This window comes from Eulemur rufifrons, chromosome 4 (genome assembly GCF_041146395.1).
Source record: "Eulemur rufifrons isolate Redbay chromosome 4, OSU_ERuf_1, whole genome shotgun sequence".
Taxonomy (NCBI): Eukaryota; Metazoa; Chordata; class Mammalia; order Primates; family Lemuridae; genus Eulemur; species Eulemur rufifrons.
In genome coordinates, this window is record NC_090986.1 from 10,250,814 (window position 1) to 10,394,992 (window position 144,179).

Consider the following 144,179-nt stretch of genomic DNA (forward strand, 5'->3'; position numbering starts at 1 on the left):
GGGAACTGAGGCTGAGCACAGGAACTCCTAGGGGACCCTCTGGGGGCTCACGTTAGTCCCTCAACCTGACGTGACACATGGTGGGACTCAGGGATTACTTACTGGCTGATTGTACAGTCCGTGGGTTTACACCTGAGCAGAGAGATAATGGGTGGCGAGTTTGCAGCAAGAATAGAGTTTGTAATGAGGGGTCAGGAGCAGCCTTGTGCTGGTGGCTGGGCTAGTTCAGTCGGCTCGAGGGACAGTCCCCACCACCCACATCGCCCTGCCTCCAGACTGCCCTCCGCGCCTCCTGTGAAAGGGCCCCTCCGTGGGATTTCCCCACCATGGAAGGATTAAGGCCCTGGATGAGCATGTCTGGGAAGGCAGGAAACAGACAGTCACTTCAGCAGGGTGGGTGTGGGCACACCTCCTCCGTTCCCAGCACCAGCCGTGGGCACGCAGGTGCGGGGCCAATGCTGTCTGCCACGCAGTGACGATTCCAGAGCTCCCCAGGGCCTGGTCCACCTGGCCAGGCTGAGGCTTCTGCTCTTTCTGGTGCCTCTGATCCGTTTCAGCCATTGGAAGGTCATAGAAGGGTCACAGAAGGCCTTGCACTGAGGTCACATCCACCTTCACCTCGAGGCCTGGCACTTGGAGCAGGACTGGTGCCATACATTCAGCTCTGTCCGCCACCCGGCAGGTGCGGTGGGAACCCAGCCCACAGGTGGGAATCCCAGCCCTGCCCTGGATAAAGCCCCCACACATGGGAGGGGAGTGTCCCCACCTTGACGTTGGAGGAGTAAGAAGAAATAAGCACGTGGGCTTCAGCTTACAGGTGGGGAGAAAGTTTCTGGCAGAGACGATTCAAAATAGGCTTAATGTACACAGGTACACAAAGGAGACGTTCCAGAAAGAACTGATTTCTGGGGAAGAATGTGGAATCACCTTCCCTAAAGGTCTTCAAAGACAGCATTAATTTCCACCTCCCTGAGGTCAGCTAAATAGTCCTGCTTGAAGGGAGGAGAATGCATAGAGTGATCACCAAGGTCCTTTCTGGTCCCTCACCTCTGCAGTTTCTCTGTCACTTGAAGTAAAGAGGGTTCGCCTCTGCGTTTTGGGAAATAGAGAAGTATGAATGGGCTTTGCCCATATGTAACGCATTTCTGCGTATAGTGGGAGGTAATTCAGAGAATAGAAAATACTCGCACTGGATTTCCTATAAACACCAGTTTATGAGCACGAAGAGTAAAGCAGAATGCTGACTCATTCAAAAAGGTATTAAAGATGGAACGTAAACACTTCAGCAACTCTAGGACAAACCACGGCAAGTCCATTCCAGAAGTGCTAGGAACAGTCCGGACACTCACCTCTGGGCACTGAGGAGGCGAGAAAAATATTGAGAGAAGACCAATTGCATAGTCACTTCTTAAAAAAAAATAGACTAGAAAGACAGATTTATCAATCTGGAAATAAGAAGGCTTCAAGGGCAAGACTGACTTCTGTCAAGTCGTGAAGACCAGAGGTAAACACAGACTGACTGCTAAACCTTGGATCCCAGAACTTGAGGGACTTCCCTTTAATTTGGAAGAGGCACATTTGCCACTTTTCAAAGAAAGCATTAATTTTTCACAAGAAGTAAATTCACGGAACTCCTTATCCTATAATTAGTGATAAGAAGAGTTAAAAGGATTAAATAAACTAATTGGTGGTGGAGAGAAAAAATACCATTAAGGACAGCTGGGATTTTTAACTATCTGATGTCAGCGGCCAGAACAATCCCCGCCCTCCACGACGCATTGCTCCCACCGTTAACGTTAACACGACAACCCTGAGCCCTGGGCAGCTTGGACTGTGGGTGGGGGTTACCCGTGGTTACCTAAGAGACTTGCAAAGAGGGGCTGCCTTCCATCTGCACGAAACTGCATGCATTTGGGCAGGTTGAAGTTCTTTTCAATTTCAACAAATGACCATTTGCAAGTTATTCTTTTCATGTCAAACAAATGAATATCACACATCACTTACATTATTTCACAAGGCCAAGATTACCCGGTAAAAGTACCTTTTCTTAGCCTTGAAAATGCCTAAGTATGCTTCCTGTTTGGTCCTTCCTCTAAATATTTATGATCCACTAAAGGTCTTTCCCCTAAGTGCCTTTTGAATCGTGTTTAATAAGCCTTCATTTATTTATTCATAGTGAACACTTATTGAATGGCAATATATAGATATTAGGATACAAGTATTAATAAAATGTGGCCTCTGCCCTCCAGGAGCTCAGAGTCAAACGGATAAATCACAGGAGAGTGGTCAGGGCTCTGTGCAGAGGACACCCACCCGGGGCGCTGCAGGTACCTGGGACTCCTTCCTAAGGTGCTCTCTGGCCGCCAAAGCCCGCTCAGCCCACAGTCTGGCAGGGCAGAAGGAGTGGGGTTACCGCCCCTGGGAACAGCTTGCAGGGTTGGTGGACAATTATCCAGCATCCTTGTCACCCATAAGTCAGGGGAATAAATGTCATAAAAACCAGACAATGACCAAGGATGAAAACCTGGGAAACCCTTCTACTTAAGGGATGACTGAAGGAAGAAAGAGCTGTTAATCAACTAGTTTTATAGATCCAGGAGAGAGTGGCATTCCAGACACCAAAAACAGAGAGAGTTCTCAAAGTGGTTGTGGTCCAGTGCCTGGGAGAGCCCAGGTTAGATGAGAATTCAACACAGGCTCCTAACGTGGAGCTCATGGTGACCTCGGACAAAGCCAGCAGAGGGCCGTTTGAAAGGACGAGGAAAGAATGAGGGTTAGGAAGGTACATGTACGTAGATTTCTCTGTTATGAAGCATTTTGTCCATTTAAAGGAGTGCTGCAGCTCAGTCGTTCAGCATCTCAGTGCTCACAAAAATATTCTGCCTTTATGGTACCGTCTTCTCATCAGAACCCCAGGAGGCAGACAGGGCAGCTATTACTATCCCAGTTTCCATGGAGGTGGTCCACCCGAGAAAAGAGACAGTGCCGAGTTTAAAAAACAGATGGCTAACTGTCATTGTAGCTGCGTTTTGCATTTGTTTTCCTGCTTAAATATCAATGATCTGCTAGAATATTTAAGGGTGAAATGATGTGATATTTGAGATTCACTACAAAATCATTGGGGTAGGATAGCGGGCCTTGATGCGGGGGAGCCGGGGCAGGGTGCACGCTGGGGCCAGCAGTGGAGGGAGGCTTAAGCCTTACCGGGCCCAGGGCTGCCCGTGGGGACGCTGAGCCACAGGCACACGTAGAGGAGAAGCAGGTGGGATCTTCTTCATTGGAGCATGAGCCAGAGATCAGAAAAGAGAATGGAAACACAAGACAGTCAAGAAAAAGCCCAGAAAAGAAGCAAAGGAGGGGGAGCCAGCAGCTCACAGTTGGGGTGCAGAGAAGGGGCTGTGGGAGCCCCACTCCCTGAGTTCTGTGGGGAGCTGCACGGCTGGATGGAGAGCCCGGGAGGGACACGCTGGCACAGCCCATGGGATTGCGTGGAAGGTGATTTATTAACGTGCCTGGCAGTTAGTGGGCACACGGTACATTTTTATTTCCTCCTTATCTCTTTCATCCCCTTTGACACTTTAAATATATGATGGTGGCTTTTCTTTTTAACCATCTCTCATATATTCTACAAGCCTTGCAAGAAACTTGTCTTTGTTTTTGAATAGTTTGTCCTATGAGATCATTGCAAAAGAAAATCATTTTTTTAACCATCATTTTATTTATTTTGCCAAAATTGCACTTTTGAATCTATTGTTGGCTGGGGCGGCTGCATCATTTCTAAGCATTATCGCATACTCGGCGTTGGCATTCTGGAAACTTGATACAAAACGCTCTTTCTCTCCTGCTTGGATATTGATTTAATATCAGAGGACCATTTTCTCTTCATCTCAAACAGATGCTAAAAGGAACTTGGGGTGTATCGGAAGGACATGTCCCGAGCCAGGATTGCTCACCTGGCCTAAAATAGAAGACAACTTTCCCTTTCCTTCAAGTATCTTGTTGCATTTTTTATATATAGAAAAGGACATGTAACTGTGCGTTAAGAGACAGCAGGGTTCTAATGACAAAACTGAATCTGAAGGACACTTTTGCTTATGTAATGTATGTGCAGCTTTGACTTCGACTGTCGTGGCTCCGGAGCAGAGGGTCCAGTGCCTCACGTCGGAGCAGAGGGGACCTACCAGCCCAGGCCGGGCCAGGCTCCCTCAACGTGCTGAGACCTGCAAATGTGTTAATAATTTTATTTCTTTCATTCCAATACTTTGCCTCTCACTTATTTTACTTCCTAGAGTTTGCTAGGGCTTCCAATATCATAGGAAGCATCTTGATTTTATTCCTAATCTTAAAGGAAATATTTATGTAAGTATTCCATGCAGGTATTTCCTTTAAAAATATATTTAAGAATCTATTCAAACGTTTGCTTTTGAGTTGAGTGCATCCACTTTCTTTATAGAGGTAAAATGTGCCTCAGGTGATATTCACAGAATGTTAGTGTCTTATTCAGTGGTTTCGACAAAGGTATATCCCACGTAGCCAGCACTCAATCAAGACACAGAACATTTCCATCACCAGGAAACCCCTGTGGCTTCTTTTTAGTCAAACCAAATCCCTCCTGGGCAGCCGCAGTTCTGATTTCTACCACTGTTGATTAAATTTGTGTCATTTTCAACTTCAAATGAAGACAACAGCACATTATTGTATCTGGCTTCTTTAGTTCCACGTGTTTTTGAGATTCATCCACACTTTTTTATGTTCCAGTAGTTTTCTTTTTTTAAATTGCTGAATAGAATTCCATGGTATGATTATAACACAATTTGGTTATCTGTTCCTTTGTTGATGGGTATTTGCACTGTTTTCAGTTTTAGGTTATTGTAAGCAGAGCTACTCTAAATATTATTGTAAGGTTTTCTTGTGGCTAGATGCTTTTATTTCTCTAGGAGTAGAGTTGCTGGGTCATAGGGTGGGTGGATGTTTTGCTTTATAAGAAATTTGACACATTTTCCAAGTAACTGCACCATTTTATAATCCTAACAGCAACCGAGAGCTCCTGCTGCTCCACACCATTTGCCAACCAATGTGTGATATTACCAGTTTTTTTTTTTTGGTTTTTTTTTTTTTTTTTAACTTTGGCCATTCTAGTGGGTATAAAGTGGTATCACATCTTGGTTTCCATTTGCATTTCCTCAAGGATTGATGATTTAATTAACTAATTCTTCAAAGTTGTCCTGTCTGTAGTTATTTTTGTTATTTTGTATGTGAGGTTGGTGATTTGTGTCTTCTCTATCATTTCTACACTTTCTAGAGGTTTATCAATTTTGTTGATTTTTTCAAAGAACTGGTTTTGTAATACACTGACTTTCTCTATCGATTTTTGTTTTCAATTATACTGATTTCTACTTTTGTCATTATTATTTCCTTCTTTTTTCTCACTTTGGGCTTACTTTGGCCTTCTTTTTCTAGCTCCTTTAGTTAGGAACTTACATCAGTGATTTGAGACATTTCCTCTTTTCCAACGTAAACACTTAGAGCTGTGGATTTCCCTGTCAGCACTTTGGCAGCATCCCACCAGTTTTGCTATGTTGAATTTTCATCTCCATACAATTTTATGTACTTTCATATTTTCTTTTGAGATATCTTTGGCCCATGGATTGTTTAGAAGTGTGTTGTTTAGTTTCCACAAGTTGAAGATTTTCCTATTGTCCTGTTATTATTTCCAGTGTGAATCCATCATGGTCAGAGAACACACTCTGTATGATTTCAATTCCATTACATTTATTAGGATTGGTTTTGTGACCTTGGTTACTATTTATCATGGTGACTGAAAAAAACAGTGTTTGAATAGAAGGTATGTTCTTCTGTTGTTGGGTATGATGTTTGGATCCTGTTGACTAATGGTGTTACTTGGTTCTTCTATATCTTTGCTGATTTTCTGTCTAGTGTTAATAGTTCTATCAATTTCAGGGAATAGGATATTGAAGTCTTCAACTATAAATTTGGATTTGGCTATTTCTCTTTTCAGCTCTATCAGTTTTTGTTTTCTGTATTTTGAAGCTCTGTTTTTTGGTGCCTATATATTTAAGATTACTATGTCTTCTTGGTGGGCTAATTTTCTTTGCTCTGAAGTCTACTTTACCTGACATTAATAGAGCCACTCCTGCTTTTTCTTTAAATTAATGTTTGCATGATATATCTTTTTCCATTCTTTTCTTCCAGTCTACGTATGTCATTATATTTGAAGTGAGTTTCTTATAGACAGCACATAATTCAGTTGTGTTTTCTCGTCTACTCTGCCAATCTCGGTCTTTTAATTGGTATATTAGGTCATTCACACTTAAGGTAAGTATTGATATGTTAGGGCTTCAGTCTACCATTTTATTATTTGTGTCTGTTCCCATGTTTCTTGTTCCTTTTTTTCTCTTTTCTCTCTTTGCATCACTTGAATGTTTTTTAGAAATAGATTTTAATTTACAAGCAACTTTTTTTCAGTCTATCACTTTGTACAGTTTTCTCATTGGTGGCCCTAGGTATTGTAGTATACATATGCAAATTATTATAGGCTACTGTATACATGTTTTGCCACTTCAAGTCAAATCTTGAAATCATGCTTTCATTTAGGTTTTTATACCCTACCCACTTTTAAAATATGACTGTCTTACATGTTTACTCTACATATATTGCACACCACCCCAGCTAGTGTTATAATTTTTGCTTTAATCATAGCATATTATGTAAGAAACTCATAAGGTAAAACATAGTTTATTACATTTATCTCTAGTTTTACTCATTCTATTTTTCTTCTTTTATTGCTGAAATTCTTGGTCTTCTGTTAACATTTTCTTTTTGTTTGTAAAGTTTCCTTCAGCCATCTTTTGGGGGGGAATCTGCTGAGGATGAATCTCTTAGTTTTCCTTTGTCTGAGAATGTTTTTATTTCCCCTTTATTCCTGAGGAATAGTTTTCCCAGAGTAGGATTTGTGGTTGACAGTTTTTTTCCTTCAGTAATCATCTCCTCCTGGACTCCGTGGTTTCAGAGGAGAGATCTACTGTCATGGGAACTCATGTTCCCTTATAGATCAAGTGCCATTTCCCTGTGGCTGTTTCTAAGCTTGCTCCTTTGTCTTTAGTTCAAAAATTCTTATCATGGTGTGTCTTGGTGTGGATTTTTTTGGTTTATCCTAATGGGTGTTCACTCAGTTTCTTGAATCTATAGGTGTATGTCTTTTGGCAAATTCAGGAAGTTTTCAGCTACAATTTCTTTTCATCCCCACACTCTCTTTTCCTTGTGGACTCTGATGATACGAATGTTAGATCTTTTCTTATTGCCCACAAGACTCTGAGGCTCTGTTCATTTTTTTTTTTTTTTCAGTCTGTTTTCTCTCTGTTGTCCAGATTGTGTAAATGTCATGTTCACTGGTTCCACCCTCTCTCATCTCCATACTACTGAGCTCATTCAGCATGTTTTCATGTCTGTTATGGTACTTTTCAATTTTATAATTTTACTGAGATTTTCTATTTCTTAGTTTGTTTCAACATAGTTCCTAATTGTTTGCTGAAACAATTTTTATGGTTGCTTTGAACACTTAGATGATTTACTGTCTGACTTATTTTGTTGATGTCTGTTGATTGTCTTTTCTTATTCAAGTTGTGCTTTTCTTGCTTCTTGTTACGACAAGTGATTTTCACTTGTACCCTGCACATTCTGGATATCATGCTGAGAGACTCTTGGTGCTATTGAAGTCTCCTATTTTATCAGACAGTGGTTCTCTTCAGGTTGAGTGTGTAGGGCCTGGACATTTCTGTGCTGTAAAGTCCAGTGACAATTGAGTTTTCAGCGCCCTTGCAATGCAATGCTGGTCTAGTCCATATTTCAGCAAGGTTCAACATTTTAATAAGCATTTATTCATTCTGTAATTAGAAAAATAAAAACCCAATGTAGACTTGCATTCTATATACAGTGTGGATATGGAAGATACCCAGATTCCAGAGAATACCAGAGTCAGGAGAATGACCGAGAGTCCAGGCTGTAAGAGAAGAAATGAGTGAGCTGGTCTGGGGTCAGAGCTGAAGGTGGGGCCATCGGACTCATCCCCAGGGGGCCGTGGTTTGCTGGCATGAGGCCTCTGTCCCCTCTTGGTTATGGCATGTTTTCATCTTAAATGCGCCCTCCAGCATCTGAGAGGTGTTTGCCAAGAGGCCAGACATGGATTTGAATTTAGGACTCCTGGTTCTGAAGCCGGAATACTACCTGTCAGAAAGTAAGACACAACCACACTTAACTAATTCATGTTCTGCTTTTAAAAACATCTAGTGGAAATTTTACTTTGCACATGTGGTTCTCATTTGCGAGCCAGGAGATTTCCCGTATGGCATGGATGAGAGGGCTTCTGCGTGCCGAGTCAGTGAATCGCCATAGACCATGCAGACCAGGCCTTTGCTCATCAGTTACTACCATTAAAATAATTTTGTACAATGAGACTCTCTGTAACTTTTCAATATATCTTTGATTAATTTTTAATATATGAAATAATGCGATACTCACATATGTGTAATGCTAAATTAAATTTCATTTTAAAATAGACTCTCTGTGATAAAATGAATCTCTCTGTTGGTCTTTTTAACATAATCTTGAAAAAATTCATATGTTAAAATCTACTAATAGAAATTTCATGACCTCTTTAACTGCTACCATTTTTAAATGCTTACCTGGCATTTTTTAAACATTAACAGTTGAAGTCTCTCAAACTCCTGCAAGGTAAGTATGTTCATTTCTAGTTTAAGGATCAGAAAACTCAAGCCCAGAGCAATGATGTGCTCAGAGTCGTAGCTGGTGGTAGGGTTTGAACCCAGGGCTTTCTGAAGAACTTGGTAGGACACCTTGCTGCCTCCAGCTTTCTCCCACGGTGGACAGGGTGGAAAGGTCTTATAAACATTCTGAAAATAAGACAGATTGTTCCAACAATAGCTTTTTCTCAGTAAGTCAAAGACTGTGGAACAGTACAGAAGAGACTTGTTTGTAAAAATTATGAGAACTCTATTAATGATCTAATTCTTACTATTAATAGATTTATTCTCTGAAATCAGTTGTGCTGAAGTTTAGTTCCAGCGTCCTCAGGTAGCAGTTCAGCCCCACCGGCCAGCAGAGGGCAGCACAGGCCAGTTCATGGGTGGATCAGCTCGCTGGCACCAGACCCACCGTCCCTGGGAGGGAGAGCCCACCCCGGCCCCCCAGGAGGTCCTGCTGGCCTGGCGGGTGCGTGTGAGGGCTTCGAATGAGGTCAGAGGAGGGCACCTTGCTGCCTCTCTATCCCCCTGGAGAAAAGTGACAGGATGAGAAAGTTCTGAGTCAAATGCAAATTTTCTCAAGCACTCATTCTGCACAGTAATCCTGTCGGTAATTGGAAGTGTGGCTTTTTTTCTGCATCAGACGTATCAAATGCTATGTTTCTGACTGTGACAAGAATTTCAAATTATTTCCTAGGAGCTAGATAACGAGCTGTGAAGAACCTTGAGTTTCCACGCAGCACGCCATGGATCTGGGGGGAGAGAACAGTGCTGCTGCTTTTAAAACATAAGATATAACATAAACAGCACGTTTGTGACATGGTAAAAGTTATCTGACCAAGTTTACACACACACACACAGAGTTTCATATCGACTGTTTATCTCCTAATTTGTTAATAAAGTATGAATGCATTTCATAGCTCATCACTATTTAAACAGAGGCTGTGGGCTGAATTCCAGTTGGTGACAGGTCTCTGTCACACAGCTACGTAGTGAGCTGCAGGAGGGGCATCATCCTGGCAGGATGTGGAGCCCAGCTCCGCCCATGCTCACTGCTGTGTGGCCTCAGGCAGAGCACAGACATCTCTGAGCCTGTCTCCTGATTCCTAGGATGGGGTTGTAATCTCTGTGGCAGGGGTGTTTGATGAGGAAAATTGTCTCACCCCCAGCTTTTCTTCAAGGATAGGAATGTTATCAAAGTGGATGCTCAGTGCTACTCGTGAGTTCAGTCCACGTAGCGCTTTACTGAGCGTATGTACCTTCACAGGACTCTGCGACACCCACTTGGCTGACCAGTGACTCGATTTTGGAGTGTTTACATGGTTTTGCAACGGTCACACCGAAGGTCAGTGGCAGAGCCAGGAATTCGAGCTGATGCTCTGGCTGCACATCCCACCCCCTCTCTCCACGGTGCCGCCTGGTCACGTTTGCGGAGGACACGAGGAGGAGTGAAGGCTGAAGCCGCACCTGCACACGGGAACAGCCATCCCCAGGTGCCCTGACTTCTGAAGAGTTTGCCAGCAGAGAACTTCATCTTTAAGGAAGCATTTCTGTAAAGACCTCATGTGATTGCCCACTCCAAGCTCCTGACTTCATAGTGGGCTTCAGCCTATGGTCTGGGTCCAAAGCTGTCTTTAGAATGGCTTGAATATTCTTTATCCGTAACATGGGAGAATTTGAAGACAAACTGGATGTCCAAGATCATGAGGGAAATGAACCACATAAATAGTGATATAGCCACATGATGGAATATTATGTAGCCATTAATAGTCAGGTTTTAGCCAATTTGATGACTTAGAAAAATATGAGAGGTAATGTTGAGTGAAAAGGTGGGTTGCAAAGTACTATCCGTAGCACACGCACAGTGGAAGGAGACTGGGTGGGTATATATATCTCTGTGGGTACAATTATGCCTGACTCTCATCCTTTAGGTATTTTTTATGCTTTCCTAATTTTTCAGCTCATGTTTGCTATCTTGGGAGCAGAAAAAGCTTATTTTTAAAAGAATCTTGTGTATATAATATTGCCAATAAAATAAAAACAGGTCTGTAGGTAAATATTTGAAGACAGTTTTCCAAACTAAAAGAAAACCTTGGAAATATAAAAAGAATGCATGAATTGAGAATAAAACGCCAAGTACTAAGACACTAAAGCAAACGGAGTAGGCCCTAGTAAGAACCCGGTAAGTCAAATTAGAGCAAAGCGTTTGCATTTGATTGGGTTTTTTTTCTCATGCGGAAATGGTGAATCCTATTAGTTTATCGCTAACATGCTTTTTTAAATTCTGGAAATGGAAATTGGGCAGTGACTTTTTTGTCAGGAAATCTGCTATAGGATCACAGGGAAGACTAAATCTGCATAGAGAAAGTGGACGGTTTTGCAATTATAATAAGGGGCTGGAGGTCAATTTGGGCAGCGTACACAGAAAGCCATGCCCAACGCCAGGTGAGCAGAAGCAATGCCCTCCTGTCCTCCCTCCTCTGTCTTCTCTCTGTCCTCCTCCTTTCCTGCTTCCCTTTCCTTTCTTTCTGTGCACGCTAACTTTGGCCCCATTTCATAAGCCAAGATGAAAAGTTCAGGATGTTAAATATGTGAATGTTATTAACATTTAGGATTGTTATATTGAATTCTTAATATCAGCTGAGTTTTAAAAAACAAAGCAATCCAAAATCTAACCAAATATGAGAGAATTAGTAATTAAATAAAATTATCAGGAAAGAATAAAGATTTGCCCAGTTTTAGGTGGAGAGAATTCTGGAACAACGCACTTATACCACAAAGATGCAAAGATCACACAGCGGTTCTTTTTGGGGTGCAAGTCTGTGGTCTCTGACGGAGAAGCCTGGAGTGATCTAGGGAGGCAAGGTCACATTTTACGGGATGTGATCCATTTGGTTCTTTCAGCAAGAATCTGGAATTAATAAAATACCAGTTTTTGTTTCTTAGCGGAGAAAGCAGGCTAGAGGAAGTTAAGTGATTTGCGCTTGTAAGTAGCAAAGCCACCAAATTCCAGTCTTTCTGTACTTTATTAAATCTGTCGCTTTAAACTATAGATTGAATTTGCACACATGAAACTAGGATGCAGATCTTGCCTTGGGAATATCTACACGGTATTTTTATATTTAAATTATATACTAAATGTTAATATTAGCGGGGCATTGTGTCAAAATATAACTTGAGCAAATTAAAAGCATGAATGTGTGAAGCACATGATAGGGGGATTTTCTTGCTTTTGATTTATGCCTTATATTATCAGACTCACTTGTATATTCCCGCTGTGTCTTTAAAAATGCACTCAATCTTATTTTAAGTAAAATGAACAAATAGTAGTGGTTGTGCATGATCGGTCACTAGCCCACTCAATTGTTTTGTGAGGCACATCAAATATAAAAACGTGACAAAGAATAAATGTTTTTCTCTCCTGTGCAGAGATGAACTGAAGTCTGCTGCTGCCAAGGTAATTTATAACATATATTTATGGAAATAAATGACCCGTTTAGTCATTCATGTGCTTCAAATCAATCACCGAGTACAATGCTCAAAGCAAAGGAAAAAGGGTATTATTCAAAATGCCTTTTGAGACCTCCTCTGACCACCGCGGCTTGTTGAAGAGTTTGCAGCTGAAGGTTCTGCCGTGCAGAGAGGCTCCCTGTCTTCTCATTATTAACTTGGGTGAAGCCTTTGCTTAAGCCAAAGGGGAATAAGCACTCTAATCATCCGGAAAACTAATTAACTTCTTTCTTTCAAAGGCCTTATCAGATTTCTCCTTTGAAGCTTTCCTCTAATTTCGTAGGACTAAAGGGCTAATGACATTCGAGAGTGCTATCAAAATATATTAAGCAATCAAAAATGTCTTTCAACGAGAGGCACTTCGTGGAGCTGAAAAGTGACAGTGTGAAGGTCTCACCACACAGATTCGAACGCTGGGTCTTCCCCTAGCTGAACTTGGACAAGTTATTTAAAACTTTGGGTTGCACCTTCCACTTCTGTAGAATGGGGAGAACAAGACTGACCTCACTAAGTCATTGTGAAGGTCAGAGAAGTAATTATGCAGTGCTTGGCATCAAGGAAGTGGCAGCTACTATAATTTTTGTAAAAATAGCACTGATGTCTAAGACATCTATAGTGGTGTACCTGGAAGTGTGGGCACCAGGACTTCCAGGACACAGTGTTCCCTGTGGCTGTGGCCCTGAGGTACCTGGGCTATCAAGGATTTGGACAGACACCATCTGGCTTCCAGAAGCTTAACAGACTTGATTGGCCAAAAGGAATATCCTGCCGTGAAAATCAAACAACATGCTGGAGCAAGTGTGGTCCAGAGAGAGACTTTTTACAAAGGTTTTTTAAGTTCTGAAATGAGGAGACACGTAAAGCTCACTTCATATGCCTTGGGCTGAATGTGGTGTGGAGGTAGAGGACATAGAGAGACCCAACCAGGAAGACAGCCCACCTGTCACCTGTAGCCTGACATGATATGTATTGGCTTAGTCTTCCAGATGGAGCAGACTCCTCGCACCCCATCCGACCTCAGAACCTGGCATTCCAGGTGCCACCGCCGCCCAGGAGAACACAGACACTCACTACGCACTGTCATCACCGAACTTACCCCTCACACCCGCTCTTGTTAGAGCTGAGCAAGCTCTAAAACATTGTTAAATCTACCAAGAAAATTAATCCATCCTCACCTCATGCCCCGACAATAGGGTAAGAACACTAAATCAGTTTATGAAGAAAACCAGTTTGTGAATAAACTGTGAAGTTAACATTCTTGGTAAGTGCATTGTTAAACGAGACAGTATGAATAAAAGAAAGGTAAGAAAAGCTTAAAATGTTGCCACAGAATCTTGTGTCTGAACAAGGGTATTTCATCATCATTATGAAAAGCCATTTTTATTATTTTAAAATTATTTTTAGGCCAGGCGCAGTGGCTCATGCCTGTAATCCTAGCACCCTGGGAGGCCGAGGCGGGCGGATTGTTTGAGCTCAGGAGTTGGAGACCAGCCTGAGCAAGAGAGAGACCCCATCTCTACTAAAAAAATAGAAAGAAATTAGCTGGACAACTAAAAATATATAGAAAAAATTAGCTGGGCAGGGTGGCACATGCCTGTAGTCCCAGCTACTTGGGAGGCTGAGGCAGGAGGATTGCTTGAGCCCAGGAGTTTGAGGTTGCTGTGAGCTAGGCTGACTCTACGGCACTCTAGCCCAGGCAACAGAGCAAGACTCTGTCTCAAAAAATAAATAAATAAATAAAATACAATAAAATTGTTTTTAAATTAAAATACTTTTAGAATTAAAGAAGTAATGTTCCAATGTGAACACCATAGTAAAAACTTAATATGCCTCAAAAACTGTAGACCTAAGTAGTCAGTTAGGAAAATACAGGCAAAAACAATTCTAGAAAAGAGGGTAGTGACTTCTGCCTGCTAACCTACAGAGACAGGAAAAAGCTTTATTTGATCCCAGCGATCTTTACTGTAAAGCTGTATCAAATGTCAGCTGTTGAAAATCAATTCCAATTAAAAGACAGTGTGAGAAGAAACAGTACCTGCCCACAAAACAAGGTAATAGAGAGGAGAGTGGCTCAAAAGACTTCTTGACTTCTAATTTATCCATCTACTTACAGTGGTTTAGTGACATTTTCCTGAAAGGTATGAGTTTTTCAAAACCTAATTGAAGTTTCAATCTGTTGATCTTATGTCAGAATGATAAATCATTATGATCTCTTAAAACAAAAATGATTGTAAATTTATAAATTAATTATAATTTGAAAGATTGTTCACTAGTTTTAGCCAATCAATCATTAGAATAACCTTATATTAATTGAGTTGGGTACTGATAACCTCACTAATCATAAAGCTTCCAATTTAGGCAGGTCAAATATAGTTTTCCCCTATAATATCAAAGGTGACATGAAAGAATACAAAAGAATTTATAAACTAAGCCATACCAAAGAGAGGAGAAACAGACCACACAGGCATGGAAAAATTATTAGTGCCACAGATACAATGGTAGATAGCATTTGGAAACCATCTGCCATGGTATCCCACCAGCTTTGCTGCAGATGAAACGATGCATTTTTACAGAAAAGATGAGTCAGTGGGCACAGGAGCACAGAATTCGTCATTTCCCTGCACATCCCATCACCCAGAAGCACTGGACGGATGTGAACTATGGACTTCAGTTAAAAATAATGTTTCAGTATTGGTTCATTAATTGCAACAAATGTGCCACCCTAACACAAGATGCTAATAGCAGGGGAAATGGTACCGAGGGTGAGAGCTGGGGCAGGGGTTCATGGGACTCTGTACTATCTGCTCAATTTTCCTGCAAATATAAACTGGTATGAAAAAACCATAACGTCTTTTAATTACTTTTTAAAAAATTCACAGTGATGAGGGAATGTCAAAGGGATGCAAGAACCAACTGAAAGAGCTTCAGATGTTCACGTCTGGAACAATTTGAGCAATAAAATAAGTAAAGTCATATTACATTATGACTCAAAATATAAAATAAATATCCATAAGTACCTACTGATATAAATAAATTATCGAATAAGTAAGTAAATGGGGGAGAATAGACAACTCTCCCATGCAGAAGAATTCCAAATAATTTATGTTGATATTCCATCCTTAAGGAAGTGGAGCATAACTACCCATTTGTTAAGCATGGGCTGTGCACTGACTTTTTTCCAAGGAGTATAGTATGGAAAGAAAGAGAAAAGAATAACTTTACAGTTCAGAAATCTATAATGGTACACCTCAAGCCAGGTGATCAAGGTTAACATCAACAGTGACAAGTCATGTTTCTAGTAAGCACCCTTGATATGATGGGATGAGAACTGTGCTTTACCTCTGTGGATCTAGTGCATTTATATTTGATGTAAGTTGTGAGATATTTTGGTTTAACTATGTCATCTTAATATTTTTCTCTTATTGTTCCAGTAATATGTTCATTTTTAGTTCTTTTTTGGTTTTCTTTTGGGTTGATGAAAATTTTTTATTGTTCTATATTTTACTCTTTATTAGTCTGGTTATCAATATGTTTACTCTTCATTTAGTGGTTTCCCTAGAAATTACAAATATCCTCGATGTCTGAAAACCTAATATAAATTAGTACTTTTGCCTCTTTCAGGATGTCTCAAAGACATCAGAACACTGTAATAACATTTGCCACCTTCTTATTTGTGAGATATTTTTGTTATGTATTTTAATTTTATGTATGTTAAACCTAAAAATGTTGTTTTTGCAGTCAGTAGTCATTCATATTTACTATGTATTTATCCTATACCTTGTTGTTTGTTCCTTCCTGCAGAACTTTCATTTCACAGATTGGGTGCCCTGCAGTCTCTGAAGGCCGTCCCAGTGAAGGACTCAGGCCCCGGCCCACCATCCTGTTACACACACCTGCACCTAGCCTGGCACTCCCTCTGGGGAGCTCCACGGGGGTTGGGGGGGCCCTGGGCTGAGGCTGTCTCAGGTATCTCTGCCAAGAACGCCTGGAAGATGCTCTCCCACTCGGGCTCAGTCTTCCCTACTTTTCTGCTCCAGGCCTATCCCACTCTTCCTTCTCCTGAACCCCAGGGCCATAAAATGGCAGAACTCTTTTGATCAGGGATCCCTGGGTAGGGAGACAAGATTCCCTCATCCCCATCTCCATCCAGTGCCAGTGCTCTGGGGGAGAAGGGACGTGAGGGGCCTCTGGGCTCCTACTGTGCAAGACACCATTTGCCTGTGTCTTAACCCACCCCGACCAGGCAAACTGGCTCTCTCCAGCTCAGGGCCTCACAACACGCACATCAAAAGTGTGCTATTTGGGACATTTAAGAACCAGTGTGTCACTGCCCCACCGGGTTCTCTTGTCTACTGTATAGATGGCAGCCAACACATTGAGACAGCTGGGGTTGCAGTGGAGAAAGAGTTTAATTATTGGGGGGCAGCCGAGAGAGAAGAAGGGAGAAATTTCTCAAATCTGCCTCCCTGAGAATTTGGAGATTGGGGTTTTAAGGATAGTTTGGCAGGCAGGGGTCTAAGGAATTGGTTTTGCTGATTGTTTGGGTTGGGGGGGAAATCATAAGGGTATAGAAATTGTCTTCTTGCACTAAGTCAGTTCCTGAGCAGGAGCTGAGAGACAAGTTGAGTCAGTTCCTAAGTATGACCACTGGTCTGGTTGGATCAGTTGGTCCACGGGAATGCAGGGTGGGGAAAACATCTCAAAGACCAGTCTTAGGTTTCACAGTGGTGATGTTATCCATGGGAGCAATGAAGAAAGCTATGAATCTTATGACAACCAGTTAATACATGACTCTTGAGCCATAAGCAATTACTGGAAAGCAAGTTAGGGAACAATGGCTGGATATCTTTTAACTGTGCCTACACCTTTGCAGAGTTTGGGCCCCTACCACAGTTCTAGCTGGTAGCCCTTTGTGAATTTTATAAAGGGCAGTTTCCAGTATTGATGCCTTATTAATTAAAGCCCATACTTTATTCAGATTATCTATTTTTTACCTAATATTCATCTCAGTCATATTGGAATTCTCTATACCATCTTCACAATTTTTCTAAATTGTAAATCTAAAACTATTTAGAAATGTACTAATTGATGGCTTTGACATACCTATATATCCATGAAATTTTCACTACAATCAAGAAATAAACATCAACATCACCTCCAAGAGTGAACACCTCCTTCACAGACCCTCTCCTGCTCTCCTGATGCTACCAGGAGCCTCTCTTCTGCTTTCTAGAATTTTATATAGCTAGAATCATGCTGTGTGTATGTGTGTGTTTGGCCCCTTTCATTCAGCATTGTCGTATTAATATTTAATCCATCCTTGTTTTCACATACATTAATAGCTAATTTTTTTTTTTCTGAGAATTGAGACACCACAATTTGTTTATTATATTCACTTGAGAGGCATTTGGGCTATTTCCAGATTGGGTGTGTAACAAATAAAGGTGTTAACAACATTCACATACAAGTCTCTGTAGGGACGTATACTTTCCCTTCTCTTTGTTATGTAGGTAGGTGTGGAATGTCCACATCACGTGGCAGGTGTATGGTTAACTATTTTACATTTCCATCGGCAGTGTACCAGTGTTCTGTTTCCTCCACATACTTGCCAACACATGCTTTGGTCGAATTTTTATTTTATTAATAGCTAATCTAATGGCTGCGTAGTGTTCTCTCATTATGGCTTTAATTTACATTATCCTAAGTAATGATTATGTTGACCTTCTTTCCAGGTGCTTATTTGCCATATGTATAATTTCTTAGGTAAAATTTCTTTGGTGAAGTATCTATAGAAATCTTTTGACCATGTTTAAATTGTGTTTGTTGTCTTTGTCTCAGATATTGAGCATTTCTTACACAATTCCTTCAATCGGATATGTGATTTGCAAATATTTTCTCCACATCTGTGGCTTGATTTTCATTCTCTTAACATTGGCTTATAAAAAGCAGAATTTCTTAATTTTTATGAAGTCCAATTTAACATTTTTTAAAAATGGATCATGCCTTTGGTCTGTTATCAGAGAACACACTGCCTAACTCAAGGTCACAAATATTTATCTCCTATTTTCTAAACTCCTTTTAGAGGCTTTTGGAATTTTGGGTCCTATAATTAAGTCTGGGATCCATTTTGAGGTGGGGGGTTGTTTTACTTGTTTTGTTTTGTCTTGCTAACTGTGCTCCTTTATTGAAAGCCAATTAACAGTATGTGTGAGCAACTGTTTCTGGGCTCTCTGTTCTGTTCCATTGATCTATTCATCTATCTTGAAGCCAATACTACACTGACTTGCATCAGTAGCTTAATAACAAACTTTGAAGGCAGATATGTCCTACAATTTTTAAAAAAACATTTTTGTCTATTTTTAGTCCTTTGAGTTGCTGTATGAGTTTTAGAATCAACTTGTCAATATCTACAAAAAATTCTGCTAGGATCTTGAGTTTGATGGGATCTGTAGATATATTAGAGAAGAACTGGTATATGAACAATATTGAGTCTTCTGGCCCATGAACTTTACGCATGTCTCTACTTATTTAGGTCTTGCCTAATTTTTCTTGGCAAAAGTTTATAGCACTCAGAGTATAAGTCTTGCACATCTTTTGTCAGATTAATCCCTAGGTCATATTTTTGACACGATTGTAATGGTTTTTATACTTTTTTCTATTTTTATTATTAGTATATAGAAATATAATTGATTTTTATATTGATTTTGTATCCTTGCTAAGTCACATTAATTCTAGAAGCTTTTTGGTAGATTCTGTAGGATTTTCTATATAGACCTAAAGCACACAAAAAAAGGGTTTTTAAAAATGTCTTCCTTTCCAATATGGAAACTTTTCATTTCTTTTTCTTGTGTTAGTGTGCTGGCTAGAACCTCCTGTGATAATAGACATTCTTAGAAAGAAAGTACTGAGTCTCTCGCCACTAAGTATGATGTTAACTTTAGTGGTTTTGTAGACACCTGTCACCAGGTTAAGGCAGTTCCCTTCTATTCCTACTTGTTAGAAAGTTTTTTGTTTTTCATTTTGTTTTTTAAGTCAGGAATGGATATTGGAGTTTTGGCAAATGAACATCTATTGAGATGCTGATAGAGTTTTTCTTTTTTAGTTTGTTAATATCTTTAATTACATTGATTTTTTTTTATTTATTTTTATTTTTATTTTTTTTTTGAGACAGAGTCTCACTCTGTTGCCCAGGCTAGAGTGAGTGCCATGGCGTCAGCCTAGCTCACAGCAACCTCAAACTCCTGAGCTCAAGCAATCCTCCTGTCTCAGCCTCCCGAGTAGCTGGGACTATAGGCATGCACCGCCATGCCCGGCTAATTTTTTCTATATATATTTTTAGCTGTCCATATAATTTCTTTCTATTTTTAGTAGAGATGGGGTCTCGCTCTTGCTCAGGCTGGTCTCGAACTCCTGAGCTCAAACGATCCGCCCACCTCGGCCTCCCAGAGTGCTAGGATTACAGGCGTGAGCCACCGCGCCCGGCCTACATTGATTTTTAAAATGTTGAACCAGCCTTACATTTCTGGATGTATTAACCAGCTCAGGCCATCATAAAAAAAAATAGGAGACTAGGTGGCCTAAACAACAGAAATGTATTTTTTCACAGTTCTGGAGGCTGGAAGTCTAAGATCAAGGTGCCAGCAAGGTTGGGTCTAGGGAGGCCTCTTTTCCTGAGGGGCAGATGGCCACCTTCTCATGGTGTCCTCATACAGCCCCTCCTCTGTGCATGTGCAGAGAGACAGAGAGGGCTCTGGTGTCTTCTACTCTTCCTAAAAGCACACCAGTTCTATTGGTACAGCATTATGGAAAACAATATGGAGGTTTCCAACAAAATTAAAAATAGAACTACCATATGACCTGCAATCCCTCTTCTGAGTGTATACACAAAGGAGATGAAATCACCACCTTGTAAGGACATCTTTACTCCCATGTTCATGGCATCACATGTTGACAATAACCCAGATATGGAAACAACCTAAGTTTCTACCAGTGGATGAATGGATAAAGAAACTGTGGTGTGTGATACACAATGGAATATTATTCAGCCCCCAAAATAAGGAGACCCTGAAATTTGCCACAATGTGGATGAGCCTGGGAACATTATGCTAAGTGAAATAAGCCAGGCACAGAAAGAAAAATATTGAATTATCTTACTTCGAGTGGAATCTAAAAAAAATTTGAATATACAGAGATAGGGAACAAAACAGTGGTTATTAGGGTGGGGCAGGAGTGGGGTGAGGAGGAAATGAGAGATGTAGGTCAGAGGATACAAAGTATCAGATACTATGGTCTGAACATATCGAGATCTAAGTACAGCATGAAGACTATAGGTAATAACATTGTAGTGTATTTACCATTCATGACAAATGATTAGATTTTAGCTACTCTTGAAACAAAACCAAAATGAGTATGTGAGATGATGGATGTTAACTTGCTTCACTACAGTAACCTTCTTACTGTTTATATATACATCTCCCATAACATCATGTTGTGTACCTTAAATATACATAACATAATTTATTTTAAAGAAAGGACACCAGTCCTATAGGATTAGGGTCCACTCTCATGACCTCATTCAACCTTAGTTACTTCCTCACAGGACCTGTGTCCAGTCACATTAAGGGCTAGACCTAAGTGTCTGGATGTGGGGGAAGGATACAATTCAGCCCTTAACACTGGCATAAAGCTCAGTGGGTCATACGTGTTCATCTTTTTATGTATTGCTGGATTTGATTGGTTAAAATTTTGTTTCAAATTTTGGCATCTATTAATATGTTCAAGAGGGATGTTGGAGTGTCATTTTCTTTTTCTGTAATGACTTTTTCAGATTTTGGTATCAGGGTAATTCTGCCCTCATGGAGTGAATTGGGAAGCATTCCCTCATCTGAATTTTCTGGAAGAGTTTGTACAGAATTGATATTATTTCTTCCTTTATTATTAGAATTCACCAGGGAAGAGCCACCTGGGCTACAGTTTTCTTTGTGGAAGGCTTTTTTTTCTCTTAAACAATTTCTTTAATAGACATAGGGTTATTCAGGTTATCTATTTCTTGAACTTCAGTAATTTGTGTCTTTCAGCGAATTAGTACATTAATCTCAGTTGTAAAATTTATTGCCATAATTTTGCTCATAACATTCACTTACATCCTTTTAATCTTTGTAGACTGTAGTGGTGTCGCTTTTCTCATTTCTCTGTGTGCATAAATTGAAAATTTTCTGGATTTAAACTGTGGAAATTGTCTCCCCTATGTTATACAAGCACTGATATTTCTACTCCAGGTTTTTTGGTCTTATTTTTATTATTTTAGCCTGGTTTGTTAGGGTTTGCCCATGTACCTACATAACATATGTGCAAGCCATGATTTGGGCAGGCCCATCAAGGTCTCATCCTCTGCTGATGGATCTGTGTGCATGTTGGAAATACATCCAAAGTTGCAGACAGTTCTCATGTCTCCATGGATTTACTGTTTCACCAGGGTCTCCCAGTTCCCCCCAGACATACACACGTGGTTTCTGTCAGCCAGACATCTGTGGGCAGCTTATCTCAGACATTCCTGTGTCTCTGTGTGTTTCTGTGCATATGTATGAGAGAGAGAGAGAGAGAGAGCGAGAGATTTATTTTAAGGAATTAGCTCACATAATTGTGGGGGCTGGCACGTATGAAATTTGCTGGGAACCAGGGAAGAGCTGATGCTGCAGTTCAAGCTCAAAGGCCACCTGCTGGCAGGTCAGTTTTGTTTCTATTTAGGCCTTCCATGAACTAGATGGGCCTCACCCATATTAGAGAGGGCAATCTGCTTTATTCAAAATCCAATGATTTAAAAGTTAATCTCATTCAAAAACACTCTCACAGACACACCCAACATAATGTTGGACCAAATATCTGGGCACAGAGGCCCAGCCAAGCTGACACGTGAGATTAACCATTGCAGCATTGTGGTTCTCCTGGTCTGGCACTTGCACCAAGTGGGACCCCACCTCCCTGCTCATCTCCTGCTAAGCCTTCCCTATCTGGCAGAACCATGGCTTTTTACCTCTTGCCCCATATCCAGCCTGCCCATTCCGAGATCATTTAGGCAGCCAGCCCTGTACTGGGAGTACTGTGGTTCCCAATCAAGCTATGGGTCTGCCCTGGCAAGGCTTCGGGCTCATCGTTCTCACGGGTAGCTTAGCCATTATTTTCAAGAATGAATGCTTCTCAACTTGTTATCTGTCTATACATTCATAATTGTTACGTCTTCCTAATGAATTGACCTTTTTATCATTATAAAATGTCTTTCTTTATCTCTGGTAATACTCCTGTCTTGAAGTTTATTTTATCTAATATTAATGTGCCACTGCAGTCTTATTACTTGCTGTTTTCTTGGTATATCTTTCTCCATTCATTTATTTTCAATCTATTTGTGTCTTCTTATTAAATGTCTTATATATAGCACATAATCAGGTCCTGCATTTTTTAAAACCCCATTTTGACAACCTCTTGCTTTTAATTCGAATGTTTCAGTCACTAACATTTGTTACAGTTATTAGCATGGTTAGATTTAAGTATACCATTTTAAAATTTTTTCTGTTTGCCCTCTTTGATTTTTGTTTCTCTGTTCACCCCTTCATTCCTTCTTTTGAATTATTTGAATCCTTTGGAATTCCATTTAACTTATTTGCTAATGAGAATAGCCATGCCAGTTGCTCCAGGAAATCAAGGAAGGGCCAGTTTCTGAGTACAAAGAAGGAGAGGCTTTGTGCTCAGTTTAAGGTTTAGGTGATGTCAGAACTCAGGTTTTACTCAAATGCCTCATGGGCCCACTTCTTCTCAATTAATGACCCACCTTAATATAAGAGACTTGGCAGGATTTTAGGCTCAGTTCACACTTTACAACCTAAACAGTATGTTTGGGTTCTGGTCCTCAGTTCTGACTACTTTGCTGGTATGAGAATAAGAGATTCTTTCAGCTATAGGGATGCTCTGGTTCTACGACTGTATCCTGAGCTAGAAACGTTAACTACTCAAGCTTTCTGAATATACTTCATACAGTCCATCCCAACCTGTAGTCTTTGTAGTCACCATTACTATAGAAACTCCTGACTGCAGCATCTACTTAATTTTCCAAGGTCTTACTATTGGCCAGCACTTTGTCTCAAGCAGCCACACATGATAATAGAAGCCATTTTGGTGCTCCAACGCCCCAGATTACTGCTGCCTCATTTTACAGCCTCAGAAAGGTCACTGATGTATTCAAGCCTAGACAGGTGAACCATTCAATCCTAGAATGCCATCTTGAGGCTCTCTTGCCTAGGATTGCTCCTACTACCAAGGACTGTATTAGGGACCAGAGAGCAAAACAGAAACCACATAAGGAATTTAATAAATTAAAAAAAAATTTTAAATAAAAAAATTTGTTTTTAAGAGACAGGGTCTTGCTCTGTCAGCCAGGCTGGAATGCAGTGACATGATCATAGCTCACTGCAGCCTCGAACTCCTGGGCTCAAGCAATCCTCCTGCTTCAGTCTCCTGAGTAGCTGGAACTACAGGTATGTGCCTCCACGCTTGGCTAATTTTTAAAATTTTTTGTAGAGATGGGGGTCTTACTATGTTGCCCAGGTTGGTCTCAAAATCCTGGTCTCAAGCCATCCTCCCACCTCAGCCTTCCGAAGTGCTGGGATTACAGGCGTGAGCCACTGCATCCAGCCAAGAGATTTAATACAGAGAAAGTAGTTACACAGGCCATTAAAACAGGGTAGTAACTTAGAGATTAGCAAGTGCAGAAAGTAAGTGCTATTCCTAGGGTTGAACAGACAGTAGGAAGAGTTGATGTTATCACAGTCATATTCTGAAACCTTCCAATGAGAGCAATGTCTATGATGAGTGTTGCACAGAGGAGACTGGAACCATGAAAGAAGAGGCTGGCTGGCCGAGATATTGCCACGGAGGAGACTTGGCTACTATCATAGACAGTCCACAAAGGCAGAGTGCTGTAAAGGGAAAACTTTGGCAGTCTCCTTCTCTTGGGAGTCCCACTGGCTGAACCCACCAGGAGGCCAGTTGGCCAGGGAGCTTGTGTTGTGGCATGTTGTATGCTGTAGGGCATCAGGGAGAGACAGGACACGGATCTGAGGGTAAACAGGCACATGATGGGCATGCCCTCCATTAAGTTGCGTGTAGGCTGCACTGGGCAGAGATAATTTGCTTTAATCATCCACTGCTGTGTAACAAAGCATCCCTACACTTAATGGCTGAGAACAACAATCAATTCACTTGCTAAGGATTTCGAATCTGGGCTGGGCTCCGTGAGCAGCTCTGCTCCACTGCAGACGCTGCTTCCCTGGCTGCTTCGCCAGGACGGCGGCCGGCAAAGTGGGATGCTGACTGCGGGCCTGCTCTCTCTCACTTCACCCGGTCTAGACCCCCGACGGAGGCTGCAGGGCGCGCCCACCTGCGGCCCCCACAGCGGCACTGGCAGCCCCGCACCGCTGCCGTCTGCTTCCCCGGTCCTCACTTTCCCCGGGACTGACTCATTCTTCCCGGGGTGTCCCAGGAGGCGGGGATCGGGGCACGTGTGGAGTTTGGGGTTGGGCCTCGAGATCGCCGAAATCGCGACCCTGAGCAGCCACGGTTTGCACGTAACCAGGCCTGGTGGACGTGGCCAGTGGCGGCGGCGACACCGCAGGTTAAAACTCATAAAACCCCTGCACTCCTTTCAACAGACTTCTTTCATAGAAAGCATGACTCAAACCAAGGCCGCGGGCCCGCCCAGCACCTCGTACCGCCCACGGCCGCCTCTCAGCCCGGAACCTTCCCACCCTGCCGGTGGTGGCCGCGGGGAGCGGGGGACTATTAGGCCGTGGCACGCGTAGCCCCGGCGCAGGAAGCAGCGGGGCATTGTGGGAAGCGCCCGCGCTTTCGCGGGTTCCGTGAAAATGGCGCCCTTGTCGCCGGCGGCGCCCGCGCCTTAACCCGTCTGGAGCCGGGAGTCCGCTGGGCTGGGGAGGGTGCCGCGGCGGTCCCTGTGCGCGGCGGGGAGGCAGCAGGCTGGCGAGGGCCGGAGACTCCGCCGGGGCTCCCCGCGCGCAGCTCCGGAGCGAGGATGGCGACCCCGGACCAGAAGTCGCCAAACGTTCTGCTGCAGAACCTCTGCTGCCGCATCCTAGGCAGGAGCGAAGGTAGGCAGGCTGGGCTGGCCGCTCGGGGTCCGTGGACCCAGCCTGGAGGCCGCTTCTTCGGCGCACAACTGAAGACATCCCGCGGTTGGAGGAGCGAGGATGCGGGGCCAGGTCCAAGGGTTGGAGGGCTGGGCGCCGAGGCGGAGGGATCGGGGGACGGGGGAGGCCGGGTGTGAAGGGTCCGAGGGCTGGGAGGAGGGATCCAGGGGCTGGGGCCCGGGCAGAGGGAGCGGAAGGCTGGGCGCTGCCACTGGGGCGTAGGGGCCCAGGGCGATGGCGAAGTGTTGGAGGGCCCGGGCAGAGGGAGCGGAGGGCCGGGAGCCAGGGCCGAGGTGGAGGGAGTGGAGAGCTGGGGCTAGGGGCTAAGGACTAGGGCCTCAGCGGAGGGAGCGGAGGGTCGGGGCTAGGGCCCGGGTAGAGGGAGCGGAGGACTGGGAGCCAGGGCCGGGGTGGAGGGCCGGTGCAGAGCGGGAGGAGGGCTTGGGTCCTGGCCCAGAGCGAGGTTGCGGGGCCCGGTTGACAGAGGGGCGGAGCCAGGGCCCGGAGCAGGCTGAGTCACCGCTCACCCTGGCTCGTCGGTCCGTTAGTGTGGACGGGAAGACTGCCGGCTCGAGAATTTATCTCTCTTCTCTAGTGTCATTCATCGGGGGAGGGCGCCTCTGCGCACCTTTGGGTTCATACTGAGTGGGGTGGAGAGCGAGGATAGCACCACGGAGGGGGAGGGTGCGAGGTGCTGGGGAACACATCATTGTCATTTTTGCGTTAGGAACGTGTAACAGGTTTGAGTATTATGCGAAGGGAGTATTTACCACTCTTATTTGCCATATTTTCCTACAGTTTAAAGCAGCCGTCCCCGACCTTTTTGGCACCAGGGACCGGTTTCGTGGAAGACATTTTTTCCACGGATGAGGTGAAGTGGGGGGCAGGGCAGAAGCAGAGTTGTGGCAGCTATGCGGGCGATGGGGAGCAGCTATAAATGAAGCCTCACTTGCTTGCCTGCCGGCCTCTCACCTCTTGCTGTGTGAGCCCCCCCAGTGGTGGCAGAGTTCTACGATCTGGTCCCGGGAGTTGGGGACCACAGATTTAAAGGGTTGAGGGTTGATTTGTTATAAAACTGTTTTGGGAAAGTTCACATAACGAATATTGCAAAGAAGCAAAACCAAAAACCAATCCTGTGCAATAGGTAAAGCCATTCTGTAGCCGGGTACTTGAAAAGAAATGGTACTGGATGTTATCTCTTGGTTCTTGGGTTGGTGGGGATGCTCTTTGAGGGGATTTTGTGGGTAATTAAAGCATCTGGTAACTCCTTAAGCACCAAAATGTGTAAAAGAAATTATGCAATTTTTGAAGGAACACTTTAAGCAAAATTACATTTAATGTACTGAGAATGCATTTTGACCTTTATGTCTTGATTCATAACAATTTGTATACACATTTTATTCTATGATAACCTTAGAGGCAAAGGATGAATTTTGTGTCACTGTTAAATGACTGACTTCACATAGTTCATAGTTCTTGCTACATTTTGTAGTTTCGCTCTGTCACTTTATGCATCTAAGAAGTTTTTGAGGATACCACTCCTCGCTCCCCAAACTGTGCTAGGTACTGGTGATGCAGAGAATACAAAATCACTCGCAGATCTTTTGTTCTAGCGGAGATAGACGATAAACATAGAGATAAACATGTAATGTTAGTGGTAATGTTAACAAACCTGCAAGGCAGGTTCCCTCTGTTTCTCACTGTGCAGAAGGCCAATTATTGGGATAACAAGAATTATCAAGGAAGAAAGGAAATTTATTGCAGAGGATGTCAACTGGGAGATGGGAGGACTGCCTCAAATCTGCCTCTCGACCAAGGGGGTCAAGGGTATTTCTAGAGGTGAAATGAATAATGCATGAAGTGAGTGAGCATCATTACATGTCCGATATGGAGTGTAGGGCATACAAGCACAGTGAGAAATCACACTGGCACATATGTCATATGATCAAAAATTGGTGGATAAGCCCCTCCCACAGTGGAGAGAGTAGCAGTATGATGAGCTGGGGGTAATATTGGGCATCCTTTCGTTCTTGTGTGCATTCAGACTGAGGAGTAGGTTGCTCAGCGGGTCCTTGGGCTAGATTTTTTGAAAAACCACTTATCTTGACTTCTCTGAACAATTGGGTAGTGTAAAACCATGTGATCATCTTGTTGCTGCAAGGAGGGTTCACCGTTTCTGAAAAACAACTCAAAACGGAGGGGATTAGTGAAACAGAAAATTACAAAGTTTTGAGCAACAAGTCTTACAAGCCTGGGAACTTGAAACATAAGAGAACTGCCAAAAGGCGTTTTTTGTTCAGGGAATCAGTTACAATAAGTGCTATGATGGAAAAGTGGAGTAAAGGCATAGAGAGGGAAGAGGTGAGGGAAAGCCTCTGAAGTGTTTAAACAGACCACACTGGAGCCAAGCAGGGCTATTCAGACATGGGAGGGTTCTGGGCAGAGGGAACAAGTACAAAGGCTTTGAGGTGGGTGTGAGCATGGTCTACTGTCTTCTGTCTGTGTTATTGACACACTGAGTTAACTTTCTGATTTCATGTTCCTAATCATAGGAGAAACCAGGTAGCTAAGATTGTTAGTTATGACTTACCTGCTTTAACATCAGTGTTTTTGTTATACCAGTGGTTCCAAAATTTTTTCCATACATTTATACATCTCACTGTCATAACTGGATTTCGAAAGCCACTCATTGTGAGCAAGAATGATGTTTCTCAACTTGAAAAATTTTTTTACATTGAAGTTCCTTTTGACTGTAAGAATTTTACTACTTCTAGGAGATTGAAATGCTTTTCTTCAGCAAAGTTCAGTATCCTGCTATCTCCCCATTTAGAATTATGTCTAAGTTAAGAGTAAGTAGGCTCTCAGATCCTGAGGTATTCCCCTCCGAATAAAGTGTCATAAAGTGATAGCCTTTTTGCTAATTTCTGGATAGCTAGAGTGGCCAAGCAGTTATGATATTCATAAAGTCAAATTGTGCTACAATTTATATGAAAGAATTTATAAGTATTTAGTAGCTTACCTTGTTTTTTAAATTTGTTCTTAGTGAGCAAAGGAGCAATATTAATTGCTGCCTTTACAACATTTGATGTTAAAAAATTTTCATTAGTGGACATTTTATCTGATAACTCCATAGAACATTTGATTAATTACCTAATTTTCTAATGATATGTTGCTAACAATTGGCCTTATGCTTTTTTAATACTGTGAAATCAAGGCATAATGGATACTTGTTGCTTTTGATGAATTTCATATGAATCAAGTTTTTAAAATTACAGTTGACTTTTAACATCTGAGAATTTGCTTGAAACACATACTGCCAGCAAGTGATAAGAGAATCGTATCTCCGTATCCATGCCCCTCCCAGGCGCTCATTTTACTTATCACATCTTTGGAGAGGCATTATTCTTATCATTGGAAGCAGTGTGTTTGATGTGAGAGTGTTTCAACTCTCTCAGAGTCAGCACTTTGTAGTCCTTTTTCTATTTGTGAGGTAAAGAAGACATAAAGGGGAGTTAATATTAGGTAAGTATTTCAACATAAATGTTCAGATGTGACTGTAGAACACAACATATAGAAGTAAGAGGATTACAGTGATATGTCAGACCACTTTGAGTGCACCACAAGCAGAAGATACAGGATTGCTGTCTTGGTGATTCACTATCATAAGTGGTGTTGCGGTTGATTTCATGATTTTCCAAAATGGTGAAGAGCTCTTGATGAAGTTCTCAATAATGTGTGATCTTCTTTTGATTATATGGTAATTGCATTCTTGGGAAAATCAATATATATTAAATGAACATTAAAATGTATATTAAAATTTACATTAAATGTATATTAAAACTTGAAAGTTTTAGTCTTTATTTGAAAGTTTTACTTAATGGATTTATTGTTATTTTTAAATATTTAAACATTGTCTTGGTTTATATTCCTAATATGGTAACTGGAACTACAAAATCAAAAACTTTTGGGGTCCTCAATCTTACAAGTATAAAGGGGCCCTGAGACCAAAAAGTTTGAGAATGACAGATCGAGGGTAATTTTTTTTATTTTGTTGTTTTTAGAGCATTGCTTTTCAACTACAGCCGTGCAATGGAATCACCTATGATTTACACAAGAACCTGATAACGTTGGTTGCTTGTGGGAAGGGGAACTGGTGGCTAGATGATAGTTGATACAGGGGACTTTTTACTGTAACGTTATGCCTTTTCATTTTGAACTCTTTAAATGTGATGCTTATTCACAATTAATATTGTGGGCTCCATCTCTAGGGATTCTGATCCTGTAGGCCTCTGTTGGAACTTGGTATGTGAAACCTTAAGATACATGGTGTGTTATTCTGACCTGCATCTGGAGTTGAGGATTGCTGGTTTAGGTGCTTTACTTCTACCAATCACTTGGGGCTTACTCCCTCCCACCTCGCTTCAGAAAAGCAGGAGTTTGGTACGTACAAGCCAAACTATAGATGGGAAGCAGGAAGGCTGAAACTTAAGTCTTACCAAGCACTTCAGCTTCCCCACCCTCCGCGCCCCCCGATCAATTTTTGAGTTTCTAGAAAGCATACATTTGTAGAATTTTTATTTTCATTTGAGCTGTATTTATTTTTGTGCATCTTTAAGTTAAGCTGTCATGTTAAAACTGACTATATATATAGATATACATATAATCCTTTAAGGACACAGAGGGCAATGTCTTGTTTAAAAGCTCTTGGGCCCATATCCAGATGGCTTTGGAGCCTTTACATTTAAGATTGAGTTCTGCAGTTCCACCCGAGGGTCTTGATTTGGTTTTGTACTTCCTGTAATTCTTTTCTCCTCTGTGGCCAGAGGGTCCTTTCTAGAGATCCAATCTGATCAAATCTGTCAAAGAGATTTAATTTATTCCCTTTCTGCAGTCTTCAGGATGAAGACCAAATTATCTTGCTTAAGGTTAAAAACTGTGGATACTGTCTTGAGTTGTGATTTTAATGGCTGTGGTAGACATGGTATGTATTTAAAGAACATTTTCAGGTTAATAAAAACAGTTAATATTTATCAAGCATTTACAATATGCCAGACTCTGTGTTTACACGTGGAGACGGTATATTTAATTTCTAAACACACAAGGTTGGTATAATTATTATGAAACTCATTTTGTAGATGAGAAAACTAAGACTTGAGAGATTAAGTAGTTTTCTCACTGTCATTCAGGTAGGGAATTGCAAGGCCAACTTGGAACCCAGCTCTCTGGTTCCAGAGCTTATTATTTTGAATTGATTGATTCCTGCTCTTCAGTGTAGAATTGGGTGGCTTATTTCTCTGTGTGCTGGAGTAGAGACGGTGATTCCTGCTCTTCAGTGTAGAATTGGGTGGCTTATTTCTCTGTGTGCTGGAGTAGAGACGTGCGGCATGATGCAGCCCTGCGTGTGGGGCGGCTTCTCACCTCTACCTTCCTTGCTTGTTTGTGGAGTGTTCTTTTTTTACTTCCTGTTTTTGTCTCCCTCTTTTGTGTTAGATGCTATCTTCAAATGCGTGGTGATACCTGCCCTCTGATATTTAAGGGCGAGTTGGTTTGGAAGGCCTCTGCTAAGGCAGCCCTTGCCGGGGGTTGAGCTTCCTTGTGGAGGACAGGCATGCTTCGCTTTATTGCACTTTCCTTTGTTCTGCCTCACAGTGCTGTGATTTTTGCAAATTGAAGGTTTGTGGGAATCCTGCATTGAGCAAGTCTATTGGCACCAACAGCACATGCTCACTTCTTGTCTCTGTGTTACATTTTGGTAATTCTCACAATATTTCAAACTTTTCATTATTCTATCTTTTATGGTATCTGTGATCAGTGATCTTTGATGTTGCTATTGTAATTGTTTTGGGAGCACCACAAACTGCACCACATAAGAGGTGGCCTTGATAAGTGTCTGTGTTCTGACTGCTCCACTGACCAGTCCATTCCCCAGTCTTTTTCCCTCCCTTGGGCTTCCCTATTCCCCGAGCCACAACAGTATTGAAATTAGGCCAATTAATAACCCTACAATGGTCTCTGAGTGTTCAAGCGTATACGTCTTTTACTTTAAATCAGTTAGAAATGATTAAGCTTGGTGAGGAAGGCTTGTCAAGTCAGGGAAGCTGAGATAGGGTGAGAGCTAGGCCTCTTGTAACCAGTTAGCCATGCTGTGAATGCAAAGGAATAGTTCTTGAACGAAATTAAAAGTGCTAGTCCAGTGAACACACAAATGATAAGAAAGTGAAACAACCTTATTGCTGATAGGGAGAAAGTTTTAGTGGTCTGGATAGAAGATCAAACCCAGCTATAACGTTCCCCTAAGCCAAAGCCTAATCGAGAGCAAGACCCTAACTCTCTTAAATTCTCTGACGTCTGAGCGAGGTGAGGAAGCTGCAGAGAAAAGTTGGAAGCCAGCAGAGGTTGGTTCACCACGTTTAAGGACAGAAGCTGTCTGGTGGGACTGCAAACTAGTGCAACCCCTATGGAAAGCATTATGGAGATACCTTAAACAGATTCAAGTAGACCTACCATTCGATCCAGCAATCCCATTATTGGGCATCTATAAAAAAGACACCTGCATCCAAATGTTTATAGCAGCACAATTCACAATTGCAAAGATGTGGAAACAACCCAAATGCCCACCAATTCATGAGTGGATTAGTAAATTGTGGTATATGTATGCCATGGAGTATTACTCAGCTATAAGAAATAACGGTGATATGGAGTCCCTTTTGTTCTCCTGGAGAGAGGTGGAACCCATTCTATTAAATGAAGTATCCCAAGAATGGAAAAACAAGCACCACATGTACTCACCAGCAAATTGGTTTCCCTGATCATCACCTAAGTACACATTTGGGAATAACACCAATTGGGTATCGGACTGAGATGGGGGTGGGGGGAGGGGATGGGTGCATAACTACATGATGAGTGCAATGCACACTGTCTGGGGAATGGACACGCTTGAAGTTCTGACTCGGGGGGATGGGTGGGACATGGGCAGTGTATGTGGCCTGAACTTTTGTACCCCCCATGATGGTAAGCTGAAATAAAAAAAAAAAAAAAGAAATAATTGTTGAATTAATGATTGAATTAATAAATAAATTTGATCAAGGAAAAAAAAAAGGACAGAAGCTGTCTCCATAACATAAAAGTGCAAGGTAAAGCAGCAAGTACTGATGTAGAATCTGCAGCAAGTTATCTAGAAGATCTGGCTAAGATGAAGGTGGCTACACTAGAAAAACAGATTTTCAATGTAGACAAACCAGCCTTCTATTGGAAGAAGATGCCTTCTAGGACTTTCATAGTTAGAGAGGAGAAATCAATGCCTGGCTTCAAAGCTTCAAAGGACTGGCTGACTCTCTCATTAGGGGCCAATGCAGCTGGTGACTTTAAGTTGAAGCCAATGCTAATTTACCATTCTGAAAATCCTAGGGCCCTTAAGAATTTTGCTAAATCTGTTCTGCCTGCGCTCCATAAATGGAACAAAGCCTGGATGACAGCACAGCTGTTTACAGAGTGGTTTACTGAATATCCTAAGCCCACTTTTAAGACCAATCGCTCAGGGAAAAAAAAAAAAAAGATTCCTTTCAAATTACTGCTGCTCAATGACAATGCACCTGGTCACCCACGAGCTCTGATGGAGATATACAAGGAGATGAATATTGTTTTCATGCCTGCTAACACAACATCATTCTGCAGCCCATGGGTCAAGGAGTCATTTTAACTTTCAAGTCTTACTATTTAAGAAATATTTTTCATAAGCTGTAGGTGCCATAGATAGTGATTCCCCTGATGGATCTGGGCAAAGTAAATTGAAAACCTGGAAAGGATTCACCATTCTACATGCTGTTAAGAACATCCGCAATTCACAGGAGGAGATCAAAATATCCACATTAAAAGGAATTTGCAAAAAGATGATTCCAATCCTGGTGGATGACTTTGAGGGTTCAAGACTTCAGAGGAGGAAGAGACTGCAGATGTGGTGGAACTAGCAAGACAACTAAAATTAGAAGTGGAGCCTAAAGATGGTGACTGAGTTACTGCAATCTCATGATCAAACTTGAATGGATGAGGAGTTGCTTCTTATGGATGAGCAAAGAAAGTGCTGTCTTGGAATGGAATCTACTCTTGGTGAAGATGCTGTGAACATGATTGAAATGACAACAAAGGATTTAGAATATTCCACAAAGTTAGTTGATAAAGCAGTGGCAGGGTTTGAGAGGACTGACTCCTGTGGGTAAAACACTACCAAACATCATCACATGCTACAGAGAAATCTTTTGTGAAAGGAAGAGCCAATCGATGCGGCAAACTTCATTGTTGTCTTATTTTAAGAAGTTGCCGCAGCCACCCCAGCCTTCAGCAGCCATCAGTGTAGAGGCTAGCCCCTCCACCTGTGAAAAGATTGTGACTTGCCGAAGGCTCAGATCATCGTTGGCATTTTTTAGTCATATTTTTAAATTAAGGTATATACATTGTTTTTTTAGACATAATGCTATTGCACACTTCATAGACTACAGTAAATGTCAACCTAACTTTTATATGCACTGGGAAACCAAAAAATTCACGTGACTGACTTTATCGTGATATTCTTTTTATTATGGTGGTCTGGAAGTCAGTCTGCAGTATACCGGTGGTCTGCCTGTAATTGGATAAAGACCCCTGTGTTGGGGATCCCCATCCGTCACTGTCTTTTCCCTTGGGCTGGTCAGTCTGCCCACAGAGGGGTTTTGACTCTCAGTGTTCTGGAAAGGACTGGGGTCTTTGAGTTCAGTCTGCCACTTTTACTTAGTAATCTTTCTCCAGACCTGCTTTGGTTTGCCTGGCTTGGGGATCAGGGGTTGGGCAGAGGACCTACGGGTCTGTTTCCTTTCCGACTTCCGGCCAGGCTCCTCCTTCCACTCCAGTTCCTTTCCTGAGCCTCCCTGGGCCTCTGGGGAGGAAACTGTATTTCTTCTTGGCTTTTGTCTCCCACACTCCCCCTTTCCCGTTCTTAACACAACAGACATCCAGCTTTCAGGTTTCACTCTCCCTCTGTCAGTTACCATCCACCCATCTGCGTTGCATTTTCTCACATTTTGTTGACTTCTCACTGGTGTTGTTTCTGCCTTGTTTTTTTTTTTTTTTTTTGCCCTTGTCAGTTTATGCCTAATTTTTTAAACTCCTTTATTTTTGATTTAATGGCATTTTTGAAGGGGGTGGAAGCCAACGTATGTGTTGAAGCCATCATCTTTATCCACAAGTGCAAATATAGATTAATTGTCTGGTTGAGTGGCCCACTTCTGACTTCCTGTATTTGTTGACTAAGGAGCTTCGCAGAGGCTCTCTTGACCATGCTTTCTCCTTATGTTTCATGTCTTGGGATGTAACTTTTCTATCTTCTAGGATTTTGAAGACTTTCTGGCCTACTGCTGTTCTTTTTTTTATTTCATTCATTCATTGATTTTGTTTTGATTTCTTAATAGCGTTTCTTGGTGGGCGGTGGAAGGTAGATGATATGTATGCCCCGTTTACTATTGGTGATCAAAACTTAACCTGATTGGTAATAATTTACATGCTTTTATTTACCTTGCAGCTGATGTAGCCCAACAGTTCCAGTATGCTGTTCGAGTCATTGGCAGCAACTTTGCCCCAACTGTTGAAAGAGATGAATTTCTAGTAGCTGAAAAAATCAAGAAAGAACGTACGTATCTTTTTTAAATGTTATGTGTTGGATTCTTAAACTCATCAGAGCTTAAGAGTGTATATGTATATATCTAAGTAGCCCAAGCACATTTTAATTATAGGTACTATTAAAAATAATGATAACTCAATTTGGTCTTAGAATTAAAAGTAATAGAACATAGTGAAAGAGGTTTGTTTTAAGTACCATAACAATATAATTGGGTTTTAGAGTGTGAGAAAGGAAGAGGGGCTTAATATACTTTCCTGCTTCTCTTATGATTTGCAGTATTAATACTATGTGCCTTTTCGCCAGGTGATGTAGAACGCTAGACACCATCTTGGCAGTAAACAACTGTTGGTGAATCAAATGCTCCTTCTTTAGATTGCCACCATCCAAACTTCTAGTACTTTAGAACTTATGAGAACATTTTAATTCTGAGATGCTACATAAAGCTTTCTTAAGTGTTAGTACCGTAGAGAAGAAAGTTTCCCATTTATTAGCTCTTGGTTTGTTGTTGTTAATGGGTTATCTAGTTGTACCAGGTGGGGTTCTGCCACTCCTCTTTGCCTCTAGTGTATCTGAGTATGGGAGCTTGGCTCTAAGCAGGTGGCAGCCATGCACAGAGTAGCTCTAATGTTGGCTGAAGGCTTGTGTTTCCTGGTGGCCAGTTCTTCACTCTACGGTTCTCTGGGTTGTATGAGCCAAGCCCAGGGGACTGGAGAAGAGGCCTGCTACGAAGGTCAGGGCATTTCTTGCTGGGGCCTGGCTGTTAAACTGCCCAGATAGAGTGGGCGTTGGCCTTGTGTCTGAGTAATCTTCTAGAAGTCCGTTCTTCACGGCGAACTTTTCCATCCCGGCCGTTGCATTATGAACTGTATTTGGCAAGTGGTCTGTGTGGAGGTCCCTACTCGGTGCTGCATGACCAGACTGGCTGGTGTGTCGTCAGCTGGTGATGTACTTAAGGCTGTGACCTGTGAGTCCTTGTGTCTGGACAGTTGCCTTTGCCTGTTCAGGGCCTGGTGAGTGAACTAAGTCTGAAACAATCCATCTGATTCCAACCCTTGGTGTGGCTTTGAATTACTCAGTGAGGATGTATTTAAGGCAGAGGAATAAAAATGGAATGTTTGAGCTACTGTTAACCTACTAATAGTGATTGTCCTTTCCTGGCTATAAAACTAATGTGAGAACACTGTATTCTTCTCTTGAACCCTAAAGTTTACATTTTAGATGATTATTGAGGACCCCAGCTGTTAGGTGCTCCATTAACAGACCATTCCCTTTACAAATTTACATTTGATGGCCTCATGGTGAGCATATTACGTAGTGGCTAAAAATAAAGTTTGTCTGAACTCACAGTACAACTGACAGCTACTTTGTTGCATTAGATATTCAAGGAAGTCTTGGATTTTTTTAAAGAAGAAAACTAACCATGTACACTTTGTGTTTCCTGTGTCTGTGTTGTGTTTTTGAGGTTAAGGCATGTTAAGTACTGACTCAGCATTCCTCTTGTGAGGTGTCCCCACCAGCTTTTCTTGGGCACCTCCAATGAGCTCCACCTCCCTGAGTACCTGTAGTCTTTTCATGTGATGGTCCCTGTTGATCTGTCATATTTTATGAAGTTTGAATACAGTTGTTGATGTCAGATTACTTGAGTTATGATAGCTCTGCCCTCTGGAGTAACACAGAAGAGTTAATTTTTCATTTTGTGTGGCTGACTTCAAATATAAAATGCTAGTATATAAAAAGGAAAAGTGATCATATGTGACAAAACCTAACACTTGTTAGTTCCTTAATTTTTCACACTGGCAAGTGGGGTACATTGTAACTTGAGATTTGTTTTGCTTTGCTTAGCAATTTAATAGATAAAACACTTATTTGCAAATATTCTGTGTTTTTTATTATTATTTTATTATCTTGTGACTATATTATATCTATGAATTGGTGTCAGTCTCATTCTATAGAAAGAACATCACTTGCTTAATGGTTGTATTGGAGTATATTTATATAAGTTTTAAAGATAGTAAATCATATTAAATTTTAATTGCATTAGTTTCGTTAAATGTACTTTATATATTTTAAGATAGCTTTACCTTTCTATATAGGAGAAGTTGAAAGTACAGTTATGATTAGAATTATGTATACTGTGGTATGTGATTCATATGATTAGTACATGATCCAGCACCCTTTCTTAGTTGATGAACACAAAAGAGTGTTGGTTGTAAAGTCAGTGATAATCTTTGTACAAACGAATTAGAAGATTTAAGGCTACATGTGATTGGCTGATGAGATTTTAATAAAGTCATACGAAAATGGGATAAACACAAAGATTCATTGGAGAGTATTGAAGTTATAAATGAGCTTATTAAAGTGGTACTTTTCTGGTAGATGGGATAATTTCTTTGAGAGGCCCTGTGCACAGGTGGTGTGTGCAGTGCTGCAAACGTGAGTAGGTGGGTCCCTTCTCTCAGGAAACCCATATATGGTCTATAGCTTCTCCCTCTCCATGGAGTAGAACATGGAATGAACTTCTCTTTTGCTACAGCTGATTTCAGGTAATTTGTAAGTGTAACTGGAATATCCAAAGACATTTATTAAGACAAATTGGTGGATGAAAATTAATGTAGTATTTAGATTTTTATTTGAAACAGCAATTGATCATTACATTTTCTACTAAAACAAGAGGAAACATTGCTGTATATCTTAGCAAAAATGTTTAGAATGTATTGTTTTCAAGTTAAGTAAACTATTATGATTTTATAACTTTCGTTTATTTCACATTCCATCCCCACCTCAAGGTTGCCATTGTTAACTATTACTAGTTAAGTTGATGATATTTCCCTCACTGTAACATGTGTAGATTTCCATTATTTACCTAATTTTCACAACAACTCTTTGATGCCAGCCTAGTATTTTCCATATTTTACAAAGGTCAGAGAGATTAAATGACTTGACCAGATTCATGTAGCTTGAAAGTCACTGATCATCTGGTTTGACAAGGACTCTTGACTCTGAAGCTCATCACCTCAGAGTTGTCTGTTCTCATAGGTGAAACAGTGTCATAAAAATGAACGTTGGTGCAAGACATTAGCATGCTTATTTTCTGACCTTTCAGTTATTCGACAGAGAAGAGAAGCAGATGCTGCATTATTTTCAGAACTCCACAGAAAACTTCACTCACAGGTACGCTACAGTATCCTGCGTGTATGACTAGTGGTATTGGAACATCTAAACCTTTTTTTGTGGTGTCACATTAAACTTTTCTGTAATCAATAATGGCTTTTAACTGTAGATAGCATTTGTGTTTCTAGAAGAGTTTTAATATTGTAAGTAAGTTTTAGCTGGATTTAAAGCTACACTGAGAACGTGATCGGACTTCTTAAGTTTTATGATAGTCACTTTAATTACACTGCTGGAAGGAAGCACATTGGTAGAAGTCTTGACCTGTCTATAGTTAGTAGCAAAAGTTTATTTGGTTGATACACTTTATTGCTCATTAGGTTCTAATTTGTACTGCTATACTCAATTAAAAAAATTGATTTTGAATGTTTTGTGATTAGATATTGATACTTGAAAATGAATAGTTCTTCTAACCTGATATTTTTGTAAAAGACTTTTCTAATACCGAAAAATTAATTGAATCATAGGATGAGATTTTTGTGGTTTCTTTATATAAAGGAACTTAGTTCACCCAGCTCACTCTCTCCTTTTATAGAGAAGGTGAATCCAGAGAGGTTTAATGCATTGCTCAACAAATAATGTTCATGTTACAACAATAAAAATGATTGAGGTAGGCCTAATGCTTCCAGTAATTAAACTCATATTTTTCGAGTCTTCCTCTCTATTCATATACATGAAGGCTTGCTCTTAAAACAAGTCTAAGTTTTTTTTCTGACCATTTTGATTCATTAATTCAGTTTGACTTTGGATTAACTGTTTTAAGTATGCTTTTTTTCATACTTTTGTAATATTTGCAATATTATTTTTGAAATATTTTAACCTTTTTTGTACATTCATTTCTAGGCAAATTGTTTCAAACTGCTATATCATTTGCTTTTCTTAAATCTTTCTCCATTTTTAAGAACAACTGCTATACATGGAAGTTAAAAAGACTTGCTGGTTGGATTTCACGTTTCCCAGCCTTACAAGATCCCAAAAGGGAGATTTTCCTCCAGTGAAAGTGTTGTGTCTGTCAATATTGGCCATTGGATGAGAACACATTTAGGACCTTTGTAATGTAAAATGGTTGTTTTCCAAAATTTTGTTTGGAACGCTGCATGTTTATTCCTAAATATCAATGTTTTAAATAGTGACCAGCTTCCCAGGGCTAACTAAAAATCTAACTTGCTTGGTTTTTTTCATTGCATAGCTGACAAGATGAAAAATATTAGGAAACAATAGTATTACACTGGTAATTAAACAAAGTAGAAAAATATATACAGGTTAGTAGCCTTACCGTCATTTTGCTAAAATTACCTACTTCTTCAAAAGTGCAAAGGTTGTTGATATTATTTTTGTCTTGTCTTCTTAGTGGGGACCCCTCATTTATGTGTGTGTTGTGCATACCCTGGGGAGTAAGGGTCAGAGATGCAGCTTACTGTTTGCTCTTGTTTTTAGACCTGGAGGAAGAAGTCAGGGACTGGAGGGCGGGTCTGAGTGTGATGTGGAGACGTGGGGAAGGTGCCATGTGGATCCTGGGCTGGACTCTGAAGTGTAGTTGACAGGGAAAGACTGCAAGGAGGAAGGGCGGCTCCTGAGGGGACTGGGCCAGGGTGAGGGGTAGGGCGTGGTATGCAGGGGCTGTGGGCAGACAGCGGGTGGATGGCCCCTATCAATGAGCGGGGCTCAGGACAGCACCAGGGAAGCTGGGCTGAGCTGTGTGTGCTGGGATCTAGGTAAACGGCTGCCTTGTACCGATGTTTACTTCCATGTTCCTCTAGATCTCATGGAGTCCTGATATGTGTTTCTACATTTACAGTGCAGTTTGTGTACAGTTTTTAAAGTTTTATACCTGAGTTAGGTCCTTTAGTTTTCAGAAAAGCAGGTCTTAAGTGGCATAGGGTGGTGTGAAGTGTCTGTGCTGCCAGATCTGTTGTGGCGATTCTGTTTGCTCCATGGATCTATCTCTTCTCTCCCCCTCCTGCCCTGAGCTCTGGGGGGTCGGCGGTGCGGATTGCATGCCTGGGCCTAAGCACAGTGTGAGATTGTGGGGTGGGAGAAGGCTGAGGCAGAGCTGTCGCCTCCTGTGCTGCCAGGCAGACGCCTGTGGCTTAGAGGTACTCATGGGTGCCCTCCCTGGTCCCCAGCCCTGCCTGGTCCCCTCCTTGTTCCCACCCCACTCCCTCAGGCCCAAGGGTGATGGTGGCTCCCTGTTGGTGGCGTTCCTGATGCTTCACCACCTCTCTGTTGTTTCTCTCTCCTGTCCACATCTGGGCACACGTTAAAAGCTCTTCAGCATACCGATCCTGGGTGTTTTGTACCTGTTCTTTTTACAGTAAAAAGTGCCGCCTCCCCCTTTCAATTTTGTTCATTTTTGGAGCTTTCTCCACTCTTCACCTCCATATACATCTTTTCTAAAATAAAAGCTGAGATTTTACCCTTGCGCTCTCTTACTGCAGTACAGAAGGTTTCCTGCCTCTTTCCCTGTGCCTGCTGGTCATCCGTACTCAGACAGTCCTTAGGAAACTCCCACAGGACTCACAGCTCGGCATCCTCACAGCTGAAAGGAGCATTTCCCCGCACTTCCTACCACGTCCACCCACGTCCAGCCTGCCTTTTCCTGTACTCTCTCTCCGGAGTGATGATATGTTCACCTCTTGCCCCAAATGAGCACCCTGGGTGTCTTCTGGACTCTGAGCCTTATTGGTTGTCTTTGTAAGGACGCCTCTCATTTGTCCCTTTGCAGTCAGGTAGATGTTATAGCTTTGTGATTTAGGTAAGTTATTTAGGTTTGATCCCTTTGTTCTCTCACCTGTGGAGTGAAGAGATTGAATCTTGTTATGGTATGGCTGTGGCAGTGACAGGAGGTGATGTGTGTAACTCACCTGGCCCCGTAGGCACCCCTAAATGGCAGCTGCTATTACTGACTGCTCTGTGACATGAAGAGCCTTGGGATCCCGTGAAGAGAGCATCCCTTTGGGCGTGTGTCCCAGTTAGTCTCTGAGCCTCCCAGGCTCTGGTACCTGCTCATGGGGGATTGCCAAGGTGATGTGATTGACCATGTCCTCAGCTCACTGAGAAGACCAAGTTCAGCTGCTCATCTTTCCCGCCACGTAACCGTGGTCTTCCTAGGCAGGCTCTCGCCTCTCACTTGGTCCCTGCTAGCCAGTCTGTGCCTGCTTCCCTGCAGGACCTCCCCGCCTCCTCCATAGGCCTCCTGCTGTCCTCAGCCCATTCTTCCCATGTTGGTTTCCATCTGACTCCCAGCTTTAGCCTGACGGATCTGCTTTCTGTTCCCTTCTCTCCCTTTGCATGGCCCATCTTTCTAAGAGACTTGCGTCTCCTCTGGGAGTCGTGCACAAGCTGTGAAGTGCCATTTGTCACATTTCATCTGCCTGTTTCTCTGTTTACCACAAGACTAGACTCTACCCGGGCTTATCCTTGTGGCCTCAGCTGGTGATTCAGTTGAGTTTCTGAAAAAGTCTGTGTAAATCAATTTTTAAGTTAGACAATACTTTAAATACTTGAGATGAGCTTACTCTTTAAAACAAACTTTCAGGGAATGTTTAATGTAATGAAGAGTTTGCATAATGTAAGAAACCATCCCATAATTTGTTTTGTAAATAAAGATATTTATATATTCTAGCCTGTACATGCAAAAGGTAAGGCTATATGAATAGAGTAGAATGCTGTGTAAATTCAAGGTAAAACGTACTGAGGTTTGGCAGCTGCTCTGTGTGTGAATCAGGCTGGTGTGAAACACAATTGGAAATTGATGAACTGTATGCTAACCCTCACATGGAAACCTCGGGGTTAGCTATCCTGACAACTGTGTGCTCCAGAACCCAGTCTTGAGTTTAGGTATACGTGATGCTGAGACTAACTCTTGCACTTTAGGATTCTTTTCTTATATTCTATTTTGTGGCCTAAATGGGACATTGATAAGGGGAAAAAAAAATCAATGTTTTACGATGACATTTGTCTTATAATCACTGTGTTTGGGAAGTTATATGAATTATTTCAGGGAAGACGATACTGTTATTCAAGAAAAGGGTAATTTAAAAAACTTGTTCTCGTTAGGGACTTTGGAGTTAGCCTGTGGGGTAGAGGACCCTAGGGTATTGATTGTGTGAGAAAGTTGTTTCTCGCCATCTGAGGGGTGGTGCTTGTTACATGCCTGAAGTGAACAGAGTTAGATTTGATGCCACCATGTGAATTTTAAAATGCATTTCTATTTTGGAAATAAATATAGTTAAGAAGAGAGGAAAATAAGACTGGAGAGTAATATAAAATAGTTGTTCAATATTCATTTTCTTTCTGAACAGGGAATTTTGAAAAACAAGTGGTCAATACTCTACCTCTTGCTGAGCCTTAGCGAGGACCCACGCAAGCAGCCAAGCAAGGTGAGTGGCTTTGCTCCAGCAATGTGGTGTCTCTTGTTGGGGCAATTGCACCAAATTTTGATAGGAATCACCTTCTGCAGGTAAGAAAATAATAGAAGAGCAAAAAGCTTATCTAGTCCTGGAAGTCAAGGGCTTTCTTTTTCCTTTTTTTAAAGGACATTTTTGTCAGTGCATAGTTTCCTGAAGATGTTTTTCGCAATTATTCAGATGTAACAATGGATGATTAAATAGAGAATAAATTGTTAGTTTTCAAAATGTTTGCTTCCTAAAGTTACTAACACCAGCACAGTCGGGTAATTCTTCAGGAATAGGAAGACGCTTGAGTTTCTTGTGGTTTCAGTTCTCGTTATGGACATCCATGACTCTTACAGCAGTGAAGCTTTCTTGTCACCATGTTCAGTTTTTGTCCTTTGAGGTATTTCAGAGATCTATTGGTTGTTCCATGTCCCAGAGTATCCTGTAATAAAATATTCCGCAATAGACATTTGAGTACTCGAAAGCTGAAGAACATGAGTGAAAGAGTTATAGATATCTCTAAAGCCTTAGTCTGAGCAATCATTATATAATAGTATAAATGTAAGTAATAATATAAATACATAAATATAAAGCAGACATTATATAGCTATGCCAAACTCTTAAAAACTATTTGAGTTTCAGTTTGCTTGAATTTGGAATAAATAAGGTGTTTAGTTATCAGACAATGTAATAGTTGTTGGAGTTCAGAAAATTTTCTAAAACTATCAGTTTTGGCATATTGCAAAAGTGTGTCAGCTAGTTATTGCTTAATAAAGAATGAAATCCAAATCCAATCATAGAAAGAGAAGGAGAATATGAATAGAAATTATCTTTGTAGATTTGGGAAAACTGCTCTGTAATTTCCTATCTCTGTATTCCTGATGCATTTTTTGTATTTCCAGGTTTCTAGCTATGCTGCGTTATTTGCTCAAGCATTACCGAGAGATGCTCATTCAACTCCCTACTACTATGCCCGGCCTCAGAGCCTCCCCCTGAGTTACCAGGACCGGAGCGCCCCGTCTGCCCCGAGCTCTGGCAGCATGGGCAGCAGCGGCATCAGCAGTGTCAGCCTGTGCGGCCTCAGTGGCCCAGCGCCAACGCCACAGCCTCTCCTTCCAGGGTAAGGCCAGGCTGATGTGTCCAGGCTCCTCCATGCCGAAATGAATGCCTCAGGCCTCTGAGTAGGCGCCCGTGTTCACTGACAGCATAGGTAGGGCCTCACATGTGCTGGGCACCGTTTCCACTGGGCACTGTGTCCAGTATGCTCTGTCTCGGGGCGGTCCTCCTTAGAGCTGCATCACAACAGGAATCCTTCCCACTTTGTAATTGTTAGAGCTGATCGTAAAAAGTCTCAGCCAGCTCTCACCTGTCAGTGGAGGTGCATGTTGTGCAGGACCTTGAAGGCGAGCTGTTCTCTGTGTTCTCAAATGTATGTCTCAGTGAATATGGGCCTCTTCATTCATGTATGTTTTTCTCTTCTTTGGCTTCTTTAAAAAATCAGTAAGCAACAGAAAATGAGGTTGAACTATCCACAAGTGCCAAGATCTATAAACGAAGGGTTATAGCATTTTAGTGCATGTGAACTAAAATGATAAAAAGCAGAATGCCCAGTGAAGATGTTATTATATACTTGATGGTTTACTAAGATGTCAAAATCATGTCCAAACATGTTTGAGGAAATACAGAATTTATGGTTGAGAATAAAACAGGTGCCACTGTCATTAATGGACTCTAGAGCTTTGTTTTTGTTTTTGAATATATATTTCTATGTATAGATAAACAGATGGCTTTTCTTTTTGCTGTAGTTGGTTCCTGGAAATCACATTAAGGCAGATTATCATAAAGTGGATATTTTTCCAGAAAAACAGTGACCAAGGATTCAGCATCAAATAAATGATGTTTTCCATGTGAGCATAATGGGATTATAAATCATTTTGTGAGTTCTAAAATTATGTTCAAGATACTGGAAAATAGAATACGTGTACCACACACTCTATATAGAAAACATTATGCCTGTGAGAAGAGTACTCCACAGATTGAGTCTACAACTTGTGTTCTGGCTAAAGAGTAAACTGACATTCTCATTTCTACCTTAGAATTTGAAGTAGTTATTCTGTGTAAGCTGTATAGAGAACTTTGAACTGAAATAATTTTTTGGAATCATTCTCTTTAATTTAGAACTATACTCAAAGACACAGTTTTAGTAAATGTTGTTGACTTTTTTCCCCAGTGAAAATAGAATTAAACAAGGGCAGTTTCAGTTTTTCCTTGTCTCTCTTTGTGATTGGATCGTAGATGGACCCACCAGTGTTGTACCACTACTAAATCAGAACCCTGGCCCCTGGAGGCAGTTGAGATTCTCAGTTTTGTGTTTTACAGTCCCAAGAAGTGGTATTTTTGCCACAGTTGTCAAAGTATATGTTGTTAGAAATCAGCTATCAGGTTCTTAGATTTTTCAAAAAGCAACTTTGACATATTTCAGAATTATTCAAAAACCATCTTGAATGTGTGTTTGCCTTGGATTTAATGTGTTTGTACATGTTAGAGAGTAATTGAAAATTGCAGTATCTCTTTTCCTAGCGAGCACCCTGAAGGCCAGAGACATGTGAGGACAAGCCTATGGGGCAGTGTTGGAGGGGATGAGGTTCCTCTGCTCAGTAAATGTGGAGTAGGGGAAGGTGTTGATTTGAAGTTAATATCAGCAGAGAATTTCAAAGTGGTTATAGGTGGGTAATGTATGTTATGTGTTTGTGAAGAAGTCAAATGGATTTTGATTTTTAGGGCAAGAAATAAGTATGGGAGGTGGCAGTAGGCTGATTTTTAGCACTGCCATGTTGGGTCTGAGTGCGAGGTTAGGGATCCCAAGGAGGCCTGGGCAGTCTCGAGACTTATTGATGTATTTGGTTAGGGGAAATCAAGGTATCACCTATCTCAGATTTATGAGTTTATGTAATTCACTATGGTGATATAAGAAGCATTTCTAGGAATGTTTTTGTCTCTTCAGTGACTAGCCTCGTTATTTGAAGATATTAAATGTTACTTGTGTCTTTTAGACAGTCTCATCAAGCTCCTGGGGTAGGAGATTGCCTTCGACAGCAGTTGGGGTCACGGCTTGCGTGGACTCTAACTGCAAATCAGCCTTCTTCACAAACCACTACCTCAAGAGGTATCCCAAACACTGTTTCTCGAAACATGACACGGTCAAGGAGAGAAGGGGACACGGGTGGTGAGTAAGGATGTGTTTTTACATTGCTTTTCTTTGAACATTTAGGATTCATCCGTCCCTTATTCTGAAATGCTGATCCGGGATCCCCACCTGAAGCCCTTTAGGGGTTTCCTGTTGTGCTCAGGGTGAAGCCCACAGTCCCTGATGCCCGTGGCCCTGGGGAGCCTGTCTGGCTTTGCACCTCATGCCACGGACTCTCCCCAGGGCCATCTGCCTTATGGCTGGTCATCTGTGCGGCCTCCTCCCTCTGCTGCTGTCTGCTCTGCTCGTCCTGAGCATGCTCTGTCTCTGTTCTCATCCTGCCTTTCTCCCTGGAAAGGCCATTTTATCTCTCAGTACTATATAGAATACAGGTTTGGAGGCACTGGTTGCAGGTGAACAGCATTCTGACTCAATGTGGAAGGCTGGGTCAGGCCCTGGGGAAAAGTCACCTTCTTCCACCAGAGCCCGAGTCCCATGGAGGAGCTGTGTCTGTCTTGTTCACAGTATCAGTGCTTAAAAGGAAGTTTGAGTTTCTTTCTTGAGAACACTACAAATAGCCGTGTTTGAAACATGAGTGCCCTGAAAATAGAAGATTGGGTTTTACTGTTGGTTTATAATCTGTTGGTTCTGAAATTGACATAGATGTTATCTGTCCTTGCATAGAATGCAAAGGTGAGGAGCATATGTTAGAACTGTGGGAGATCCCAGAGTCCTTAGCCCTCTGCAGTAGGCTCCAGCATCTGCACAACTCTGCCTGTCCCTGTGTGTCCCTCGCACGTACCTGTCTCTTTCTGTCCATAGCAGCCAGACTGTTGGGTTGTGTGTGACAGCTGTGCGTTCCTGGCTTAGCATGTGAGAGCTTCCACATTGAGTCAGAATGCTGCTCACCTGATCCGTAACAGTGCCTCCAAACCTGTATTCTATACAGTACTAAGAGATAAAATGGGCTTAAAAATACACTGGATTAATCCAAAAAAAGCAGGAGAGGATGTACAAAGGAAAAAAGAACAGTGGGGTAAATAGAAAAATATAGCAATAAGGTCACTTTAAACCCAAACATATTAGTAATTATATTAAATGTGTGAACACTTGGTTTAAATGACAGTTTTTTAAAAAAAATTCTGTCATTCAAACAACTACGTAACAGACACAAATAGGTTGAAAGTAAATGGACGGAAAAATGGTAGTCTGGTAAACACTGACTGTGAGAAAGAGGGGGCTGTATTAATACCAAAGTAGACTTAAGGAGTAGTACCAGGGTTAGAGGGACATTCAGAACAATGAAAGGGTCAGTTCTTTGGGAAGAAACAATAATCCTAAACCTGTATTCACCTACTAACAGCTTCACAATACACAGAGCATAACTGACAGAACTGGAAAGAAAAATAGACAAACCTATAATTATAGTTAGATATTTCAGCTTCTGTACTTAGTAACGGATAGAATAAGTAGACAAAAATAGTCAATAATGACGTGTAAGATTTGAATAGTATTGTTAAGGAACTTGATCTAGTCGATCTTTATAGAACATCCCATCCATGACTGTGCAGCACACACCTGTCCTCTGCCTCTGATGGTGCCGGGTTGGGTGGCTCTGTGAATGCTGACCCCAGACCGGGTGCTCAGACTGCTCTCTCCCCCAACAGATGTCTTCGGTTTTAGGGTATTGCCTCCCCTTTTTTATTTTGGCCTAACACCCAAATTCAAACTTAGCTTTTGTTGAAAGGAATTGTGGAAACCATAAAGATCTTTTCTGTACTATTAACTCCTTTTATTTGGTGTTAGGAACTCAGGTTGGTGTATTTGCTGTGTAGTAACCTGTTTCTCTAGACATACTCTAAGGAATTCATCCCTTTGTGCTTGGTTTGTGCTGCTACCTTGATTATATAGTAAGTTCCCACATGGAGCCTTGTCCTTTAAAAAGACCTTTCGATAAGAAATTGTGTGGTCTCCACTCCCTTTTCAGAAAGTCCTACTTTCTTTCTGAGAAACCTCATGCTTTCTTTTTCATCTTGAGCGCATTTATTGAGTTTGTAAATTTTGTCCTGGTGGGAAATATATAATCTAAAGCTAAGTGTGCTATAAAATCTATTTCATCTTAAGATGAGTTGTCTGATAATTGCTCTCTTTTAAAAATCATTTTGCAGGCACTATGGAAGTTACTGAAGCAGCTCTGGTAAGGGACATTCTGTATGTCTTCCAGGGCATAGATGGCAAAAACATAAAAATGAGCAACACTGAAAATTGTTACAAAGTAGAAGGAAAGGTACAGTAACATAAAATCTACATTAAAATTTTCAAAAAGAAAAAAATGTCATGAAGTTGAGATAGTGAGCTATTAATTTATAAAGTGGTATTGAGATTTCATAAAATTGAGTGTACCAGTCAAGTTGCACCCAGTTTAAAATCTGGTTTATGTTTCCCTGCCCAGTTTGTGGCTGTGTGATTTTGTCATGGGGCCCTTTGTAATTAATAAATATGTGCTTCCTTTCTGTGTGTTTACTGATGTGGCTACCCCACCTGGCCGACTTCCGCACCCTGCTACAGTGATGTCTGAGTTACCTAAGGACAGAGGTCCAGCTTGTCATCTTTGCCATTGGTACAGGATTCCGGATCAGGGATCTTTGCCTTTGTTTCCTTCTTCTAGAACCTGCCATTCCCATGGTCCCCTCTGTGGTATAGTGTTGCACTCTGTCCCTTAGCCCTTTCAAAGAGTACTGAAGTGGCAGACTGTGCCCCGCCAGGCATCAGGTACAGGTCCCAGGCAGCCATTCTACAGGGTGACTTGACATGAGCTCAACGTTCCCTTCATGGTGTTTTATGTTGCTGCTGTCACCTGATGTTTTTTCTTTCCTTTTAATGATGGCATATTAATTACTTTTAACTTTTATGTATTGAAGCCTATGTATTATAATATTAATAGTAGATGTACACGTCGTTGAGAAAAATAATAATTGAAATTCTAGTATTGATTTTTAACTGTTGATATATTTACTCTTTAGGCAAACCTAAGTAAATCTTTGAGAGATACAGCAGTCAGACTTGCTGAGTTGGGATGGTTACATAATAAAATCAGAAAATACACTGACCAGAGGAGTCTGGACCGTTCCTTTGGACTCGTTGGTCAGGTATGTTTGTTACTACTAGAATGTTTGGGATGCTGTTTGCTTTGGGAAATGCTTAATCTACTTTAAATCTTACTCTGAAAATAACTCTTAAGAGGGTTCTTTTAAAATAAAGCAGCTTTGATGGTCAGCAACTATATCAGTCAGGGTCCACTTAAGAAAGTAGAAGCCACTGTAGGTATTGACAAGAATCATGGAATATAGCAGATAGGTCGAAGTAGCTGTTAGATGACTGTGAAAGCAAAAGAAAACTGATGAAAACAGAGGTGGTAACAGGCAAAGAGAAGAGGCTGGGATTATCAGGTCCTGAAGCTTGGAGGAGGGCCCTGCAGAGGAATGCTCCCAGCTGCTGCCGTTCCCCAGGCGGCATAGGAGAAGCTGGAGATGGGAACCCACGCAGCTGCTGCCTGCGCCGCCATGGATGGGCACTGTGGTGGAGCAGCACATGGGTAGGAGGGAGCTGGTCTTCCCTCCTCCTGCTGGAACCGATGGGAGCCCAGCCCAACCATGTCCCAGCCCTTTGTGGTTACGTGGCATATGGTTTTGTACACAAGGTGATTCTTGGGCAGTAATTATTGCCAGTGAACTCTCCAGTGAAAATTACTGAGACAGAACCATCAGACAGTTGTGTCCTGTCAGCATGGTGTGGCACAGCACTGTGGCTAGTGAGTGGGAGCCATGCTTGAGCTTTGAGTTGAGCCAGCCCAGGTTCGGGTTCTGGCATCACCCTTTAGCAGTGGTGGTGTCTTGCACAGGCTGCCTTGTGCTGGCCTTGGTTTCCTCATGTGCAGCGTGGAGGGCATGATGGCCTCCAGCACGGTGAGACAAGGGGAGAGTGGCCATACAGCCGATGGCCTGCTGCTGTTCTCCCTCTCTTTGGGCGGATGGCGAGGAGCGGGCCTGGGCTCCACTGCCACCAACATTGAGTGACATTCTCGAGGCAGCTGAGGCTGATGGGCCATCCCTCCCAGGAGCAAGCTCTGCGGTCTGTGAAGTCTTGTCCCCTCCCCCGAGGGACCATTTTATCATGTCTTTGTTTATTTCATCCCCTTAGCCATGCAAATTCCACTGATATTTACTAGTCAACTTCTAGACATGAAGCAAAACAAACAGATGAATACAAGAAAACTAAATAAACTATAATACAGACATTTTATTCCAGCAGACTGTTTGGTAATCATTGTAGTAGTATCATGCTATTTTATAGCACTGAATGTTAAAGCCTCCTCTTTTATCACCTTATTGATTTTTATGATAACTCTTAAAATTACCAGGGCAAATATGAATTGTCCCCATTTTGCACCTGTGAAAATCGAATCTCAGAAGGGGTTTAATTGATTTAACCAAGTTGCCCTGACTCGTAGGTGGCAGATGTGGGCCCAGGGTATGACAAGTGACTTCCACTCTGCAGCTCTTTCCATTCTACTTCCACTACCTGCTGTTTAAAGTCACTGCTCTGTACCATCCAATTGCTGAAGAAACAGTGGTTTAGTTTATTAGGCGAGTCATTAGTGCTGTTGCTGGGGTGATCACATGTCCCCGAGAGCAGGGCGGAGGTCCTGGTCTGTGCCCATCGTCCTGGTGTCCCCACTTACTCATCTTGAATACACATGGTGCTGGAATGCTGTCACTGTAATGTCATTATTTTTGTTTAGACTGCTTGTAAACTGACCTGCACACTCCTGTATACTTTTATATTCTACATGATAGGTGATTTGATGATTTTTAGTGATCAGTTTTTTTGTTTCTTGAACTTTTGTGTGTGTGTCTGCCTGCCTGTGGAGGTTGGCATGGAGTTTGTAAACGCAATGCTGTGCTTCAACACCCTGTGCCAGCACCTTCCTGCATCTTCTCATTTATCCCTCCCTGGGTCAGTCAGCCAGCCAGGCTCAGGGCGGTGGGGGTGGGGCGGGGGGAAGCAGACACGGGAGGCCTGCGGTGCTTCCTACAGTGGGAGCCCAGGGTTCACCCTAAGACCTTTTTCCAAAGTCTAGGGCGTTTCTTCTTGCAGATCTCACTCTTGATATATTCCTTTGTGTTTACAAAATTAGTATATTTTATATTCATTTTTATAGCTGAAAGGATGATAACGTTCACTTTGGTGCTAGTCCACAAAACCACAAATTAGTAAAATAAACCAGTAGCTGGCTGATATGTTGCTTTAACACGTGCAGAAAAGCACGGAACATGCATGCTTGCTTAAAGAGAGCAGGTTTGCCTTTTGCAGGCTGCATCTGTTTAGGCTCTGGAAAAGCCAGGCTTCCCTGTGGGTCTTGGTCTTACATCCCAGAGTTCACAGCAAAGGCTCTAGTTGCAGGATGACCTGCAGGTCTGTGAAGGTGCCTCTTGTAGGACTGATCTGTCGTTTTGACTTGACCCCTCTTTCATATTTAATGTTGGAGATGCACAAAGGAGTTTGGGAAGGGAAGACGAGTAGTGCAAACAAAAAAAATTTAGGGGATTTGGCTTGACTTGTCAATTTTTAAATTTTGTCAGTTAAGAATATTACAAAAATTACATTTTAATTCTAGAAATTTAGAAGGGACATAATCTTAAGATAAAGGATCACTCTCTAAAGTGATTATGGTTTTAACTTCATGAAAACCATACTACATTTTTTTATTCCTCTTCTGCAATGTTTTTGCTTTTTGTACTAAGGAACAATAATTCTTGAATGTTATTAAAGTATATATTGTGGTTAAAAATTCTAGGCCATTGACAGAACTGGAATTTAGATCACACCGAACTGTGCCTGAGCTTTATCTGAAAGCACCATGCCTTTGCACTTAAAGTGAATCAGTGTCCTGCTTTAATTATACTTTTCCTTTCAAAACAGAGCTTTTGCGCTGCCTTGCACCAAGAACTCAAAGAATACTACCGATTACTCTCTGTTTTACATTCCCAGGTAAATATTTTGTTTATAATCTCCTCATGATTTGAACTTTTAGAAAATTGAAGATATATAGGATATTTTAAGTTACTTCATATATTTTAAAATACAGCAATCTGTTTCATAACACTATTTGTAAGATCCGAGTATCTGTCAAGTTTCAGTGTATCTTAGAGCCAATTAGTTGCTAATTTTTAGGGTCCTGTCTACCAGTTAAAGGCCACTTGTAGCTTCAAAGTACTGTTGTTTTCTCTAAGGTTACCTTATACTCACTTCGTGTGGATTAAGAAATGTGATGTGTTCAGTTATTTGTACCTAAACATTCTGTCTTCACTGTTTTTCAGCTGCAGCTAGAGGATGATCAGGGTGTGAATTTGGGACTTGAGAGTAGTTTAACACTGCGGCGCCTCCTCGTTTGGACGTACGATCCCAAAATAAGACTGAAGACCCTTGCAGCCCTGGTGGATCATTGTCAAGGTCACTTTGTGTTTCTTTCACTTTATTTCAGAGCTTGTTTGGGGAGAGTGCCATCCAGCTTTGCTTTTGTGTCCTGCCCTTTTGTGTCTTTAATGGCCGTAAGTATGTGGATTGGATACAAGTTAATAACTGTGGACTTAGAGGGAAAATAACCGGTTGCCAGCATGGTCCAGTATTTATACTTGTAGAAGTTCTGGGTGTCATGGAAATGCAGGCAAGAAGGAGGAAAGGATTTCTCCTTTTTGTGGTCCTCAGTGTTAGGACTCTTGACATCTGCTCCTTTGAACTTGTCTCCTAACTGGCAGCCTGTCCTGGCATTTCATTTTTTTCTTTCTTTCCTTCTGAGATTAGGGGCCATGTCCGTGTTTGCTGTCTCCATGTTGCAAGTTTCCATATTTGCATGTCTAGTTTAGGCCTCTCTTGGGCCTATATTTCTATTTGTCTTCTGAACATTCTTTCTCACTGTGCTACGTTAGCCAAGAACCTCTTTGTCTTTTCTCTCCTTTGTAACATTGGGATCCTAATAGTGGTTACCTCTTAGGGTTGTTAGGCCTGCATAGGGATGGACTCCTTGCTCACTGCCATCCTCTGTCCTGGGTGATTCCTGGGACCTGGAGGTCCACGTTCATGGCCACACTGTCCGTACCCTCCTCCTTCTTGGCACTTCCCTCAAAAAACAAAGAAGTCACACACAGGAAATAAATACCTGGGTTTTCTCCAGGTACCAGCACTCCTCTACGGTTGGGTTCCCACCAGCTTCCTCCTAACCTTACTTTCAGCGCTCTGGCTCTCTGTGTCCAGCTAGCCGCTGGAGCCGTGTCCCTGCCGCACTCTGGTCATCTGTGCTCTGTGCATGCTATGGGTGCTGTTGTAGGAACCGCTAACTGACCCCGGTTTTCTGCCTCACCACCCCACTCTGCACACCTGCTAGAGCAGTCTTCAGGACAGGGCAGGCCAGTCCTGTCCTTTCAGTCGTTCAGTGATCTGATAAAATCTTGAATTCTCAGCATAATGTCAGGAAGTCTTACTGTGCTTACGTTCCTGGACCTGATTTTTGCTGTTCCCAGTGCTTCACATGAAGCTCTTTGCCGGGTTACGAGAGTTGTTCTTTCAACACAAACCAGCATTTTTCACATGTGTTGCAGCCAGTTAATAGGTTATGGTATCAGTTAGTGAGACTAGGGTATTACACCAAAAAAAGCTTACGTATTGATTTATAGAACTTTTATTTTTTATATGTATTTGTGTATGAGTTGCAGTACGAAGTGCGAATCTTGACATGTCTCAGTCAAAAAGCTGTGAGAAGTCAGGTGAACTCTAGGTCATGTAGCTAGTTGCTTTTTGCTGCTGAAAACTGCTTCGCAGTCATGAAGGGAGAAGTGACTGCCTGGGGTTTTGGAAAAGTTAAGGTTTTCCAGGTCAGAAAGAATCTCGGTCTCTAGGACCTGGACTCATCATATGTTACTGCTGCTTCTAGGTCTAAAGTGGCTTCAACTGTCAGAAAATGAATGCACTTTATCTTGATTACTTGGCCATCTTTTGTTAGTGTGAAGTGATTGGTTTGTCCTTGTAAATTTGGGTGTTTTCCCCCATTTCCCCCCCAGGAAGGAAAGGAGGTGAGCTGGCCTCGGCCGTCCATGCCTACACGAAAACAGGAGACCCGTACATGCGGTCCCTGGTGCAGCACATCCTCAGCCTTGTGTCTCACCCCATCCTGAGCTTCCTCTACCGCTGGATATACGATGGGGAGCTTGAGGACACGTACCATGAAGTAAGGAGTGACGTGTGCTTCTGAGACTTGGGTTTAAAAGCGTGGACACTCAATCACTCTTTTTTTTTTTTTCCCCCATGATTACCAATTTGAACGACGTGCGCGGTTTGCACAATGCTTTGAAAGCCAGTTATCTCATTGACAAGACATTTGTATTTGGTTAGTGGAAAAGTGTTATCCCAATTTGAACAGTGAAGAACTCAGCAAGCCAAACCTCTTGTCTGAGCTTACTAGCAGGTTGATGGCAAAGCAAGGACTAGGTCTCCTGAGTGCTAGCGCAGTTTTCTTTGTGGGGCAGTATTACCGGTTCTGTTGCCTTGCATGATTCCTTTATAAACTCACTCTGGCTAACTGTGGTACTGACAGTTTAAGTGAAACAAGGTATTTGTATAAGTACTGAAATATTGTCAGTTCTGCTGTAATGCAACATATGTTTCTTAAAAATCATTGTCATGCAAAATCACACAATAAAACCAGAGGGGCTTTGGTGCGGAGTAGGGTGAGGGCACCTCACTCAGAACCTTTGTCAGCAACAATGAAAAAGCAGAAAAGTGGTAACCTAATAATGTGTGTGAAATGGTTAAGAAACACCTAAATACTATAATAAATATGATACTGACCTTGAAAAAAGCCCTGACATTTGCTTGTGGAAGTCAGCCTTGGGGTCTGCAGATCATGTGTTTTGTGAAGAGGGGAGGGCCGGCATCTGAGACAGGACGCTGGCACGGGATGCGCTTGCGGTGAGGTGGCAGGTGTGCCCTGTGTGTGGGCTCAGCTGGGTGCTGTTGCCTGAGCTCACCTAGTATTTCTTACGGATGAACTTGCACATAGCAAACATGAAGTTTGCAGTATGTTCAAATTGTTTCCTGACTTATCGGTTGTGCTGTTATTGTTTTTAAAACAAGCATTATAGCAGAACCGACGGTATATGGTAGTTTGTGTGCGTGTGTCTGAAACACATGAACAGCACCACACATGTGCATCCATGTCATGCAGGTTGCTCAGTCTGTCTCATAGCTCTTTCTGTGACAGTGTTTGTAGTTTTACTTCATTATTGCGCACTGTTTCTTACTGTGTGGACAGGTCCATTTTTATTGAGCAGCTCTCCTGTTGGTAGAGATTGTATTCCTTATAACTTTTAATGTTGCGAACATTATTAAAATGAGCATCCTGTCATGTGCCTCCCTGCAAGTACTTAGGTGTTCTCCATGGCAGCTGCTGGGAGGTGGCACTGCGGGGCCAGGGGTTCATGCTTCTTGCCGTGGTGAAGTCTGGAGTGGCTCTCTCAGCTGGCTCTATTGCCAGCTTTCTCTTAGGGTTCTTGTTCCTCCATCCTGGTCAATACATTATATTCCCCAACATTAATAAAAATATTTTCATCTAAGGTACGAAGTGTGACATTGCGCTAGTATGTTGATTTGCATTTGCCTGGTTACTAGTGAGACTGACCTGCTTTTCATGCTTATTGGTTATTTTTAGTTCTTCTAATTGCCTGTTTGTATCCTTTGCCCATTTTCCTGTGGATTTGTTTTTTTTTTAGGATTGAATCATGGATTATTTTATATATCTGAGTATCTTGTATATGTAATTGTACTTTTAAAAATTATTATTTTAAGTGTTTATTTTCACATTATTTCAGACTTATAAAAAAGTTGTAAGAATAGCATGAAGAATTATTTTACTATTGAGTGAGCCTTAACTGACTCCCTAAAAGTTTTACCATTTTTTATCATACACTAAATTCCTCTGTTTACCCAAGTCTATTTCTGGACTCTCTTTTTTTCTGTTTGTTTTTGTTTGTCAGTACTATTTAAGTAATTCCACTTTATGGTTTGAAATCTGGTAGAGACAGTCCTTACCCTTTGTTCTTTTTATAGTTTCTCTGTTTTTTTTTTGAGACAGGGTTTCTCTCTGTCACCTAGGCTAGAGTGCGGTGGCATCATCATAGCTCACAGCAACCTCAAACTCCTGGACTCAAGTGATTCTGTTGCCTCAGCCTCCTGAGTAGCTGATACTATAGGTGTGCGCCACCACGCCTGGCTAATTTTTAAAAAGTGCTTTGTAGAGGTCTTTCTCCACTCATGGAGACTGATCCGTACCTCTCTAGAACATACAAAAAAATTTAAAAATAAAAAAAAAAATGTTTTGTGGAGATGGTTGCTATTGTTGCTCAGGCTGGTCTCAAACTCCTGGCTTCAAGCAATTCTCCTACTTCAGCCTCCCAAAGTGCTGGGGTGACAGGTGCAAGCCACTGTGCCCGGCCTTCTCTGTTGTTTTTGCATGTTTATACATAGATGTGAATCAGCCTGTCAATTCTGCTAAAAAGTTTTTTGTAGTTTTTATAGGGATTGCTTATTGAATTGTAGATTAAGAATGTAAATCTACAATTTAGCAAAGGGAACCTTTGCTAAATAAACTATCTTTTCAAAAAAATATGAATTGAAAGCTTTGAACGGTGTTATGCTTTTATTTTACTATTGATTACCTTAAAGTTTTTCAAAGCTTTTTGAACCTATATCTTTCTAAATGTTAAAGTCATGGATAAACTAGTTTGTTTAATCTCTTACCCTGTTAAGGTGAGGAATTTCATACCTGCATACCGCCATACACTTAATCTCTGTTGCTTTCTTTTGATCTAGGTTATTTTATTATTTTGATTTTTTTATATGCAATTTGTAAAAATTGCTTTCCCTTTCAATATTTTAATTTGTTTTGCATCAATTATTTATAGTTATATATCTGCATCTATTATTTACCACGAAGCTCAATAACTGTAACTTTTATTGAGATATGCATATGGAAGAGTGCACAAATTATAAGGTGTAACACTTACACTTAAAAACTAAGCCACCAACCAGGTTAGGAAACAGCACCTATCAGCACCCCATTGTGTCCCTGTCACTGCCCTCTTCTCCTTAATGGTAAACATCATCCTCACTTCAGGCACTATAGTCAGCTTTGTCTTATTTTAAATTTTAGGTGGAATCATAGTGTTCATATTAAAATACATTTACATGCCATCTGTGGGGAAGCAAACTTTGTATTCATCAGAGTTAAGTTTGATTATTTTTAGGTCTATTTCTGGAAAGTATCATAAAATTGTTTAATTAGAACTTTAAGTGAGACTTAATTTTTCAAGATTAAATGGAGACTTAAGGTTCTTGTAGTCTTCAGTTTTTATCCTCAGGATGGTAAGGTGGTAAGGAAACTTTTAGGTATTGGCTTTTCTTTTTCTTTGATAGAGTAAGACTTGTCATTTTTACTGCATTTGTGTTCTATTATTTCGTAATTACAGGACGAAGTGAATTTTTGAAGCTGTTTAAAAACCTGCGCAGTTGAATCTCCTGACCATTATTACAATAAGGCAAATTATCTGAATTTTAAAAAGTTGTTGTTTGAGTTTATGGAAGTATGAGTGATTTTGTGATTATAATTTGTATACTGTCAGCTTAGCTAGCTTTATAAGAAACACCTTGACCAACTTATAAACCAGAAATAAAATGGTATACAGGCAGTCCCCGAATTACGGACAACCCGACTTGTGGCATTCCTTACTTAGCAACGGGTTCCCGAGGCTCTCCATAATGATAATTTATAATGAAATAATTAAATTAATGGTTCAGAAATTAGTTTCTTCTGTGCATGTAAACAAACTTGCATGGCATAAGTAAGGTTTGTTGGCACAGTATCTTTACGCCAACAGCTAGTCTCTGTTTCTGTGGTTGCTTACACACAGCATTACTTTCGTCTTTTTTATTCAATTTTGTGAGATTGTTTACCCTGATGACCATGACTCCAAAGTGAAAGTCCACTGCAAGTTCAGGTGAGCCTGCAGCAAAGAGAAAGGTGATTTTGTTGGAAACAACAGTAGAAATAATTAAGCATTCGGAGAAAGGCCAGATGCCATCACTTGTTAGGAGAGCATCAGGCTTCAGTGCTCAACTGTCTGAACAATTGTAAAGGATAAAGTCAGAATAACAGAATATGTGAAAGGCAGTGCTCCAATGATAGCGTCAGTTATTACCAAGCAGTGTAGTGGATTAATTATTGAAATGGGAAGGCTATTTAATGATTTGTTTAGAAGATCAAAAGAAGCATAACATTCTTATAGCCTAGGAATTAAAAGAAAGAGCACAATACTTTCTGCAACTTACTGTAACAGTCAGTCCAGGTGCTACTATTATTATTACAGTATTACACTGAATTATTATTACATAGGAGCCATCATACCATTGCAGTTGTTGTTGTTATGACCTTATGTGTGCTGTTCATCAGGGATCTGAGTTACATGCAAATCCGGCCGAAAGACATTTTTGGGATGGTATTTTGTCCATAACCCAGGGACCGCCTGTGTTAGTGTTTTCAGTTTTGAGGCTCACCTTTCTATCACACCTTAAAATAGGACCATACAGAACTAAAAGATAATCTTTTCAGGCAACTTTTAAAAATAAGCATTGTAAAATGATAAAAAATTGTACATTTTTATTTAATAATCTGTATCCTACTCTTCTGTCCAGTAGTTAATATTCAATCATCATATGAATTTGGGTGATTTAACTTTTTTTTTTTTTTTTTTGAGACAGAGTCTCGCTTTGTTGCCCGGGCTAGAGTGAGTGCCGTGGCGTCAGCCTAGCTCACAGCAACCTCAAACTCCTGGGCTCAAGCAATCCTTCTGCCTCAGCCTCCCGAGTAGCTGGGACTACAGGCATGCGCCACCATGCCCGGCTAATTTTTTCTATATATATTTTAGTTGGCCAGATAATTTCTTTCTATTTTTAGTAGAGATGGGGGTCTCGCTCTTGCTCAGGCTGGTCTCGAACTCTTGACCTCGAGCTATCCACCCGCCTCGGCCTCCCACAGTGCTAGGATTATAGGCATGAGCCACCGCGCCTGGCGAATGATTTAACTTTTTTAATGACTGCTGATCAACTGATTTCATAAACCTGATTTTCCATAGAGGTTGGAGTAGGAATTGTCTGGATCTTCATACTACGAGGATATATATTGCTAATAACTAAAATGAGAGTCAAAGCCACAAGCTATCCTTTTTGAGTTTATTACTTAATTTCTAATTTGTAATACTTTTTTTTCTTGAGAAAATATTAGTGTACATTTTCTAGCATCCAGGTTTTTAAAATAGTCCTTCAATGAACCACTAATTCTTTATTGATTGCCTCCCTTATGTGTTATTCAGACTCACGTATTTATTTCTTTTCTTGATAGTAATTATGAGACTAAAGAGTTGGTAGGGAATGTGGAGAGAACTGGGCAAAAAGCTGTGATTGATTTTCCTCTAGACTTTTTTCTCTCATGTTGTTAAACATTGATTCCCTGAGGTGGGCCAAGAACAGACCCTAAGACTAGTGCCATTTAAATCTGGGGCACTTCTTTGAAGAACTCTTGTTTCTTAAACTATGTATAAGGCAAACTTTCAGTTTTTATTTATTTAAAAATAAAATACTAAATAAGTACCCATGTCTATCAAGTACAGTATTAGAATTAGTAGCTCACATTATCACTTAGCAAACTTAGCTCTTGCCTCATCGGCAAGGCTTTTTTTATTTTTTTTTTATTTTTTTATTTTTAAATGTTTTTCTTCTGATTTAATTTTAGCCTTCTAGTAAAGTTGCAAGAATTATGCAGAACATTCCCAAGTACCCTTTCCCCCAGTTACCTGCATACTGACATGTTATGACATTGATTTCATCCCCCGTTCCTTTTTTAAAAAAAAAGATTCTGTATTTACTGATACATGTATACTTAGGATCTAAGGTTAGATAGAGCTTCAGAAGTTCAAGGTTTGTAATTTCTTTATTTGCTCTTTTGTCCAACTAACCCTTTGTGTCCCAAATGCTCTTGTTTGGCATCACAAGTTTTGCTTGTGGAATTTTTCAAAAATGCATCGTGGTTGATAGAGCTAAAATTAATCTTTCTTGACATAAGTATATCGTGTCCTTTGTTGTGGGCCTGCTGTGCTGGATACTGCAGTGTCAGTGGGCTTATCCTACCTGCCAGTTTATCTAGTTATAACTCATCTGACTGCTTGACCTCTGGGGTAGAGCTTAAGAGCTTTGGTTCTGAAGTTGTGGCTCCCTCAGTTCCTGACAGCTCTGTATCCTGCGTGACTGCCTTCACCTCCTTGAGCCTCCCCTTCCACGTCTTCCAGATATGCCTGTCTCATGAGATTTGTGTGTGAGAGAGGGTTGAGTCAGACACGTAGTAAGTGTGCAGTATGTAGTCTGCGGTGACTTTAAGGAGAACTTAGGGTAGAATTTGAATATCTTCTATTTCCAAGGTGTCTATGGCCTTTCTCTTATTTATTTGTAGTTCTCTGACATCTATTTTCTGTTAGACTAAATTTGTAAATATTCATTTAAGTCTCTAATTATTTTTAGGAAGATTCTCTTTAGTTTAATATATTTACCATAAAAATTTGGTAGTTTAGGGAATTAGATTGTGTGCTTGATCATTATGTAATTAAAATTTGGGGATTTTGTCTCTTTGGTTTCGATGTTGGTTAATTTTTCCTCAGTCTGCCTAAAGTGAATTATAACTAGGTTGTAAAATTGCATTTCTTTAAGTGTATGGTTAACTCTAAGTAACTCAACATGAACTTTTATAATAATCCATTTAATAATAATTCATTAAATATGTGCATAAGGAAATGCTACTTTCTATAATTAAAAGAAAGTGTAAAATATCAATAAAGAGATAGAAATAAAAAGGAACCAAATAGAAATTCTGGAGTTGAAAAGTAAAATAACTGAAGAGAAGAAAATCACTAGTGGAGCTCGGCAGATGTGAGCAGAAAGGAGAAAACCAGCAACCTGAATGTGGGCAGTGGAGGTTATCCGGTCTGAGAACTGAGAGTAAAAAGGAAGGCGAAGGAGAGCCTAAGAGACTATTCCATGCAAATTTGATGAAAAACATTAATCTATACATTCAAGGAGCTCAAAAAACTCAAAAGTAGGACAAACTCAGAGATATACAACAAGACACGTTACAAGTTGAATATCCCTTATCAGCAAGGGGACAGAAGTTTGGGATTTCGGATTTTTTGGATTTTGGAATGCTTGCATTATACTTAACAGCTCAGCTTCCCTAATCCAAGAATCCAAAATTTGAAATGCTCCAGTGCACCTTCCTTTGAACATCACGTTGGCACTGAAATTGTTTCAGATTTTGGAGCATTTTGGATTTTAGATTTTTGGAGTAGAGATACTCAGTCTATATAATCAAGACTGTAGAGAGCCAACAATAGAGAGAAAATCTTTATAGCAAGCAGCAAGTGGGAAAACTCATCTCTTACTAGGGATGCTCAGTAAGATCAACAGCTGATTTCTCATCAGAAACCATGGAGGCCAGAGGCAGTGGGAGAATACAATCAAAATGTGGAAAGGAAACAGCCTATGGTTCAAGAAGTCTGTGTCCAACAAAATTCTCATTCAAAAATAAGGGGAAATTAAGACATTCTCAGATAAATAGAACCTGAGAGAGTTTCTAGAAACAGAAACTACCAAAGCTGATTCACTGAAAAATAGAAAATCTGAATAGACCTGTAACAGGTAAAGAGATTGACTCAGTAACCAAGAAATTTCAACAAAGAACAGCCTAAGGAGCAGATGATTTTTCTGGTGAATGCTATCAAATATGTAAAGAATTAACACCGATCCTTCTCATACACTTTCAAAAAATAGGATACTAAAGAACACTCCGTAACTCATTTTATAAGGCCAACATAAGACAGAAGAAAACTACATACCACCATGCCTCATAAGTAGAGTTGGAAAAATCCTCAGTAAAATACTAGAAAACAGAATTCAGCACCATATTAAAAGGATTGTATACCACAGCCAAGTGGGATTAATCCTGAGGATGCAAGGGTAGTTCAACATAATCAGAGTCAATCAACACAATACATCATATTAAGGCAATGGAGGGAAGTAGCACAGGATTAACTTGATTGATGCTAAAAAAGCATGTGATGAAATTCAACACCCTTTCATGATAAAAACACTCCAACCAGGAATAGAGAGGAACATACTTAATGAAGGGCTTCTGTGAAACACTGACAGCTAACGTGCAATGGTAAGAGACTGCATGCTTTCTTTGAAGTCAGGAACAAGACAAGGATGTATACTTTCAGCAGTGTGCTGGAAGTTCTAGCAAGGACAACTAGGCATGGCAAGAAAAGAAAGAAGAAAGAAAAAAGGAAAGGCATCCAGATTGGGAAGGAAGAAGTGATACCATCTCTATTCACAGATGACATCATCTTATATATTAATATACAGAAAACTGAAAAGAATCCACACATACGATAGATATAGGTAGGTAGAGAGGTATATCTATATCTGTCTAATAAGCAAGTTTGCCAAATTAGCAGGATACAAGATTAATAGCAAATATCAGTTAAGTTTCTATGTACTTGCAATGAGTACTCCAAATAGGAAATTAACAAAACAATCCTACTTACAATAGCACCTGAATAAATAACATACTTAGGGATAAGTCTAACCCAGAAGTGTGAGACTTGAACAATGAAACTATAAAATGTGGAAAGACAGCCTGTGTTCATGGATTTAATATTGTTAAGGTGTCAATACTCCCCCAAATAATCTGTGATTTCAGTGCAATTCCTATCAAAGTTCCAAGTGCCTTCTTTGCAGAAATGGAAAAGCAGATCTTCAGACTCACAGGGAAGTATGGGGGCCCTGGAACCAGAGCAGTCTGGGGTGAGAAGAAAACAGCCAGAAGCTCCAGACTTCCTGACCCGAAACACACTGTGGCACAGAGTAATCAAAACAGTGTGGTACTGGCAGGATTATAGGCCTATGGGTCCATGGAATAGAATGGAGAGCCCAGAAATAAACCTTCATTTTTGTCAAGGTGGTTTTCAGCAAAGGTACCAAGACCACTCAATGGGACAAGAGTAGTCTTTTAAACAAATGGTACTGGAACAATTGGATTGCCACATGCCAAAGGATGAGTTTGGATCTCTGTCACATGTCACGTGTAAAAATTAGCTCAGAATGGATCAGACATCTAAATGTAAGAGCCAAAGTTATAAAACTCTTAGAAGGAAACATAGGTGTAAATCTTTGGGACCATGGATTAGGCAACATTGTCTTAAATATGTCACCAAAGGCATGAGCAACAAAAGAAATTGGACTTCGTCATAATTAAAAACTGTGTACATCCAAGGACTCTTTTGAAAAAATGAAAAACCACTCCCAGAATGGGAGAAAAATATTTCCAAATCATCTGGTGATGGCCTAGTATCCCATCCCAAATATATAAAGAACTATCACACTCAATAAGATAAATAACCCAATTTAGAAAAGAACTTGAGTAGACATTTCTCCAAAGATGATACAGAAATGAACAATAAGCACAGGAAAATATTCTTACCATCATTAGTTATTAGGGAAGTACAAATCAAAATCACAATTAGACACCACACCCAGGAGGATGGTAAAAAACAAAACAAAACCACCATCCAGAAAATTATCAATATATTGGCAAGGATTTGGAGAAATTGGAAACCTAATACATTGCTGGTAGAACTATAGAATGGTGCAGCCACTATGGAAAAGTTTGGCACTTCCTCAAAAAGTTACGATGTCACCTAGCAGTTCTAGTATATATACCCAAGAGAAATGAAAACATTTACATAAAAACTTGAACACCCAATGGCAGCATTATTATTTATAATAGTCAAAACGTGAAAACAACTCCAATGTCTACCACCTGGTGAATTGATAAATAAAATATGGTATATCCATACAATGGAATATTATTCAGCCTTCACAAGAAATGAAAATCTGATACTTGCTGCAACATGTATGGACCTTGAGAACATGTGCTAAGTAAAATAAGCCAGACATAAAGGGCCATGTATTGCCTGATTCTGTTCATATGAAATCTCCGGAATTGGCAAATCCATAGAGACAGAAAGTGGTTAGTGTAAGGGCCTGAGGAGGGAGAAAGAAACGAGTAGTGACTTCTTAGTGGATATGGCATTTCTTTTTAGGGTGGTGAAAATGTTTTGAAATTAGAGAAGTGATGTTGATTGCAGAATTATATGGTGAATATACTAAAAACTGCTGAATTGTGTAGTTTAAAATGGTAACTTTTATATTGTATGAATTTTATCTCAATAAACAAAAAATAAAGTGTAAAAGCGTTGAAAGCAGAAATGTCTGGTGAGGGATGCCAGCTACATGTGGCTCCTAAGGTTTCTCTCCTGAGTCATCTTCTGTCTCACTGCTGGAGGTAGGTGTCCCATTCACCTGGTAGTCACCGTGCCTGAGCACAGCCCCATGGTTCTCACCCTGCACACCCCTTAGGCTGCACTTTGGAACCTTGTAGGGAGTTTTAATATGGACTGATGTGGCCATGAGGATTTCCCAAAGCTCCACGGTTTTGCCCCTGGTCTACCCACCCTCTGATTCCCTGCAGCACCACCCAGAGTCGGGCTGGGCCCCTGCAAAGTTCTATAGTTGAGGGTGATGGAAGGAGATGAGTCCGGATTGCCACCTCCTTCCATGCCAGCTGTCTTTTCTTGGGAGTTTTTCTGTGAAGGAAAAAAAGGTTTAATAGTCAATTGAGAGTGGATAACACTATGTGCTAGAGAAATTCTGTTGTAAAGATCTCTGTTTAATTTTGCTCTATCCAGTGTTTCCAAAGTTCTTATCAAATTGGTGATACGGTAATATGTGTTTTTTGTTAACACATTAAATAAGAATGATGAGCGGCTATTTCAGGTTACCTACAACAACTTAACACGTGATGTGAAAATGCGTGGTTTCTATTGGTGACAAAGTCACAGGGACTGTGGTTTGTTATTTACATTTATAATTGGAGGTAAAGCTAAATTTCAGATAGAGGTTAGTGAAAATGAAAATGACATTATTTTCCCTTCCAAGTTCACAGGCCCTGTGTTCTCTGTCCGTAGACCCCAGTAAAGAGCCCCCAAGCTAGAGCAGGACCTGGAGCCTTTCTTTGACTTGGGCTCCTGTAAACACGAGGAAAGCAGGAGCTGTCGTGGCGCTGTGGGGGGGAGAGCTGCATTTCTGTAGAGTCACCAGAAGCCTGAATGTACGTGGGTGTCTGGTTCTTCCTGCCCAGGAGGCCGTGCGGTGCCAGTTAGTCAGCAGCAGGGACACCTGGCTCTCCCCGTCTGTCGGTGTGAACGTGGCTGCTCCGTAACCTCCCTGCAGGAGGCTCCTACCAGTCTCAGGGCTCTCTCCGTCTCTGCTGATGGCTGATCAGAGCCCACTTCAGGTGTGAAGACTTCTCACTGTTGCCCTTCCTGGGAGCTTGTTCAATGCTGAAAGTCACCTATTTCCACGGAGAGGCTTCTCTCCGAGTCTCCTGGTGACAGGCATTGAGCAGCTTCTCTCGTAGCCACCTGTGGGTTTGGCTGATTTGTAACCAAAAGATGAGTTTTCACTTATGCGTTTTATCTGGAACTTTAAGAGAAACTTCCAGATGGCATTTGGGCTTTCCTATTTTTGGTGTGGTGTCATTAAATGCTGCCTCTAAGTCTAGCATTTGGGATATTACTTTTAACAATAAAAAAGGTATGCATCTTTACCCAACAGTGCAGAGAATAGTGTACAAATTTTATTTTTTAAATTTTTCTTATATTGTATATTTGCAAAGGCAAGCAAAAATAGAGGGCTGTAAGAATTTAGAAGGTATTCTGAATGATTAATTTGGAAAATACTTTCAACATATGGGGAAAAGTTTATTTTTGGCTCTTAAAAGTAGTACTGTAGAAGTAAGCCAAGTTTTTCATTGTGTTATTATTATAATGCTATCTGGGGAAGCTATATGGTTAATCCTTCTTGTAGCTAACATGGCTTCTCGTCCTTATACACTGAATAAGGTAAACAAATTATGCCAGTATCTGCAGGTTATGAACAAAGTAACTCAGTGTTAATTTGCCTTTTGGATAGTAAAGGTGCTTCAGCAAGGAAAAGAAGGGAAAAGTTAAAAATAAACTATGTTGTTTTCAAAATTAGAAAATTTTCAGACTTGCTTCAAATACTTACTTAAATGCTAAAATACTCTAAAACTACATCATTGAATTTGACTGTTTGTGAACCCTAGATAATGATAACGCAGAATATCTCTGTGGATCCAATTAGCACTCTTTTTTTTTTTTTTTTTTTTTTTTTTTTTTTGAGACAGAGTCTCACTCTGTTGCCCAGGCTAGAGTGAGTGCCGTGGCGTCAGCCTAGCTCACAGCAACCTCAAACTCCTGAGCTCAAGCGATCCTACTGTCTCAGCCTCCCGAGTAGCTGGGACTACAGGCATGCACCACCATGCCCGGCTAATTTTTTCTCTCTATATATATTTTTTAGCTGTCCATATAATTTCTTTCTATTTTTAGTAGAGATGGGGTCTCGCTCTTGCTCAGGCTGGTCTCGAACTCCTGAGCTCAAACGATCCGCCCACCTCGGCCTCCCAGAGTGCTAGGATTACAGGCGTGAGCCACCGCGCCCGGCCCCAATTAGCACTCTTGCTATTTTGTTCCCTTTATCTTTATATTTTTGCTAAGAATTATTAAAATTTAAAAGTTTATCATATGTATCTTACTATCTTGATGTCTTTTTATGCCTCAGCCCTTGAAATATTGTAATTTATAAGTTTACCTTGTAAACTACCCTTTGTTATACAAAGAACCGGACCAGTTCACCCATTCCCGGGTCCTGCTGCCCTTATTTCCTCTAGGTGTGGCCCTAGCAGAGCCTTCTTTTGGTAGCTGCCTGCATGATTGGCAAGTTGAAGTTGGAATGTTTTATGGTCTGTATTAATGGATCTGGTTCTTAGAAACTAAGTTGCTCGCTAAGAAAATTACCCTCTTCATTTCTGTTTTTAGTAGGGAGGCCTTGGCATTTGTCCAACAGTTAATGAGAAATCATGGTACAATTATGTTTTATTTTTTTTCCTCAGTTCTTTCTGTGTTTGACATAATGGTGAAAATTAAAGAACCTTGAATGGAAAATGCATCAATAAAATAAAAGCATATCGCAATTATATTCTGACCTTGGTTTTTTCCCCCTCCTATAACTATATATTTTTTACAGAATTAATTATATTCTAAAGTGTACCCATGCTCTTTGTGTTTGCTACGAGATGTTTGCTAGTAGAGTGATTGTGTCGTACTTTGCCCTTAGATGAAGCAGTGCTTTTATAACTTCTAAACATTGCCTGCATTGTCTGAGGTTTTTTTATGGTTTAAATTAAATTTTCTTATTGTTCGTACTGATAAAAATCTGTTACATTTCAAATATCAGGATAAATTAGTGTGTTGTCTGTAAAAACCAGCTCTTCTGTGTAAGTGATTAACAGATATACGATTTATATGCAATTTGAATGGCTGCAGAGTAGTCTCGGCACAGTGACTGGGTAACAGTTGAGCTGACTCACGGTGTGCTTGTAACACTGTTTTATTCCTGTCAGGGGTAATTTAAGTATATGCTGAAGTGATGATAGCTTCATTATAGCAGTACTATTCTTTAAAGTAGTCATTAGTTATGTATTTTAAATTAGAAAGATTACATAAATTTAAAAAATCTAAAATAGGTCAGTGAATGCTTTAGTCATTTAAATTGATACCTAAAGATGAAAGATTTTAGTTGAAAATAAGTATAGCAATGTCTTCTCTGTGGTCATGAAAATGTTGGCCTTTATTCGTAATGCCCACTTATGCAGGAGACTGCACATAATTGATAACCATCTAGCTCTTGCTTAAAAGGATCAAATATAAGACTTTGACATCATTAAAATTTGTTTCCTCAAATATTTACCCTTGGAAGTAGATTTCTGTGAAGTTAAAAAAAATCATTGAACAGTATTTTTTTTTTGTTTTAAAAACATTTATAATTTCAAACATTTTGATCTTATAAACAGAGGGAAAAAATTACAATTTATCAGTAATCTCATCATGAACAGATAACTTCTGTTAATATTTATATGTATACCCATTTTTTACTGTATATTTGTGTGTATATCATCATGCATTGTATTTTGTGACCTTTATTATTTTTTTCTTAAGGTAAATAATGAACATTATTTTATGCTATTAAATATTTTTCTTCTATACCAGGCTTCTTAAAATGATCTCTGAAACTCCTGCATAGTATATAAAACTCTGTATTTTGTGAATACAGTCATCCCTCAGTATGTGTAGGGGATCAGCTCCAGGACCCCAGCAGATACCAGAATGCACACAGACCCAAGTCCCGTGGTTAGCCCCATGAAACCTGCGTATATGGAAAGTGGGCCCTCCATGTACTTGTGTTTAGAATCCTGTGAATACCGTGTTTTCAATCTGTACATTTGGTTGAAAAAAATCCTCCTGTAAGTGCTCCTGCACAGTTCAAACCCATGTGTTCAAGGATCAACTGTATATGCATTTCCCCCTGGGAAGAATTGTTGTTTTTCACTGGATTTTTAGAAAAGTTTGTCATAGTTAAGAAAAAACTTTATTTTTAATAGCTACATGATATTTTATAATTCATTTATATATTCCTTTTTCAGACATTTATTAACTTATTGGAAGTGTAATATACCCTGACCAAGAATATTTTAATTCAGTAATGTGAGGATAATATTTTGTTCAGAGTTTATTCATCTTATTCACAAATGAAACTGTCCTAGGATATTAAGTTAATTTTTGGTATTTTTAGAAATCAGATGTGCTGGTGCTATACTAGTTTCATAAAATAAACTGGGACATTCTGAATATTTTTCTGTGATCTAGAATACTTTAAACATTAAGAATGATGTCTTTGTAAAAAAAAAAAGTTAAGTAGACCCTGTGCTTTGCATTTTGCATTTCCAATTTCTTCTGAAGATACTAGGCTTTTAGGGTCTCCTCTCTCTCTCTTCTTGAGTTACTTTTGGTTACTACATTTTGCTAAGAAATCATTAATTTTGTTTTGATATATATGTAATTGCTAAAAGCAATTTAAAAATTCTTTAAATCTATTTTGTATTTGTGAACATATCTTCCTAGTCAGGGTTGTGTGTTGTTCACCTGTTAATGATTCAGGATTTATGGAAAGAGCACCAAAAAGGCACTTTTAGTGTGATACGACTTCAATGGATTTTTCAGTCTGACCAAGGAACTCAGCTGCCATGCGTCCGCAGCCAGTGCTGGGTCTCAGAGCATCCGGCTTCTCATCTGAGATGCTGCCAGGTGCTGAGGTCGTGGCCCCGGTGCCATTTACCCCTAAGAGGAAGTGGGGCTCCTTGGATAAGCGGCTGACTCTAGTACCTCTTGGGAGAAAGGAAGCTGAGCCTGTAGCATCTTCCCAGTCTGTAGGACTCAGGCTGCTCGAAGAGACTCCCATCTCCCCAAACCGGGAGAAGTGGAGTGCCAGTAAGGACGATATCTCTGACGGGTGGGAACACTTGATACGCTTAAATCCATGTTTTAATGATAATAAAACAAAAAACTAACTGGTCATCTTTGGAAGATGGTAAATAGAGGCAGTCTCAGGTGCCTCCTCAGCAGTTCTTGATGGAGTAAATGATTTTTCCCTTTTAATTGTTGATGTAGTTAATTACGATGATAGTCTCTATGAGGCTTCCTTAAGCTGGGAGGACAGGTGGGGGGTTAAATAAATAGGGCTGGCCCAGCCAATCAAGAGAAAACACCATCCAGAAGAACTGCCCCCCCCCAATGAATTCCAGAGTAATGAAATATCTGAGTGATACAAATAACACAGTGGAAATACTGAAAGAACATGATGGTGAATATTTCTATGATCTAGGAATGGGGGGAGATCCTTAGGAAGACAAGAAGCTCAGAAGCCATAAAGGAAGACAGACATTTATCTTTATATAACAAAACCAAAACAGAAACATGGAACATACTATAATACTATAAAGAGTGGCAAATGGTTAACTTGGAAAAATCAAGTTTGTAATATTGTATGATTTACAAATGATCACTATCCCTAATATACAAAGAATTTTTGTTTATTGATAATAAAACAAACAGAATAGAAGGATAGGTGAAAGGCATGGAGAGAGATCAGGAGTGAAGGGAAGCAGATGGAAGGTAGGGTTGTGAAAGATGCTCAGCTTCACCTACCTGATTGGCAGCATCTAAAATGAGCAAGGGTGCACGATGCAGGCGTCCTGCGGGTGGGAGTGTCAGTTGACACCACTGCTTGGAAAGGAGATCTGGCATTGTCTATAAACATTAAGATTACTTCAGCTCAGCAGTTGTGCTTTTATAAAACAGGTGTAGAAATAAAAGCACAAGTCTATTAGGGCAGAATTGAAAAATGAGAATGGCCTCATTCTGGGAACAGTAGCGATTGGATTTTCTCCTCACCACGCTGTGTTCCTTCTTAGGTGCCGGTCGGGGAAGGTGAGGAAGAAGGTTCTTGGGCACAGGTGGTCCCCAGGGAGCCTCCCAGGGTCACTTCCCACAGTGCCACTGTGTGGTCACGTGTGTGGACAGCAAACTCTGCTGTGGACGTCTGAGCCAAGGGGCTTTTCTATGCGTGCACGGGCACATTAGCCTGCCTGCCTCTGTTCCAGACTTGGGGGCTCTGCAAGACCGAGACAGGCAGGCAGATGGGCAGGTGGCAGATTGATGGAAGGAATACAGCTGCGCCTAAAAGGGAGGAAAATAACGGGCAGGAGTTGAGTGCGCAGCCAGCTCTGGAAGTCTGCACTGTCACTAGGATAGGAGGAGCTATTAGGAGACCCTCGGACTTGGATCCTTGGGATTACCCTGTAGAGGCTGTAATTGTCATGCTAAGTCTCCAAGAAAAAGTGTAATTGTTTTTATTATACATTGGTTTTAAAATCTGGGAAATATATAATATAATTCAAATGAGAGATTTCTGTCCAAAATGTTTTACAAAATAAATGTTATTGTATAAATGGGTAAGACTCTGTACCTGGAGAACTTGGCTTTCTGGAAAAACTTATTCTTTGATGTTGCTGTTAGCTAATTTTTTGCCATAAATATTTTTTAATGTTACAATGCCCCTCTGCTTTCAGTTTTTTGTAGCATCCGACCCCACAGTTAAAACAGATCGACTGTGGCATGACAAGTATACTTTGAGGAAGTCCATGATTCCCTCGTTCATTACTATGGATCAATCTAGGAAGGTGCGTGGGAAGACACTTTTGTGATTTTTATGTTTTATTACTGTGTATACTTGTGTTATGTGACAAAACTAATTTTTAGTTAAAATTTTGTTGTATTAATGTTCTTGAGGTAAAGTATATGTTAATTGAATATAGCAACATAATGTGTATTTGTTAATATATCTTTTGACTTTCTAGAATTCACTTGATGCTACAGTAGATGCTTTTGTTACTTAGTTTTTGATCAATAGCCAATTTGTAGCTTATGAATATTTATAGTATTTGTACAATTTTAATTTTATATAAAAGTAATCATAGGATATTTTCCTTTTTAGGTCCTTTTGATAGGAAAATCAATAAATTTTTTGCACCAGGTTTGTCATGATCAGACTCCCACTGCAAAGATGATAGCTGTGACGAGGTCTGCAGAGTCACCCCAGGATGGTACGAGATGGTGGTGGTGGGGCTAGGGATGCTGTGATGATGGTGTTGGTGTGATGACGATGATAATGTGATGATGGTGATGGTGGTAATGATGCTGAAACGATGATGATGCTGTGATGATGGTGGTGATGATGGTGATATGATGATGATGATGATGTGGTGATGGTGGTGGTGGTTGTGATGATGGTGACGGTGGTGTTGATGCTGTGATGATGGTGATCGTAATGGTGGGGATGTGATGATGATGATGATGATGATAATGATAATAGTGATGGTGGGGATGTGATGGTGGTATTAGTGATGATAGTAATGATGATGGTGATGATGGTGTTGATGGTGGTGTGATGATGGCAATGTGATAGTGATAATTGTGGTTGTGAAAATGGTGGTGATGGACATATCGAGTGCGATGTGCACTGTCTGGGGAATGGACACGCTTGAAGCTCTGACTCGGGGGGGGGGGACAAGGGCAACATACATAACCTAAACTTTCGTACCCCCATAATATGCTGAAATAAAAAAATGTGATGGTTGCAATGTTATATATAGCTTAAATTATTTTTTGTTCCATAGGATATACAGATTACCTGAATTTTCTAGAACACCTTAATATTATACATAGTATGATATATATGTAAAATATCTATTACTATGTAAATTTGTAATTTCTTTTTTATATAGTGTTAAAAAGTATAGATGTAGCTATTTTATCTTTCTTAGTAATTTGTGTTACTTTTTTTAAATGATAAAGTAATAGTGTGCCAAAGTAAGAAAATAAAGGAAAGAATTTTGCTAATGGTAGCCATGCTTTGGGACACAAAGGCTTGTTCAGAAATCAGCAAGGATGTATAGTCAGTGTTTATTGTAATAAAAATGCAGTTGAGCCCCTGTCTGCATTGACAGCTCTGTGGCATCCTGCACTCCTGTGCTCTCTCTCCGACTTCTTCCCCATTTGCTGTTTGTCCCAGCCACAGTGATTGTGTGGAATTTTGAGTATAGCTAACTTAAGTTTATAGCTTTCCAGTTATGGCTGTATTTGCTATTTATATTGTCATTTTGATTCATTCAAAAAGCTTACTTTGCATAGGATATTGTGGTATGCATAGAAAAGATGATAGGAATTCACCATAGTTATGCCTTTCATGAGCTTATTAGTCTAGTGATGGAGGTGAAGTATACAATAAGATAATAAAGTAGAACATGATCAGTGAAATGAGATGTACAGGGATAGTGAAAGTGCTGTAGTTATTTCCAGTGAAGTATCAGGGAAGAGGGAGGAATTGACCTGACCCTGAGGAAGGGGTGGGATTTGGTCATGGGTTACTGTGCAGCCTGGGAAGGGGGAGAGCATGAGCAGAGCGCAGGTCAGAAATAGTAGGGATTTCACGTCTTTGAAGATCACAGCAAAAATAAAGAAAAGATTTTTGAGAAGAAGCATGGCATGGTTAGAACTATTTCTGTAAGTTATTATTACTATGGCTACTTTACAGTGTGACAGCTTAGAGAGACACTAGAACTTGGTATATGAACTAGGATAGGTTATTGAATGTGGCTTTAGTTATGGATGTTTTGGAATGAGATATTTAGCAGGAGTGTTAATAATCGATTGCAGAGACGGAAGAGTCAAGGATGATAGTAAAATTCTGAGCTCATGAGGCTAAGGGGTGAGTGGCAGAGAGTTTAGGAATAGATGGGCCTGAGAGAGAAGATTTTTAGTTTGGGGCCATTTGATTTTCAGTAGACGTCGTAGTGGAGATTTCCAACATGTATTGGAAATGCTGTACGGAAACTCCAGTGACCGGTCAGGGCCTAGTGAAGAGATCTGGGAAGCACCTGCCTTACCATGACAGCATGGGATAATGCTGGGTGGGGCCCAGGAGCTCCCGCGGTCAGGGCAGGTGTCCCTCAGTGCTGGGAATGACACCGTCCCATCCCTCTTACCTCAAATGCATCCACACCCCATTTTGCATGGACATTTTGGGGTCCGTAGACCCCGGGTTATTAGTTCCTGGAACAGAGAGATGTGATCCAATACAGATTTTTGGGAAATGCCAACATTTAAGAGAAGAAGGAAGAAGAGCCAGGAGAGCAGTTGTGTTGTTAGAGTTTTGACCATTCCCTAGTGCCTATAGAGGATGACCCACAGGAGAGGCACTAGATGTGCCCAGGGGGTCAGGCGCCCCATATGCCTGGAGTAGAGGAGGCTCTCTGTGGAGGCCACCACCTCAATTCAATTGCTGCTGCTGCCATCTGCTGCTGCTATGCTGTTATATTACTGCTAATACTATTGCCAACTGCTGCTGCTGCTATGCTATTATACTACTGCTGATACTACTGCCAATTGCTGCTACTGCTATGCTGTTACAGTACTACTAATACCATTGTCAGTTGTTGCTTCTGCTATGCCGTTATACTACTGCTAATACTACAGCCAACTGCTGCTGCTGCTATGCTGTTATACTACTGCTAATATTACTGCCAACTGCATCTGCTGCTATGCTTTTATAATACTGCTAATTCTACTGCCAACTGCATCTGCTGCTACACTACTGCTAATACTACTGCCAACTGCATCTGCTGCTATGCTTTTATAATACTGCTAATATTACTGCCAACTGCATCTGCTGCTATGCTTTTATAATACTGCTAATTCTACTGCCAACTGCATCTGCTGCTACACTACTGCTAATACTACTGCCAACTGCTGCTACTGCTATGCTATTATACTACTGCTAATACTACTGCTAATACCACTGCCAACTGCTGTGCTATTATAATACTGCTAATACTACTGCCAACTGCATCTGCTGCCATGCTATTATACTACCACTAATACTACTGCCAGCTGCTGCTGCTGCTATGCTATTATACTACTGCTAGTACTACTGCCAACTGCATATGCTGCTATGCTATTATACTGCTGCTAATACTACTGCCAACTGCATCTGCTGCCATGCTATTATACTGTTGCTAATACTACTGCCAACTGCATCTGCTGCCATGCTGTTAAACTACTGCTAATATTAATACCATGGACAACTGCAGTTGCTGCTATGCTATTATACTAGTGCTAATACCACTGCCAGCTGCTGCTGCTGCTATGCTATTATACTACTGCCTATACTATTGTCAACTGCCGCTGCTGTGCTGTTATACTGCTGCCAGTACTACTGCTTACTGAATCTGCTGCTATGCTATTATACTACTGCCAATGCTACTGCCAGCTGTTGCTGCTGCTGGAATGCTAATATTATACTACTGCTAATACTACTGCCAATTGCTGCTGCTGCTGCTGTCCTGTTATACTCTTGCTACTGCTGTTACTGCAGTCAGCCCTCTGCGTCCACTGGTTCTGTATCTGCAGTTTTAACCAACTGCAGATAAAAAAATATATATGTAAGAGAATAACAATACAATAATAAAAGTAATACAAATGAAAAATATGATGTAGCAACTATTTATGTAGCATTTACATTGTAGTAAGTATTATAGGTAATCTAGAGATTACTTGTATGGGAGGGTGTGCATAGGTAATGTGCAAACACTAGGCCACTTTACATGAGGGACTGAGCACCCCTGGATTTCAGTGTCCACGGGGGATGACTACATGCTGCTGCCGCTGCTCCCCAGTGACGATGGCTCCTGCCGTCCCCTTCCTCCTGTCCATAGCTGCCAGGGTCTGTGGAGAACATGCTTTCTGCTGCTGAGTTTATAGTGTAGTTTGGAAAATAAAAGATATAAATCCTAAAAGACTAAGAATAATACAAAAACAATGGAAAGTATCAAATTTAGATTTGTGAAAAAGTTATGAAGATTTAAAAGTTAGAATAACGAAGAAATAAAAATTTAAAAACTGTAGCACAAGATATGCCTAAACCATTAAGGATCAAAGAGCCCTATGAGAAAGCTCTGGATTTTATGTCTTAATATACTGCTTTGGGCTACAATTGATTAGTATTTATTTAAACCTTTTCTTTGGAATGGAGATCTTTAATGACTCAAACAAGGGTACAGTAAAAGCATTTCTGGAGAAAAATACTTACATTTTAAAAAATACATATATCAACAGAAATATAACCGCCCGCCCTTAAAATATGATCCCGGTGAGCTCATCGAGGGGCGCCGTGCTGTGCTGTGTCGGCAGGCCTCGCTCTTCCTCAGAAAACAGCATCTTCACTTGGGGACACCTGAGTGTTCCCATACAGATGTGGAATTGGAGTAACAGCAGTGCTAAAATAGGCTTAAGTGATCTCTTATTCTGAAGGACAAACAAAAGTATTTTAAAATCTGATATTTTCAAACTGGGTTAACTCGAGTAGTGGAAGGAGATGTAAATTCGGTGTCAGAAGGCACCGCCTTCTTGCTCTTGCTTACCCTTAACAAGGATTTTGTCTTTTTCACTTTTAGATTGTTCTTCAACATGGGAATTGTGCCTAGCTTGAGTGCTACTGTGGTTTTTAATGAAATTGAATATTCAGATACATTTAATAAGTAGGGTTGTGCTGTATAGATGTAAAGTAGCACCATAAAAAGCTCTATTTATCTAGTCTCCTTGTGCTATTTCTGTTCAATAGAAAGTGATAGAAGTTCTGACTGGGGGGGATGGGGTGGGGGGAAGGGATGGGTGCATACCTACATGATGAGTGCGATGTGCACTGTCTAGGGAATGGACACGCTTGAAGCTCAGACTCGGGGGGATGGGGAGACATGGGCAGTATATATAACCTGAACTTTTGTACCCCCATAATGAGCTGAAATAAAAAAAAAAAAAGTGATAGAAACACTTTTTCTTGTGTTACTGCTTAGAGTTAGCCTTCTTTATTGGTGACAGTCTGGTGTTGTCCCCTAGACAACCTCTGGCGATCCCTAGAGTGAGTGCCAGGGAATGCACGATAACGATACCCGACTCTTACTGAGTTGTACAGTACAAGCTCATCCACATGTGCTGTTGGTCTTTATAGCAGTGTACGAAAACATCTTGTGGGTGCGTACAGGTGACTCCACACTGACACGCCCTGTTACCGAAGTGTTTTAGTGAGATTTCCAGTTTTAGTGACAGTGTAGAAACTGATCCTTGAGATCATGAGCAAAGCTGTTCCAGTCCCTCTTGTGAATGCGATTGTAGACATCTGCTGTGAACCCGGCTGCACAGAGCGTCTTCAGCTTCGTGGTCTTGGGTGTGCCTTCCCGGCCCGTGCAGCTGCCTGTGGCTGGTTCATCTGTCCCTGATGCCACAGACGGGCTGGCACTGACTGTGCATGTGTGTCTTCAATATTCCTTTGTGAATATGCAAGTTATGCACGTATGTGTGCTTTTCCTTCTTGTTCTTTACAGCTGCAGACTTATTCACAGACTTAGAAAATGCGTTTCAGGGGAAAATTGATGCTGCTTATTTTGAGACGAGCAAATATCTACTGGATGTTCTCAATAAAAAATACAGCTTGCTGGACCACATGCAGGCAATGAGGCGGTACTTGCTTCTTGGTCAAGGAGACTTTATAAGGCACTTAATGGATTTGCTAAAGTAAGAAACTGTAACTATATTTTGATTTTTATAAATATATAGTATATATAACATGATAAAGAGTCTTAAGAGTTTTGCTTGAAAGAGTAAGTGACATTAGAGGAAAATGACTTGAAAAGATATGATTATAAAATTGTCAAAACTTACAGTCCCTTTATTTTTGCTCTGGTTATCAGCAGAGCATCATAGTCCTGTACTGTGATTTATGCATATGAGAAACTTGTGTTTCTTACTGAAACTATGACACTTACAGCCTTTAAGTACGAGGAGTTCATGGTGTAATCACAGTTAGCTTCAGCTTCAGTTAGAAATTATTCTGAAAAGAAAATGTATATTTTAATCAAACTTTGAGCCCCATATTTTTTAGTTAATGTTGTTTGATGTAAAAGCAAAACAAAACTACTGCCTTTTTCATTTGCTTTCTGACATTTCTCATAGCATCTTCCCTTCCAGAATTAAACATGTGTCCTTCCCCTCCATTCAGAGAAACGGACGGGTTTGGACCAGAGCCTGTTCGCCCCTGGCTCTAGAAACAGTCCAGACCCCAGGGTGCATGCCAGGGGTCCCAGGCAGCGCTGGCGAGTGAGCCCACCTGTCAGCCATGGCATGGGCCTACTGATTTTCACTCAGGCATTTATAAGAATGGAAACATTATTTTTTGGTGTTCTCTGGAGGGACACTTAAAATAAGTTAAATGTGCCTTTAAGACACAAGATAAAATTTACCTTTAAATACTACCTGTGTAAATCAAGCAGTTGTTTTAGGCCTTTGGTCTTCAAACTGGAGTGTGCATCAGACTCCTCAGAGAGCTGCAGTGGATCGCTGGGCCTACCCCATAGACTGATCCAGTAGACCTGGGGGACCTCAGGAATGGACATTTCTAGCCAGTTCCCAAGTAATGGCCGTGCTGCTTGTGGGCACCTGTGCTTTGAGAACCACTGTTTTAGACACACAAGCTCTTATGGTCCTGTCTTCTAACTGATATCAGTCTTCAGTACAAGAAATAATTTAGTTTTTGAGGGACACCTAGCAACAGCTGACCTGCCAGGTGCTCCTGGTTTGATGAATCTGCTCTGTAAGCAAGGAAGGGTCCTCTAGTGATGAAGTCCTGGTTGCGAGCTCACTACCTGTTTGAAATATGAGTGGTGAGACCCTTTAAAGGGGAGACTTTCTCTGAATGTCCTAGGATATGAGTGTGAGTGGGTGCGGGGTGTGGAAGCCAGTGCCGTTGGAGGGGACCAGGCCAACATCACAGGTCACACCATGTTTGCCCTATGCCAGACTTTAATATTTAAAGTTTCATTTGTGCTATTAAGTGAAAAATTTAGTTCTTGTGTTCTAAGTTTCTAGTTTTTAAAGGGGACATGCCATCATTGTGTCTCCAGCTGGCCCCAGGTTGATTTGAGCGCAGTTGGCGTTACCTTTTTCTTTTTCACTTCATCTTCTGCCTGGCATTTCACAGTTTATACGTACCCCTGAAGATGGTTGGCTGTTCTTCACTTGGTCAGCTCTTGATCAGAGAAATGTTAGCTTCATGTTGACAAAAGCAGATAGCAGTAACCCCCCAAGAAATGTTTGCTGATGATGCAGTGGTTCTTGGCCCTTTAGAATCATGCCATCCACATATCTGATTGTTTTGATTGAGTGGAGACCTCTCCTCTCATTGAGTCTATGTAGGAAATTATAGTAATAATTCATGCTACTCATAGGCTAGTCTGAAGTTTGAAAATTTTATTTGTTGACACGTATAGCACAACAAAGTACATTCAATTTAAGCTGAATGAATATAACATTTTTTTTAGAGACAGGGTCTTGCTCTGTGCCCCAGGCTGGAGTGCAGTGGTGCAATCATAGCTCACTGCAGCTGCGACCTCCTGGGCTCAAGCAACTCACCTACCTCAGCCTCCCGAGTAGCTAGGACTACAGGTGGTGCCACCATGCCCAGCTAATTTTTTAAAAATTTTTTGTAGAGATGGGGCCTCACCATTTTGCTCAGGCTGGTCTCGAACTCCTGGTCTCAAGCAACTCTCCTGCCTGGGCCTCTCAAAGTGCTGGTATTACAGGCATGAGTTACTGTGCCCAGCCAAAATCAATGATTTTGAGATCTTAAAGAAATGTTTTACTCTCGAAAATAATTGGTAGACCCTATTTGCAGTTAACGCCATGCATCATTTGTCATCGCATTTTACCACGTTATTGTGTTGGTCCCATTTGCCTTTTTAGTTTTTACAATTTGAACTCTTAACTTTTTGTAATTGATAAGTTTTTTAAACATTCAGTAAGAACTGAAATAACATTTTAATTTTTAAAAAATTTGTTAAGACCAGAACTTGTTCGTCCAGCTACGACTTTGTATCAGCATAACTTGACCGGAATTCTCGAGACCGCCGTCAGAGCCACCAACGCGCAGTTTGACAGTCCCGAGATTCTGAGGAGGCTGGATGTGAGGCTGCTGGAGGTAGCGTCACTCCGAGTGTCGGGAACTGCCCTGCCCCGCACGGAGGACCCACTGAGCCCGGGGTGTTCTGGAAAATGGACAGCCTCAGTGTGAACCCTGCTCTGCCCTTGTTCCTGGGTGGCCGTGGGCAGACCTCCCTCCTGACCATTCTGGGTTTCCTTTTGCTCACCTCACCAAGGGGCACGGCGTGGGGCTGCTGGGCTTCGGTGGGATAAAACTCACAAGACCTTGACCAGTGCGTGGTAGCCCGTTACAGACGCTTAGCACGTGCTTCACATAGTAAATTTGATAGGAGGCACAGGACATGATTTGTAATAATGTTTATTCATTAGAAAATTGGTCTTTTCAGTTTCATCTTGGTAGGAGGTAACTTTTCTTAGGAGTGTGTTTATTAAAACATGAGCACATTGCTTAGTTTTCATGAAGGATCAGTAGCAGAACCTATTGGTTTTCTTAAAATATTGGAATGTAAGGATTTTTAGTGAGAGTTGATTTGGAACAACTTAAGAGTTTGGAACATAGTATGAGGCAGTGGGTTTTTGTTTGTCATGAGCAAATGGTGATGAATTATAAACGTATTTACAGTAGTCATTCAGAAATACACCATTCATTTCCAAATATTTACAGAGCACCTGCCCTGTGCCCATCATTGTCTAATTGCTGACGGTACAGAAGTTAACAAAAAGATGCAGTTCCCTGCTCTCATCTAGCTAAACACTCAAAACTATTAAGTAGTTTTTAAAAATTTGGCATTATTTATTTTTTACTGCCTTTTCTTTGAGGAGTCGACAAGTTCAGCAAAATAGGCTTAAGTCTTGCAATTATTTGTTTTTGCTGTTAGGTCTCTCCAGGCGACACTGGGTGGGATGTCTTCAGCCTGGATTATCATGTCGATGGACCAATTGCAACTGTAAGATCATTCTCTGAAATTTTATAACATTTCAGTTATTTAGATTGCTAAACATGTTGTTTAAAATTGGCTTTCTTCTCTAAGGACTTAGAATAAAGTGATCAGTTTGACATCTAAGATATACTCATTTAAGCCAAAATTGTGTGTGTGTGCTTTAAATAATTATTAATGAGTGCTGAAATGCTCTTTTATTTTAAGAATTCTTAAAAACATTATTTGTTCTATAATAAGTTTCAGCAAGTGCTTAATGAATGGATTGTTCATTTTGTTCCATTATCCTTAGACTATAGCAACTAATTTAGGATAAAGTATATTTTAGGGGAATCGTATTTTTACTACTAAGTAGAATTTGATATTTAGTACTCATTTAAACTGATGAAGAAATACAGCCATGCTGTTGTTCATAGTACTGTTATCTATGTAAATAAAACTCTTCTGTCATTACCAATTTTTAAAAGACTGACCAGGGAGCTGTCTTTTTATGTGTCTGCAATTAAATGCCTCTTTTTTAGGGTTCATTTTTTCTTTTTTCAGACTTGAATAAATTCTCGTTGTCCAAGATAGCTCTTTAACTTACTTCCATGGTTTTTATATCTGAAGTACTGAAGGACATTGTATTTAAGTACTGGGAAGAATGTTTTGTTAAGAAGTGATACAGTGTGGCTCTAAAGTTTCCCCTTGGTGGTTCTTGCAGAGTCCAGCTGCAGGGCTGTCCCCTCCTCTCAAGGTGCACAGCACATCCCCTGCCAGAGTATTTCCATCAAAGCCACACGCACCTTCTCACCCTGTAGGGTTGACAGATGTGCCTCTCCTGTCTACGCTGAAATGGAACTGCTGGTGCATTTCTTTTTACACATAAATTCCCAACATTTAACCTTTACTAGATCAAAGCTACTATATTTTAAATAAATAAGTGCCCTTAAATTTAATTTTTTGTCTTATTCAAAGCAGCTTTTTTTCCTTTGGCTAATATCCTAAACAGTTTAAAACAGTTATAATGCACAAAACAGTGTGATATTGTAACAAATTATTTAAAATTTCATATTATCTACCTTGTTAATTTGTATATATTCTGTATTATTTTCATAGCATAAAAGATACCATAGTAAACGTAATTACATCAATTATTTCACAAAGTATGAGTGCCTTGACAAATAGGTAAATTGAGCAAAGTCTTAATATATGTTACTTATTTTACAATAGTGCACATCTTATTAAGAGTGTCAACGTTGTACATTGCATGCTGTATACATAAACAGCTGATCTTGCAATATTGTTAACGTTTTAGATTTTTGAAAGCTCTGCTTTAGTAGAAGGACTGAAGGAAAGAAGTTTTTATCAGATTTATTTTAAAAAGCAAACTTGTGATAGGTCCCTAGCCATGGCAAATAGATGTCAGTTTGTGTGCCAACTCAAGCGGGTTGGGGACGGCAGCCTGGGGTGCTCAGCTTGAGCAAGAGGAGCAGGTCCTTCCGTGGAGTAGCAGGCTCTGCCTGGGCCATGGCGTGGGAAACAAGCTCGTGTGCATCTGGTATTTGCCATTCCAGTTCTGGGGTTAGCTTGTATCCTGGGCTTAGTATATTTTTGACTCAATTGCATATGTGTGGTCATATTTCACAATTAAAAGTGTTCAAACTAATGTTAGTAATTAGAATAATTATCAGATTAATTTGTATGTACTTATGTAAAAGTTATTAGAAAGATAAAAAGAGGATTATCATATTTTTAAAAAGCAGTTTAAGAGTCAGAGTTTAGAGAAAAATGTGTTTTCTGCTTTTTCTGTTAAATTTAATTTGCTTCATTACCACTATTTCCTTTCTGTTCTCATTAATTGAGGTTGTCATTTTTGTACAGAATTTAATTATAATGGGTACATATCTTATAATAATTATATCTTTTAACTGCATAATTTTAGCTTTATACTAGTTCTGTGATATACAGTATCAGTGAAACTTTTGTACAGGTCCAATTTGGAAAATTAATCTGGGAAATGTAAAACTTAGATTACTCAGATAAAAATTTATTAGCTAGATATAGTTCATAAACATCTAAAATATTTTTGGTTTATCTTATTTTTGATGAATCTTCAACTATTTGGATAAAATCAGTAATTTTATCCAAAATTTTAGTATGGTTAGGTCATTTAGTGTTGGCTATAACCAAATAGGCTCTTATTTTTTGCTTCAAAGCTTTAAGGTCATGAAATTGTAATATGTGGTAAGATAGCCTAATATTAGGTGAAGAAGGATATGGAAATATTATCTTTAATATTTTCATTTTGACAATAGGCAGGATAAAAATCTATTTACTTTTGTTGTTTTCAGTGACTAGTTTTAGATAAAATGTCAGAAGCCTATTTGTTTAATTTAATTTCTCTGAACTTTATAGTAAGCGATGAACTGAAAGACAGCATAAGTAGTAAAATGAAAATGTGGATGATGTTTTCCTCTATAAATTAGTAGAAAGTGACTGTCTTCCTCTCAAAGAGTTAATATTCTTAAAGAATTGTGATTAAACCAAATTTTAAAAATCAAATTATTTTAAATGTACTATGAGAGCATGATACTTAAAGGACCCCTATAACATATCCTTTGATTATTGAAGAATCCTTTCATTTATTCATAAAATTAGTTAAATTAGTCATCCTTAATTTCTATAATTACAAGAATCTTAATAGTGTGGGCAGCACAGCAAAATGGATAACCTCCAAAACATTCATATTTGATTTTGGAGTACCTTCAAAGCAGTTTCTAATCACTCCTGTTTAGATGTTTAATTAGTCAGTATTGAGCACCTACCAGATATTGGCACAAAAAGACATACAGAAGAATAAATATTAGGTCATTAAAAATGAAATGTCCAATTTTGAATCGAAAGTTGAGTTTATTATATCTCAAACAAGAAGCAGTACAGTTAATCAAAGTATGTGCCTAAACTGTTGACAGAGTTTTGCCATCTTAACAGTAGCTTGTTTATGCTAGCAGCGAAGAAGCCTGGAGAGCGAGTGGCGATGAAATCGTGAAAGGCGTTTTCCATGGCTTGTTGAGAATTAAATATTTTTCCTTGCAAGAAGTGGTCCAAAGCCTGGAAGAAACAGTAGTCAACTGGTGCAAGGTCTGGTGAATACAATGGATGACAGAGAGTTTCCAAGTCCAGCCTCTGTAGTTGGGCAGCAGTGTTGTTTATGCAACATGTAGTTGAGCATTGTCTTGCAAGAGGGTTGCCTGTCTCTATTGCCAATCTCGGCTGCTTAATTACAAGCATCCTTATCACTTCATCCAATTAGTTTCAGCAGACTTCTGCTGTAATCAACTGACCAGGTTTCATGAAGCTGAAGTGGATGATACCAGCACTGGACCACCGAACAGACACCATTAGCTGTTTGTGATGAATATTCGGTTTTGGACCATGTTTTGGCACTTAATCTTTATCCAACCATTGTGCCAAAATCTTGAGATTGTCAAAAAGAATCCATTTTTCATCACATATAACAATACAGTGTAAAAATAGTTAGCCTTTATGTTGTGACAGCAAAGAAAAACAAGCTTCGAGACGATTTCTCTTCTGACGCTCGTTTAATGCATGCGGAACCCATCTATCCAGCTTCTTCTTACCTTGACCGTTTGTTTCAAATGGTCCAATATTGTTGGAATAGTAATGTCAAACCTTGCTGCTAATTTATGCATCGGTTGAGATGGATTCACTTCCACTACAGCTTTCAGCTCATCATTGTCCACCTTGGTCTCAGGTTGTCCACGTGGCTCACGTTCAAGATTAAAATCACCAGAACGGAACTTCTCAAACCATCAATGTACTGTGTTCATTAGCCACATCCTTCCCAAACACCTCATTGATATTTCAAGCTGTCTGTGCTGCACTGGTTTCACAAGGGAACTCCTGTTTGAACTTAACATGAATTTTTGACTCATCTATGGTTTCACAAAACTTGCTCTAAAATAAAATTTGAAAGATAAACCACAAGCCAAACTGTGTGTATGAAAGACTGAGGATGTACCTTCACAATAAAAATAAAACTAGAAGTGTCAAAATGAAATGTCAAAGATATCAACTGTCAAACTTAGTACTTAAGAAAATTGGACATTTCATACTTAATAACCTAATAGTTCTTACTAACGAGCAAGAAATGCAAAGATATAAGAAATAAAACAAGATAAAGCAGTAGATTAATATAATCAATTGCTAAAATTGCAAGGATCAAACAGTAAATGCTATAAGTGCCTGAAGGAGAAATTGGTGAGACTTTGTCCTTGAGGGATGGACAAGATTGAATAGGGTGCCATATGAGAGGAACATTTGGCATGAACTTGGTCCTAAAACGTGAGTGAGCAAGGCTGTGTCCAGGGAGTGAGACGAAGGCTGTGTGCAGGTAGAGTAGGTGCTCCTTGGTGCCTGGCCTTGTCCTACTGCTGACGACGTGGCCCTGCCCACATGGTGGGTCTCCGGTCCCATGTGACACTGCAGGGAATTCTCTGCCCCAGTGGAGTAGTAAAGGGTGAACACGTGCCCAGTGTCTGTGCTGCACAGGTTTGTGTCAGAAATGTGTTATCTGCAGTTAACAGAAAACCCTGTGTGCATGGGTTATACTTATCCTAAAAAATTACTAGTGGTTTAACTGGGCATCCTGTATTTTTATTTGCTGACCCTGGCCGCTGTAGGGGGTGGCATGGAAGATAGCCTGAAGGACTCTTCCACGAGCCTCGCCAGCCTTAGGAGCTGTTGCTTCAGAGGGAAGTGGCCCCTGTCTCACACGTCCTGAGGGACGGTGGGCTGTGGAGTGGCAGTTAGTAGTCTGTATTTTAGACTAGGTTTAGACTTAGGCTTAAAATCCTGGTAAGCCATTTATTAGCTGTGTAACCCTAGGCTCTGCCCTCATCTGCACACTAGTATAAAACACCTCCCTTCTATCACTGTGGGTTTGCTTGGCATGCAAGTGATCAGTGTGATTGCTACGTTATGATGCTTGGCTAAAATTTATACTTTTTTTTTTTAAATATTGAGCCTTGTAGCAGGTGGAGGATTCCCATGCATGGAATACTATGAGCCTGTCTTCTGTTCCTTCAGGTGTTCACTCGAGAGTGCATGAGCCACTACCTGAGGGTGTTCAACTTCCTCTGGAGGGCGAAGCGGATGGAGTACATCCTCACCGACATACGGAAGGGGCACATGTGCAACGCGAAGCTCCTGCGGAGCGTGCCAGGTAACCCGCCAGTGCACGGAGCTCTTGCTGCCAGCGTGGTTTCCAGCAGCTCGGCAGGAGCTAAAGTTCCTGAATTGAGCGTCATCCTGTTTTGCTTTTGGATGTGGTTGCTGGGGCAGCAGGCCTGACCCGTGAGCCTGGCCTGCTCTTCTTGCTTCGGTACAGATCAGGAGAGAGAATTGAGTCAAACTAGATTTTTTTTTTTTTAGATCATGACGTTTCTTTAAACATCATGTTTTTTATTCACTCGTGTTCATATATATAGTTTAGTTTTTTTGAATTGCCAAGTTTTGAGGAAAGGAAACCACTTAATAAATCAATGGTTCATTTAAAAATTCACCTAGTATTTTCATTAAGTTTGAGAATTTCTTTAATGTTTTGCTATGTTCATAAACCAGGATATGGAAATATTTTATATTATTTTATAATTTATAGTAAAAATGCTCAGGTGTAAGATAGTCAAGATTATTTTAATGTTATAAATATTGAATGACTTCAATTATGAATAATTTTGAAATTTTATATTGAACTTGATTTGGTCAAAACCTTTGAGAAAGAGTTTCTATCAATATGTCTCTAAAGAAGAACTAAACTGTATATGTCCTTAATTCTTTGATTGGTGAAAGGTATTAAAAATAAAAAAGGAATAATTGTTTGAGGAAAGGAGTTCATGATTTCTACTTCTTTACTAGGCTGAAGGCTGATCTTTGAGCAGCCACTGGAGTGGGAAGGTGTAAGATTTCATCACACTACTCAGAATGGTGCACAATTTAAAACTTCTAAATTTCTGGAATTTTCCATTTAATGTATTTGGACTGTTGGCCATGGGTCACTGAAATTGCAGAGAGAGAAATGTGGATGAGAGGGAGCTACTATGTTTCTTCTTTGAGGAATTGTTTTTTGCCCATGTGTCTTTTGGGGTCTTGGTGTTTTTTGCCTTTATTTCATAAAGAAGTATTTTTAAAGCTGTTCATTGGTCAAGCAACTTCATGAGCAGAAATCAACTAGCTAGTCTTCTAATACAGCCCATTAGAAATGTCCTACCAACCATAAACCTGAGGCAAAAATACAGACAGGTCCCATGGGATGCTCCTGTACACAGTCTTTGGAGGTCCTCTCCCTGCGCAGTACATAAGGGACAGTTAGTCTTACTTAAAGTGTCAACAGTGATCACCCCAGGCAGTACTTTAATAATATTCATCAAAATCAGAACTTGCTCCATTGTGTGGAGTAAGTAGTGACACACGAAAGTGATTTGCTTGGGACAAGAGTCTTTGGTATTGGCCTGCGAGGAGCATGGTGCTCATTTCTGCTGTCAGACTTGTCTCGAGCCTTTGCCAACCCTGGACAGCAGCAAGTTTTTAATATATATTTGCCATTCACCTGTACAAAACACAATGGTTAGTGGTGAAATAGTTTGTTAGACTCAATTAACCTAAAAAATATTGCAGTAGCAATATTTTTGCAGTGGCAACTAAATTTACATTTCAACTAACATTTCACAAAATGAAATAAACAAATGTAGATAAATAGAGGTAAGTGAGCTTGTATTCTTTCTCAGCCTTTGTGTGTGGTGGGGAAGGAGTGAATAGAGACTTTTTCTCCTCCCAAATTTCCTCTCTCCCCCTTTCAAAAGAGTGGTATTAAAACAATCCCTTTTTGGCCTTTTAGAAATAAAACAGATCTCTTATGTTCTTGAGGGAAAAGAATTCCTCCTTCAAGAAGAATCAAGATCAAATGGATAGTAAGGTCCTAACAGAAATTTGATCCAGAAATATTTCCTTTAGTTTTCCTTTGGTTTTTAAGACATTCACTTATTTGTCTGAGACAAAACATAATGTTTAGCCACTGGGTTTTTAGTTGACTATAAAAAGAATTATCTGAAATAGTTGCTGACAAGAACAATGGTTAGTGGCGGCTTTTACCTTTTAACTTTACAGTAATGTAAAGTGTTTCCTTTTTAACTTTACAGTAATGGAACTCTTAGTTTAAAATGAAGTGTAAATAACATGTTTACAATTTTAGTTCACTACACACTAAATTATTTCTTGACTAAAATAATAATAAAAAGGTACTGATTTTCCTTCCTCTTTTCAAATCCTGCCGAATGAAATGTGCTATTGGTGAAGTCATTGTCTAAGATGACACTGTATATGTATTGAAGAGCAGTGTCTGGCCATGGAAATAGCTTTGTGAGGCCACCTCACAGTAGGTCAGTTAGAATTAAAAAGCTTTTGAAGTACAAGGCACTTTGGAGATACCAAATAGTCAAACCTCCTTAATTTATATTTGGGAGTAGTCTAAGACCTGTAATATGATGTGATTGGCCCAGAGCATGTGATTACCTGTCTATGCTTATGTCTCTCAAGTGTGTTTGAAAGTAAAAATGGAAATCTTGGAGAAAGTGGGTCAAAAATTAGCTAAAAAAAAAATAAAACTGGAGGATGAATGTGTGTCCCTGAGCATTTGGGTTGGATCCTGGAAGTTGGATGCTCATAGAATCATGGAGGATCTGGGGAGCTGGCTCTAGGCTGGGGGTCTGGACGTGGCTCCTTCAAGGGCTCTGTTCCTTCCTCTCACCTGAGCTGGGGCGGGGCTCAGGATGTCACTGCTGGATTGATTGTTGGCTCCAGAGCCGCCCTGAGCCTGCCAGGTCTGCACCAGCAACACGGGCGTCTCAGCAAGTGTATCCGGGTGGAGGAACCTAAATCCCGTCGGGCCCTGAGCTGCAGAGAGACCTGGAATGTGATGTGCACATCCGTTCTGGCCTCTGCAGTCTGGGAGCACGTCCTGTGGTGGAACAGTGGTGAGGATGCCCACCCTCCCCCACCACTTCTGCTCGCTCCTCTCTCTTCTCGCTGTTCTCCTTCACAACACACAGCAGCAGAGACGGCAGTAAACAGGATAAAAACAGGAAAAAGTTGGATTGGCCCAAATTTGTTTTGATCCAATATATAGAAAAATAAGGTAAACCGAGGTTTAACTGTTAATACTAATTTTTTTTTTGTTTTCCTTTTAGCCATATTTTGTCACTTCTAAGATCTGCATTGTTTTCATGTACTAACTTCTTAGAATGTATCTTAACATCTGCTGATTTGCAGCTGTGGAGTGGCTGCCGCTGCCTGTGTGTGTGTGAACTTGGCAGCAGCCCCTCTTAGTGCCCTGAGCTGCGTTCTGTGTGCGGTTGGGGCTGCATTTGGTACCGGCTACGGTTGTGGTTAATGTCTTCAAAGAGACGACACCGTGGTTCTATACTGAAATGAAAAGTTACTGTGTTTGCAGAAAGGCACAGAAACAGTGGTGGGGCATAAATTTGAAATTAGTGAAGCAAATAATTATTATTGAGAGAATTACCACAATTCCAGTTTTCCCCAAGAAGGGCAGATTCACACAAGGAGCGCAGTGGTGCTCTTTGAGGGCTGGCAGGTCTGACGGGCTCCAGGGCAGCTGGGAGGTGTCAGGGCCCTTGGAGGTGATTTGTCACCACAGGAATGTTGTTAGGACATTTGTCAATTTAATTGGCCGCTGTTTTTCTTTCTTGGTGCTACATACAATAATGATTCCTCTTATAAATGGCATTTTTAGACCCAGGGAAATGGTAACTTAAAAGATGCGTTGAAGTTTTTCTCTGTAAACATTTTTTTGTGCGTATCCCTTTTCGTGTATGTGGATGAGTAAGTGGTCCTCGATGAGTGTACACATGTAAAAAGTTCTGTGCCGGACTCAAGCTTCAGGAGACTTTTTTTTTTTTTTTTAGTCAAGCAGTTAGTAACCAGCACAGATGCTGGGGCTGTGGGCTGCATCGCCTGGTTAGTCCCTGCCCTGCTACCTGTTACCACTGCTGTGTGGCCTCAGCTGATTTCTTAGTCTTCTGTCTGTTTCCTCACCTCGGGGATGGGGGTGATGACAGCACATCCTTGGGCTGTCAGGAATAACTATTGTGAAAATGCTGAGACTGGCACGCTGTTCCCGGTGAGCGGCAGGAGTGCACGTCACTGTTGTAGTGGCTTGCCTGTGGTGCAGGGAGCACCAGAGGATGTAGGGAAGAGAACCTTAAAGGTGATTAGAGATTTTGAAGACAAGACATGTCAAAATCCTGGTCCTTAACTTAGAAAAACCAGTCAGATGGGTACTTTGATAAAGTCACATTTAAATATAGTAGCATCAGTTATAAATACAGGTTGGTGTGGTTATTTTGAAATTGTGAGGAAAATGTTCTAGGATATTTTTTAAGAAAATAAGCTTGTACTTTTTAGCAGTAGTTGGCTCTTTTGGGGCCATCTCCAGATGAGCAGGTGCTTCCAGCTGAAGATACTAAACAGCAGGGTGGGGTCCTGAAGAGCCAGGTGTTTAAGGTGGTAAGAGTAGGGGGGAGTCGTGAATGAAGAGCAGGGTGTGTAAGGTGTTCAGCAGGGTGGAGTCCTGAAGAGCAGGTGTGTAAGGTGCTCAGCGCAGCAGGGTGAGTCAGGCGTGAAGTTCTCCCAGGAGCCGTCAGGGGGCAGTGAAGAGTCACCAGTGAACCTGATTAGGTGCTATGTAAGCCAGAAGCCATAATGGTCAGCCTTAATTCCGCATGTAAAACTCTCTGGTGTTAAGCCAGCCTAGCAGGAGGTATAGTTTATGTATTTATTGGACCTCAGTGCCCGTGTTGCTTTGCTTTTGGGATTTTATGATTATGCAGTTATTTGTGGGTCAGCCATAAAATGAAAAACACATTTTACACACATGTTTTAAATGTATTTTCAAAGTGCTGGGTAAAGAGATTGTTTTGAGCTGTGCCTTGTGAATTGAATTCATAGTCATCAGAGCCTTAGGGTAGCTAGAAGTTTAGAAATACTTATTACATGAGTGTGATGCGCACCGTCTAGGGGATGGACACGCTTAAAGCTCTGACTCGGGGTGCCGGGGGGGGGCAAGGGCAATATATGTAACCTAAATTTTTGTACCCCCATAATATGCTGAAATAAAAAAAAAAGAAATAAATATTTATTACATGTAGTTTTTGACTATGTCTCGCTTAGGGAAGAAAAATAATTGTATCATATAGATTTCAATATTTATGACATGCATCATTTTATCAGATGCATTTTCAATAGGTGGTATCCCCATAACAGTGAACACAGGTCTCTTCACCCTCAGAGGTGTTATACCTTAGAAGGATGGTGTTAAAGATGCCATCCTCTGTACTCATTTTAGACACAAGTAGAGATGATGGTTGTCCTAGAAAGAAAACTGTTAGTTGGTAGTACTTCTAAGACTATAAAAGGAAAGAACACATATAATAACATTGTTGCTAAATTGACCTTAGTTATGGAAACCTTTTGAAAAAGATGTGAGTTTGGATACTTGGGTGTAGATGAATGCAGGCTGTGTGCTCTAACTTTGAGTGTCTACACCACTCATTCAATAAATAATTATGGTGGGTCTGCTTCTTGCCACTGTTGCCGGTGTCTAGTGATGGATGTGACAAGCAGTTTATTGCCAGTTGGGCAAGATAGACATTTAAACAAGAATTTATAAGCCAGGCACTATGGCGTTCACCTGTGATCCCAGCTGCCTGGGGGGCTGAGGCGGGAGGATCCTTGAGCCCAGGATTTGAGCCCAGCCTGGGCAACATAGAGAAACCCTGTCTCAAGGAAAACCCCACATACATATACAATATATACACCGATAAGTTGTTTGCTATGGGAAAAGCAAGTACTGTGGGGATACAAGATGCAGCATCTGGCAGCCGTGGGTGGGTTAAGGAAGGCTCCAGAGGCGGTGGCATGCAGCTGGCCTCTGGAGCGTGGGAGTAGGGCAGGGTCTCATCAGGAAGGGGAGCGTCTTCCGAGGAGCAGGGTGTGCGGCTGCAGATGTACGAGGGGGCCAAGTGGGGAGCGGTCTGGAAGTGCTTGCGCCAGGAGGGGGGCTGGGCGGGTGGGTGCCTTTGGATTTGGGACCTAGGGCTGAGAGTGGGCTCAGGGGTGATGCGTGTGAGGGGTGACACTGCCCTCGTGTGCACAGCGGCTGTGGGGCTGGAGGAGCAGGTGGATTGAGAGCAACGTGGACAGCAGCAGGAGGAGATTGAGGAGCTGGTGGGGGGTGGCGTCTTTTACCACCTCAGGGAACATGGGAGGAGGAGCTAGTTGGGGGAGTGGTCACGATTCCATTTCAGATACATGTTAATTGGAGATATTTGTTAGGATATGTGTGAGGCCACTGGTTAGATTGATCTTAAACTCAAGGCAGATCTGGTCTAGAGATAAAGGTTTTGGATATCCTTAGTCTAGATGGTACTTGAAGTCATGGAATGGAACAAGGTTGCCCAGAAATAAAGTGAGCAGAGAAGGTGACTCGGAACCAGGGGGACCAGAGGACGCACTGAAGGGACAGGCTGGAACACTGCAGTGGCAGGCACGGCACTGGGCGGATGGGCTAATCAGATATGGCAAACACTGCAAGAATCAACTTAGGAGAAGACTTGTTAATAATGGGCATTTGAGGGCGACTGGCTGGGCAGGTCCGTGGTGTGAAGCCAGCGTGGCCGTGAAGAAGAAGTGGTCGGGGCAGTGGCTGCAGAGCTGTGTGTGGAAAGGCCGTCTACAGCTGATGGGGACATGGAAGTGGAGGCTGAAAGTCTTGGAGGAGGAGGTGGATTCAGAGTGGCTGGGTGTCAGTCTTGGGGGCATGTGAAGGATGCGGCAGAGCTAATGACAGGAAGGTGAAGCAGCTCACTGCCAACAGCGCCTTCCTTCCTGAGTCAGAGGGAGACACGTGGACGGGGCGGAGGGGTCCAGGCTGGAGGTCAGCGAGGCTGAGTCAGGGGGAGGCAGTGCGGGACCAGCTGGGGTGGGACATCGTGAAATTGAGGGTGGCACTCAATGTTACGTGATCGTAATTTTCTTGTAGATTTTTAAAAATTTTGTGGCCATTCAGTTGGATTTTTAATTCCAAATGTGACATTAAAGAATCTAGAACATTAATCAATAGTGGAGAAATCGTACACTCAAGAAAATTAGAGCTTGTAAAATAGAGTTAATAATTTAATCATTGTGTATCTACCTTCAGACTGACTTGAAGCCAGAGAAAAATTCCTGGTTTCATTAATAGGAGCTCAAAAGTGAAATGTCAAGGATGTTAGAAGTTTATGATGTGCTCCTAAAATCCAACGTATTATTCAGATACTGCTGGATTGGTTGTCAGTTTGACTCCATGAGAACAGCTCTGTAGGAAACCTCAGAAATACAGACTAAAAAGAACAATACAAACTTGAGTTTTCATGGAGCTGAGCTTCTTGGATTATGTATAGAAAACTGACCTGGAACTAGAAAATGGAGAGTAGCCACAAAAAGATTTTGATGCTTCTCTGACAAATATAAGGTCCCCCAGAGAAAGTACTGAGAGTAGCCTAATTAACATTTTTTTAAGGAATACATGATGAGATCTACAGTTTTGTCAGTCACGTTAAACTTTATCTGCTAGCATTGTCAGGATGCGTGAGTATAGACTGCATAGCTGTCTCAAAGGCTGGGAACGAAGCAGTTGGCGTTTGCTGTGAGTAAGTGCAGAGCAGTGCTCAGCACCACCCCCGAGAGGGCGGATTCAGAGACGCTAGATATTGTGGTGAGACCTGAGTATCGTGATGCCTGATTTGTAACACTAGTCAGTTTGTTTCCCAATGAAAACATCCACCAGAATTCTGTGATAAAATTAAGAAGGTAAATAAATCCCTTCCACAAAGGGTGTCTAAACTATTTTATATAACTTTGTTTGCTACACTAAAGAGAAATCAAGTTACATCCAATAAATATCTTGAGAACCAATATATGTGCACTCCCGTGTGCGTGTCGAATGTTGTAGACATGCACAGGCAGTTCTTGGGGTGAGACCGCCTGGCTTCAGATTATTCATCAGCTGGGCTGGATATAGTCCAGTCGTTTGAGCTCTGGGTTAAAACCCAAAATAGATTTACAAATGGTAATTATTTCCCTTAGAAGCTTACTTAAACCATAAAATAGCTGAATATCATGTAAGACAACATTTTATTATATCCTTTTACGTTGAAAATTAATTTTCAATGAAGAGGCTTTGAGTATTAGAAATCTTAGCTCCTTTTTACAGTTTTAGTAAGGAATAGTATGTTCTTCGTTCTAGGCTTTCAGATGAGCTATTGGAAGGCACACTTACCCCATGGCGGTCTGTGGACTGCTGACGTTAGGAGAGACATTTGGGGTGTGGCACATGTTGGGAGGTCCCACAAGCCGTAGGCACCGGGCAGGGGCTGCTGGGCCTCTTATGGCTTCAGAGGTGAGATCGCTCCCTGTGCCTGTGGATGTTGTAACTCACTGTGTTTAACTGTGGGGCCATGTCAGGAACCTTGGCAGAGTTTTGAACTTTGTAAGTCAGTCCTGGACATGCCTCTAGCATATCCAGCCATAGCCATAGTGGTTGGCAAGGGAGGCGCCGTGAGCCTCGAGTGCATTGTGCCCGGTGGTGTTCTCTGCCTGAGCGTGGCTGTGGAGGGAAGGCCCTTCTGGTCACTGTGTCGGACTGCGTTGCCACCTCCTCCGTGTTAATTGCTCGAGGGACAATATGTCATTGCCTCTCTCTCTTTAAAAAATTAATTTGACACACCTGAAAGGTGTGCATTATCCAAGTCTGTCCTCAGTTATCCCTAAATAAAAATTCTGCTGTTGCCTTGAAAACAAATTCTTTTTTTGTCTTTTGAATTTTTTTTTTTAAATATCTTATGTTATTGACACATACTCATACCTTTTCTTTTCTCACAAAGTATTGGTAAGTAGTGTATATCATTGTCCATTTTAAACTCTGGCTCTATTCTTGGAATCACCTCCCTCACCTGACCCTTCTTCTGTCTTCTAGAACTCCAGCTGCTCTCTGAGGCCCAGACACCTAGAAACTGAATAACATCCCTTCATCTTTTGCATTTTTTCTTGCTGTTTTCCAGGTGTATAGCTCATGCATCTCAGACTGTACATCACATCAGGATCAGATTGTGTTGTTACTTATAGTGTAATCTGTACGTTTGTACCAGGTTTATACAATTCACTTATGCTTGTGTATGTGTGTCCTCTGTTTAAAAATTTAAATTTTTATGAGCCTTAGAATCATTTCTCCTCCTACCATGCTCTTCTACTGACCAAGCAGTACACGGTGACCAGGACAGAGTCCCCCGGGGGCACTTAATCTTTCACTAGCAGAAAGGAGGTTTTTTTTTTTTTTTTTTTTTTTAAAAAGTATACATCACCATTATTTTTTACGTACCTCTTTATATATCCCACTTATCACTCCCTTAAGAAGAGGCAAGACTGATTTCTTGCATAACTGCATGTGTAACAAATTTATCTCCTTATCTAAGTAGCTAGTAATTGAGGGTGTTTGGAGATTCAATTTGACCTGTGTTATAAAGCCTTTTTGTAATCACCCACGGATGGCCTGGCTCTGATTTGAACAGTCACATACGTTATGTAACAATATTCTGATATAGTCTTTGAACAAGAAATTAAAAGTGTGAGCAGAGAACTGTGCTCGGTGGTAGCTTTCCAGCCTTCTGATGGTGTGTGCTCTCATGAAGGGCAAGTGAAGATGCTCCTCCTCCTCACAGGTGGCAAGGCCACTTTCAGTTCCTTAAAGAAAGGTCGTTTTTGTCTTCAGATTGTAAAGAACCATAAAATAGAGCTTAAGTTTTTTCAAGATACTGTGCTATTATAAAATAGATTTTTGTATTTAATTCTTAAATACAGTTATATTTTGTTTCATGCCATTCCTTATTAGGGCCTTATATTAGGTAAAGTAATGTAATACCACCTGATTAGATAACTGAATTCTTACTTAGCTTGAATGGCACAGAAGTTGATTATAGAGAGATTGTTTCTTGCTAAGGGGTCAAGAATTAAAGCTTGTGACTTTTTAAAAAAAGGTAGATTGCAGTTAGCAAGAGGGAAAGCATCGTGCTGACGTTAAATGTCCTTCCACTTCACGTCTGACACCAGCTGTTCTCTCACAGAGTTCTCTGGGGTGCTGCACCAGTGTCACATTCTGGCCTCGGAGATGGTCCATTTCATCCATCAGATGCAGTATTATATCACTTTCGAGGTATTCTTTATCATCCTTCGGTTTTGATTTAAATGAATCATGTCTTACACTTTATGTGGCATATTTTATAAAAGATATGACACCAGGAAGAACATGACCTTGTCCAGAAGTTGTAAACCATTGTTTCCTAGGTGCTCGAGTGTTCTTGGGATGAGCTCTGGAACAAGGTCCAGCGGGCCCAGGATCTGGACCACATCATCGCGGCACACGAGGTATTCCTGGACACCATCATCTCCCGCTGTCTGCTGGACAGCAGCTCCAGGGTAAGACTCTGACTTGCTGAGAAACAACAAACCAAAATAGTAATCTTCTTGGGTTCTTGTGAAATGGAGAATCCTAGAAATCTCCCATGCAGCCACATTGGTAATAATTAAGTCAATTTTATTAAAAGTTTGCAATTTCTGAAAAGAATTAGAAGGGTAGTGCTGAAACAAGAACATGCTCTGATGTGGATACAAACATAGTAGAGAATAATAATACCTATTCATTTCCTAGGGGGATAATAATATCCCATTGTGGTGTTAAAAAGAAAAAATTAACTGTGAATGATGATTTTGAATTACAGAGTTACAGAACAAAATAAACTAAGCTATACAATATGAGAACAGAACACATTGGAACATACGTGAAAGTTGAGAAGGATGGTGCGAAGAAATGTACAACCCTTTGTGTTATATTTTCATTTTCTTGGTCTGGGGATAGTGATTTTTCTATATTTTACCTTAAGTCAGCATCTAATTACGTGAGTTAGAAAATAGATAAGAGTTAGATAAATTCTAAACATGCCCATGGCCCTAACTTTTTGCTGACATCCCTCAGGGCCTGTGTTTTGAAAGTTGCATGTTCCATGTGGCACATCTTCCTACAGTTTTGATTTTATTTAAAGGTCTGGGGCAAAAAGGAGCACATTGCTTTCTCTTGAAACAAATATATCGTGAAGTAGGGGCAAAATTTTAAGTGCATTTTTTACATTAAATTTGTGAATACACTTCAGGCTTGCAGAAGGCTGCCTCCAGCTACACTTGCACTCTCTCCAAGAGCCCCTCACCGGAAAGTGCACTGCTTTAGGGCTTTTATTTGTCTCAATGTTAGCATGGCCGAGAAGATAGATATTTTGATATGCTGAATTTCATTATTAAAGAATTATCAATTGTATGTGTAAAAATATTGCTGAGATCAAAAATGCTTATATAGAATGTTTTGTATGTTTTTATAAATATATTGAAATAATGGCACAAAATTAATTTAAAATACTTTGAATATAATTAGTAATTTAAGAAATACATATCTCAAGAGATTTGGGGACCTTTTAACCTCTATTACCAAACCTAAATCAGGCTAAAATTATAGACGGTCTCACAGATTTTGTCAGTTGATGTTTCTTTCTTGAGTAGGAGTCATTCAGCATCCTCAACCACTGTTAGGTACGTCGATGTGATGACCAACAGGACAGAGTTCCTAGACCCATGGGCCATGGCGGATCACACAGTAGACAGAACAGGGCTCTGCAGGCATATAGACGGAGGGCCATACTGCTTAATAGCTTTTGACTCCAGTGTTCTCCTGTTTTCAAAGGCCATGATATTAGTCTCTCTTCAACAGATCTGTGAGAATTAAATTACATAATCCAAATAAAAAGTTTGTCGTAGTGGCTAGCACATAGGGTAAGTTGCTTTTGTTTTTAAACAAAAGTCATCATGTGTGTGTACATTTCAGAGGTATTTACAATTACTAGATTTAATGCTTTCCAGAAAATGTTTGAACTGCTGAAGGTTATTCCCACACTGTTACCATTCTAACAATTGTGGTAAATAAGTAGCAGTCCCAGTCCATGCAACTGATGGATAAGATAGGAGTCTTAGCTCACTTGCAGATAGGAAAATTCAGTGTGAAACAAGTTAAATTGTCATAGTTCTTGCCTGTAGACTATTTCTGCTGATAATGAACAATATCCAAGGGGGAAAATATTGCTATCTGTAGCATAATGTGCTCGTGGAAATGCGGCATATAAATGTGAGTTGGTTCCCACTAACTTCATTGAGGGAGTCATGCAGAAGGTTTCATGATTATTTCTGAAATTGCCTTTGCTTATAGTTTAACTCTTAATTTGATGATTTGTTTAAAATAATCACTAGAAGTTTTTTTTTATTTTAAGAAACCTACTATATAAAAGATTAAAACAATCTGTTACTGACATAAGTTATTTTATGTATAATATTTTTATTATATCACTTACCAAGAAAACCAAGGCTGTTCTGATACATATAATTTTGAAGTTGGAGATTGTGACTTGACATTGCAGGTTTGTGTACACTTTTGTATTTTTTGTTTGCACAATGTTGAGAAAAACCCTGAATTGCATAATGATTTGGTACACACTCATGTCACCACACTACAGCCTCTGCACATGCCCTGTGTGGACGGATTGCCAACGGAGCCCTTGTCTCACACCCTTAGTGCCAAGTAAAAGTCAGTAACGTAAAGTAACTGTTCCAAAGGTAATAAATTGGTTTTTATTTGACTACAATAGAGAAACAAATTAGAGAAATAAATCTTTATTAAAAACAAAAAATGAAACCATCTCTATCTTTTATTTTGCTCCTTTGTTATAAGACCTCTCCGGGAAGACAAACAACTTTCAGAATGTGTTTATTGAATTGATCACATGGTTGCCTCACATTAGGAGCAGCACCATTTAATCACATCCCTCTATCATTTGCCAAATCAAACATAGGTTGTTTTTGTTGCTGTATAGTTTGAAGACCTTGTTTTGCACAAGTACATTGTAGTAAATGAAAGAGAGTGTGAATTGTTTACTTTGCAATAACCAAGCTCTCTTGCATTGGCTTGTTCTGAAAGCCATTTGGCAAATGTCCATTTCAGTTTTGTCTCACTTAAGATCAGGTATTAGCTCAACTGTTAATGGTGCTACAATGACTTAGCAAATGAATTTTGAGCCCAAGTATTGCTGTCCCTGCAAAAAGGAAAATATTTTAATGGAATAGAACGGAATAGAACGTAAGTCCTTCAGCCAGCTGGTGATGAGAAGTGGCATTGTACATATCTTCATTAACTATAAAGTTGTTTTAACAATAGAGTGAGCTCAACTTGTTTTTTGTTTTGTTTTGTTTTTTTGAGACAGAGTCTTGCTCTGTCACCCAGGCTAGACTACAGTGGTATCATCATAGCTCACTGCAACCTCAGACTCCTGGGCTCAAGCGATCCTCCTGCCTCAGCCTCCTAAAGTGCTAGGATTACAGGTGTGAGCCACAGCACCTGGCCTCAACTTGTCTTAACAATAGAGTTAGCTCAACATCTCAGTTTCTCCCCAAATCAGCTATATTGTGTCTTCCCAAGCACGGGCCAGGGGCCTCTCCAGTTATCTAGGTTTCTTTCATGCTTCTCAATATAGTTATATCATTTTTCTCCCATAAACTTCTTACAATTTTTTTTTTTTAGATTATTACTACATTTGTGAAATTTGGGTAGTCTGGAATGCACTTGATTTTGTTACTTTGATCTTTTATCTATTTCTCTATTCTAATATTTTCTTGTATGTTCCAATATTTTCTTGGCACATAGTTTGTACAGGTAAAAAGAGTGTTATTTCTTTCATTCCACACAGTCTGCTTTCTGCTGAGTTTCTTCCCTTAGAGTGTTAGCTGCCTTAACCCCAAGCACAAGGGGATTCCTATCTTATTCCCGATGTTGAAGGGGTGCGTTATTGTTTCACTGTTGGCTGTGATGTTTGCAAAGACATCTGGTAGGACCCTCCCATGCTTTGTTAGGACTAATCTCACCCCCACCATTTCCCACTATTTGCACCAGTTTCAATGTCTTTGCTGTGTGGCCTTTCCTATGTATATATTCTTAATTTACATAAATGATTTTGTGCTGTACATTTCACTATTTTCTTTTTCTTTCCATATTTATACTAGGAAAAAGATTAACAAAAGTAATGGTAGATGTACACTGAAGAATACTGTGCAGCAGTTATAAGCAATGAGCTAGAGATATGTGCTATGACATTGATATGTTTTAAAACATTAAGAGCTTTTTCCTCAGTGGAAGTCATCCTTTTATTCCTGGTATAAAATGTGATACCAGTTTCTTTTTTTTTTTTTTTTTGTTTTAATAAACCTTGCTGAATTTGCTTTTTATATTTTATTATTTTTTTTCTCGAGGTTTCCATTATCTGGTTTTGATAATCTCAAAAAAAAAAAAAAACCATGTGAGGTGCTTTCCTAGTCTTTTCTAATCCTTGGAATAGTTCCACTCTTAACTACCTACTGTCTAGCTCTGAAATTTGGAGTAGAGCTGCTTTTTTGTAAGGTTGTTGTGAGAATCGGAGATGATTTGCATAGAGAGCTTGGCACCCTGTCAGACTCAGTAAGTAGCATTTGCTCTTGTTATGGTAAGTGCAGGGTTGTGTTTCCCAGTACCTTGTACAGGGCTGCTCAGGAATAGGTGTTCAGTAAATGTTTGTGAAGTGAATGAACAACTAATGAACACTTTGAGAATTCGAGTTGATACCTTGTTTTATAGTATCTTTTTACTAATTATCAGTATTTTATTTAGAAACAGTAAGCATGTTGAGGCTCTATTCGTAAAAAATTGTCTATCTTTTTAGGCACTTTTAAACCAACTTAGAGCTGTATTTGATCAAATTATTGAACTTCAGAATGCTCAAGATGCAATATACAGAACTGCTTTGGAAGAATTACAGAGACGATTACAATTTGAAGAGAAAAAGAAACAGCATGAAATTGAGGTATGGCTTTTATACTAGTTTATCAGTTTTAATAGTGAACTTCTTGCCACGGTAATCACAAGTGGCAGCAAGTAGCTTTCCTGCAGCAATCTTCATGCAAGGTGAGATATACTCACAGTGCATTCAGGGTCCTAAGGAAGTACTGACTGTTCTAACGATGGAGGGATCATCACTGTCATCATCACGTTGGAAAAAACAAAGACAGCATTTAGGAGAATCACAAATTCATGCCAGTTTTCATTAGTAAGTGTTGGGATGCTGACATCATCTGTGTTGGTGTCTCCACACCCCAGCTCTGCATTGCTTTTACAAAGCTGGTGGATCGTACACTGTGACTCGTCTTGCAAATGTTGTATATATGCAGATAGGATTATGTCCCAATAAACCCATCACAAATTGAAAATATTGTAAGTTGAAAATGCATTTAATACAAGTTGAACACCTCTAATCTGAAATCCGAAATGCTCCTAAATCTGAAACTTTTGAGCACTGACATGATGCTGCAAGTGAAAAATTCCACACCTGACACCTTTGCTTCCTGATGGTTTGGTGTACACAAATTTTGTTTCATGCACAAAATTATTTAAAATATTGTGTAAAATTAACTTCAGGTTCTGTGTATATGGTGTATGTGAAGCATAAATGAATTTCATGTTTAGATTTTGGTCCCATCCCCAAGATATCTCATTATGCAAATATTCCAAAATCTGGCATTTGAAACCCTTCTGGTCCTAAGCACTTCAGATAAAGGATACTCAGCCGATAAACTCATCCTTAAGTCAAAAAATCTTAAGTACAACCATCTTAAGGTGGAACCCATCTGTGTATGTACATGTATGTATATGGGTCTGTGTGCATATGTATATGTATGCATGTGTGTATCTACCTGTACATATGTATATGTATATGTGTGTGTGTGTGTGTGTATGCTGTTTGTGTGTATGAACCAAATTTCTGCGCTTTAGGTTATTTTCAGTGACTTTACCAACATATGTCTTCAGTGATCTGGAATTGGGAAAATTTATTGAGCAAGTTTGGCTGTTTATAAGATTTCTTTGATATATTATGATCTGTATAATCTTTTAGTTTTTCAAGATGCAATCAAGTGTCACATAATGACCTGTCAGTCAATGACAGACCATGTATATGATAGTGGTCCCATAAGATTATAACACCATATTTTTACTGCACCTTTCTTTTATCTTTTTTTAAATCTTCTTTTATTAATTATTTTTTATTCTTTTATTCTTGTCCATCCTAATTTGTCCTAAGCACCTTTCTATGTTTAGATATACAAATACTTGCCATTGTGTTGCAGTTGCCTACAGTATTCAGAATAGTAACATGCTGTGCAAACTTTGTAGCCTGAGAGCAATAGGCTGTAACATAGAGCCTAGTTGTGTAGTAGGCCGTACCATCTAGGTTGTGTAAGTGCACTCTGTTCACAGTGAGGAAGTTGCCTGATGATGCATTTCTCAGAATGTACCCCTTCATTAAGCAACGCATGACCGTACTTACTCTGGGGATGGTCAAATTGTTGAGTCAATACGATTCGGATATTACTTTTAAGTATTATTTCCCTTAAAACCTGTGTTAGAGGACCATATTTAGCTTGGAAAATCCACAACCACTGAAAGCCCAAGTTATTTCTTTGGTATATTCTGGAAACATTTGTACTGCAAAGTCATCTCATCATCCAAAGTGGTGTGTTGGTGATTCTGAAGCGTGGTGGAGTTTGCGTGCGCAGTGTCTCCTGGGCCTTGCCCAGGCAACCCTATGGGTTGATGTAAGTCAGACGGGCTGAAGATTCGATCCTAACTCTGTGACTTCCTGGCTTTGTGCATTTGGATGACTTAATTTCTCCAAGACCTACTTTCCTTATTTGTTAGATGGGTGTGATAATGAATAGAATAGAGTTACTTATTTACATGTGATAAAGTATGTGGATTATTTAGCATTTGGTGAGTATTCAATAAACACTAACCACTGCTGTTATTTTTAAAACTGCCCACATGGCCCAGAGAATCTGCCCTTCTGGAGAGTTACTAAACTGTAAAATTCTACAAAAAACCAATCCATAGGATTTTAACACTCTGATAATAATACGTTGGCCAGTTGTACAGGGCTTGATGGTCTCTCTAGACTGCCAGCCATCAGCAGAGCCATATAACAAGTTCAAGTTTATCAGAGTAGGTTATGCAGATGAGCCGAAGGATGTGCAGAGAGAGATGAACCGTAAAACTGCATCTGAGAAGTGATTTAAATTCATAGGGCAAAATAAATTTTGAGGCAGTCATTTAGACCTGAGGTCCACGGAAGTTCTGAAGAGATTATGTAAGACAACTCATAGAAGATTCTGGAATCTTGCTGGCATGTGTTGCGATGAAGTTGGCTTCTGCTTGCTTACTCACAGCTTTTTTTTTTTTTAATTCACAGTCATTTTTTTCTTCTCATCTTGCTGTTAGGTAGAGGATTCCCAAAGGGTCCTCCTCCTTCAATCCGTGGCTTTTCTCTGTTTTCTTCCATTTTCTTTTCAAATCCCCTACATTTATAATGATTTTTCCAACTCTAATTTAGGATAAAAGGGCATTCACTTCTTCCGTTTTTAAAATATATATTAAATATTGAAAATCTTGGTTTCCAATGTTATCATACTTAGTTATTTGCTCTCCCACAACACCCACATCCGTGCACACGCCCATGCACACGGCCTCCTCAGAGTGAGAATCCTGATACTACCACCAACGGTACAGTTTTGAAATAGTTTTACTTTTTTTGCAATTCTTTTTTTTCCCTCAGAATATATCCCACTAAGGAAGTGCATTCAAATTCCATGTGGTGATGTCCCTTGAAATGATTACTCCCGTAAGGTTATGCCATAGACTCAGTGCACAGTTACATCAATTGGTTTCGTTTTGGCTTTTGATTTCTGAGGATTGTTTTATTCATAAAACAAAAGTGAATATAATTATGAAAAATATTAACTTGATTCCAAAGTCAAATTTACAAAACAAAACATTTAGACAGGTCTAACTTTGTCACTCTCTGCTCTTTAGACTAATTCTCATGAACATGGAAGTAAAAACCCAAAGTATCACCAAACTGTGATACACTGACAGGATAATATGGTACAGACAAGTTTAAGCTTGTTCCAAGAATACAATGCTCTTTTTATTATTCTAATAAAATTATTGTAATTCACATTTACAAACTAAAGGAGAAGAATTATATGATTATCTCAATAGATGGAGAAAGTCATTTAATATTAAGTAAAATCTGATAAAAAGGTTCGCATGAAAAATCTACAGCAAAACATCATACTCAGTGGTGAAATATTAAAGTGTTTCCCTGAGACAGAAGGCACACTGCTTCTGCACTGATGGTCCCAGTCAGTGTTGCAAGCCGAGAGGAAATATGGAGTGAAAGAAAAAAAAGCTCTTTTCTTTTTTTTTTTTTTTTTGCAAAAGTTATGGTTGTAGGCATGGATAATCCAAAGTAATCGTCAGATAAATGACTAGAATTAATAAGTGAACTTAGCAAGCTAGCTGAAAACAATGTCACTATGCAAAAATCTGTTGTATTTCTGTTATCAATAAAGTGAAATTTTAAAAAAATGCCCTTAAAAGAGCATTAAAGTATAACAAATGTATGTAAGTCCTCTATATAGAAAACTGTGAAACCGGGTGTGGCAACCTAAGGTTCACAGGCCAAATTTGGCCTCACATCTGTTTCTGTAAATAGAGTTTTATTGGGACAGCCCCGCTGTTTTGTTATTTGTGCCACTGAAGCTGACTTGAGTAGCTGCAGAGAGACCATGTGGCCCATAAACCTTTAAAACATACACTCTGTGGCCTTTTATAAGAAAAGGTTTGCTGACATCGCCCTGCTATATAAAACATCATTGAGAGATATTAAAGGGATTCTAAATAAATAGTAGAATGACGTGTTCATGGGTTGGAGAATTGATACATAGATTCAGTGAAATCCCAATTCTAATCTCAGCAATTTTTGTTTTTAGTAGAAATTGATAAACTAATTCTAAAATTTATGTGGAAATACATAAAGCCTAAAGTCTCAAAAAGACTATTGAACAAGAATAAAATTAAAGGATATACATTTATAAGTGAGTATACATATATGCTCAAGACTTACAATAAAATTACAGTGATTAAAAGTGTGATGTTGGCTCAAGGAAAGGAATCAGCCCCACACGAGGAGATTGTTAGTTAACGACAGCTGGCACCAAGAGCCTGGGGAACTCGGGAACTTTCTCCTGACCCTGCCTCAGCACACACACAAACCAGTACAAGGGAGGCTTAAACATGAAAGGTCAGGTGCTAAAGCTTTCAGGAGGCAGAGTGAAGAATATCTTCACGATCTTGAGGAAAGGAGACTTTTCTTAAATTGAGTATAAAAAGTATTAACTGTAAAGGAAATTAACAATCTTTATGTTAAGATTAGTAATGTCTACTGGAGATACTCTTAAGAGCAGGAAAAAGTAAGCGATTGCAGGGGAGAAGTTATTTATACACATGTAAGTGATAACTCATTTGTAATGTATACAGTGCTCCTATAAATCAATAAGATAACCCCATTAAAAACGTCTTAAATTTATGAAAAGGTACCCTCATTAATCACCAGATAAGTCAAAGTTAAAAATCCCAGTGATACATTACATCCTAACACGATGACTAAAATTTTAGGTGACTAAAATTTTGAAGACAGCAGCAAAGTTGGTGAGGATATGAGAGGGTGAGAAGGTGGACTGGAGCAGCTGCTTTGGAAACTGGTAGGCAGTGACTAATGCTGAATTTAGGAACACTCTGACCCAGCATTTCCTCTTCTAGGCACATGCCCTACAGAAATGCCTTCCCAGGTCCACCAAGTATCACTCAAAATAGCTAGAGTTCTCTGGGAGGGAGTGATTGGAAGAGGCCCCAAGAGCATCTTCTGGGATGCTGGTGGTGGTCTTGTTCTCCACGTGGTTGGTGATGACATGGGTGTATTCATGCTTATGATGATTTATCATGCTCTGTTCATTCATGATTTCTGTACTTTTTAATGTGTGTTATATTGCAATAAAATAGTATAATTTAAAATCTTATTTAAAGAAATAAAAGACAAAAGTTGGTAGGGGAAGAAGAATTGGAAAGTAGTGTAAATATGATTTCTTCATTCTTTATTGTCAGGCATCAAAAGATAGTGTTTAAAGGTCATAAATGAAGTAAAACAGGCATAAATATGTTAAATGATGTTAAAGATGCAAATGTGAATATGTTATCTTAAAATTGGATGGCCAAGGAAGGAGGACAGTAGTCATTGTTGCCTACATCTGGTGTTGATGCCATCCAGAGAAATAGGTAATGAAAGTGACACCACTAAAAAATACACATAAATCCTCCAGGTTATCAGAAGAAATACAGACTGCATAGTAAAAGATGACCACCCTCAAATAAGCTGGAAAGCATGTCATAAATATGAAGACAGAACTAAGAGCAGACATATCTGTCAGATCAATAAAGGTGACTGGGTTAAACACATATAATAAAAGGACTCTCAGTAAAAGATCATGTTTGGTTGGTACCCCTAGGTGGACAGATGGCTTATAACTGAGCTGACTTTTTAGAGGACAGACCTGCTAGTTGGGAAGTTCTGGTATTGAAAAGACACTCAAAACAGAGTGATGTAGAAAGTTTATGAAGAAAACAATGGACAGGACATACAAAGCCAATTGAATTCTTCAAAGAAAAGCAGGTTGTGGTTCAGGAAACAAATAGTAAACAAGAGAAGAAGGATGCCTTGGAATGATAAAAACATGCAAGTCACAGTGAAGATAGACAACAATGAGGGCTCCCTACAAGTACCAAATAGTATATTGTCAGTATTCATTTTAAAAAAACAAGCCAGTAAATACTAAGGAGAAATGGACTGAAACACATTAATATTAAAATATAATTCAGTTTCTCGCAGACTGTGAAAGATCAAATACACATAAATAAGGACATAATTATGAAAATCTGTAACCCTTAATACCTATATAAATAACTGGAGAGAACGAAAGTAAGTAAACTAAACATCTCACTCAAGGAGTTGGAAAGTGGCAATAAGGGAAACCTGAAGAAAGGCGGAGGTGGCGGGTCCCCAGGCAGCGCGTCCCCTTCTGCCGACTGTGCCGTCAGTTACAGACGGACCTCTGCGGTCGAGCCTTTCTCTCTCACCACTGCACTCATCTAGTCTTAAAAAAAAGCCAAAGGACATAAAGATGAGGGCAAAAATTAATGAATTAGAAAAAAAAGTTAATCAAATCTAAGAGCTGACCCTTTTGGGGGGACGAGGGATGGTGGGAAATAAAATAAGCTATAACTTACTATCTAGTCAATAATGGGAAGAGAAGGCACAAATACATGTGGAAAAATGTTCTATTTTGCTTAGCTCTATGGAAATAAATCTACATACGTGAAGAAAATGAATGATTTTCTAGAGATTTCCAGAATTCCAGAAGAGAAAGCAAATTCTAAATAGAACAACTAGAGAAAAAATAAAGTTACTGAAGGGCTGTGCCACCAAAAAGCAGCACGTCAGCTGTGCTGAGAAAGTCTCCCGAACCTGTCCTCAGGAGGGACACTGTGGTGCCTCGTGAGTTATTCCAAGTCACGGGCAAGGACAGTTTCCACATTCTGTGCAGGAAGCATCATGAGGCTGGTATCAACTCATAAAGAAAAAACAAATCTGGATTATAAATATGGATGGAGAAATCTTATGTAAAGTATGAGTGAAAAATATCTAGCAGAATTTAAAATTTACTAAGACTAGGGTTTATTTCAGGAATGAAAAGGCTCAGTAACTATATAATAGTGGTGTGATTCACCATACTTGATAAGAAGAAAAGTATTCAATGATAATTCCTATATATGCTAGCTGAAGAGGCATTTAGTCAAATTCACTATTGATTAAAAACAATCTTAAAAATAGAAATATATGGGTATATCTCCAATACAAAAAAATGCATCCTATTAGGGAAAGAGTAAACATTCCCATTAAGGCAAGGTTTACAGGGTGCGAGTGCTTGCACCATCGGCTCCAGCCATGTGTTTACTGTCTGTATAAGAAACGATGCAATGCAACTAGAATACATTACAGGATCGTGACAGCAAAAGACTGATTTGGTTGTGAGGAATTATATAAGTCATGACATGTTTTACAATGTAATACAATAGTTATTAAAAACAATGAGGCAATTCTCGCTGTGCTCAAAGGTGTTCATACAGAATATTTCCAAGATACATTGTTAATTGAAAAAACTGAGCGAGAGAGCAATTTGGCATGAGAAATTATCATAAAAGTTTTTGACAGTAGAGAAGGGCATCGAAAGCATGTGTCTCCCCACTCTTAACATGCCCCTTCTCCGTCCCCCTCTACAAATAGCTCTTCTGTCGAGATTTTAATTCCCTTTGGGGCTTTTGATTCTTCAGGGCCAGTGGGGAGTGACAGCAGCAGAGGAAGAGGAGGAGGAGAAAAGGGTTCAAGAATTTAAGGAATCTATACCAAAAATGTGTTCACAGTTGCGGATATTAACACATTTCTACCAGGTACGTATCAGTGTGCAATTGCTGCCCAAACCACGTTGCCCATTTTCTGTAACTGACAGTTGCTTTCAGAATGATAGGAGTTGGATCTGCGCCGTCAAGTTGGCGCTCACATGTGTAGATGTGAGCAGTGCCCATGGTGGTTCCCACCTTGGCTGCATGCTGGAACCCCTGCGGTACCCTGTGGCGGTTGGCTCTGCGGCAGTGCACGTGTGCAGCCAGGGTGCGAGCCCAGGAGGGGGGCCCCGCTGTCCACCCGTGGGGGTACCCCTGCTGGAGACAGCTGACCCCGCCGCGGATGCCCAGCCCGGACAGAGACGACAGCCAGCTGATATGTGCACGGACTTTGGGTCTCGGGGGCTGTGCTGTGTGTCTGTTCACGCTGCTTCCGTTTCCATTTCTGAGGGTCTGGTTTCTCATTTCTTCCTTTTCCCTGTGCATGTTTATGACAGAAATACAGATGAAAAGATTTCATGAAGAATTTTTTCATTCAATTGCTTATAACTATTAATAATTTGACTCACTGAGCATTGACTCTCAAACCTTTAAAAATTACGGTTTTGTGTGCTGGTCTATTCATGTGGTGCACCGTGGAAAATGAAACATCACTCACCCTGTTCTGTGGGCATCTGATTTGTGTCCCAGGTCCCTCACACTTTTTGTTTTTCTCTTTAGGACAGCCAGGGGGGAAAGTTGTCACTTTTACAAGTGATTTTACTCTTACGTTGGCCTACTTTTGCATTTTTGTTGAAAACAAGTTTCATAATTGGTGGAAATGACAGGTTTATGTTCATGCAGAATATCCTTATTGGGTAGGTGTTTTGACATGAAATACCTCCTTGAACTCATGTTATAGATATAATATGCATTCATATTTCTTAAAAATGTATACCTAGTGGTTTAGTTCCATTCTCCTCATTAAAATAAGATAGTTGTACAGCTACAAAGCAGTAACATGATTTAAAACATTAGTCTATATTCTCATTTCTAAGAGAGACAATGATGTTCTTGTTTATGGTTACACATTTCCTTGATGGAGTTAATACATTTTTTAAAAAGTAATCTTAATCAGTATAATCCCAGTTTTATTCAAATTACAGTCTTAATCTTCTTTGTAAATCATTACCATTCAGATTTCCCTTCCCTAACAGCAAAAGTCCTTTTCTGTTCTCTGTAGTGTACTTGAAACAGTGGGGTGTTAACAGCTACTCATCGTTCGCTGTTTATGACTGAATAGGCAGAGTCCCAAACCTGTGGGAGGGAATATTCCTTAGATTTCCTTATAGTCAGTTTCATGGATCTTTATATGTCAATTTCATCACTTAACAGGAAGTTACTGTCTATATTTTTGGCAATATAATTCCTTAGGAGCTTTCTTCTCCCATCACCTAGAAAGACAGAGTGATGTTCACACACATATTTATGTGATATATCTGGGCCAACACACATACCAACTCTCCAGGTCCTCCTCCAGAAGCCACATGTGAGCTTTGAAATTCACTTTCTGACCAGAGCAAGGAAAGGGGAATGCCAGCAGATGAGGACTTGAGGAGGGGCGATGAGGACACGGTGCTTCTGTGACTTTTGTGTCTGCAGATGAGAGCTTTTCTAAGACAGATAGAAAATGCATGGATGACCAGGAATCTCCTTGAACAGTAAATGTCTGCTGGCGTGGCGTAGGCTGTGAAACTTGACAGGGATGGAGTTTGTACTCGCTGACTCTCTCAACCTTAAATAGAAACAGTCATTTTGTCACATTAAAGTTTGAGTAAACTGTCACATCTTTACGAAGCCCCCTCAAGAATGAGGCGGTAACAGGATGCCATGCCCCCATCAGGAAGACCACTGTAGCCTTTTGTTCGACAGCCAGGGAACCTCAAGGTCTCCATTGCGATCGTGGATCCATTTTATGTTCTCCATTTGTTCACCAGTCAGGGTTTTATGATGATGAAACATTTTCCATACATAAATCATGTGAAAGAAACGTATATGCTGAGTTTTGTATTCAAAATAAGAATAGAATGTTTTAACATCAGTTACTTTGCTGTTTTGCTTATTCTTGTGGAACTCAAGGGCAAAAAGGAAAAACCTGTTGGTTAGCTACTTTTAAGTAAAGTTTATTCATTGCTAATCTGTATAAAGAGCTAATTGCTAATATGTAGAAAGAGTAACTCTTCCTAACGTGTGTTGGCTGTGTGTGTAAACTGTGGGGTTCCGGAGCAGCTCTCGGGTCCCCCCGGACGCCCGCCATGGGGGGTGTTTACTAAATACTTATTGATCTGGCAGGAAAAACATACCCAGAGGGGATTAACAGTGGAGATAAGTTCTTTTCTGAAAGGAATATTTTATTCCTTCTCTTTTCAGGGTATCGTGCAACAGTTTTTGGTGTTACTGACAACCAGCTCTGATGAAAGTCTTCAGTTTCTGAGCTTCAGGTTGGACTTTAATGAACATTATAAAGCCAGAGAGCCAAGACTCCACGTGTCTCTGGGCACCAGGGGACGGCGCAGTTCCCACACGTGAAGCGTCACGGATCATCCCAAGGACCTGCAAACGCTACTGATGTGTTATTGACGTAAAAATCTACGTTTCGGTTCTCAAGGCACTGGCATGCTGCAGGGGTCCACCCTTTCTGCCTGAGAGCGCTGCACTGTGTCACTGGCATGTCGTGTGGTAGAATCAAGTCAACGTTTTTATACAGCCGAGTTAAGTATATTTGTAATATCACTCAGTTAAATAGGCTGGCTGCATCATTCAAACTTATTTCTAATAGTCTTCATAGTTAAAAAGTACCATAACTTGTTGGAGGCTTTTTAAGCTGTCTATGATATAATTTATATTTGTCATTTTTAAGAACATCAGTTTCTTTTAGAGAAAATTAGGGTGATGGGATATTCATCAGTTGAGATGGTATTATCATTGCTATTTTTTTAACATCCTCTTCAGAGGCAATCTTTGTTAATGTAATCAGATTAAATGGAAACAATCTCCCTACTAAAAAAATATATAGAGCATTTTATTTTGGTTTTCTAGTGTTATATAATACCAACCTCTATGAGAAACTTTGTATCTTAATGCATTACCTTTACACATATTTATTCTTATGTTCTCTTCTTTCAAAGTTTACATTTTTATATTTCATTTACTATTTCAGGTAACTTTTAAAATAATATAGAAAAAAGTAGGAGTGATGTACAAAAACATCCTTATACAGTGCAACCTAAATTTCTTGAAACCATCAGCTGACGCAGTGTGTAAATATGAATGACTAGAAAAAGTTAATGAAGTATTTTATTTTCACAATACTGATAAGCATTGGAAAGAAATGGACTTGGATAATGAACATTTCCTTTTTCCTTGCCTATTTTTTCATTGTAAATATTTATATACTACTGACCAAATGTTGGGGGAGGGACTGTTTTTTGTAAAAATGTCATTATCAGGTCACATAAATCTGCCTTTATTATGTTACATAAGTGAAAATTTAGAAGATTAAAAGCAATTATCTTTCAGATTCATCAGTTGTTTCTTGAGTAGTCTATGAAGAGACAGTTTACTTGCTAGGTTGTGGGGGTGAGGGTTGATAAAATATCATTTAACGTGCTACAGTGTATGCATTATTTAATCAGTGAAACCAGGAAATTAGACGGTGCAGCTTCCAGTATAGAAGCAAAAGGGCAGTCGGGAGTCCTGGCAATGCCAAAATGAGCCCAGGGTGAAGGTCAGAAATTTTTAGAATGTATGTATTTTTAGTTTAAAAATTCAAAAAAAATCAGAAATTTGAAGCAGATTTCTCTATTGCAGGTCTTCCCAGCTTATTATGACTTATTCTGTATCTCCAAGATAAGTTTCCCAAAGTTTCTTGACCATGGAACCTTTTATTTATTTGAAGCATTGCTTCAGGGATTAATCCTCAGTAGAAACTGATCTAAAAAATGCCACCCTAGAATTAGGAATTGAAATGCTGTTAGAGTTTAGGAGTCGTCGCAGTTTGGTTAGATTTGTGGATCGCTCCTACGGAGGTGCCCTCTTGTCCTTGCCGGGACCACCCTGGCAGGTCTCCCCAGAGCTGAACTGTGGGTGTGAAGGTGGGAGCCGGGGCTGGCAGGGGGGTGGACGGCATCACTGGGAACGCACAGCCAGGCCTGGTGGGGACCTGGGGTCTCAGCAACCAGCATCAGCCAGGGATGGACAACGTGGAGCTCCTCGCTGTGGTGTGGAGGGAGGAGAGCATGAGGCAGGGATGACCCCGGCTCGGCCCTGGGGGGGCCCTGTCTCCACCCAGAAGATGCTAACTAGTCTGTCCTGCCCGGCTTATTGTGAAGATTTGAGGTGTGATATGTACAGGGTCTGGCTCATGGGGATACTGAATAAATGGTGCTCTTGTGTCCTGGTGGAGTAAAGCCATTTGCCACGGGCAGCTTGAGTGAGCCAAACCTAGCTGCTGTCAGGGGGCACCTCTCTCCCACCAAGGCGTAGTAACTGCTGCTGAAGGCGCAGCTGCCCTGCTGGGAAGGGCCAGCTCCGCGTCCCGGTGCGTTGATAGGCTTGACTGGAGAGGGGAATGTTCTTCCCTCCCCTGCTTAGTTGTCACCGGCAGTATTCATGGCATCATGATTCTCAAGTCCCTGTGGATAATGTGTGCTCCAGACATTAAAATATAGGACAGAAGGCACAGCCAACTTGAAAATCTCACTTATTAGGAAAAGAGCACTTTCACAAAAATAAGCACAGTCACACTGAGATTGAGTCATGAGAGACAAAATACACTTGGAACAGATAAGTCACCATAAACTGCTCCCCTCACACCGTGTTGACGGCTGGAGCTGTAAATTCAGCTTGTGGTTTGAGGAAAACACTGGGGTTGCTCGTGACTGCAGATGTGTGGTTGAAACACCTTAGTTATGGTGAGGAGAAGCTCCTCCCATCTGCTGCTTGTCCCAGCGCTTCCACAACTGAGAGAGTGGCTGGCCCTATGTTGGTTAGTCACACAAATGTCAACTACAGTAAGGGTTTTATGAATTTAAATAAATATGTGGGGGAAATAGAATGATAACTAGAAATTTAGAATTCAGAAATAACAATCATATACAGGCATACCTCATTTTATTGTGCTTCGCAGATACCACATTTTTTACAAATTGGACATTTGTGGCAACCCTGTATCGAGCAAGACTATTGGCACCGTCTTTCCAACAGCACATTCTCACTTTGTGTCTCTGTGTCACATTTTGGTAATTCAGTATTCCCAACTTTTTCATTCTTATATCTCTCATGGTGATCTGCGCTGAGTGATCTTTGATGTTGCTGTCATAATTGTTTTGAGACACCGTGAACCGCACCCATGAAAGATGATGAACTTAATTGATAAATGTGTGTTCTGACTGCTCCGCTGACTGGCTGTTCCCTGTCCCTCTTCCTCTCCTTGGGCCTCCCTAGTCTCTGAAACACTTCTGAGATTAGGTCAGTTAATTCTCTAAAGTGGCCTCTAAGTGTTCAAGTGAAAGAGTTGCACGTCTCTCACTTTAAATCACAAGCAAGAAATGATTAAGCTTAGTGAGGAAGGTGTGTCTGTAGCTGAGATAGGCTGCTTTCACCAGACAGCCAAGTTGTGAATGCAAAGGGAAAGTTCTTGAAGGAAATTAAAGTGCTGCTTCTCCAGTGAACACACAGGTGATATGGAAGCAAAACAGCCTATTGCTGACAGAAAGAAAGTCTGAGTGAAGATCAACCAGTCACAACATTCCCTTAAGCCAAAGCCTACCTACCCCAGAGCAAGGCCCTAACTCCCTTCAGTTCTGTGAAGGCTCAGAGTGGTGAGGAAGCTGCAGAGAAAAGTTGGAAGCCAGCAGAGGTAGGTTCAGGAGGTTTAAGGAAAGAAGCTGTCTCCATAACATAAAAGTGCAGTAGCAAGTGCTGATGGAGAAGCTGCAGCAAGTTACCCAGAAGATTATTGATGAAGGTGACTATACTAAAAATTTTCAATTTAGACAAAACAGCGTTCTGTTGGAAGAAGATGCCATCTAGGACTTTCATAGGTACAGAGGAGAAATCAATGCCTGGCTTCAAAGCTTCAAAGGACAGGCTGACTCTCTCATTAGGGGCCAATGCAGCTGGTGACTTTAAGTTGAAGCCAATGCTAATTTACCATTCTGGAAATCCTAGAGCCCTTAAGAATTTTGCTAAATCTATTCTGCCTGTGCTCCATAAATGGAACAAAGCCTGGATGACAGCACAGCTGTTTACAGAGTGTTTTACTGAATTTCTTAATCCCACTTTTAAGACCTATTGGTCAGGGGGAAAAAAAAAAGATTCCTTTCAAATTACTGCTGCTCAATGACAATGCACCTGGTCACCCACGAGCTCTGATGGAGATATACAAGGAGATGAATATTGTTTTCATGCCTGCTAACACAACATCATTCTGCAGCCCATGGGTCAAGGAGTCATTTTAACTTTCAAGTCTTATTATTTAGGAAATATTTTTCATAAGCTGTAGGTGCCATAGATAGTGATTCCCCCGATGGATCTGGGCAAAGTAAATTGAAAACCTGGAAAGGAGTCACCATTCTAGGTGCTGTTAAGAACATTTGCAATTCACAGGAGGAGATCAAAATACAACATTAAAAGGAATTTGAAAAAAAGATGATTCCAGTCCTCGTGGATGACTTTGAGGGTTCAAGACTTCAGAGGAGGAAGAGACTGCAGATGTGGTGGAACTAGCAAGACAACTAAAATTAGAAGTGGAGCCTAAAGATGGTGACTGAGTTACTGCAATCTCATGATCAAACTTGAATGGATGAGGAGTTGCTTCTTATAGATGAGCAAAGAAAGTGCTTTCTTGGGATGGAATCTACTCCTGGTGAAGATGCTGTGAACATGGTTGAAATGACAACAAAGGATTTAGAATATTCCACAAAGTTAGTTGATAAAGCAGTGGCAGAGTTTGAGAGGACTGACTCCAAATTTAAAAGAAGTTCTACTGCAGGTAAAACGCTATTAAACATCATCACGTGCTACAGAGAAGTCCTTTGTGAAAGGAAGAGCCAATCGATGTGGCAGACTTCATTGTTGTCTTATTTTAAGAAGTTGCCGCAGCCACCCCAGCCTTCAGCAGCCATCAGCATGGGGGCCAGCCCCTCCACCTGCGAAAAGACTGCAGGCTTGGATGATTGTTAGCATTTGCTAGCAATAAGGTATTTTTAAATTAAGTTGTGGATGTCATTTTTTTTAGACATAATAGGATTGCACACTTAATAGATTACAGCGTAAAGTAAACATTTCTAAGCTCTGGGAAACGCAAAAGTTCATGTGAATCACTTTATTGTGGTATGGAACCAAACTTGCAGTAGCTTCCAGGTGTCTGTATTTTTAGTTTATGAGGAGAGAAAGGTCAAATGAGTGGAATTCAGCATGTAAATGGGAGTTGCAGCGAGGCTCTTTCTGTGATTGGTGGCCTTGGGCTGGACTGTACAAGGGGCTGCTGGAATTGACTTGGAAAGAAAGCAAGAGCAGCCGGTCAGACGAGCTCACAACCTGGTTCTCAGAGCATTTGCCATTTGTCAGAAAGTCCACTGTCTTGGACGAGTATTTGTACTAATGACCTGAATTAATTTTAATAGTGCACAAATTACTCAGCGCCTTTTCAATGAGTAGATTATAAACATCCTGTTTCTGCTGTGGCTACCAGACTATTCAGATATCTTAGTTCAAAGGTAATTTTTACTTCCCAGGTAGCATTCCTTTTTGTTCAAGCTTTCAAATTTCTTAGCAATGATTTTTGCATAAATGCCTCTATAATTTTTTAAAGATTAATTTTTGAGTTACACTCTTTTCATTCTTTATTTTACATATACTTGTTTTCTCTTTTTTCTTGCTGATCACATTTAGCAAAGTGTTTACAGGTTAGGTATTTCAAGAATTTTTTTTGTGATACTTATTTTACTATAGACACACAGATTTTTTTTTGCTTTACTTACAAATTACTACTTTATACTTAATACCCCCCTTTTGGCTTATTGTTTCATGATCCAAATGCTAATGGGATTTACTGTGTCGTTGTTTAATGAGCATTTCCAACTCTGAGTCATACTCTATGTGTAACTTTAGTGATATCGCAAGTTTTTATGAATATAGTTTCTTTTCAATGTTATTAATACCTAACTTGTGTTATTTCTGTTATTTTCTTTTGACTCTAGATATAATTACAATTTCAAAATGTCCAGGAAGTTTGCTTCATTTTTTCAATTTTTTCTTTTTGAAAAAGTAGAATAAAAGAAAAATAAAGGGAAATTTGCCAAACAGTAACGGTGATATAGAATCCCTTTTGTTCTCCTGGAGAGAGTTGGAACCCATTCTATTAAGTGAAGTATCCCAAGAATGGAAAAACAAGCACCACATGTACTCACCAGCAAATTGGTTTCCCTGGTCATCACCTAAGTGCACATTTGGGAATAACACCAATTGGGTATTGGACAGAGGTGGGGGCTGGGGGGAGGGGATGGGTGTATACCTACATGATGAGTGCCATGCACACTGTCTGGGGAATGGACATGCTTGAAGCTCTGACTCAAAGGGATGGGCAGGACATGGGCAATATATATAACCTGAACTTTTGTACTCCTATAATAAGCTGAAATAAATAATATAAAAAAATTCCTTCCCTTTAAAAAAAAATATAAAGCTGCAGTGTAAAGCAGTACAAGAATAAGAACGTGGAATAGGAACATCCATGGATGGAATAAATGTCCCAAAGTGCCACTATTCATGGGTCTTCAGTATATGATGAAGGTTCACTGCAGAGATACGTGGAATGTCTGATTATTCAACAGATGTTCTGGGGTAAATAGTTTCAGGCAAACCGTTTGGACACAATTTAAGGGCTTTAACTCAAAAAAAAAAAAATCAAGACAGGTTAAATGGTTTGAATATGAAGAATTTAAACCACTATAATTACTAGAAAAATGAGGCAATATTTTTATAATTTCAGGGGTCCTAACATTTTCTTAACACCACACCAAGGATGAAAACTATAAAGGAAAATAATGGGAGATTTGACTACATAGAATGGAAAGCTGTTACCCAGTGAAAGGCAGCATTGCAATGGTTAAGACAAATGACAGACAGAAAATCTAATTACAACACTTACAACAAAGTCTATATATACGCATACATATATATATATATATATTTATTTATTTTTTTTTGGTAGAGGCGGGGTCTCGCTCTTGCTCAGGCTGGTCTCAAACTCCTGGCCTCAAGCGATCCTCCCACCTTGGCCTCCCAACGTGCTAGGATTACAGGTGTGAGCCACTGCATCAGCCTTTTATCTTTTTAAAGAATTGAGCATTCACTAGGTTCTGTGCTCATCAGCATAGAGATTTTACGTACATCCATAGCGTGGACAAAGTCTCCCACAGGTAAAATTCATAGGATTAAGAAACTCAAACACCAACATGCATAGACAACGATAGCAACGCTGCTTCTACTGCCTTTTTTGTTGTCATTGTAACCGCAAAGTAGAGCTCTTCAGCGGAAGTGATGTCTGCGTGTTAGCCTGCAATTAGCACGGAGTCCTCACCGCGATTACTGTAATTTCCAGTCGTCACCTTTAGATCACGGCTGTGTGTTTAGATCTGCCCCGCCATCGCAGGGGCCGCCAGCCGTTTGAAGTGTGGCTAGGCTGAGCTGAGAGGTGCGGTAAGAGTACAATACACCCCGAATATCAAATATTTAATGTGAAAAAAATGTAACGTTCCTCAATGTTTTTTCATACTGATTATATATTGAAGTAATAATATTTTGTACATATTTGGTGACATAAAACTTATTAAGTTAATTTCACCTGTTTTTGCTTTGTTAATGTGGCCACTAGAGAGTGTTCAATTGCACGTATTGCTCTGTTGGCGTCTTCAAAATTACCTTCTCTTCCCAGATCCCGCTGCATTTAGCTGTCGTGTCTGCCTGGGCTGCTTTAGCTTTTACATTTCTCAGGCTTTTTGTTTTTGATGACCCTGACAGTTTTGAGAATCAGTGGTCAGGGATAGAATATCCTTCAACTGGGCTTTGTCTAAGTTTTCTCGCGATTGGACTGGAGGTGACAGGTTTCTGGGAGGAAGACCAGGAGCGCTATGCCGTTCTCGTCACACTGTCGGGGACAGTCTGTCAGTGTGACTCACACACTGTGGATGTTGACCTCGAGCCCCTGGCGGAGGTCGTTTTTCCCACTGTACAGTTGCTCCTCTCTCCTCCCTCCCACGCTGTGCTCCTCAGGACGAGGTCCCTGCACGGCCACTGTGAGGGCAGGAGGGTGCTCCCCTCCTGGACAGTGGGGCATCTTCTTAAATTATTTAAAATTCTTCTGCATGGGAGATGATTGTCTTCTCACCTATATATTTACTTATTCAAGCATTTTTTATATCAGTATGGACACATGGATATTTCTTTATACTGGTGCATGATAGTCCAATCCTACTTTATTTTGTTGCTCGAATTATTTTGAATTGTTCTTCCTGAGTGAGTTTTGGTAGTTTGTGTGTTTCAGGGAATTGGTCTGTTTCATCTAAGTTGTCGAATTTATGGACACAGTGTTGTTTGGGATATTTTCTCATTCACTTAGTATCTGTAGAAACTGTAAAGATGTTACTATAATCTCACTCCTGATATTAGTACATTGTGACTTTCTTCTTGATTGGCCTGGACAGAGATCGATCACTTTTATTGCTCTTCTCAAAGACGCAGATTTTGTTGTTATTTACTTTCTCAGTTGTTTTTCCTCTTTATGTTTCATCGATTTCTACTCTGATCTTTATTATTTCCTTCCTTCTGCCTACTCTGAGTTTTTCTTTTTCTTGAGAGGGAAGGTGGGGTAATGGATTTAAAATCTTTCTGCTGTGTTCTGCAAATCTTAATATGTTGTGCTTTCATTTTATTCATTTCAGAATACTTTCCAATTTCCCTTTTGATTTCTTCTTTGACCCATGGGTTATTTAGAAGTTTGTTATTTGGTTTCCAAATATTTATGGATTTTCCAGATATCTTTCTTTACTGACTTCTGATGTAACCCCATTATGGTCAGAGGACATACATTGTGTAAGGTGAATCCATTCAAATTCACTGAAACTTGTTTTATGACCCTGAGTAGGGTTTATCTTGGTACATGTTCTCTGCGCACAGCATAAAAGAATATTTATTCTGCTGTTTTGTGGCAGAGTGTTCTATGAAGTCAATTAGGGTAAATTGGTGGATAATATTGTTTAGGTAGGCTACATCTCTTTGACTTTTGTCTACTTTTTCTGTCAATTATTGAGAGAGGGTTGTTGAAATCTCTGGCTCTAATTAAGAATTTGTCTATTTCTCCTTGCATTTCCCTCAGTTTTTGCTTCATATATTTTGTAGCTCTGTTATTGGGTTCTGCAGATTTTAAGGTTGATATGTCCCCTTGATGAATTGACTCTTTATCATTAAAAAAACACTTTTTCTCTCCCTGGTAATAGTCTTTGCTTTAAATATACTTTGTCTTACAGCCACTCCAGCTTTCTTTTAATTTGTATTAGCATGATTTCTCTTTTTTCCATTCTTTTACTTTTAACCTATTTGTGGTTTTATATTTAAAGTGGTTATCTTATAGACAGCATATAGTTGTGTCGTGTGTGTGTGTGTGTGTGTGTGTGTGTTTTATCCAGTCAATCTCTACCTTTTAGTTGGACCCTATAGACTATTTACATTTAATGTGATTATTCATTTGGTTGGATTTAAATCTACCACCTTGCTACTAGATTTTCATTTATACTGAGACAAGACCCTTTGTAATCCTCAGTAGTTTTAAATAATTATAATAATATAAAAATCGTTATTTTTAAATAATGTTCTAAATAGGTAATTCATTCAACAAATATTAAGTATCTATGATGTATCATAATTAATTAGCACTTTTAAAATTAATAGAGAGGGAGGTCTTCCACTTCTGGCTAAGATGGAATAATAGAGGCAAAATTTAACCTTTTGCCTGTTACAAACAAAACCCCCAAAGAAACAAGACAAAATGTACCAGTGGGTCTTATGTCACCTGACAACGGAGGACAGTGAGACCTAAGAGACTGGGGAAACCGGGGTGAGCCCTGTGGTGCCCTGAATTACCCTGCAGAGGAAGCTGGCCGTCTGCAGCACAGGGAGAAGGAAGTGCGCAGAGCATGACGGTTGTCTGAGCTGAGATGGAGCTGGGTGTCCTGGGAGGCTGAGGTGGTGAGTTTGCAGCACAGAATGTTCTAAGACATGTTCACTAAGCAACTGAGTTTACAAGCTTACAGCTCAGAGAAAAAGTCAGGGCTAGAGATACACATCTGGGAATCGTCAGTGCAGAAATAGTATTTGAAGGCATGAAATTCCCTAGAGAGAAAGTACAGGTAAGAAAGTTCGGGACGAAGCATGAAGTCTTTGCAACATTTAGAGGTTGGACAGGACAGTTGGAGAGTCAGGAAGCCAAGGGAACAGAGTTGTAGAGAGAGATGGTCAACTCTTTTGAATGCTACTGAAAGACAGAATTAGCCCATGATAGAGAATTGGTCGTTGTGTTTGGTAAGAAGATTTTGACAGCTATTTTATTAGGGTGCTTTTTTTGGTTTTATTGGTTTTTTTAAAAAGAAGCAGCTTTTGATTACATGGATTTTTTTTTTTACGTAATCTCTACATGTATTTAAGACATACATGTATAGTTTGAAGATTAATTATAATGACAGAATTGGTGTTAGTGCCTCGTAGTTAAAATATAGCACATTTCTAGTGACCTGACAGACCATTTGCCTCTTCCTGGTTGTATCTCCTGCTCTCTCTGACTTTTGTGGCTACCACTCCCTTGCTCTTTGTTGTAATTTTACCACCTGAGCATGCACTCCTAACCGTGATGGATTTGTTTTGCCTACATTTGAAGTTTATGTAAGTGCCATCTTTAACATTTTATATGTACGATCATATTGATACCTATAATTGAAGGTATCATGTTGATAACTGGTATCTCCGTTATGACTGATGTTCGTTTATTGCTATGTATCTTTTAATTGCTGATCCATTTTTTGATCATACCACAACTTAGCCATTCTGTTGTCAATGAACATTTGGATTATTTGCAAAGTTCAGCTGTTACGAATGTTACTGGTGCAAACGTTCCTTGGGCACATACATGTGTAAGAACTTTCCTAGGGTAAATTCTCAAGAGTGGAATTGCTGGGTCATAGGATATCTTCACCTTTACTGTGTAGTGCCAGGCTGTTTCGCAAAGTGCCAAGTTACATTCCTACCACCAGTGTGCGGAAGTTCCCACTGCTCAACATCCTGGGACACTTGGTGTTGCTAGACTTTAAAGTTTTGCTAATCTGGCTGCTGCTGGCATCTCCTTGTGGCTTAATTTATATTTCTCAAATATTAATGAAGTTGGACGTGTTTTTATATATTTACTGGCCACTTGAATTTTCCCATTTTTGACTTGCTGGTTCAAGTCTTTTGGAGGGTTGTTACTGACTTATAGGAGTTCTTTGTGTATTCTGTATACTAACCTTCTGTTGGTTATATATATTGTACATATCTTCTTTCAATTTCTAGCATACTTTTGACTTTTCTTGTGTGGCTCATTTTTGAACAGGCATTTTAAATTTCAATATCTCTATGTTTGATTAAAATGTTACGGTTAGCAAATGTTGTTTAAGATATACTTCCTGACCCTGAAATCATAGAAGATAGTCTCCTATATCTAAAATTCAGTACAGGTTGAATATCCCTTATCTGAAATGATTGGAACCAGAAGAGTTTGATTTTGTAATATTAGCATTATATTTACCATTTAGCATCCCTAATCCAAATTCTAAAATGCTCCAATGAGCATTTCATTTGAGCATCATGTTGGTACTCAGAAAATTTCAGATTTTGGAGCATTTCGGATTGTCAGATTCGAAATGCTGAACCTGTGGTTTTTGTCTTTCATAATTTGTTTTTAGTCAACTTAGAATTAATTTTAACATATGATAAGAGGTAGGAACCCAGTTTCATTTATTTTTCATAAGTGTATCCAGTTTCCAAGCCCCCAGTAATTGAAATGATTGATCTAAAATACTACCTCTGTCATGAAGCAAGAATCTATATATGTGTGATTTTTGTTCCATGATCAAATTGTCTCTCCCTGCATCAATGCAAGACTGTCTTTTTTTTTTTTTTTTCTTTGAGACAGAGTCTCACTCTGTTGCCCGAGCTAGAGTGCTGTGGCATCAGCCTAGCTCACAGCAACCTCAAACTCCTGGGCTCAGGTGATCCTTCTGCCTCAGCCTTCCGAGTAGCTGGGACTACAGGCACACACCACCATGCCTGGCTAATTTTTTCTATATATTTTAAGTTGTACAGCTAATTTCTTTCTATTTTTTTAGTAGAGATGAGATCTCGCTCTTGCTCAGGCTGGTTTCGAACTCCTGAGGTCAAACAATCCGCCCACCTCGGCCTCCCAGAGTGCTAGGATTATAGGCGTGAGCCACCGCACCTGGCCTGAGACTGTCTTAATTTTTATGATTTTATAATAGATATTGATGTTTCTTAGGGAGAGTATCTCAAACTTGTTTTTTTTTTTTTTTTTTTTCCCCTCAGCCTCCCGAGTAGCTGGGACTACAGGTATGCACCACCATGCCCGGCTAATTTTTTCTATATATATTTTTAGCTATCCATATAATTTCTTTCTATTTTTTTAGTAGAGATGGGGTCTCGCTCTTGCTCAGGCTGGTCTCGAACTCCTGAGCTCAAACGATCCACCCATCTCGGCCTCCCAGAGTGCTAGGATTACAGGCGTGAGCCACTGCGCCCGGCCTCAAACTTCTTATTCTTCAAGAATGCCTGGCTATTTCTGACCTTTTACCTTTCATATAAATTTTAGAATCCAGTTCCATAAAAAAAAAAAATTGATATTTTGATTAGGATTATAATGTATCTATAAATTGATTTGGAGAAAGGTAACATATTTGTAATATTTATTCTTCTGATCTATGAACATGTTCGCCTGGGTCTTTCTTAATGTCTTTCAAATTTCTATAAATTTCTCCATGATGGTTTGGCACAACTTGTGTTAGATTTATTCTTAGGGACTTCATCTTTTTAATGCTACTGTAAATGGTATCTTTCTTTAAGATAAAATTTTCTACTTATTGTTCATGCACAGAAATGTAATTAATTTTTATATATTAATCTTATATCCAGAAGGCTTGCAAAGTTATCTCAGCAATTATCTGTTAATTCTAGGAGTGTATCTGTGGGTTCACTGAATTTTCTATGTGCTTGTGTTAGTCCGGATCCTCCATGAGGCAGACAGCAAGATGGGATTTGATGTGCAAGAGATTTATTAGAAGACGGGGAGGATTTGATGGCGGTCGGGAAAACCGGCAGATTCAGGTCATAAACCTGTGAAGAAAGGGGGAGGGAGGAAAGTTGGCCCAAGGATCGTAGACTGCAGTGCAGTTCTGAGAAGTGTGGCAAAGCCACTGTTACCCGTAAGAGGGGTCCTCTGTCTCCCCAAAATGGTCTCTGTCAGTATCCTCGCACCTCCAATTGGCCGGGAGCAGCAGCCTGGAACACGTGGCCTCTACGTGGAGGCTGTGATGGGTTTCCAGGCATGGCAGCTGTGACCCCAGATGGATGACGTTCCCACAGTTGAAGGTCTCAGACCCATTTTCATGGCCACAGAGATATCCTCTTCTCCACACAGACCGGGAGCGGCCCCTGTGCTCTCATGGCCTCTCTTCCCAGGGGTGCCCCCTGCCTTGCTGTGTCAAGGGCCTCCCTGCCCCCAGGCATTCTGGATTCTCCTCATCCTTGGCGATCGCTTTGCCTGGTGCTGGTGGCTTACCTTGTGATGTGACCCAAACCCTCATTCTTAGGGTGCCGGGGGCCTGGCTCTTTGTTAATCATACCCCTCTCAGGCTGCTTTCTAAGAGGTGCCTGGGTGGGATCGCCTAGGTCCCACATGTGTTGCTCCTTGTCCTAGCATGTCACTCTCCTGCCTCCTCCTGCACCGCTGCCAGGGTCGTGACTCCGGGGCACGAGATGTCTGAGTTGCCCGGTGGCAGCAGTGACTGTGGTTCAGTGGGAACCTTGCCACAGTGGGGCCAGTGTCATAGAGAAGCCTCTTTCTTAGCTTGTGCGCGGAGGCCTGAGAGGTGGCGCAGTCCTTGCAGAGAGGGGCTTGAGAGGTGCCTTTGCCGAATCTTGAGTCACCTGACCCGTGTTCTGGGTGGTGTTTGGGACTCAGTCTGGAGGGGCAGGCCCTGCATCCTCGTGGGCGACCTGCCTCCCAGCTTGTGCAGCGCATGTCCATGCAGGGCCTCGGCCACACAGAGTGGGCATCCTGGATCCTCGGGGCAAGCCAGAAACTTCCCCACGTCCAACAAGAGGCTTCACTCAGTAAACTGCGCCCTACCGCATGAAATCAGAGGGAGTACGGGGTTACATCCCATAGACCATCAAGTGGAAAATGTCATCAGTTGAAAATCCGTGGCTGCCCAGGAGCTGTGGCTACCAGAGTTGTGAGGGGGACGGTTTCTGCTGACTGCACATCGCTTTTGTGCCACCATAAGGTCAAAAAATCCTAAGTCAGGGAGTGTCTGTGTAATGATATTAATATATACGTTATTGAGACAGTTGAATGGTTAAACAAACAGACTTCAAAACAGGAAGTGTGCTGTATATTTCCTTCAGTAAAGAAGAACCCTTAAAAAAGTATATATGTACTTTTATATATAATTATATATAAAATGTATGAATTTTATTTTTATATATAAGTGTATTTACCCTGTTTATCTATTGATTGATAGATCAAGAGAGACTAGAAATTATGCCTCCAAATAACAAGGGTTCTCTTTGATTATAGAATTAAAGGGGATTTTTGCTTTCCTCTTTGTACTTTATAAGTTTTATACTTTAATAACATGATGAATCACTTTTCTAAGCTAAAAGAAAATAGAGAACTAATGTACAGGTTCAGCAAACCTAAGGGCGAGAACAGTGGCTGGTGCTGGAGGAAGGATGCGGTTGGCAGGTGCTTCACCCCCAGGTCAGAGGACGATGCTCTGGGGACGGGGACGCTTTCTGTCCGTGTTGTGGCCTCTTAAATGCACGGGAGAGCAGTACCATGTTTTTGTTGGTGTGTGTTTTCAGCTTTTCTTCTGCCCACTGTTTAAAAACACCATGAGCTCTTCCCTACTCGTCCTCTGTGTAACACAGTCAGCTTCGGGATAAAGACACACTGAAAGCCTTGGAGAGTCTATTCCGTGAGATTTTCACTGTGCATCGCCAAGGCGCTGTGCTGAGAGCAGGTGTCTCGACCAGACGCATCTTCACCTGCCAGAGCTCAGGTGTCTGGACCCAGACGTGTCCTCCCCTGCACTCAAAAGAGTCGGGCACAGACGCCGGCTGGGGATATATCCAAGAATCTGTTGGATCTGCCAAGCGGCTGTATATCCTGAAGTCACCTACAGTGTCACCTGTCAGGTGTGTCCCTCTGTGTCACAACCTCACTTGTAGGGTTTCCCCAAACACAGAGGTGTCATTACTCCTGAGGCTCACTTGGTTGTGGCGGCCTCTCGGCGGCAGGGGTCCATTTCCAAACTAGTTACGGTCATCAGCATCTAATGTGCACCAGGCACTTTCTACAGTTCACCTTTAACCCTGACAACCACCCTGGAGGGTTTTCAAGGTTTCTTTCCTTTTTAATCTGGGGAAACGGAAGTGTAGGGAGGTGATGCGGCCTCAGGTCACCTACTGTCAAGAGGCAGAGCTCGCTGCCAGGTGCTAAAACCCCAACCCCAGCCCAGCCAGAGAGGCCACCCCAGGAGGGGTTGTGACCTGCAGGGGGTGCCCAGCCTGGGGGACACTCAGGCTGGACGCAGGCCAGCTCCTCCACACTGGGCACCCTGGACGGTGCTGTCTGGGCCCCATTAAGGCGGCTGACACAGGCTTTCACCACTCACTGCCACCTCTTCCTCCTCCTCTGCTCAAGGCCTCGCCCCCTGCGCCACCACTGTGCCTGCCGCTCTCCCCAGCTGGCCAGCCGGAGGGGTTGCCTCCCGAAGCTAAGTTAGCAAAAACGCAATCCACGCCGTGGGGCTCCTGGGAGGCGGCGCGCCACGGGAGGGGGTGGAGGGGAGTGAAAATTACACAAAGATCCCTGCGCTCCAAAAGTATACCTCTGCTTTCTAGAAAATTGAGTAAAATGGTATGGAAATTTGGCTAAGTGATTATGGATATTGTTCTGTGGACGTGTTGCCAGGTGTCTCTTAAAGAAGAGAAATAAATTTGTATTTCTCTGCCTTTACACCGGGTTTAAGGCTTTAATAAAAATGCAGTGAGGGACTATTACACGGCGGCAGGCCTGGAGTGAGATTAATATTGCTGACGCGCCTCCGGCTGCCTTCCTGTCCCACACCTTGGCCGGCTCCCCGCGCACCGAGGGACGCTGGAGAAACTGTCGGCCTTTGTCCCACGGGATGGGCTGCAGCCGGGTGTGCCCGGCTTCCCTGGTCGGAGCACCCATGCAGCCTGCTGTTGCTCTGAAGGGCTGGGCTTGTGCGTCGGGGAGGAGCTTGAGACCTGGGGGGCCTCCCGGGCCAGGTGGATTGCCCGTTCACTGCTGTGCCCCCGTGGGCGCCCCGCCTTGCAGTCTAAAAGGAGAGCCTGTTCCCACATGCCCGGCAGCTGGGGTCCTGGTGAGGCGAGCTTCCCCCTTCCCTGCACCTGTCATAAGTGGCAAAGTGGGGATGGAGGCCCCTTGCTTCTGGGGTTGGTGGCTGCAGGCCCAGGGTCCGTGCAGTGTCGCTATAGTGGAGTCGGCACCACCCACCAGTGTTTCCAGAGGCTGAGATGAGTTAGACACCGGGTCCAATCAACTCCGGACTCGGGCTCAATGTCCTGCCGACGGGCTGCCTCGTCTCAGATTCAGAGGTGTCCTACAGGAGACGGGTGTAGTGACAAAGCCACGTGCTTTAGGGGAGACCCCAGAAGGCCCAGCCTGTGGGTCTTGAGAACCTACAGGGCACAGGCCGGGACCGTCCTGACGGGAGGCTGGAGGAGCTGCCTGTCTTTCAGCCTGGTGGTCTCCGGAGCAGGGGCTGTGAGACCGTCATGGACACGTGGGGAGAATGTGCCAAACTTGTGTTTATTTCCAACTGAAAAAAACAGAAGTTACACTTTGTCAAGGTGCTTTGGTCCATTTTCATGGGGTTGTTTTTCCTTTTTATTGAATTGTAGGAGATCTTTATATATTCTGGATGCAAGTCTTTTGTCAGATATTTATTGCAAATATTTCTCCCTACGTACGGTTTGCCGATTTAATTTTTAAAAACTTCCTCACTGTGAAACAATCTCAAACTTACAGAACAGTCGCAAGTACAGTAAAAATAATTTTTTCTTGGACCGTTGAGTAGTAAGTTGCAGAGCCCAATGCCCCAGTTTGTTAGTTCGTATTTCCTGCACACACGGGTGCTCTCCTGCGTCACTGCAGCATGACCATACGGGTCAGGAATGCAGCACGGATCCCCACGACACCCATGCTCCAGCCTCGCTCAGCTCTCACCCGCGGTCTCGACATTGTCTTGTTTAACAACAGACGTGTCTGTGCAGAGCCAGGCGTGTACTTGTCATCGGGGCTCCCTACTCGCCCAGTCTGCGGTGTTTCTCAGCCCTTCCCTGGCTTTTGAGGAAGACAGGCAAGTTATTTTGCAACTTTCCCCTCAGTTTGTGTTTGTCTGGTGTCTCCTCCAATTAGATTCAGGTTGTGCACCTGTGGCAGCAGAATCACAGAAGTGACGTGTCCCTTTCTGCCCCCGCGTCAGGTGGGGCGTGAGCTCACGCTGGCCGAGTGCTGATGTTTGCCTCGGGCACCCAGCCAGGCTCTGCCAGGCTCTCTCCCTCTCTGGAATGCAGGGCATTTGGGGGCAGGACTTTGGAATATGTAAATATTCCATTCCTCATCCAACCTTCAAATTATTCCTTTATTTTTGTCAGCATAGACTCATCGTTTTCCATTCTATTCAGTAGGAAATAATTTGTTACTTCCATTGTTTCTTTTTATGCTGAAACTCTCCCAGCTCTGGCCAGCAGGAGCCCCTGTGGCCTCACCCTGTCCGCTTGTTGCCAGCTCTCTGGGGACCGGCCTTGCTTCCCCACAGGGCACAACGTTCCGGGATTCTCTTGTCGGCCCTGCCCTGGGATCGGCCGTTCCTCCAGGGAACCTGATTCCTGTTAGTGGAGAAGGTGCTTAGGAGCCAAGATCTGGGCTCTACCCATCTCTGACAAGTTTTGCTTTGTGAGTTTGGGCACTTCATTGTTAGGCGCTACACATTTAAGATTATTGTGTCTTCTTGATGAATCAATCCTTTATCATTGCAAAATATGCCTCATTGTTTCTTAATATTCTTTGACTTAAGGTCTACTTTGTCTGATATTAATAAAGCTACCCGGCTCTCTTATGCTTGGTGTGTGTGATAAATCGTTTCCCACCATTTCACTTTTAACTTGTGTCCTTATGTTTAAACTGTGTTTCTTGCAAACAACACGTCTTACTTTTATTTTCATTAGTTTTGTAATATCTGCCTTTAAATTGCAGCGTTTAGTCCACTTGCATAAAAGGTAATTATCAAAATTTGGGTTTAATTCTACCATATTTCTATATTTTCTACATAAAAATAATTTCTCCTGCTCTTTATTCCATTTTCCCTGTCCTTTGTTGGATGAATTATATAATTTTTTGATATTTTATTTCATCTCTTCTATTGATTAGGGGCTTTTTAGCATGTCTTAATTTTAGTGGTTGCTCCATAGATTAAAATGTGCATCTTTGTCAACCCGCACCTTCAGAAAAACTGCTACTTTATGAATAGTATAAAAAAATCTTTCAAAAGCAAAATTCCAACCACCACCCTTCCCCCTTTGCACTTTTTGTCTTTATTTTACTTCTGCAAAAATGTAACGTGTAAACAGCATGTTACATTTGTATTATTTTTACTTTAAAGAATCAATAAACTTTTCAACAGACATATATTTAATATATATATTTGGGGAAAATGTAAAAATATATAGAGTTATAGAGAAGACACACACATAGATAAATATATATAAGGTATTTTGTATTTTACACATGTACTTTTGTGGGAGTTTATCATTTCTAGCTTGTATAATTTCCTATCAGACTACAAAACTCCTTTTAGCATTTCTCATGGGGCCAGTCTGGAGACAAATTCTGTCAGCTTTTGTCTATCTGAAAATGTCTTTATTTAAAAGAATATTTGTGCTAGATATGGAAATCCAGGTTGACACTTTTGTCACTATAAAGATTGTTTCCTCATCTCCTGGCCTCTTTTCTTTCAGATGAGAAGTAAGTGGTATTCTTATCTTCGTTCCTCTTTCTGCATTATGTCTTTTTCCTCTGGCTGTCTTCAGGATTTACTCTGTGTGTGTGGTTTCCAGCAGTGTGATCATGACGTGCCTTGGAGTGGTTTCCCTTGTATTTTCCTACTTTGAGTTTGCCAAGTTTGTTGGATTTGTGGTTCTCTTATTTTTTCGAAGTCCTTGCCCATTATTTTTTCAGATATTTTGATATCCCAGTTTATCTCTCTTATACTTCTGGTACTCCAATAACATGTGCGTTGGACTGTTAATATTCACCACACATCCTCGACGCTCTGTTCTTCCCCCCCCCCACCATGGATGATTTCTATTCACATGGCTTCAAGTCCACCGATTCTTTCCTGTGCTGTCTCCAGGCTGCAGACAGTCCACAAAGAGAATTCTTCTCTGATGTCATGTTTTTCATTTCTAGCATTTCCACTTGGTTCTGTCCATGAATATTGTCTGCCTTTTTTTCTAGATTCTTTAACATGCTAATTGTATTTATTTTAAAGGTTTTGCCTGAAATTCCAATATCTGTGTCATTTCTAAGTTGGGTTCAATTGGTTATTTTTTCTCTTGAGGGTGGGTAACATTTTCATGCTTTTTGATATACAGTTTTCTATTGGCTGCTGGAAGTCAGTTTGTCTGTGTGCATAAGAGTAGTAGAAATGGAAGTAAATAGTACACCTAGAATAGGGCCTCTTCTGTCAGGCTGTATCGTAGTGAGTTGGGTCAACCTACTCTGTAGTTGAGCTGGACTTGGGCTTTATTATTAATTTGGTAAGATTCAGTTTACCATGGGCTTCAAATTATTTGAGGGCTGGATCAGAACTGTCCCTTTCGTGGGCTAACAGTGTGTGTAGTGTCTCAGTTCCACTGCCTTATCCCTGGGTGTCATCTTGCTCCTTGCATCTGCCTGGGGGAGGCCTCTGCCCTCCTGTCCCTGCCCTGGTGGTAAATGCCTTCTGCTTTGTACTCAGTGCAAACTGTGGAGTGTCTTTGTGGCTTTCAGATAGGGAATGAGCAGGCTCTGCTCAATGAAGAGTCAAGACCCTAACCAATGTCTCTGATAAAACAAGAGACAGCGGAGAAACTGGCCAAAACCAGCTGGAACCAAGATGGTGATGAAAACCTACCTCAGGTTACCCTCACTGCTCATGATACGCGGCTTATAATTCATTAGCTACTAAAAGACACTCCCACCAGCACCACGACAGTTTACAAATGCCATGGTGACTCCTGGACGTTACCTCATATGGTTCAGTAGCGGGAGGGACCCTCAGTTCCACTCCCTGCCCCTTTCCCAGAAATCTTATGAATAATCCTCCCTCCGCGTAACATAAAATTAAAGAGAAGGTATAAAATAAGACCCCAGCGACGCCCAAGGGGCTGCTCTCTGTTGCTCTAGGACATAGTCGCTGCCCTGTCTATGGGGTGGCTTCCTTTTTTGATTTTCGTTTCTTACTTCAATAAATTTGCCTTTGCCTTACTCTGTCATCTTACTCCTGAACTCCTTCCTGCACGAAGCCAAGAACCCACTTGGCCTTCAGGCCAGACCCCAGTTTTGGGGTCCACTTTCCTGTGTCGGTTTCTTTCAGCCGCTGTGCCCGCCCCGAGACTACAGCAGGCCCCATGTGCCTGCACCTGAGGGTGGCCCCCCTCCCCTCCGTCTCTCTGCGCAGAGTTTCTCGAGGGCTTCTCGCACTCCCCTGCCACGCCCTCATCGCAGGTCGACCCCTCTTCCTGTGGCTCAGGAGGTGTCTCAGCTGTCCTGCCGTGCAAAGTCTTCTCAAGGGCACCTGGTGAAGGCTCATAAGGTATCCCTGGTGGTGGGCGCGATTCCCCTCACCCCTGGATGCACAGCGTCATAAACCCTCTTGCTGTCCACACTCAGCCTTCACACACCTGTCAGAGCTTATCTATTGTCTTCTTGTTCGTGTCCCTGGAAGCTTCCTCTTCTCCCACTGCGGGTCCACGGTCTCTCCGGGGGAGGCTGCCAACCTGTGGATTTCGGCTCACGGAGCTCTTCCCAGTCTCAGCTCTCTGATGGGCTTTTTGAAAAGCTGCAATTGTACAGATTATCTAGGTTGTTCTGACTTTGAGAGTGACATTTCCTACGGCCCTCGTCATCCTACGTGGGAGCCAAGATGTCCACATCCTGTTTCGATTGCCGGGGACTTTACGATACTTGTAAGGAGATGGGACGTGGTTCTGAAGCTCCTCTGTGACACAGCGATTTAGAGGTTGACTCACGGCCAAGCGCTGCAGAGAGATGCAGCGCTATAATATAGTGAGGCATTTTATTTTACAAAAGAATAAACGCCCCAAACTTGTCAGTCTTCTCTGTGACGATAAATGGCTACCACTAGTAAGCTACTGAGCAAATATTAGTATTTTCAAAATATTAAAACACTCAGTCGGCCCCTGCCAGGTAGAAACTCATTAATGATGTTTTGACAGTGAATGAGGAAGTAGCTACTGTTCAAGGGAAATTGTGTCTGTGGAGAAAACATTTTGAAAATGAATGTTCAGAAATGTGATTTTATTGTTATGTGACTTTGTTGCTAAAAATGACACGTGTCACTTTTTTTTAAGCTTGACTTAAACACTTAAGAAACTTGGAAAAATAGTTTTAAAACTTATTTAAAAATATTCCAAGAAAAGTGGATTTTCTGGCAGCTTGGAGCTGAGTGGCCCACTGAAGCCACTGCCTGCCACGCAGGCCACCAGCCAGTCCAGATGGAGAAGTGCCGGGTGTGCAAACCCCGGGCATCAAAAACTTAGTAAAACAAAAAAGCTAAATATCTTATTAACCAATTTTTATATTGATTACTTGTTGAAATGGTAACTTTTTAGAAATATTGCATTAAATAAAATATTAAAATAAATTTCTGCTGTTTCTTTTTACTTTTTAAAAATGTGGCTACCGGAAAATTTAAAATTACACATGTGGCTCGTGTTTGTGGCTGGAACCACATTTCCTTTGTGCAGCACCCGTTTGACTATACTCCGGGGCCCGGTTGTCCGATGAGAAGCAGACGAGACCAGTGGACATCTGAGGGACCCTCTTCCCCAGCCCCCGCCCTCCCTGCACCCGCTCCTCTCTCTGTCTCTCCCTGAGTCTGTGGTGGGTGGAGTTAAAGGGTGTCAGGGACAAGCCTCAGACCCAGGCCTAGCCAATCTGCAGCGGAGGATGCTGATATTCCTCCTTTTGTAGCAGAACCGTGCATTTATTTGGAGCAGCAATAAGCCCAAATGAAAGACTGTTTTCTCATCTTTCACATCTAGATATTTGCACATGACTGGCCAACAAGTTGAAACTTGATACTTCATGTAGGAATTTCCTTAAAGGGTGAGGCATGCTCTTCCCTTCCTGTTCATCTTTCCTGCTGCTTGGAATGCGGACATAAGGCTGGAGTGTGGGCAGCCTTCTTGACCATAGGAGGCCCCTTTAAGAAAGGGGCCTGGGCTTCTGCTGACCCTGGAGTGACCAGGCCAGTGTGGCCGTCCTGCCTCCCAGTTTCTTGCACATGAGAGAAGTTGAACACTTTCTTTTATAGCCCTGGTTCCCCTGTTCTGTGTGGCCAACTCAGTGCTGGGTAGTAACGGCACCAACAATGAGTTTCTGGAGACATAATGAATCCGTACTGCAGAGCCCCAGAGATCCTGACGCAAAAGGCCACACAGTGGCATGAAATATTGCACAAGGTCGCAGAGATAAAGGAGGCAAGCTAACGACAGGGGTGATAATGCGGCAGCCTGGACAAGGCCAGCAGCGATATCCTCCTTTGGAAAAGAGGCAAGGTTTCTGTCCCCTCTGCAGGAAAATTAACAAAAATATTTGCGAATTATTAGAAAAAACATATTAGATCAACATCCTATCCTTAGAAGAGCAGTTTTTATTTGCCTTAGTTTTTAAAAAATTAAAAGATTAGGTATCAGGATAAGGTAAGTTTAGTCCTCAAAGTTAAATTCCTTTCGCTTGTCACTTAGCGTTGCTCTTTGGGATGGGGCTCACCTGGAGCCATCCGGAGCCCAGAGGTTTGTGGCCGTGTGGCGGTGCCCTCGGCGGCGGGCTCCCCTGCCATGCCCCACCCCACTCCCACCAGCAGCAGGGCTGCTCCATCCGTGCCACACCAATGGTTCTCACAAATAATTTATTTTAAATCATCACTGCAGGAGCTATTTTTTCCCCTAATAGTCCGCAAATATTTTTGTTAATTTCCTCTGATGAGGGGACAGAAACCTTGCCTCTTTTCCAAAAGAGGATATAGCTGCTGGCCTTGTCCACGCTGCTGCGTTATCACCCCTGTCGTTGGCTTGCCTGCTTTATCTCTGCGACCTTGTGCAATATTTCATGCCACCATGTGGCCTTTTGTGCCAGGATCTCTGGGGCTCTGCAGTATGGGTTCATTATGTCCCCAGAAACTCACTGCTGGCGCTGTCACTACTGAGTGCTGTGCAGATGGGGAGTCGCAGGCGCAGTGGCTAGCCGGCCTGCGCAGACCCCAGCCGCTCGCCTGCGAGACGGGGGTTGCTGTTGCCAAGGCACATTGTCCAGGGTCCTTGGCCCAGAGCTCTGTGCTCTTGTATCCGAAGGCCACAGGTGTGGTTCTCCAGAAAATATGAGACAGGTATGCAACAATGTGTTCAGGAATGAGGCCTGGGCGAGGATTTGCGAGGATTCGGGGTAGACGATGGTGTCAGATGGCAGCTGCCCTTCAGGTGAGTCTGGCAGGGCAGTGGGGCCAGGCCCTGGGCCACCCTGGCTCAGTCAGCGGCACCTCTGACAGCAGCCGGAGGAGCGTTCCTGGTGCGAGCCTTCCTGAGGGGTCCCAGCCAGGCAGGGAGGGCTCCTGCCTGGGCTCAAGGGCTATCTTCTCCAGGGGAGTTTATCAAGTTGGGGGCAGGTGGTGGAGGGAGCTGTAGCCCTGCCAAGACAGGACATCCTGCCGCGTCCCTTCTAAAGCCCTTGCTCTCAGCATTGCCTCTGCCAGGCGTGGGCCCAACCTTCACTCTGGGTGCCTGACGTCCAGGTGACCATGCCCTTCTCAGGCCAAGGTGACCACACTCATGTGTTCCAACCGGCAAGAGAATGAGAGCATCCCACGAGATTGTCTGGGCTCCGCACATGCCCTCCACTCCATGCACCAGCTGCCCTGCCTCCATCTGCCAGCCAGGTCCGCTCTCCTGGGTGCTCGGTGACTTCTCTTCCCTGGATGCAAGAGCTCCCGGGAGGCAGCTGCCGCTCAGAGTTCAGAGGCGGTTCAATGTCCTGGAGGAGTTGGATTGAGCTGACATCACCCAGCAGTAATGCACTAGTTGATGGAATGTGTGACTCTCTTGTGCTGGGGTCTGCAATGTGTTGAATGTGGCCCCCAAAAGATATAGCCACAGCAAATTCCTGGAGCTTGTGAGCATGGCCTTGTTTGGATAAAAGGTCTGTGCAGGTGTGATTAGGTCAGGGTTCTTCAGATGGAGAGATCACCCTGGGTGGTCTGGGTGGGCCCTCAATCCAAGGACAGTTTCCTCTGAAGAGACACAGAAGTGGGGGAACAGAGACTGGAGGGAGGGTGGCCAAACCAGGGGACACCAGGGAATGCCAACAGCTATGCAAAGACAGCAGAGGCAGGAAGGACTGGGCACCGGGCCTTGTGGTGGGGTAAGTGGACTTACTTTCAGCAAGGATGGGTGGGGTCAGGGGAGGGAAGTTACCAAGAGGAACCATCAGCCAGGGTTCTGGCCCAGCCAACCTGACAGGGCCATTGCTGAAGGCTGAGGGGTGGGCGGACGTCCAGGAGGTCCGAGCCCTGGGCGGGGATTCTCACTAGCCCAAGTTGGCAGGGCTCTCATCCAAACTGGACTCTACAGGAGGGAGGGAAGCTCATGCCAGGCCTGGTCAGAGAAGGTTTGGGAGCCCGGCTGGGGTCTGCTCAAGGGAGAGTTTTTTTGGATCAGGTTTTTCTTTCCAGCTGTTCAGCCAGGGCCCTGGCATGACTTCCCACGTTGGTCAGCCAGCTGGAGGCTCGGGCCAAGCGGGAGCAGGTCCACTCTGCAGAGGCCTTTCGACCTGGGGGCAGAAAAGGTGCCTGTTCCAGTGCCATCGCTCCAGGCCCCGTGCCAGCTCCAGGGCTCTGCCGGGATCGCCCAGCACCAGGGCAGTGCCGCCAGCCCGGCCTCACACACCTTCCTGCCCGGCCGTGGGCAGCCACCCCGCTCCCGCCGACCCCACAGACTCAGGATCAAGCCTTGGACGGGGCGTCTCACTTGGCCTCATGAGGCCTCACACGGGAATCTCCACGGCGGGACAGCGGCGAGTGGGCGGGGTGGGCGCCACCCTCCCGCCGCTCGCTCCGCCCCCACCCTCGCCCCGCCCCTCCCCTCCCCTCCCCTCCCCTCCCCTCCCCTCACCCTTGCCCCTCCCCTCCGCCCTTTGCTTTGACCCGGGACTTAGGAGTTTTGCCGCGACTTAGAAAGGACATTCTTGCTTGCTGAATTCTAAAACTGAAGCAACACAGCTGGCTAGTAAATCAAATTTAGTAAATAAATAAGCTGTTCTTGTTTAGTATTGTCTTTAGGTTTTATTTCTCATGTCTCCTTTCATTAGAGGTTTTTATTGTAATCTCTTCGGCTCAACAAAGACAACAAAATCTGCCCTGTTAATTTTGTAATTGAGGTCTGTGCAAACATATTGCCACAGCCATGGAAAATGTTTACTCTTTTTCAGCTGAACACACAGTACATTTTTAGTTGAATAAGATCCAACTGAAAGGCATAAATCAAGCATTTAAAAATAGAAGGAGGATCGCGAAGCTTAGTATGTCAATATACTAGTCAAGTGTTAAGTGACGACAAAGCAGAGATTAGGCTGCCGCGTGTCGCCCGCAGAACGCAGCTCCACCTGCTCGGCGTTCGCTGCTGACGGTCCGCCGCTCACGGGCTCCTCCGGCGGGATGCGCCAGCACGCGGCAGGGCAGGTGAGCAAAGGATGTACGATTTCAAAAGAGTTACCTACTTGTAAAATCCCAGAGCTAAAATCTGCTGTCATTGGTCATTCTCGTGCCTGTGAGAAGACACAGAAGTATTTAACTGGGGGTGAGGCCTCAGGTACAGCCCAGGACAAGACCCCGTGGGATCCCATTCCCATGGGATCACAGCCCTGTGGGATCACGGCCGGCAGGATCATCTTGCAGGGACAGCACTCACATCAGCGGAATCCGAGGGACAGAAGAGGGACAGAAGAGCACAGCCCCTGCCTGCGACGCTGCGACGGGTGAGCTCATCGACCTGTGCGCAGCTCCCCAGGGTGGCGGCAGGGAGGCGGGATCCGGCAGAGAACACGCCCTTCAGACGGGTCACCTTTCCCGAGTACTGGCCAGAATTGCACTTATGGAAACCAGCCATCCTTAATGAACAAATCAACAAGTATCAATGGATGTCATTTACGCATTTTCATGTTCATGTTTTATCTGACATATTAAGAAAACCTGAGGCTCGTAGACATGTAATAACTTATCCGAAGGTCACAGGGCTGTTCACATTTCAAATCTAGTCCCTGTCCTGGGCTTCTGGGGCCTCGCCTGCGAGGGACTTGCCGCTGCTGGATGAGGTGGTCGTGGGCCAGGATTGCGCCGGGCAGGCGGTGGCGGTGCACAGGGAGGGTGGGCGCCTGGTGCTGGGCTGCGTCGGCCTGGCTCTTGGCGGGACTGGCAGGGCCGGAGCGGGGAGGATGGTTTTGCGGAGAGTCTGGCGGTGGCAAAGGTAGGTTGGAGAGGCCTGTGAGGGGCTCCTTGCAGCCAGTGTTTTTTATGAATTAAACAAACAACAAAGACGCATGACATCCTAGGGTCCAGGCACTTTTTCATCAATGACTCCCAACTGTTGACGAGTGAGGAAATGAGGTTTGAGCTCTGAGCTGCGGGAGCAGGATGGGACCCTGGAGTCTGGGAAGAGCCGCCCAGCCCCTCCTCTGGTGGGAGGCCCGGATGCAGAGGAAGAAGCGGGTCCCTCTCACCAGTGACCACTAACTCATTTGAGACGGCCCCTGAGAGGGCATCAAGTTCTGAGACAGCTCTGAAGTCTCACCCTGCCGGTAATCTCACAAACTCGCCTGCCACAGTCTTGTGGGTGCTGGGAGGAGACACGAGACTGCAGGCTCCGAGAGGGAGGACAGTTTGTTACGGCCGCAACAGCAGCTGGAGGACCTGCAGAGCCTGGTTTCCACCTGGCCGCCTGACGGGGCCAGAGGCACCTGTGCACACGGTGGCTCTGCTTTGCAGGAGAGCAACCCTGAGTCTTTAGCCACAGAGGAAGGCACTAGGTGGAACTTCCAAGGTTGTTTGCTTTCAGAGATCCTTGAAAAGGCAGAACCAAACAAAAGCGAAGTCAGTGACTCCCTTCATGGGATGACAGAAAACGTGAGACGCGTGGGGAACTATTTCCCAGTGGTGAGCTGCATGGGATCATTGCCCCCAAAGCTGTGACAGTGTGGTGCTCACCTGTGTTCCTGCAGCTTCCTGGGTGCATCCTGGCCACAACTCCAAACTGTCCTCTCCACCTTGACAAGCCCATCAAAGCGAATTGCCAGGACAGCCTTGAATCCATCCAGTCATTTACATTCTGCATTCTGTGTTCAATGTGATGGATTGGTTCACTCAACCTTCATTCCGTTCTCCCTTTAGTTGGGGAAGGTGGAGAACTGCAAACCACACCTGCAAGATTTCCTTACACCTAGACTCCGATGTCAGCTGCACGTATGTGCACACGCTCTATTCATAGAAGGGGAACAAGAGGCTCTGCTGTCACCTTTCTGCTGTTTTGCTGGAAAGCACCATTGTTTAGATATGACTTTTTCTGCATGAGTGTCCATTCTTCCAATTCCAGGTGCAGTGGTGACAGCAGCTGTGGGTGTCCTGGTCCTGCACCCTGACCCGGGGTTGCAGGGATGAAGGATCAAACGGTGCCATCGGCAATGGTGGCTCCCCTTTGGGTCTGTCCTGGGCCGCTGGAGTTCAGCCAAGTGAGAACCGTGACACCCCTGAGTGTCCCCACTCTGCCCCAGACCCACCTGCCTCCCGCATGGACCCCGCCTGACCTCCCACTGACTTTCTGTCAAGTTTTATCTTGCGAGACTCAGCGCATCGTTGCAGCTGCTGTTTAATTCATCAGAAATGGTTGCTTTCATCAAAAGTAAATGTTTTTACAGCACTTGGGTGTCTGATAGGAACAGGTAAACCCAGGTAAACTCAGTTTGAATGCACTTCTGGCTTTTCACCATTTCTTTGCCAGGGTAGGAAGATGTGCACGGCACTGGGGAACAGGACGGCTCGGCTGTGATTTGAATGTAAGCTGGGGGAAGAAATGTGGGCGGGGTGCGATGCTGGTGAGGGTGCACATCCTCATATAGGCCCAGCCTCTCCTCCCGCCTCCTTGCTGTCCAGGGGCCAGTCCCATGACCTTGCATGCTCCTTGGAGGCTGGAATTCAGTTCATTTGGTTCAAAAAACCATGAACCCTCCTGTGTCCAGGGCACTGGACTTAAGGCGCGTCCACCCAGAGCAGACCCAGCTGCGCGGACAGTGAGCAGTGGTGAGCCGTGCGGGCTGGAGTCTCCCATCACAGGTGTGTAGCTGTGCACACGTTGGGCACTGGCGTGGAGATAGGTACTGAGATTGCAGAGTCCGTAAAGGCTGGTTGGCTTTCAGAGTCCCTTGGTCGCCCTGGGAGGATAAGAGTGTGGGCAGCTGGCGCCAGCCAGTGGGGAGGCAGGTGGGGGCTGCACTCCTCTGCCAGCCCCTTGGCATGGGTCAGGGAAGAGAGTAGAAAGAGCGAGTGTGGACCTCAGCCCCTTCCACGGGGCTGGCCTCAGAACTCTTATGGGGGCAATCTGGCCAGAACAGGGGGTCTTAAACCTGTGGCTGCAGAGCCCTTTACACAAAATTGAAGAAATGTGTTGCCACATGAAACAATAGGGAAACAGCTGATAGAAATCAAGGTGGGCGAGTCCCCTGCACACCCGGCTGTGTTGCCAGCGTCGGTTAAGTTGTCCTGGAGGCTGATCCGAACTCACTCCGGGCTTCCCCAGGCCCTTCCGTGGCCACTGTCCTCTGAGCCATGAGGGAGGTGCAGGAGGTTTTCAGATCCCTTAACGCTCTGCGTTCCAGCTACAGTGTCTTGGCTGACAGAGGCAGGGGCCAGAGCCACAGCGGTAACACCTGTTGCCACGTGTGTTTTCTAGGTACAATCGCACGCAAAAGGCTCTAAATGCGCCCTCCCTGGGTTCCCCCACCACCCTGCAGTTGCCCATTTTGCAGATGCAGAGGACATGAATGACCTGTGCACGTCACATGGATCCTGCCTGGTGAGAAGGTCTCCAACCTTGGCCTGACTCCAAACCCAAGGTCTTTATCTTGAGTCAAAAACCTCGAAGACCCCTTCTTCACCCTGCCCACTGTGCCCACCCCACAGCTTCTGTGTGGCCACAGCACCTGGGCCACTGGGACAGCGTGGGCCTGCCATGTCTCTGCACTGGCTCCCACCTGCAGGGGGAGGGGTCACAGGGCCTGTGTGGGCGAGTTGGGCTGCAGGGCCTGGATGCAGGGACGTGGGTCTAGGGTGAGCTCGTGGCCACCCTGTGCATGTGGACAGTGGCCAGCACAAGCCGGTATGGGCACTTACCGGGCTTGAACTTCCCAAGGGCAGGTGCTTGTCATTCTGAGCCGGGCCATGGAGAGGCAGTGCAGGACAGTGATTGAGGCCCGGCCAGGAGCCACAGCTCCGGGCCAGACTTGGCTCCATCCACCAGCAGACCGTGGCCTCCCCGCCGAGCCCCAGCTGCTGCACCCGGGGGACAGTGTAGGGTGATGTGATGGCTAATTTTTGTCCACTTTGCTGGCCCAGGGCACCCAGATATTTGGTCAGTGTTCAAAAGCCAGGTGGTTGTGGCTGTGAGGTACATTTTTGGTGAGACGAACATTAATTCAGGATTCTGAGAGTACAGCAGACGGCCCTCTGCCGGGGTGGCCCATCCAATTTCTGAAAGCCTTAAGAATAGACTGAAATTCCCCAGATGGGGGGATTCTGCCTCCAGAGACCACCGGGCTTGAACTGCAGCAGCAGCTGTTCCCAGGGGTCCAGCCTGGCGGCCTGTCTGACCTGCCAGTCTGTACAACTGCGTGGACAGTTCCCTAAAACCAGGCCCCCTGCCGTGTGTGTGTGTGTGTGTGTGTGTGTGTGTGTAGGGAGCATATTCTGGTGTGTGTGTGTGTGTGTGTGTGTGTGTAGGGGGCATATTCTGGTGTGTGTGTGTGTCTGTGTAGGGGGCATGTTCTGGGGGGTGTGTGTATGTGTGTGTGTGTGTATAGGGGGCATATCCTTGTGTGTGTGTGTGTGTGTGTGTAGGGGCATATTCTGGTGTGTGTGTGTGTGTGGAGGGAGTATATTCTGGTGTGTGTGTGTGTGTGTGTGTAGGGGCACATCCTTGTGTGTGTGTGTGTGTGTAGGGGTATATCCTGGTGTGTGTGTATGTGTGTGTAGGGGCATATCCTTGTGTGTGTGTGTGTGTGTGTGTGTGTAGGGGTATATCCTGGTGTGTGTGTGTGTGTGTGTAGGGGGCATATCCTGTTGCTCTGTTTCTCTGCAGGACCCTGATGCATTCAGGACGTGACCATGTGTCCCTCAGAGCCATAGAGAGTGAGCGATGACAACAGGTGATGGTTGTGTGTCCCCACTGCCATGGGCTGCCACCATGGGGCGGGCAGGACATGTTGACCCAAGTCAAGACCTCAGGTGGCACCTGGCACATAGTTGGCTCTCCACAGTGGTGAGTATGTCAGTTGTTATTAATCATCCCCATGATGTCCTCAAACTTGGTATTCCTATTGTCACAGTCTGAAGCAGTCCTCACGTCACCCCATGAGCTGAGTGCCATCGCCTCCAATGTTAGGTGAGAAACCAGGGTCCCTCAGGAGGCTCTGGTAGAGCTGAGAGCACCCAGCTGTGAGCCTCAGCCATGGCACCCCAAATCGCTGTCTGTAAATCTCTGTTATGGGGAGTTGGAATGGAGGAGCGAAAGTCTAAGTTGAAAAACATCATCTGGGATCTTTAGCAGGAAAATATTTTCTTAGAAATATTTTAAAAGTCTGCTTGACCACTGAAAAGGTAATGTCTTTTTGTAAAAGTGTTTTGTGGGCGTGTCACTTTTAGCCTTTTAAAGACTCAAATGAAATTTTTCTCTTTCCTATAAAACGATGCAGCTATTTAGTCTGTCACAAGGAGGGAATCTCTGAGTCTTAAAGGGAATGGCGAGGGTGGGGCAGTGCTTCTGGGCATGGTTCTGAGGGGGCCTGGGGGGCTGGACCCCACCACAACTGCAGGCCCAGGGCACCTCCACTCGGAGTGTGCTGCCGGTGTGGGTCCACTGGCTGCATCGGCTCCTTCAGTTTAAATTAATTCAAATGAAATAAAATTAAGAATTCAATTCTTCCAGCCTGAGCAAGAGCGAGACCCCATCTCTACTAAAAATAGAAAGAAATTATATGGACAGCTAAAAATATATATACAAAAAATTAGCCGGGCATGGTGGCGCATGCCTGTAGTCCCAGCTACTCGGGAGGCTGAGACAGGAGGATTGCTTGAGCTCAGGAGTTTGAGGTTGCTGTGAGCTAGGCTGACGCCACGGCACTCACTCTAGCCTGGGCAACAGAGTGAGACTCTGTCTCAAAAAAAAAAAAAAAAAAAAAAAAAAGAATTCAATTCTTCAGGATTTGAATGCTCAAGTGCTCCCGGCGGCTCTGGTTCCTGTGTGGATAGCGCACACGTGGACAGTTTCCTTAGTTTGAGAAAGTTTTAGTGGACGCGGAAGCTCCCCAGCTGTTGCTGTAAATGAAGCTTACAGGGACACAGCCACACCACCCTTGTTATGGATGCCCACGGCTGCCTTTGCACTACCGTCTCAGAGTTTAGTTGCAACAGAGACCAAATACCTGCAAAGCCTAAACGGGTTCTATCTGGCCCTGGACAGAAAGCCTTTGCTGAGCACTTCCAGCGTACGGATTTGAAGGCCGGCTGGGTGTGTCTGCTGCAGCAGCAGTGTCACACCTGAGGCCAGCCATACTTGGGTCACCTGGACAGTGGTATAGCTGAGCACCAGTCTGGCTGTGCTGTAGCAGCAGACACAGCGCAGCTTCTGTGCGCAGCAGCTAAGGCATGAGTCGCAGGGCACAGGGTCTGAAAGAGTGAAATGGGGACAGATGCCCTCCACTGTGTGTCCAGCCAGCTTGTGAGCAATGCCTCCTTGGACAACGAGGGGCAGTCCAGGGGACGGCCTGGGGCTGGTTCCTTTAGCCGAGGCAGAGGGAGAGATAGGGGTCACCATAGCAGAAGCTGCCCCTCTTCCCAAGGAAAAGGACAAGAGATTATTTTCAGAGAGACCTTGGGCATAGCAGGCCTCCTGGCCCGCTGACCCCCGGGGAAAGGGGCACTTTATTCCCAGGTGCATCAGGAGACAGATCCATGGAAAAAATGCAGCTCACGGGAGCAGCACAGACTCCAGAAGAGGAAACCTCACACTTGGAATAAAGTTGAGGACGGTGCCCAACTAGCAGAAGTCCTGAGCACCAAAGTCACATTGGGCCGTCGGGTGCGGGGCCTGCAGGGGCTGTGAAGGGCTCTGTTCCAGCCACTCGGAGAAGACACGGCAGGTCAGAGACGAGATGAGATGTTTCATTCAATCCCTCCTTTTTGTGGGAAAGCCACAGTGAGCAGCTCAAAAGGACAACCGAGTCCTGCAACACTCCTGTGGTGTAGACACTACATAAAAGTGGCATTTTTTGGCAGGTGGGTGAAACTGCTGGAGTTGGTTTAACTGCAGAGGATATGCTTTTGTGAATAAACTAAAGGTGTCCTGATGTATCTTTTGTTAACATCCCACCTATCTCTGAGCATGCTATGTAGACTCTGTAAACGACCACCTCCACTACGTACTTTCCTGAGTTTTCCTTCCCTTTCTTGAGAATTTAAGTCTCTCACTGCTCTGTTGGGCTGGAAGATGCTTTGGTTCCATTGGCCTCTGAAATGTGGTTCTCATGGACCCAGGATTGAAATCTGTTCATCTAAGCACAACTGGCGGCTCCTGGTGCTGCCTCTGTGATGGAATCAAAGTTAGGCAGAGGATCTGGGCAACAGTCCAAGTATACTACTGTGCATCAGCACTTTGTCTTGTGCTGTAGAAACCCGAGAGTCTGGGGCCAGGGCTCTCGATCTGTGCGAGCATCAGAGTCTCCCAGAGAACCAAAGATGAGTAGGCTCTGCCACAGGGCAAAGCCCAAGGATTTGTGCTTCCAACAACAGAGCAATTGGTTGGGAAGCCCACAGGACAGAATGAGCCACGTGTGGTTTACTACGAGCTGACTTACTCTACAAGAGGAGAATAACATACAGGTATAATTATCTGTGATTCCAGTGCTAAG

General features: G+C 41.8%; 1 protein-coding gene and 1 long non-coding RNA gene across 4 annotated transcripts; both read left to right on the top strand.

The window, feature by feature from the left end:
- The first annotated feature begins 25,165 nt into the window (after positions 1–25,165).
- On the top strand, positions 25,166–111,816 carry TUBGCP3 (tubulin gamma complex component 3). 3 transcript variants are annotated; one of them, XM_069467024.1, is made up of 22 exons: positions 25,166–25,447; positions 35,037–35,144; positions 38,239–38,306; positions 42,608–42,685; positions 43,603–43,820; positions 45,754–45,926; positions 48,056–48,174; positions 48,911–49,036; positions 51,870–51,938; positions 52,268–52,400; positions 54,005–54,171; positions 71,206–71,316; positions 71,631–71,739; positions 77,074–77,263; positions 79,586–79,721; positions 80,563–80,631; positions 85,714–85,849; positions 95,859–95,947; positions 96,079–96,210; positions 100,578–100,718; positions 108,191–108,307; positions 110,669–111,816. In XM_069467024.1, the coding sequence occupies exons 1-22, from the start codon at positions 25,372–25,374 to the stop codon at positions 110,825–110,827; spliced, it is 2,724 nt and encodes a 907-aa protein (XP_069323125.1). In that variant the 5' UTR covers positions 25,166–25,371; the 3' UTR covers positions 110,828–111,816. The 3 variants fall into 3 exon arrangements, with proteins under 3 accessions (XP_069323125.1, XP_069323126.1, XP_069323127.1); XM_069467025.1 differs by having other exon boundaries at positions 25,322–25,447; positions 42,608–42,689; positions 43,634–43,820; positions 110,669–111,046; XM_069467026.1 differs by lacking the exon at positions 95,859–95,947 and having other exon boundaries at positions 25,322–25,447; positions 85,714–85,875; positions 110,669–111,046.
- A 28,052-nt stretch (positions 111,817–139,868) lies between these two features.
- Positions 139,869–143,602, top strand: LOC138382568 (uncharacterized). The gene is made up of 3 exons (XR_011233463.1): positions 139,869–140,111; positions 141,353–141,532; positions 142,473–143,602. It is a non-coding gene; the product is annotated as an uncharacterized lncRNA (long non-coding RNA).
- The last annotated feature ends 577 nt before the right edge of the window (positions 143,603–144,179 follow it).

Coding starts and splice junctions, on each gene's coding strand:
- TUBGCP3 (XM_069467024.1), top strand. CDS start 25,372: ATGGCGACCCCGGACCAGAAGTCGCCAAACGTTCTGCTGCAGAACCTC. Junction 49,037..51,869: donor CCTTTGGACTCGTTGGTCAG/GTATGTTTGTTA, acceptor CTTTCAAAACAG/AGCTTTTGCGCTGCCTTGCA. Junction 100,719..108,190: donor AGAAACAGCATGAAATTGAG/GTATGGCTTTTA, acceptor TTGATTCTTCAG/GGCCAGTGGGGAGTGACAGC.